Below are 144,179 nucleotides of genomic sequence, written 5' to 3' on the forward strand. Positions count from 1 at the left end.
GTGAAATATTGCTATGTTGACTTCAAAAGCTCTTTCTCCGATTACTTTTGAAAGGCAAAATGTTAATTTGGTTTTGCAAATTTTCAACAAATATACTACTCTAGGTTTGCTAACCTTACGAAAACATGAATGCTTGTCAAATTATGCAGAAATCGCAGAATACATTCAAATATTTTATATGTGGTGGACAATACTGAATGTGAAAACACCATGTAAAGGTTGTCGACTTCGTAATAAATATGCTAATCCACTTACATTAAATACTGATAATTATAGTTTCCTAAATGTGTTCTGTGACTGGTTAGAAACTTCTTTCTGGAAGAACTGGTAAGTTAACAAAGGAAACATATACTGCTTTGCACCATACTAACGCAATTTTATAATTGACTAAATATTGTATAAATGTACTGAACATGGTATATATATTACCAGGAAAGTTTCAGACAGATAACCTTGAGGTAAGGTTTGGCCAGTATCGACAACTTAATGGAGATCAGTATAATATATCCATACGTCAGGTGTATGAATGTGAAAAAAAAGCTCAGAATGTTGTCAGTTTTAAAATTGAGCTTACCAATTAATAATCGAACTATTGAATTGAAAAATTTAAAAGAAACTAACTGGGATGAAATGACAAGGGAGCAAGAGTTACATGTTCATAAATTTAACATAGATGTAACAGAAGATGATGTTAATCACTGCAAGGAAGTACTTCCTGTTATATTATACTTAGCAGGTTATTGCTGTCATGCAGTTTTCAAAAAACTGAAATGCAATAGCTGCAAAAATTTAATATCCGGGAGAGAGGCTGTTGAAGAAATAGCTGAATTAAACAGCTACTTTCAGGCTATTAACAGAAGTTCTCTGCTATAACCAAATGATATAACTAATAATTTTGTCTTATATAATTATATAGTTATAAACAAACTTAGAAAATGCGATTCTTTTTTACATTCGATTCATCAGAGAAAATAAGCCATGTACATAACTTTAAATATTTTGGCTGATCTAAATCGATCATTTCATGTTGACTCTTGTGTTGAGGGTCACACTATTCAGCAAATTGAAAAAAAAAACTGATATGGAGTTCATCGAATTCCCTTATAAACAATTTTTGTCCCAACGAGAATGACAATATTAGTAAAAAAATATCAGAAAAAGAAAAATTCAAATGTTTAATTAAATTCTACAACAGATTTTTGAGAAGTCTTAATATTCAATGTTTGAAATATTTTGTCTTAGTAACTTTGTTTATACTAACATTTGTTTGAATTTAATTTTTAATTTATTGTTTGTTATTCAGTTTAACTAATTGTTCGCTATTCAGTTAAGCTAATTTATTGTTCGTTATTCAGTTAAACCAATTTATTGGTCGTTTTTCAGTTAAACTAATTTATTGTTTGTTTTTCAGTTAAACTAACTTATTGTTTGTATTTCAGTTAAACTAATTTATCGTTTATTTTCCAGTTTAGATTTTTAAAATATTGTTTTTTTTATTCAAAAAATATTTATTGTTCATTTTTATTTATTAGTTTTGAATGAACTTCAGTTTCATACGAATCAAATCGTATTCTTTTTATTTTAAAACTTTTTAACAACTTTTCTTCCTTTCAATTCGTTTTTATTATTAATATTTTTATTATTAATATTGGATGAGTTCCAGTACAAAGTATCATGTTTATCTTTTTTAATCCAATTTTGAAGTTTTCTAACGCTTTCTGTAAAAAATGTCTGCTCATTATCGACAGTCTGTGTTCCACTTATCTTGCTTGCTAGGACCTATGGCGATGACGTAATTTTTCAGCTGACAGGCCATCTATGACGATAAGCCAAGTCAGTTTAGGCGGAAAGGGAGATAAAGCAGGTTACCATTTTTTTTATAGTTCTAATTTCAAAGAGCTGCAGTTCACACACAAAATATTCAAATTTTATTCACGCATAGGTACATATGTTGCTTTTTGTGTTTAATAAAAAATATATTTTTAATACAAATTTACGAAAACAGAACTGAAATTACTGTTTCTACGGAGTTATTTAATTAAATTACGTTTTCTTATTAAAAAACATGTAATATAAATGTAAATAAATTTTATTTAATTTAAACAACTTTGTGTTTTTACTTTTTTTTGATGAGGGGGGGGGCTAAACTACTTCATCTATCTTTCTGCCTGAACTCACTTGGCTTATCTCCCTTGCCAGCTTTCCCCTTTCATAATGGCCGACGTTATGTTTCCTCGATAGCAATAGATTTTTTTTACAAAAAAACACAATTGCAGTTGTCCTACTTGATGAATTTCGTAATTGTTGAATATATTACCTTTTTCGATATGACGATAAGGTAAATAATATTATTTTTGCTTAAAACGCATATTTAAAAATCCAATCTGTCGACAATAGCTTAATAAGCATCTATTTTTTTTATGAACCTTACATAATTTTTCAGTTTTCAAAGTTTTTATAAGTTTTTTTTCTTCAGAATTTGTATCATAGCCTAGAACGCTTCCATAAAAAGAATTCAATATGGCACAATTTTTTTGATTGGTATACTTGCTGTCGTATGTTTAATAACTGAAAAATCGAAAATTAAACAAAAAATACAACTAATAACTAGGGCTATGACAACAGCGTATTCTTTTCATTGTTTTGACTCTCCAGTGTGTATCCGTCGATATCTTATATGATTTTATATAGAGTGGTGTGATTTTCAGTTGATTAACTGTGTCTAACTGTGTCGGATATATACTCGAGAGTCAAAACAATGAACAAAATATGTTGTTATCATAGCCCTACTAATAACTGTCACTTGTTGGAATTTTTTGTACCAATAATGCATCCTCCCTGTTTATACAGTTATTATTTTTTATTCTGGTTCTTATATTTGATTTTCTGTATTTCGTATCATATGATTCTTAGTTTCGTATATTTTGGGTTTTTACGAAACTCCCTTTAATTTGAAGAAAAGGGAATTGCTATCTCCTTGATGACCTCACGAGCCCAGCGTGAAATTCGTCCTCTTTTGAAATTTTGGCAACGAGGATATTGGACGTGTTTCATTGCCCGGCACAGACAAGGAATTTTGACGAGCCTCCTCCAAAGAAGTATTAATCTGGCAAGAATACTCGGACGTGCTGAAAGCGAACTTCTGAAGACTTTATTTTACGTGGCTACGGTCTGCACGTAATTTGAAGGAGTATAATTTTTTAAAGGACTGTAAAATAAGAAAAAGAGAAAAAAAGCCCAAGCCTGACGGTCATCAATTTATGAAATTTATTGCTTATGAGAGAGAGAGAGAGAGAGAGAGAGAGAGAGAGAGAGAGAGAGAGAGAGAGAGGGGGAGAGAGAGAGCGCGATTAGGAACTACTATTTGAATTATATTGCATTCGTTCATGGATACGACATCTTCATTATAAGAACCAGCGTTATTTTTTTTCATTATATTTTGTTACCTTGACGTTCTTTGTTCTTTGCATGTAATGCCTGCAAAGGGAAAATTTGCAACTAATTTTATTGTAAATAAAATCTCTTCTTCGTTTTGAAACAAGACCTTTATATTTTATTCTTTATCCCCCACCTTTTTATTTCATGCTTTTATTTTTTTTCAGGCTAGTTACTTTCGCGTCGAATTTATCTGAAAGAGGATCAATTTCCGACATTTGCAAATTTTTGTCCCTTTATGTAAAAGTCGTTTGGAGAATTTCTGCTTTTATTTGAGAGCATTTTGCAAATTTTTTTCCTATATTAAATACATTTTGTAAATTTTGTTCCTATATTAAATGCATTTTGCAAATTTTTTCGTTCCCTTATTTGGGACACTTTGAAAATTAAGTGTACCCTTTTCCAATCGAGATACGTTTAAATTCTTTTTCTTTCAAGTTAGGATTAAATTTAACCTCTTGAAATTTTTGTTACCTCCGCTGCCTGACACAATCAACTTGTCACTTAGATTCGTTCGACAACTGTGAATTTCTTCCGTTATTTAAAGGCATTTAGCAAATTCATGTCCCTTATTTCAGAGTATTTTTCAAATGAAGTATATCCTTTCTATTCCGAGAAACGTGTTTAATTCTCTTTCTGTTTCTTCCTCGTTCCTAACGCTTGTATTTAGAAACGGTCTGTATAGATATTTCAACTGCTAAATTCCTTTCCCTTCTTCCTTCCCACATTGTTAACTTATAACTTAGCGTGTCTGTTAACGCACTACTAAAACATTCGACGACTACTATGTCCTGAGTTGAGAAAACGTGTAATGTAATTCTGTGTGTTTCGAATATTCGACATTTGCCTCACTAAAAATTCCCGAGTTTAACATAGTACGTCTGTACAGAGATTGGAATGTTATATTTAGTTTATTCCTAAATTTAGCATTTTTATGTAGTCTAATGTCTTTATTTATATCTGTCTAATATATTTTACGTACGCCTAGTGTAGCGCACAATTTTTCATATATATTTTTCTTAATAAAAAGAGATTAAACAATACGTATATACTTTCCATTTTCTCCCCTTTAGAACTGAAGTTGTAACTTTCGTAGCCCTTTTTCGGGATATAATTTACATTTTACTTGCATTAGTTGAATTTCCACGGGTATTGCGATTTATGTTGGGAGAAACTATAGCATTTTCTGTCCCTAGTCAGCGAATAAGAGATCATGCTAGACTGAGGTAATTTTATTTTTTCGTCCTAATCCAGCGTGTTCGATATTTTTTGGAAGCTGGATTTTCCCCACTTTTAGAAACGACTTTTATCTAACTATACCCTCGTGGGGAGCCTAGTAAATAGAGACGCTGTGTCCGAAACCGGTGTTAATTATATGTTCGCATTTTTCCCTAATATATATATATATATATATATATATATATATATATATATATATATATATATATATATATATATATATATAAAAGTAAGGGAATCAGTGTATACCCTACTATCTTGGTTTATAATGAACACGTGCGTTCTCTCACATGTACTGAATGTCTCTGGGTTGTGAATTAACCAGACGATAGTATCACAGATATTGTATTATGTGTTGAAGTCTACTTTACCTAAAACTTGGTGAATTCGCATGTGTGCCATTACTTTCGTATTCTATCGTAAAAAAGGGTTTCTTATATGTTGACGATATTTATGGTAATTTTCAATAACGAGTTTATACTCATTTGCTTACCGGACTGTGTTATACTAAGAGTTTGTGAAAAGACAAGTTCCCCTTTCTTTACCTTAGTCCGTATTTGCATTTGGTTATTTTGATTCCTTTGAAGATACACATGTGACATTAGTGGCATATACCCTCCCCCGACGTAGTTGTATATTTAAACTCTCTTCCCACTCTTTTTCTAGGTTATATTTCAGTGAGGATATTGCTATAAAGGTGTTAAACGTTATTCATTTTCTAGGCAATTAACTTCCATATAGAGGTTTGAATTTTCAATCCACTTAATTTTAATTTTGAGTCATAGTGACCCTTTTAATTTGTAACTGAGAATTGTATCCCTTGATATTTTCACTGCTCAATATGCTGTATTGGTCTTGTTTTGTTTTGTGCTATGAGGAAGGAATCATATGCATATACCTTTGTAATCTTTGTGTGTGCATTTTTTGTGTATAATATTTGAACGCCTGTTTTTTGCATTTGTTTGGATTTAGTCCATATTTTTGAAGAAACAAACGCTGCACGATGTTGGTCACTCGTTCTTCCGGATTCCTTGTAAGGAAACGAAAGTTTTATTTAGGGAAGATTATCGTCGTCTTGGATTTATTGCGGTTGCAGAGGGAATTACCTAAACCTTATTTTATGACAATGAAGGCCGATGTCGATGAATGGTTATCATCGGTAGATAATATAACAGAATTGTTGGGTGATCGTTCCTTGCGTGAGGATGTGGACTGTTCGCTTGTAGAAGAGGATGCTGTTAATGTTGTAGTGTTCTCGTCCCAGGTTCAATTTATTCTCTCGAGGTTGGCAGATGGTGTGGAGTGTGATTCCTTGTGCAACCTTGTGATATTCGAAACCCCTAAGGAGATGCTTGGTGAGTTACCAACTACTAATCCCAAATGTCCAGACTCGGAAGACGTAAGGCCCTGTCGGTGGGACATTAGAATACGCTGACTGCCCCCCTGCAGAGGGTAAAAGTCCCTCAATGGGGGTCCTGGATATGACCTTAAACTATATCCAGTGGTGAGGCCCCCGCTTGTGGGCTTTGGGGAGTGTGGAGCCACCCTTTAATTACCATTGCTCCCAGGTCCACTCTGACCCGGAGTGGTAGTACCTGTTAGGGTCCCAACTATGGGTTAAATAGAAACCGACGTGAAAACAACAAATATATTCTATTAAAAAAATTTTTCTTCAAAATCTTTGGATTCGGCATTAAATAACCTGAAAAGGGTTGATATGCCGTAAAACAAAACCAACCAACCAATCGGAAGACGTATGCTGAGTGCTTGCAAGTTTAGCTTGGAAAATGCTGCATCACAGTCTGAAAGCAGTGTTGCAGGTGCCACTTTAGAGGATCTGCGTAGTCAAGCGCTGAAGTTTGGTTTTTGTGGCGGGCAGTTTGCCAGTAATATTTTAAAGAAAAATGTATTGGGAGTGAGATACCACTCGTGTCCATGACTTGTTAAGTGTGGGCATGAATATTGTGAAATTCATGGAGGGATTTCCGTGGAATGTTGGAATTGTTTTACCCTCTAATCATGTGAGTTCGAAAACTCGCATATGTGGTTTACCTACCGAAACTTTGTCAGAATAATGAGGAACTTAGTCATGACGGTGGGATATTACTCAGGACAGGTAGTTCTAACAATGGTCAGTGGTTGAAGGACAGGTGTCAATCCTGTGTGAAAGTGTAAGTTTTGTGCACTTCTTTAAGTGCTAATGTTAGTACTGGGAGAGAAATTCTCCATCAAGGGTATAGGGCAGAAAGTACTATATATCCACCTGTCAACTTGTAAAAACCAAGAGGAGAATGGTTTTGGAAAAGTTACGTGAATTCGAGTTAGACTGGGGCATCCAGATTCATGTTAAGTGTAACTCGATAAAGAATCCCATGATGAATCCTGTCGAATTAGCTGACTACATGGTGTGTAGTTCAGCTTCTCCGAGTTCCTACGAGAGTGTAGGTCATGTTCTGCAGAGACCACTTGCAGAACTTTTATTGTATGAAGTTGCTCCTTTAAGTAGAACGTTTCCTGTTTGGAGTCACATGCAGGTGTTATTGTGTTTACATGTTTTTTGAAGATCTGCATTGATGTAGTTTCCTGCAGTATTGCAAGAGCTATCGAAATCAAGATCGATTTGTCCTGGGGTGTTTCTGAGGCGCTCAGAACCATCTTATACTTACTTAGAAGTGAGTTTTCCAATACTGAGATATTTGTTTCAATGCTGAATACAAGAAGATTGGATCTCTCCTTGATAGGGGTCTTCCATAAGTATTACATCTCCAGATACATGGGTGTTTCTGACACCTATACTCAACTTTGTTTGTTTGGCTATATGTGTATAGCTATACAAACGTTTAAAACTGTAATTGCCTTGAATAATTTGTGCAGGATTTGGGTTTCAGTTTTATCTCATTCCATCAAGTTGAAGAACTTATCAAAGCATAGAGTTGATTGGATTCGTCCCTCTTGTAGCACCGGTGTTGATCTCACTGGGCTCTTGTGGTTACGAGGGAGCTGAGATATTTTGATGTTCGTCAGAGATAACATAAGGATGAGGAGGTTGGATGGTAGGTGAACTTCTCAAGTCATTATACTCTTTTATATGCAAATAGTTAATTACATGGCGGAATGTTCTCCGTTCAAACTTCTGTTGCAACCTTGCATCTGATCATTAGTTTTAAATTTGTGAATCTGGTTAGGTACTCCTCTGTTCAAACCTAAAACATGAAGGTTTTCATGTGAAATTTTATAGAATAATCTTATTTGAATTTTTCTGCTTTTTTGTTCTCATATGTGTTTCCTGGAGATCTTTTGACCTATATTGTGTGGTATATGTATATATACAAAGAAAAAAATGTATTATAATATTTACAGGTGTCATCCAACTGTAGGTTGACTGCCATTTCCTGTTGGAGGAGAATGTTGGAAATTTTTTTGTACCAATAATAGTGCATCCTCCCTGTTTATACATTTATTTTTTATTCTGGTTCTTATATTTGATTTTCTGTATTTCGTATCTTATGACTCTTAGTTTCGTATATTTTGGGTTTGAAGAAAAGGGAATTGCTATCTCCTTGATGATGTCACGAGCCCGGCGCGAAATTCGTCCTCTTTTGAAATTATGGCAAAGAGGATACTGGACGTGTTTCATTACCCGGCACAGACAAGGAATTTTGACGAGCCTCCTCCAAAGAAGTATTAACCCGGCAAGAATACCCGGACACGCTGAAAGCGAACTTCTGAAGACTTTATTTTATGTGACTACGGTCTGCACGTAATTGGAGAGAGTATAATTTTTTAAAGGACTGTAAAATAAAAAAAGAGAAAAAGGCACACGTCTGACGGTCATCAATTTGTGAGTACGTTCCTGAAATTTATTGCTTATGAGAGAGAGATTAGGAACTATTTGAATTATATTGCATTCGTTCACGATAAAATTCCGACACACTAAACGAAGTAAAATTTAATTTTTGACCAAATTGTATATTTTCTACTTATTGAAATTGAGCGAAAAATATAATATAAGATATTGTGATGATCTCAACTATTATTGACCTCGCAGCTTTCCGGAGACCCTCTTCTATACAAATAACTAAATGAAACATCATTTCTCACTAATTGATTTGACATGATCCGGAAATGACAATCAATAGGGATTGTACCAATTATTACCTGTTCATACGATTTTCAACTAATTAAAAAAATGTAAATAAAAATGTTTGATATGACGTTTCTGAATTTTTGAGATGAGGACTGGTGATTTGTATTATTATTCATCAGACTACTGTTCTCATCTTGAGTTTGATTTTCACAACGTTTCGGTCGATATAACCTCCGACCTTCCTCAGGTGTATCTTGTCGAACTCGGTAATGTTTCTGTCGAACTCGGGAATTTGGACGGAATTTCGAGCGGAACCCTTTATTTACTTCAAGCAAGGACCCGTGGCATAGTGGTTATAGTATTGGAAAAAATCAATTGTAAAAAGTGATATTCTTCTGAAGGTTGAAGGTTCAGTCCTCAGTGTGGGTGACCGAAATATACATTTGCGAATTACTTAGGACCTCTATCCAGTCATGGCTGACGGAACAAGAGCACGCTACCCCCGTGAAGTAAATAAAGGGTCCCGCTCGAAATTCCGTCCAAATTCCTGAGTTCGACAGAAACATTCTTGAGTTCAGCAAGATACACCTGAAGAAGGTCGGAGGTTATATCGACCGAAACGTTGTGAAAATCACACTCAATATGAGAACAGTAGTTCAATGTGTAATAATACAAACATGTATGATGACTAATATTTCTAAGAAGTGTTCAACTTGAAGGGTTCAAGGCAATTTGAGCTTCCGCTTCATGTACGCCATTTTCCCTGGAAAAGAAAAGGAACAGACATTAAAGGCTTTGTTGTAAATCGAATACCAAGTTTTACAAAGTAATAACAAATATGCTAAGCTGTATTATCAATTTCTATTTGCTTTTGTCATGGAAGCAGCTTTAGTGGGTAAGCAAAAACGCACAAACAGAAATGCAATTAATTAAAAACTAACGAGACCTGTGGAAATTCTACAGCGGACTCATTCATGTGTAATATATCAATGTTGGCATTCTGTAGATGTTCTTCGTAAATGGAGATGCTTTGATATTATTGTAGCTCTTTTGTTAAAACTGCAAAAGTATTTATCTAAGCTACCAGAGACGCCCAGCGTAGCCCGGTCGTAAAGTACGCTTAAATATGATATTTTAATTCTTACAGACACTGTATATATCATTATGGAGTTAATGTTTTATCGATTTTTATATATTAAAAAGTTGCGATTTCTAAAAAAAAAAAAAAAAAAAAAAAAAAAAAAGAAGCTGATACATCCATTTGAATTGGGTGCATTAACTTGAATTGGAACTGAGATAAAAACTTATGAAAAAAGTATATGTATATGTATATATAACTTGAGTTCCTTCAGCTTTAATCGAAACGGAAATCAAAACTTATGAAGAATTCTTAGTAAACTTATTTATTACAAGAAATGGACGTCCGTAACAATTAAACGATTCGGATGTAAACATGACACAGAAAACAAATAACACACACGCTATCGTATTAATATCATATTAATATCGTATTAATATATAGATGTTTCTGAATTTAAGTTTATAGGAGGCAATATGATTTATATTAAGATTGATATCCAATCAAGAATCGATATTAAAAAAAAATATTATTTCAGCCACATTGAAACAATGTTCAACAGTTTAAATTCAAAAAGGTTATGTCATAGTATAACAAATAAAAAATTAATATTGCATTCCAATAGAATTTTTTAATATGGCGGTGGCATTCTGTACTCCTGATTGGCTGAGATATTATGATCCATATTTCCATATTAAGATTATTATCCAATCAAGAGTTGATAATTTTTCAACAATATGTTTATTCTTATACTTCTTATTGCATTGTTAAGCAGCTTAGATCCAAAATGTAAAGCCAGAATACAATCTCTACAGGGTGGAATGATAAAATAGTCGCCATAGAAAAGACGACATGATTCCATTTCCGTTTTTTTTGTTGTTGCAGATCATCTACTAGTTTACCAGTTATGTATAAATCCCAAGAGCGATAGGAGCCTTCTATCATATCTGAAAGTGACACAATGTTTAATGAGCGAGATTGGAGATGTGCCACTGAATATGCTCTCTACCGATCCAAGTTATGACAACAGGACCATTGCCAGCACCCTCAAAATGCAAATCCGGATGGTTCAATACTTGAAAACACAGCTAATCGAAGTTTCCGGCAACAGTTATGATCTTTGGTGTGGTTTCAAGTGTGGGCTATATCACCTCACATCTTTGAGGTCGGCTTGAAAGTCAACACCAAAGTATTTCTAGATGTGCTGAAGAGTTTGGTGATCCCCTGGTGCAATAAGATGACCACTGACAGACCCTGGATGGGACAGCAGAATTCGGTGCTGGCCCACAAGTCCAAAGAGACCCAGGTTTGGCTTCAAAAGGAATGCTATGACTTTGCACCCTTCTCTCACTGGCTCCCATTCTCCCCTGACCTGAACCTACTGAACTACTTCGTTTAATCATATGTTAAGAGCATCACCAACATGACCTCCCTCAACGCCAAAGCCAGCCTGATTGCTGCCATTTGCCGAATATTTGCCGGCACTTGTGGAAAAGCCATGCTCCCAGTTCCAGACCCGTATCGAGGCGGTGATTGAGGCTGAAGCCAGCTACATTTAATAGGTGTCAGCTCTACTACATAATGAAGTTACCAGAATTGATTTTTTTTGATAAAAGTTTTAAAATAAAGCTGTAGTGTTGTTTTCTTTAGGGCAACAAATTTATCGTTCTACCATGCATATATTGCATTACCATATAATTTTCTGAAATATTTCAGAGGCGTATACTTTCTACTCTTCTTAAATATGATTAATATTAAGATATTTATCCAATTAAAAATTCATATTTTTCAACAACATTTTCTTAAATATGGTTAATATTAAGATATTTATCCAATTAAAAATTCATATTTTTCAACAAAATTTTCTTAAATATGGTTAATAGTAAGATATTTATCCAATTAAAAAATTTCTTAAATATGGTTAATATTAAGATATTTATCCAATTAAAAATTCATATTTTTAAACAAAATTTTCTTGTTTTTGCTGCTTATCGAACTACGAACGCTGTAAACCTTTATTTTTTTTTTAATTACAGGATCTAAAGCCTGAAAAATAATATAATTATCGATAACTTTACATCAAAAAAATTCAAGCAACAAAATATGTTACCTTGTTGACTTGGCCTTTAAAACATCGTCGAACGTGTCATGCATTGGTTTGTTGTTTGTTTCAGGGAGGAGTAAATATGAAAGACCTGCTAAAATGCAAACGAGTCCCATCGAAAGCAGAGGTAAGCTATTACCGAGTTTCCCAGGAGCAAGTTGTCGCTGGTAAAAAAAAAAAAAACGCAAATGAAGAGAATTATCACCAAGTTTCCTCTTAACAGCAGTAGATCTTGGCATATCAAAGACATTCGATTGAATTTTACATAAAGGTCTACTTCACAAAATTTCCAGCCATGAAATATCTGGTAATGTCTTCTCAACCAACCTCAAGGATCCATCCTGGGCCCAACTCTCTTCTTTACGAAATCACATTAAATTCATTCATTCACATATGCATAAATGACACTACCATCTATGGCAACACTTCAAAGATCAACAACGGCCAAGATATCTCTCTCTCTCTCTCTCTCCTCACCTTGAGCACATAGTGCAATAGAGCTATAAAGTGGATGTTTATTTAATGTTAAGTTAATATAGAAAAGTGATCCCCCACTTTTTATAACTATAATTTTTGTTCATATCATTTTAATTACTCGTTTCCTAGGATTTTAACTGTTGTTTTCGTATTTAGCACTCTTTAAAACTTATAATAATGGTACTTTTTAAAATTTGTGGCCGGAAAGATACTCTAGCTTTACCAATATTTCAATAATTTACATTTGTTTTCCTAGTTTTGCATATGAATTACAAAATATCTGATATTTCTCCAAAGCCTTCGGCCTTGATGGAGGGGAGACTAAAACTTGCTGCTATGATTCCATATATCTGAAATAACAGCAAGGGGAGACTTGATTCCAAATATTTCTAATATGTTATATCTCCTCTCTTTGGTTTTCACACATAAAGTAAATTTCACAGTATATAAGGATTATTTGATACTGGAGATATTCATAATCGTACCATATTTCCCCAAAAAGGGGGATATAAATTATGAGAAATATTTCGAATCAAGTCTCCCCTTGTTGTTATTTCAGATCATTTGAAACCATAGCAACACGTTTTAGTCTCCCCTCCACCCATATGTTCATTCTTATATTTCATTGTTAAGCAGCTTAGATCCAAAATGTAAAGCCAGAATACAATCTCTACAGGGTGGAACGATAAAATAGTCGCCATAGAAAAGACGACATGATTCCATTTCCGTTTGATGCAAACAGGTTTCTTTTTTTTTTGTTGCAGACCATCTACTAGTTTACCAGTTATGTATAAATCCCAAGAGCGATAGGAGCCTTCTATCATATCTGAAAGTGACACAATGTTTAATGAGCGAGATCGGAGATGTACTGTTGTACAACTCATGCTCTCTACCGATCGAAGTTATGACAACAGGACCATTGCCAGCACCCTCAAAATGCACATCCGGATGGTTCAATGCTTGAAAACACAGTTTTGTGGAAATATATACATATATCCCTACTTGGCCTTGTAAAAGAGTGTAAAAACAAAGATATCCAGAGATATAAAAAGCAGACTTATCATGACGATGGGCAGAGCATCAAAATATACATGATCACTGTGGAAGAGATCACGTTGGATACATAAATGTGGCAAAATAGAAAGTGTGTAAAAAAAGACGAACGTCACATGCTTGGGGGAGTGTCAAAGAGGTATGTCTCCTGACCATGCATGCGGATTTTGGTGCGGAATAATCAGGAATGGATGTGTGGGTTGGATTTCTGTGCAGACGTTCAAAGAAGTTTTTTTTTTTTTGTCGTGAGACAAAGAGAACACCACAGGCTCCAATTGATATGAATGGCTGACTTTCAACCCTTACTTGAAATAGAAGACTTACAGCAAATCTGTTGGCAAAGTTGCTAGAAAAATGGTTGCATCATTCTACTGCTCCAGAAGATATCTCACTCTCAATGCAATCTGCTACCTGTATCTCCTGTATCTTATCCTATCTGGTTGGGATCCTTGCCCGGACCAATGTGTGTGTGTGTGTGTGTGTGTGTGTCTCTCTCTCTCTCTCCCCCTCTCCCTCTCTCTCTCTCTCTCTCTCTCTCTCTCTCTCTCTCCCTCTCCCTGTCTTCCATCAGCTGCCCCAGATCTTCAGATTCACAGTTGGCGTCATGTGCAATTTGCTGGATGCATGTGAATCTAGGTCGTCCTATGCTTGTGTGCCTATGCTGTGGAGTCCACTTTTCAACAGTTCTTGCTTGCTCCTCTGGCAGTGACCAGCAAATAATAGATGGTAGTAGATATGGCAGGAAGGTTGCCATAAAGTTACTGCTTTGTGAGATTATTTTGTCAAGATATATTTAACACTGTTCGTATGTATCATCTGGCTTTCTTTCCAACCTGTATAACAGTCAAATACATTAAAAAATGGAGTACTGTTGGCACATCTGGGCAGGATCTATCTGTATATCCTATCTTGCCTTGACAGAGTTCAAAACGGGTTTTGAATACTAGGTAATGCACTTTTCTTCTCCTTGTAACCTCTTTCCACAACGTTGCAAGCCTGGCTCTGTTCTATTGTTATTTTCATGGCAAGTGCTTGTCTGAGCTCCAATATATGGTCCCCCCCCCCTGCCAACCTTCTTCAAAAAGCACACGTCTAACTACAACCACTATCAACAATTTCCTCCACTCTCTATCTGTGCCTAAATCTAAATATAAATGCAATACATAAAACTTTTTACCTAGAATTGTACGCCTGTGGAACTCTGTTTCACTGACCTGCTTTCTAAAGGACTATAACATGATCGTTTTCATGTTCAATATAAACAAGTCCTTGTTTAGTTGTCCCTTTATTCTACCCAATCTTCACCATGACGCTGTTGTCTCAGTGACCACTATATTCTCATTAACTCTTGTCCTCAAGTAGTCTTCAGGCCTTGATAAGTGGTAATTCTTTAGTAAAACAAAACAATAAAACAAGTTACATTGAAATAAAAAAAATCTTTATATCCTTAAATAAATAACATTGGTTGATTTTTTTCAAAAAAATGACAGATTTTTTTTTCGCGGAAATGACCACTAGATAGAAAAGAAAATTTGCTTTAGTTAAACTCCCCCTATGGGATGAAGTCAAAATAATAAACAGAGAGACCCACTGGAAAGTGAGAAAACTTAAAGAAACAGCTCACATGCTCGGACATAACAACCTACTGAGCAAACCAAGCATAGAGCTGAATGCAATTTGGACACCTCTAATAGAGAGAGAAAACCTTGAATAACAACATAGGTTTAACATTAACAAAAACCAATTAAGAATTGTCCTAGTGACATATGGCCGAGTGGTCCTAGACGTTGTATCAAAGTTTACAGTTACCCAAAGGTGCTGAGTTCAATCCTGAACGAAGGCAGTGAAACATTCAAAACAGAGAATCAGCAATTATGTCCCAGAGCCTGAACATGGTACCCCCGTAATAATAATAAAGGGTTGGGTTCGAGACTCCTAACAAACGGTTCCCCAGCTCGATACAAAACGCCTGATGAAGGAAGTTGGCCTGACAATCTCAATAAGAGTAAAAGTTTACTTACTAAGTGTATAATGAATGGAGATATGACGCCACCTAACCTAGCAAAGGTAGAGTGGGCTCCGAGGGCTCCGTTTCTCACGACTGTCGGGTACAGTTCACAGGTATGCAGATAGACGATTCCAAACGTACCCGTGATTGTAAGTTTGTTGAGGATGGCCAACATCGTTGTAATCCATTGCAAATCTGTATGAAATTGAATAAAAAGAAAAAATATCTTTCACCATAGTTGATCAAAGGAAGAGTCTATGTGTATACGGTATGATGATGGACAGAAACGAAACTTGACCAGAGAGGTTTGAGGACATGCGTTGCATGCGTTGTATAATATATATATATATATACATGTAAGTTTGGTGGTTAAATTTTAAATTCTGAAAGAAAAAACAACATATAGACACATGGTTTATTCGAATTTAGAATTTATGGTTTGACAAAAGGAATGTCACCTTGAAAGTATTACTTCAAGTAATATCTATCAGGATTTTCATCTGAATTCTATCAGTGTCTTATCTCGCTTATATATATATATACATATATATATATACATATATATATATATATATGTATATATATATATATATATATATATATATGTAATATATATATATATATATATATATATATATATATATATATATGGTATACAACACATGCAATGCATGTACTCAACTCTATCTGGTTTCACATCATACCCATTCTACTCCGAGGGATTATCTTCACCATAACACCAAAATGAAGAAAAGGAAAAAGAAAACAAAAACTCTTGGACAAGACTACCTACACTGATGAGGCTATTTTTAGCGAAATATCATCAAAAAATATAAATAAATAAATAAAAATGATTTCATCATTACATTCGACACTTAAAGGTTTTTCAAAATTTTTCATTTAAATTTTATTTAAAAAAAAAAAAGTGTGTGACCATCTTCTCATTTATATTAGAGACGAGACGCTTCCAATATTTTTCCTGATTCCGATAGAATTACCGATTCCTTACTAAATTCCCAATTCTGATACAATTCCTAATTCTGATTCCGACTCTTTATCAATCTCTAAATACATAACTATAAAATGGTTATTTTTTACCCGATTACCGTAAAAAGCCCATGTTAAATGTGCATATATTTTTTAAAACGTAAAAAATGTGAGGGGCGGGCTGATCTAAAAATTTTAGTTTTTCTGGAAATTTAAATCAATATATTATTTATTCATCATTTTATTATTACTACTAGCCGTTATTTATTTATGTTTTGCTATAGCCAGTCAAGGAAAGAGGCATCTATCAGTCATGGGTACGCATGAATTTGAAACTATAAACGTCTCCATTTTTGTTTGTGATTTTTATATATAATCATGGTTCCACCAATACATATTAGGCAATTATGTGTGAATATCCTCAAAAAACTAAGTGGTAAAATGAAAAAACAAATGACAACAAAAATAGTTTGGAATTCAGAGTAGATAGAGACGGATCAGTTTCCCACAAAAATTTTAAGCATAATGACTAGGGATATATTTAAGCATAATTAATTTTAAGAATAATTACAAGGAATATATTTAAGCATAATTAATTTTAAGCATAATGACTAGGGATATATTTAAGCATCATTATTTTAAAGCATAATGACTAGGGATATATTTAAGAATAATTAATTTATAGCATAATGACTAGGGATATATTTAAGCACAATTAATTTTAAGCATAATGACTAGGGATATATTTAAGCATAATTAATTTTAAGCATAATGACTAGGAATATATTTAAGCATAATTAATTTTAAGCATAATGACTAGGAATATATTTAAGCATAATTAATTTTAAGCATAATGACTAGGGATATATTTAAGCACAATTAATTTTAAGCATAATGACTAGGAATATATTTAAGCATAATTAATTTTAAGCATAATGACTAGGGATATATTTAAGCGTAATTAATTTTAAGCATAATGACTAGGGATATATTTAAGCATAATTTTTTTTAGCATAATGACTAGGGATATATTTAAGCATAATTAATTTTAAGCATAATGACTAGGGATATATTTAAGCATAATTAATTTTAAGCATAATGACTAGGGATATATTTAAGCATAATTAATTTTAAGAATAATGACTAGGAATATATTTAAGCATAATTAATTGTAAGCATTATTACTAGGGATATATCAAAGCATAATTAATTTTAAGCATAATGACTAGGGATATATTAAAGCATAATTAATTTTAAGCATAATGACTAGGGATATATTTAAGCATAATTAATTTTAAGAATACTGACTAGGGATTTATTTAAGCATAATTAATCTTGAGCATAATGACTAGGTATATAATTAAGCATAATGAATTTTAAACATAATGACTAGGGATATATTTAAGCATAATTAATTTTAAGCATAATGACTAGGGATATATTTAAGCATAATTAATTTTAAGAATACTGACTAGGGATATATTTAAGCATAATTAATCTTGAGCATAATGACTAGGTATATAATTAAGCATAATGAATTTTAAACATAATGACTAGGAATATATTTAAGCATAATTAATTGTAAGCATAATGACTAGGGCTATATTTAAGCATAATTAATTTTAAGCATAATGACTAGGAATATATTTAAGCATAATTAATTGTAAGCATTATTACTAGGGATATATCAAAGCATAATTAATTTTTAGCATACTGACTAGGGATATATTTAAGCATAATTAATTTTAAGCATAATGAGTAGGGATATATTTAAGCATAATTAATTTTAAGCACAATGACTAGGGATATATTTAAGCACAATTAATTCTAAGCATAATTACTAGGGATAGGACAACAGCATATTCTTATCATTGTTCTTACTCTCGAGTATATATCCGACACTATTAGACGCAATTAATCAACTTAAACCACATCATTCTACCTAAAAGCATATAAGATATCAATGGATATATACCTGAGAGTACAAAAGAAGGAAAAGAATATGCTGTTGTCACAATCCTAAAAATGGCCTCCCATTTTCCGGCCATTAATGCCTTTTATAACAGTAATCCAAATTTTTTTAATCTGCAAAATTAGTATGCACACACACACACACACACACACACACACACACACACACACACACACACACACACACACACATATATATATATATATATATATATATATATATATATATACATACATACATACATACAGTAGCGTCCAAAGCTAAGGGACAAAATTTTAAAACCTAATATTTTTTTAGAAATAACAACTGTGAAAAGCTGAAATTTTGACAACTGGTAGTCGTTATCATCCATAATAACATACTATAATTTGAATCAGTTGCAAAGGATAGAAAAAGAATTATAACAATGATTTTCAAAATAGGAACGTCAAAAAGTAAAGAACAAAATCGAGAAAAACAATGTAAACAGCCAAAAACAATAAAAATACATGTACAATCAATATTTAGTAAATGAGCCTTTGCTTCTCAATGACAGCTGCACATCTTCGACTATAAGAACGAATCAGTTCTTGACAATCCTCGATACTAATTTTAGACCATTCTTCTTGAAGCTTCACCCACAAATCCTCCGTGTTGGTGGGATTTCTTTTCATAACTTTCACTCCTAACGTATTCCAAATATTTCCTATTGGATTTAAGTCAGGACTTTGCGGTGGCCAATCCATAACTTCGAAATCATACTCGCTAAGGTAACTCATTACCACCTTTGCCTTGTGACATGAGGCATTATCTTGCATAAAGGTAACCCTATCGAAACCGGAATTCTGTATGATTGGCACAACATGATCTTGAACAATGTTTTTATAGATCTGCACGTTTACACGAGCTTGTAACCGGACAAGAGGCGTTGTACCTTGGCTAGAAAACATTCCAAATACCATGACGCTTCCGCCCCCGAAACTTGACAGTTTTCTTAGTACACTTTGCTCTTAATCTTTCACCAATACGTCTCTTTACATTGTTTTTTTCCATTATTTCCAAATAAATTAAACTTGCTTTCATCACAGAAAAATACTTTTACCCAATTTTCATATGTCCAAATTACATACCTGTTTGCAAACTCTAATCTTTTCTTCTTATTCTTCAAACTAACAAGTGGTTTCTTCTCTGGGGTTCGATTAAACAACCCTATTTCTTGCAGTCGTCTAGAAACAGTCTGTCTTGAGACATTAATACATGTTTTGTTAATTTTATTCATCCAGAGGAAGTCTCGAAATAAAGAGGAAACGTTGATGAACACATAACTTGGTTTGTTCTCTCTCTCTCTTTCTCTCTCTCTCTCTCTCTCTCTCTCTCTCTCTCTCTCTCTGTATATATATATATATATATATATATATATAGAGAGAGAGAGAGAGAGAGAGAGAGAGAGAGAGAGAGAGAAAGAGAGGGAGAGAGAGAGAGAGATTAGGGGATGAATTTTGAAGGGTGTGGAATTTCTAGGAAAAAAATCCAACTTTCTTAGAAATTACCCACCCTTCAAAACTCATCCTCTAATCTATTTTAACATTGCCCTGCCATCTAACATCCCTATTTCCAATCATTTTCATAGCTCCTAGGCAAACTCATCACCGATAGCGCCTGCTTTATTAATATTTTTCGAAACAATCCATTTTATTCTTATTTTGTTTATTATTTTAATTATTCCCCCCCCTTCCCTAAACTCGACTTCAATTCTTCAATCTACCCAACATAATCTATAACCGGTTTCCTACTCAAACAGATTTTATATAAGCTGTATTGGACGCATCTGTTTACCCATTTAAACGACGCACCTTAGCTCTTTCTGTCAATCCCCCCCCACCACCACCACCGCCGCCGTCATAGGCAATTACTAACTTGTTAACTCCGTTTCTGTTCCGCGACAAGTGCATGTCATTATTCAGAATCCAGCAAGCTTTTTTTTTTGACACGCTCAATTATCCATTTCCGTTTTTTTCTTTTCCTTTACTCCCCTCCCCTTTTTCCTCGTCATATCTTTATAGTTTTACAAATTTTTAATTTAATTTATTTTTTATTACCTTCCCCTCCTCTTTTCTTTCCCCCTTTCTCTTCCTTCCCTTTCTCTCTCTTCCTTCCATCCTCTTGGTTTTAGTATCCATATATATATAATCACAAAAAACATATCTTTCCTTTTGATTTTTATTTGAACTTGGATCATCTGCCTATATGGACTGATAATTTTTATCCTGTCTATTGAAAAAATTTGTAATGCATTAAGTTAATACATTCGAGGTTGTAATAGTAAAAACTTTATATATATATATATATATATATTTAAACAGATCCTTTGTTCGATAAAATGTATGCCCATTGGCTGATACGAAGGGACGCGGTGGATACTAGAAAGCTGATTGGCTAACTTAATCCTCAATAGAAGAGGACCATATAAAAACGATAAACAACCACAGAATTCGCGCATAAGCCTGAGGAATCCTAGAGTGGATGAAACGCCGAATAATCAGTGGAGCTTAATCGCCATATATATTTTATAGATTACTAACTTGCTCTACCTACGTATTGAGCACTTTTGAAGTAAATACTTAAAGTTTACGCATAAATCTATACTTTCGTATATTAATTTTATGTGAGTAAATGAAGTATATATATATATATATATATATATATATATATATATATATATATATATATATATATATATATATGCGTCTGGGCATGGCTTAGAGGCTAAGAAATGAGAGTGAAGGGTTGTATATTTTAGTTTCGATTCTAGCTGAATATATATTTTTAGTTTTAATCTTACTACTATATATTAGGTTCAATATAATAATCGATAGAGAATTGTCTTTATAATAATAAATACGTAATTGCATGAATTAAAGTATCATATTTAAGCGTATCTTACGTCCGGGCAACGCCGAGCGAACTGGAGCGTCTGACCGCTCTAGCTCGTATCTTATTAATCAAAAACATTGTTGTCATGGAAAGCAACTTGTATTCAATAAAATTCATACTCCTTTCCAAAGTCCAAGCATTTTGAGTATAAATAAATTCTAGTCTTTGCTTAACTGTGTTACATATAGGGGGGCTTCTTAAAAGAGAGTCTTAGGAAGAGATTGCTTAGAAGGGAATCTTATTATACGCACAGTCTTAGAAGAGTCTTATTACAGTGAGGGATGTTGTAAGACTCAGAGAGAGAGAGAGAGAGAGAGAGAGAGAGAGAGAGAGAGAGAAGTTCATTTTATTGTAAGAGAGACTTAGAGAGATATGTTGGAAGAGACTTAGATAGATAGTTCATATTATAATTCTTATATATTAAAATGTTCTTTCTTAGATCTTGCTGATGGAAGAAGGAGAAAGCTCTTAAAGTGAAGGGATATAGTGTTCAGACAGTTCGGACATTGTGTAGACATGATGATGTTGAGACGTGAATGTAAATACATATAACACAAATATATAATACAATTGGACTTTACCTTTGTATAAGAAACATAAGACACAAGACGAGCTTTACAAAAAACACTTGATGGTTTATTCTTCACGACCGGACGTTCCATCACCAAGAATTCAAAGTCTCACATTTTTCCTTGAAGTGGTGTCTCGCTCCCAGACTACTGACTGTCTCTGAGTTTTCTCACTGACTGACTAACTCTAACTAAAGTTTTTCTCTATTCTAGAACTTTCTATTTTCCGTAACGTCATACACATGTTAAAACATGTGCATTCTTTCACGTTTCCTGGACATACGTGTCCAAACTTTTCCTATTTCTACAAAAGGAATTTTAACCTATATTCAATATGTTAAAACATTATCTTATAAGCTGCATTCTTTCAATTTAAAATTTCATAAGAAACTTGACAGCTCACATTCTTTTCTTGAAATATTTATCTATTTCTAAACAAGTGTTTTGTTTTACATTTTTAAATTCTCACACGTAATCTATTTCTAAACTAGATTACGAGGTTCGAATTTCGCCTATGCTCTTTCATTTTCATTTTAAACTAAATTCTCCATTTTTATACTTACATGAAAAGGGGACAGCCCTTATCATGTAACAACTGGTAGACATAGTTTCAATCAAGAAATTATGTTTTGTTAGGTTTTGGTTTCGATTCTAGCTGATGGCACTCAAATCATATATATATATATATATATATATATATATATATATATATATATATATATATATATATTTACTTCTGAAATCATGACTATACAATATGCAATATAATATGAAATAATGGACTCTATGATGATAAATACGAAATCTGCGCAAATTAAAATATATTTAAGCATATTTTACAATCGGGCAACGCCGGGTGCCCCTGCTAGTTTTATGATATAACAGCAATAAAAAAAAAAGCAGGTCTTCATCCTTACCGTCGGAAGCGTACATGACTGGGAATATCGTCAGGATTCCGCAGATCCCTCCCGAGGCCATAAAGAAAATGTATAACTTTTTTCTACCGGTTCTATTCAGCAGAAAGATGCATGCTAGGTAGGCGGGGATTTCGACAAGGGCTCCGAAGAAGAAATTCAGGAAGATGTCTCCGCTTAGATGTTCGGTGTTCAGTACCAATCCAAAATAGACAAAGCTTACGACACACCTATATGGTTTTAGCGCATGAAAACAAAAAGAAAAGAAAGAAAAGAAAAAAACAAACAAACAAACAAAAAAAAAAAAAAAAAAAACACACACACACACACACACACACAGATCATGGAAATTTATTGAACTAAACATAGTAAATATTTTCTTCTGTAATTTCGACCATAAATATTAATATTTATTTTAACAGAATTAATATTAATATCTATTTTAACAGATTTCATAGAAAACTTCGCGCCTGACTATGTATTTCTCGCCGCAACGTAATCTATTATATTAATGCCGCATTACCTTTAACGTACGTACATGCGTGTGTCACTGTTTTCAAATTATCAATTATTTGATCGGGATATCCTATTTAATAAAAATGAGGATAGAAGGTGATAACATATTACAAACATTAAATTATTAGTATGTGGATACACTAATTTAATGTTCGTAGTATATTATTACTTTCTATCCTTCTTTTTAATAAATAGGATCTCCCGATCATGGAAGCCGCAATGTAAAAAATAAATAAATAAAATAAATAAAATGATGTTGCTTTTGGGCCGTACATGAAGCTAAAATACAGCTCTTTGATCTTCTGGCTAGGATCCAAGTGTAGTATCTGTTCTGTATAAATATGATGTAATGATATCGTGGGGGTTTAGTTCGCACTGGACGTCCATACAATTGAAATATATCACAGACTCCTATAATGTAAACAAATTAAATAAAATTACAATAAATGATGTCGCTTTTGGGTAATACATGAAACTAAAATATACCTTCTTGTTTTTTTGACTAGGATCCAAAAGTAGTATCTGTTCTGTCTAGAGATGGTATAATGATATCGTTGGGCTTCCATTAGTGCCGGGCATCCATACAATGGAAATATGTCACAGATTCCTATAAGAATATTGGAGATAAATCTTAATCACCAGATATATTCTGACACTACATTAATCAGATTACTTAGATAAATACATTTACAGTTTTAACAAAAGGCCTACAATAATATCGCGGTGTCTCCATTCACGTCCACAGAATGCCCAGCAACAATATATCACATATGAAAGATATCACTGTGGAATTTCCACAGGTCTCGCTAGTTAAAATTTTTTTATAATTACGCATTGAATTTTATTAGTGCATAACGTCTGAGTTATTTTTATTCGAATGTTTTTTTTTTCAATTGATGCACACTATCTGACTGTTATCCTCATCTTTGCAATTCAGGATAACAGTTCGCAAATCTATCTATTATATCTATAAAAGTGAACGTGTCTGTCTGTCTGTTTGTCTGTGTACATTTCCCTACGCAATAACTCTGTCAATTTTTAGTCTATAGACTCGAAATTTGAAATACCGGGTACTGAGATTTGGGAAAATCGATGTGACGGGTGTCAGCCAGAAATTTGGCTGTTAAGGGGTCAAATTTAAACGATTTGACCTTTAAGAACTCTACCAAACTCCTCCGACAATTTTGGGTCTAGACACTTGAAATTTTAGATATAGGTTCCTTGAACCTGGATCTAACTTAATAAAGTAGTTTGAGCCCGAAACTATAAATTTTAAGGAGTCATAATAGGGGTCAAAGTTTTAAAAAATTAACCATTTTTTTGTTTTTTTGCTTTTTTTGCACAGCATACACCTCCAAACACCCGAGCAACGCCGGGCACCCCTGCTAGTATAATATAACAATAAATAAATCTGCATGAATCAAAATATCATATTTAAGCATATTTTACGACCGGGCAACGCCGGGCTGAAATGCTAGTAAATAAATAAATCTATATATCTATAAAAGTTACGTGTCTGTGTGTGTGTGTCTGTGTACATTTCCATAGGCAATAACTCTGTCAATTTTCAGTCTACAGACTCGAAATTTTATATAAAGGGTACTGAGATTTGGAAAAATCTTTGTGGTCGGGTTTCGGCCAGAAATTTGGTTGTTAAGGAATCAAAGTTCAACTATTTGACTTTTGAGAACTCTACCAAACTCCTCCGACAATTTTAGGTCTAAACATTTGAAATTTTGGATATAGGTTCCTTGGACATGGATCTAACTTAATAAGTTAGTTTGAGCCCCAAACAATAAATGTTAAGGGGTCATAATAGGGGTCAAAGTTAAAAAAGTTAACCGCTTTTTTTTTTTTTTTTGTTCAACATACACCTCTAAACACCCGGGCAACGCCGGGCTAAAATGCTAGTAAATAAATAAATATACAAACGATTCATCTCAAAGGATTCCAATAATAATAATAAAAAATAATACTTAATTTTTTTTCACACAGCGAAAGCGAAATCTTTATAGATTGATGAAATTTAATCTTTGTTTTTGGGAAACTAGTTTTTTTTTTCGCACGTTAATAGGAAAACACAATAGCTGCTCATTTCATTAAATATTCGCATAAAAGAACGGCTTACCTTATATTTCTGCCTCTATATAAACTCACACAAATCGCTGACCACCGTTCCGCGACGCGTTCCACAATGGCAGTTATTCTGCAGTTAGTACAGCCTTACTATAACGCAAACCTAACCCTATCCTTAACGCTAATCCTACCCTAATCATAACTCTAACCATAATGCTAACCTAACCCTTACCTAACCTAATCTCTACTTTAATATATTCATAACCCTAACTTTAGCCCCAACGCTAACCTAACCTTACTCCTAACTCTAACGCTAACCTTAATCATAATATTAGACTAGCTTTAACCTAACTCTAACGTTAACGCGAACCTAACCCTAACGCTAACATTAATCTTACCGTTAACCTTTTTTTTACATAGGCATCACCACTTATCAAGCCCCAGAGACCACTCGAAGATAAGGGTTAAGAGTGTACAGTAGACAATTGGACAATATAGTAATCGTTAGTAATGGAAATTCGTCAAATTTGTTAATTTAACTGGAACGGCTCATCAAGGACTTGTTTACGTTGGGCTTGAAGACAATCAGATTGTAGTCAGCTGGAAAGCAGGAAAACAGAAGACAGTTCCACCCTAACTATAACATAACCCTAAACTAACCTTGATTCTAACGTTAATGCTGACCTAATCCTAACGTAAGGCAAACCCTAATTCTATCGTTAATCTCACTCGAATCTTAACTTTAACGTCATCAAAATCATAACCTTAACTCTGATGCTAACCCTAACCGAACCTATAGACATGACTAAAACAAGCAAGTCAAGGGTATGTACGCTTCCTGCACACGATTTACAAGGTTATTGTTTTTTTTTCTTATTTTTCTTTCTTTTTTGTTGTTTTTGGAAAAATCCATTTTTCCATTTGTGATTTGGGTTCTTCTATGAAAGATCCCAAATATCTCCTTACAGATCAGAGGTCAAAATCTCACACGTGGTTCCGTATTAGCTCGAGGACAGATCAACTTGGATGGAGTTTCGGTACAAAATACGAACTAGTTTATTTTGATAATACTGACTCCAAATGATCTTTTTTATTCTATCCCGGGTACAAGATAATATTCATCTTACCATTTGAAAGGTCTGAGGTTCAAACCGCTTTCACGTGTTTACGTATTAGCTTGCGCACAAACAAAAGATGAGAGTTTTGATACAGGAAAGACACAGAGTTCGAGTGATATACCCTACTCTACTCGGCAGGAGACTGATGGGTCGATAATTGAGCGGATCAATTTGGTAGAAAAGTAAATATTATTGCTTTTGGTACTGTTAATTGTTGTATATGTGTTCGTCTTTTTAACCAAAAGAAAAAAGAAATCAGTGTTCGGAGATGTCCAGCGAGCGTCTGTCTGCCATTAAAAAAAAATAGTCAAGCTTAATAAAAGAAATGGATCGATAGGTAGAAATAGAAATTTTATTGCCTTTGGTAAAAGTAATTTATTGACTATTTGGAGTTTTTGTCTTTTTTTTCCTGTAAATTTTCTGCACACTTGCTCGAATGTTAATTGAATCAAAACTGCGGAACTCACTCTTCCATGAGTCGGCAGGGTTCTATAAAAGACGCAAGAGACCATTTGAAAGACCGGAAGCTGACGTCCGCTTTTACATGGTTCCATATTAGCTTACGCACAAACAAAGGTAGAGGTTTAGTACGTAATACATGAAAGACACAGAGTTCGAGTGATACATTTACCTAACCCGACAGGAGACTAATGGGACAATAATTGAGCAGATCAGTTCTTTCAACGTAAATTTTGCTATCACGGAAGCAAGACTTAGCCAGGCATTTGTTAAGTACGTGTCTCCGTATTTGTTTGCGCAAAAAAAAAAAAACCAAAAAAAAAAACCAACGACGATAGAGTTTTGGTTCTTAATATGAGAAATAAACTGAGTTCAAGTGATTTACTTCACCCTTGGCAGAAAAGGCGGAGGTAATTCATAAAACACATATAAAAAAATCTAACCAGTTAAACATCATGATGAGTGTAATCTTCAGAAGTTTTGGAACGAGGAATATCTTCCATAATCTCACGGTTCGATCGCTGGTTCCTGAGATTTCGATTTCTTCGTTGGTTAAATTGAAATCACGTTTGTTGACCTCGGCTATTCGATTCAAAACAATTTCTGCTTTCTTTCTCTTATTCGTGGCGAGGAGCCATCGGGGTGACTCTGGTATGGCCCTGAAATAAGAGCAAAAATCAATATCAATGATCGATTTCAATAATTAATATGAATGATCAAATATCGTTCAAATCAAATTTAGATTTTTTGAAAAAAATAAAACAAACGAATTTAACAAAAAATATTTCTGTATATAGAAGTGATCATGTCTATCTGTCTGGTTGAGAAACAGACTCTACCAAACTACTCTGCCAATTTGTGTATCCACACTTGAAACTTGTTATATAGGGAATTTGGGTCTGTGGAACAAATTCGATTTGGAATTTGACAGATGTGAGTCAACTTAAAGTACTTCTACGTATATGCAAATATACATTTATAGGTTAAAAAACATTATGTTTTAACTTTTTATATACGTATAGACGTGGCTTAGAAGGTAAGGAATAAGGCTGGAGTGATATATATTTGCGGTTTCGATTCCAGCTGATGGCATCCAAGTCATGTTTATTATTTTTACTTTTGAAATCATTGTTATATATTGGGTACAATATAACGATCAAGAGAGAATTGTAGATACGAAATCTGCACAAATCAATATTTAAGCGTGTTTTACGACTGGGCAATGCCGTGCGGCCTGCTAGTTCAAATCTAAAACTAAGTTTTACATTTATTTCCTACTGTAACTGTTCCTTTCTGATTAATAAACCTTCTTATAAATTATGTATATGTAACACGATGTGAACAGCGCGGTCGCGCGTGTGGCAGCTGTATGCAAATGACCGAGCCGTATGCGAGATAATGTCACAAAAAAGAAAAAGGAAAAAGATTATAAATAGAACGTGTACGCAGATCGCTGAACACGTTAGAGACGTCCCGCGTAGCCGGAGAAGGAGAAAAAAAAAAGGTATTTTGTTAAAATTTGAAACAGCGAGTCGAATTTCTCTCCTCTGCCTTTCTTATGTTTCTTGCGATGGAGTCTCAAATGATTTGATGTTTTATGGACCGTTCCTTTTTATTGGTCTTTAGCCAGTTAAAATGGGTCAAAAATGCAAAAATTGTTACACATTTCGTACATTCATCTATTTTTAATTTTTACCAGTTCATATGCGTGTCACCTTGGTACAGTGGTAACGTCACCAGCTATGAATGTTTCAGTTTTGTTTTCGCTTTCAATTCTAGCAGATGGCACCCAAATATATATATTTTTTTAACTTTTGAAGTCACTAATTTATAATAATATATACGAAATCTGGACAAATGAAAATATCATATTTAAGCGTATTTTACAACAGGGCAAAGCCCTCCCCCGCCCCCATCTACCCCTAGTAGTGCATAGGCGCCAGTAAAACAACTAAACAAATCTCTAACAATGAATGACAATTAAGGAAAGATAAAGACAAGACCAAAAGATTAGGCCAAACATATAGGATTTTAAAAGAGAATCTCTTACCAAAGATACAGGAGGCCAGCGGGGATGGACGGTAGAGACACAATTAAAGCGACCAGTCGCCAGCGTCGAACAAAAAATACCAATAAAGTGAGAAAAAAGGTGCCAAGAGTGTAATACATCTGAACACCAATGGAAGCATTTGTCCGATGTTTCGTTGAAGAAATCTCAGATCCTGTTAAATAAAAATATATTCAAAGCAGAAATATGTTTTTCGGAAAAATTTGTTAATTCAATTTACTTGTAGTAAAAATAAAAGAACTTAGAAAACAATACGGGCAAGTGTATGAGGCAACTTTAACATGGCCGATAAATTAAACGATCACAAGCAGATTAGCAACTGAAAGTCTTCGTTAATATATATGACAATGTAAAAAATAGCCTATATATATATATATATATATATATATATATATATATATATATATATATATATATATATACTAGCGGGGGGGGGGTACCCGGCGTTGACGGGGTGTTTCGAGGTGTGTGTGCTCGGGTGGGGGTGGGGGTGTTAATCAAAACATAAGAATAAGCGAAGTAAATATATCGAAAAAAAATTGGCAACATATAGATGTATAACTCGTTATAATCCGTTTTTTTTTACATGGTGGTCACCACATATTAAGGCCCGGAAACCACTCGGTGATAAAGGTTATTGCATGTACAATAATTAATGGAGATTTGATAAATTGTCTTACTTAAGGATGTGGTTTATCAGGAATCTGTTTATGTTGGAGTTGAAGAAATCCAAGTTGCAGTCAGGTGGGAAACAGGCAAACGAAACAGTGTTCCACAGGCGTGCACTTCTTAGAAATAAGCTTTGTTCATGGAATACAAAAAGACTTCGTGGCTTAGTGGGAAATGCCCTCTTATTTTCCCTGCAACCTCTCTCCCACAAAAGATTCACTAACGTAAGGCAAACGAACGATGTTAAATGTAAAAATGGGGGGGGGGGGTGAGAAAACGCGAAACAGAAAAACGAACGTTAAAACTCCGTTAAAAATCTGAAAAAAAAAACACGTGAAAAATGGCTTAAATAACCATGTTTCAATATTAAAATTTAAAAAATCGAAAAAAAAAAAGACATTTCACACGACGATTCGAACCCGAAACCATCAGACAATGAGGCCGCGGTCTAAGCAACTGAGCTAAGACGATGTCGACGAAATCGTGTCTGTTTTTTTAATATTTAAAGTAAATCATGTTCCGACGTCGTATGGCGCATGCGCAGAAGCGAACGTGTCATGAGAGGACGGTTTTTGCTGACCCCTCCCTGTAGAAAACTGATGATTTTAGGGTGAACAAATTAATGTTTTCGGCCAATTTTTCGATATTTGTTGGGCGAGGGTAAAAATGATACCGATGTCGTGAAAATCTGTGACCCGTGTCGAAAGTTTTTGCGAGACATATAAACACACACACATACATGCATACATACATACATACATACATACATATTTACATACAAACAAACATACATACACACATTTTCGCTTGTATATATATATATATACATATATGGTTAGGATATCTTGTCAGACGAATGCCACTCCCTCTATCACTGATGTGAGTGTTTATATTAGATTCCGAACGACTGGAAAAGTGTTCAACATCAGAAGTGTATATATATATATATATATATATATATATATATATATATATATATATGTATATATATCATATATATAATATATTATATATATTATATATATATACTATATATATTTTATATATATATTATATATATTATATATTTATTATATATATTATATATAAATATATATTATATATATACATATATGCATACATTATATATACATTATATATATTATATATATTATACATACATATATGTATACATTATATATACATTATATATATTATATATATTATATATTATATATATTATATATACATATATGTATATATCATATATTATGTATATACATTATATATACATATATATAATATATGTATTATATATACATATATATATACACATATATATACACACATATATACACACATATCGATATATACACACGCATATATATATATATGCGTGTGTATATATCGATATGTGTGTATATATATGTGTGTATATATATATGTGTATATATATGTATATATAATACATATATTATATATATGTATATATAATGTATATACATAATATATGATATATACATATATGTATATATAATATATATTTATATATGATATATAATATATATAATATATACTAACTAAACCTAAATAAGTACCTGTATGAAGGTAGATTTGAACCAAACGAGTAATATATTGTTTTGGGTGAACCTCGTAATAATGTATGCATATGGGTATTTTTAGGTGTATGCATGTATGGATATATGATCTTTATATACCTTGGTAGGAAAATTAATTTAAAAAAAAAAGGATAAATGAATAAATAGATGAAAGAAAGTAAGGAATGAAGGGTGAATGAAAGAAAAGAGGATAAAGAAATTAGGGTGAATAGATAAAGATGAAGGTAAGTACTACAATATATAAGCTTGTATACTCAGTTTGTATAACCTAAATAATCTGATTTCTGTCATGTGTTATTATATATTATTATTGTATCGTTATACAGCTTATGTATATCTGCCTACCCATCGAAAGAGTGCTTGCTTAATATGAAGATAGGTCTATGAACTTCATGCTGAATTCAATATAAATTTTTACGTAGTATAAATTTTTACGTAGCAAAAAAACCTACAACGTAGGAAAATGCAACAAGCGGGTGGGGCCATGAAATATAACTATGCATGTGGAGTTTGATAGAAAAAGGGAATTTATGTAGTAAATATATTCATGTCTGTTTCTACTTTAGATGTATCATTTGGTGGCAGGGTACATATATATTTATATGTCTATATTTGTGTGAGTATGTATGTATAAGTGTATTTGATGTATGCATGTATGTTTATATATATACATATATATATATATATATGTGTATCTATATATCTGTGTGTATGTTTGTATATGGATGTATTTGTATATGTGTATGTATGTATATGTATGTATATGCATATATATTTCTATTTAAAATAGGCTGTCCCGTATATGATTGTTGTAACAATATAGATTACAAGAATGTATGGATGTCCGAATGTTGCTTATATGTATGCTATATATGTGTATGTGTATATATGTATATATATATATGTGTATATATATGTATGTATATGTGTATGTGTGTATATATATATATACACCCGTCTGGAGTGTAGTAGCATACTATTTCATATATGAAGGGGTTACCACGCTACTGAAGTAAAGTAAAATGCCATTATTTGTCTCTGTATGTCTGTATGTGTGTGTATATATGCGCGGGTGTAGCAAAATGTAGGCGTTTATAGGTATATTGTATATTAATATATATATGTACATGTGGGGTTTAGATAACTTTCGTGTTTTATGTTTATTCATATTTTGTTAGTTTATTTGTTTTTATTTTTATTTTATTTTTATTTATTTTTATTTATTTTTTGTTTTGTTTTATTTACCTTATTTTAATTTCAAATTTATTCCTGCGTAGTTTAGAGTTATTGCCTAGTTTCAGTACGTGTGCTGTGAGTAAAATAAAAGCGAACAGCATAGATACGCTGTTGAATATATGTATTAACGTGAGTGTATGTGTGTGGCGGTGTCTGTGTATGTGTGTGTTGTGTGTGTGTTGCATGTATGTGTGGATGGATGTAGATTGAAAGGCACCGGTCAGTACTTAGTGACCATAGCTAATGTTCTTAATTTACAGACACCAAGACAAAAAAACTAAATTCTCAATGACCTTATGCCATAAAAACCAAAAGATAGGTTGGATAGGGGGAAAGGGTAATGAAAAAGATGTTTATTATCTTCAAAGACCTCACTTGTCCTCTCACCGTTTTTATGACTCCCACCCAGGTTAAATTCTTACTTGACAAACGAAATAGGAAAATGTATTTGGTTGAAATATCACTTTCGACGGTAATTCTTGGCCTGAAGACGTAATCCCCCAACGCGGGTGATTACAGAAACATGTATGCACATATGTAGCCATTAATGTTTGTATAAATAAAATTAATATACCTGCTCTGTTCACTCATTGAGCACTATTTTGGTAGCCACATGTTGTTTCATTGGATGTACTTCTAGGAAACTAAACTCTACTGGCTATATATATATATATATATATATATATATATATATATATATATATATATATATATATATATATATAGACAGAGACACACAGACACACACACATATATCTGCTTCGCCGAAAACATTATCACTCGCTATGGTAATGTCAAATGGCTACCACGTTCCCCAGACTTGTCAAGCCTAAACTTTTTCTCGTGGGGATATCTTTGAACAAATAGTCTATGCTAACAAAACCCAAACTATTTTAAGAATTGAAGGAGGACATAAGGAACAAAATAAAGGAGTTAAATCGCAATCCAGAGATTCTGCAATCCTACGCAGTCATGAATAATGTTTTGGAAGGAGCACAAATATGCGAAGACAGTATTTTTCTTAAATAAATATTGCTTTAATTTTGTTTGCTTTTATTTTGCTTAATTTCTTAATGTCTTAGTTGAATGGTGTTCAAATTACAGAACGATATCCTCAAAAATAACGAATGTATTTCAATGCAAAACCCTTCAGTGACTTTTTGGGCACTATATATACATGATGATTGCAACGTCTTGTCAGACGAGTGCCACTCCCTCAAACATTAAAAATCCATGAGGCCAAATGTCTGAGGGAGTATCTATACAAATATGATGTTACAGAGTCTTAGCTTTGTACGACAGCTAAGTCTCTCTCTCGGTTCAAAATGTTGAGATCCAGCAACATGCAAGAGCAAGATAGCCAGCAACAAATTAAACTGCAGACCAGCTTAATGCGGGTACTGGTCTTCCGCTTTATGGTTTTTTAAATGAGAGATTTGCTTCTCCTAGAAAGGTTGCCTTCACCACGGCTTATCGGAGCCCTCTCTACCCCAATATACATACATACATACATATATATATACATACATATAAATATGTATACATATATATAAATACATATATTTATATATACATACTACACTAGCGTTGGGTACCCGGCTTTGCCCGGGTTTTTAGATGAGTGTGTGGTTGGGGTGAGGGGTAAAATGAAAACAAAGTTAAGTAATAAACCTGTTTACATATTATAACCACAAACAATGTTAAAACTATCCAGAAAAAATCCTGAAAAAAAAACCAATTAAAAAAATGAACGGGATGCAATACGAACGGTCCGACAGTGCCCGAGTGTTTGAAAAATCCCAAAAAAGTTTGATTGGGGGGCGGGAGGTTCGAACGCGAATCATTGAGGTGAAAGCGCAAAAAAACAAAAAACAAAACAAAACTAAAAAAAAACAAAACGTGATGAATTAACTAAGGTCAAATATTAATTCCGCCGTGAACCAATTCTAAATGAATTTTTTTTGTTTTCTCGAATTCTAAATGAATTTATTTTAATTTTAATTTAAGTGTAATGCAAGTGAATTCACGATATCGTTGCGTTGTAATAATAAACAGCAAATAGTCAATTCTTTGTGTAAAAATAAATGTTTAGTTACAAGCAATAATAAATAAAGGTAATAAAACCGGAAGTAAGAACTGGTTAGTCCCTCAGGTTGCGTCTTAAACTAACTAAAAAAAGCAAAAAGAAAACAATAATAATAATAATCGCGTTTTCTTTTTATATATATTTTTTTATTATTATTTTATTTAGGGTAAAAACAGAAAGCATGAATCAGGGAAAGACGATAAAAAAAAAAAAAAAAAAAAACGGTATAAATAACCTTGTACGATTCCAAACCGGTGTTTCCTCGTACTGTTCCTTGCGTTTGAAACGCTGTTCTGTTCATTTGGATTTTTCGTCTGATTGTATGTATATTTAGTTGTAAATAATGCGTGAAGTTCGTCATCATTGTCTGCCTTCGGGACGTGAGTTTTTGTGTACAAACATTTTATTTAAAAAAACAAGAGGGAGGGGGGAGGAAAAGGGGAAAAAGCGAAAAAAATACACATACATACATATATATACATATATATATATGCATATATATATATATGTATGTATATATACGTATGGACGTGGCTCAGAGTCTAAGGAATGAGGGTGAAGAGTTGTATATTTTGGTTTCGATTCTAGCTGATGTATTTATAATTTTTGTTTTGACTTCACTACTATATATTAGGTTCAATATAATAATCGATAGAGAATTGTTTCTATAATAATAAATACGCAATCTGCATGAATTAAATTAACATATTTAAGCGTATCATACATCGGGCAACGCCTATGACCTGCTCATATCTAGATGAATACCAAGTGCGAATATTGGGGAAGTATAATTTTTGTGGTCATTTTTTTTTTGACAGATGATGTACACTAGTTTATGTATTTTTCCTAATTATAAAGTTCATCACAAAGAACGGATGAAATAAAGTTCCATTGATTAAAGCACAAGGTTGATATGTAACAATTTGCCTGACTTGGACTCATCGGTATTTCTCGGTAATCGCTCCATAAAATCGATGATAAACAATGAAACAAGAAAGAGGGTAATCCTTCGCCGTCATCGAAAGTGGTATTTAATGTGTAGGGGTACACTCGTAGATGCCGAGCAAAACAAGCAAATAAAATTATAATTAAAAGGCATAACAGAAAGCTACGCCCAATTTCACTTACGTAAAATCTATAATATAAATCTCACCTGTCTGTTTAAATGTATGTAATCATGTATGTATGTACGTATGTTTCTCCTCTGAGTTAAAAAACCATAAAGTGGGAGACCAGTACCCGCATTAAGCTGGTCTGCAGTTTGATTTGTTGCTGGCTATCTTGCTCTTGCTTGTTGCTGGATCTCAACATTTTGAACCGAGAGAGAGACTTAGCTGTCGTACAAAGCTAAGACTCTGTAACATCATCTGTGTATAGATACTCCCTCAGACATTTGGCCTCATGGATTTTTAATGTCTGAGGGAGTGGCACTCGTCTGACAAGACGTTGCAATCATTATTATGTATGTATGTATGTTATGGTCAGGTCATGTCATATGCTACTGGGACCATTACTACCTGCCTCATGTTCGGATCACCGGCGACTAAACTAGTTCACCCATCAGACTTGTTTGGTGAGGAGGGCGGTTAGTCTCCCTCAAGGATTATAAACAAGACCTTCCAAAGGGAGAATGAACCCTTTTATCAGGGTCAACGGCCAACTAGCACCGTGTATATTTGTGTGCATTTATATATGTGTTGGAGTAGAGAGGGATCCCGTAAGTTGTGGTGAAGGCAACTTTTCTAGGAGAAGCAAACTTCTGATTTAAAAAACCATAAAGCGGGAGACCAGTACCCGCATTAAGCTAGTCTACAGTTTAATTTGTTGCTGGCTATCTTACTCTTGCTTGTTGCTGGATCTCAGCATTTTGAACCGAGAGAGAGAGAGACGTCGTACAAAGCTAAGACTCTGTAAAATCATCTTTGTATAGATACTCCTTCAGGCATTTGGGCTCATGGACTTTAAGTGTCTGAGGGAGTGGAACTCGTCTGACAAGACGTTGCAATCATCATATATGTATGTATGTATGTCTGCCTAAAACTTTGGACGGAGACGACGGATTTTCACGAGATCGGTATCGTTTTAAAGCTCGGTCCTTCGGACGACAAATATCGAAAAATTGACTAAAAAGATTACTTCCTTCACCCTTAACTGGGCGCTTTTCTACAGGGAGAGGTCGCTTTTTTCGCCGATATTTTCGAAAGTCATTTCCTCTTTCCGATTAACTAGCCTTTAATTTAAATATTCGTCACTTCCAGTTTGGCGATAGGCGCAACAGTAAAGACGCCACGTTTTTTTTTTCACGTTCTTTTCTTTTGGTACGGGATCGAACCTACCTGCCTACTACTACTTTTTTTTTTTTTTTTTTGCTCAACATACACCTCCAAACACCCGGGCAACGCCGGTCACTCAGACTAGTGTAATAATAAGAAAAATCCTGTTTTCCGAATTCACCCAATAGTTCATACTCAACGTAACCACGTACTGTCCTTTTTTTCTTTTTCTTCTGACGCAAACCCCCAAACAAGTGCTCGAACGGCTGCTGCTAATAGCTTCTCTAGCCATCTATCCTTCGACTGCTACTGATATTTCCACACGCGCTCATACGCTCTCTGTTACAAACATATTCATCCATATCTCCATCGTGGTATCATATTCGCGTCTTCGTACGTCCAATACAACTCACAGAATCACGATACTAAGTCTAGCCACGCCCTACACCAATACCCTACATCACGTGATCAATCAATCGAACTTACCTAGTTTAGGCCTCATACGCTCTGACTGGTTATGAATGGAATGTTGAAAAGTTGATAAAAATGCAGTCTATGCCATGACATGTTTCGACTTGAACCTGAATGGCATTAACGGTTAAACTACTATTTAGGTCGGCGCTTCTACAGAATTGAAACAAGAATTTGTAGTAGATGAATGGTGTTTTCAGATAAAAAAACAATGGTTTCAACTAATTTTTTTTTTTTGTCAACTCTAATAAGTTAATAGCTTCTAAATGGTGCAGTGGAAATTACCTGAATATTACTAAATTATTAAACAAAACAACTTTAATCGTGTTAGCAGGTGAAAAATTGCCGCCATCTTGTTTAAATCGAAACGGAAGATTGCCTCCCTTTTGAACTCTCCTATGTCTTACGATCGTTTTCATTAAATTCTATTTTTTTTATTTCCTATAATAAAATAATTTTCTACCTTATCGATTTTCGTAATTTTTGGATATAATCATTCATCTTAAAAATACGAGGAATACGTAGATACCATTGTTTTCATGTAAAATTCAGCATTTCGATTTTCGTCCCAATAGTGTAGAAGCGCTTTTAGATCTCATAAATATGTGTGAAATATGTGTAAAGAAAGTTTAACGCGTAATAATGCTAGGTTAATTTTTTAAAATGTATATCTTTATCTTTACTATTATATAAAAAGAAAATTGTCTGTGTATGCGTCAGTGTATGTATTTGTTCCCTATAGACTCGAAAACGGCTGTGTCAATTTTTATGAGATATCACACAAAAGTACATTATCGGTCTGGCAGTGTTCATAGATATGTTTTTTTACCGGAATGTCCCTTCTTAATTATTGATGTAATGGAATAGCATAACATCCCTTCATAGATGAAATGAACTATGGATATATTGACCCTCTCACGTGATTGAGACAGAAGGAAAAAAGACAAGAAGAGATTAAGAAAACTCTTATGTCACATGTATTCCCTTGTAAATAAACTCCTTTGTCTTTCACCCATAACCCCGTATTTCTTGCTGTATTCTTATTTAAAATAAGGATATAACATTAATGTTTACCAGTTTTAAAATAAGCAAATGAACTTGGCTGTTATTTTTAGAAAAACAGTATATTTTTTATCTGGTAAACATTAATCAGAAAGTACTTTTTTATACTTATGCGAAATGAAATGCGAAATGAAATGCGAAATGAAACGGAAATGCATTCATTTCTTTTTTCTTCATAGGAGAATTTGTAACGCTATAAAATTCTTGTAACGCTATAAAATTCTTGTAACGCTATAAAATTGCTAACTTAACTTACCATTGGCGACATGTTCAAGAAATTGTCCAGTTACTGAATCCATTTGAAAAAAATCATCCAAGAAGCAAGTTACAGAACTTCAACCATATCAATGATAATACCTACAATTTTAGCTTTGAGGTTATTTCTTTCAAAAGCTGTCCAATCTAATTCTGATATTTCTGACTTTAGCAGAATCCATACCATTGTTGAACAATTCAGTGAACCAGTGGAAACAATCTTTTCATTATATCTAAATGATAAAAAACTTGTGTGTCTACGTTCCTAAATCCACGATTCACATTTTGATTTCAAAAGAATGACATGGAAAACAATAAGAATTGGATTTTACATCTACTTGAATCAGCAAGATACACTTCTTCAAGCTTTGTTGAAGGTCAAGAAGATCAAAGTGAAAGTAAAACTGTATCTCCTTCAAACTTGTTTGATGAATTAGCTTCAAATAAACCTACAGTAACAAATCAAAACTTAGAGCTGGTAGAAGCTGAGTTAAACCTGGAAACTGCAACTACAACAGAAATACAAGAATCACAATCTAAACTCAAATCGGTTAAGTGCGCAAAAGAACTTGACCATTACGTAGTTTTACAACTACTCGCAAAAGGTGATGATCCATTTCAGTCGTAGAAGTAGAAACAGAAGACCTTACTACTGCTGAGTAAACGGGCTTCAAAATATTTAAGCACACCGTCTTCATCTTGGAGAGTGAGAGGCTCTTTAGCATAGGTGGGAATGTGTATGAACCTATGAGTAACAGGCTGCGTCATGAGAATAGAAAAAGTCTAATGTTTCTACATAACAACTTAAAAGTATTTAACTTTTAAAACTGTGATAATGTGCATGGACCTAGAAGAAACAGCTGTGTACTGAGAATGGAGAAACTCTAATGTTTCTATATTACAACGTAAAAGTATTCAATTTAAAATACTGAGGAGACTATGAGAGCGGAGGAGGCAGGCAGCAAAAATATAAGAGGAAGCAGAGCACCAGCAGGTGCAGAACTTCAGTTTATAGCTATTCACTTAAATAATTACAATTTGTACTTTGTTGTTGGTTTGTAATTTCTTTTTCTTATCTATTGTTTAATTATATTCATTTAAAATTTATATATTGTATTTTGTAATTTTATTTAATAAAGACAAGAAGCAATATGTGGCCATATAATTAACAAATGTTAAGTTAAATTAGTAGTTACTATGATACTGGGTCCAAGCTATCTGATGGATCACTTGGTAGTGATGAAATGATTTAAATTTAATAGGAAAGAGAAGAATAAATAATCGGCCGATTAATTGACAAATTTGCCGATTAGGCTGATTACCGAATATCTGCCTATTAATTAGTATGACCCTTATATATATATATATATATATATATATATATATATATATATATATATATATATATATATATAACTATTTCATTTATTCACATAAATTTACTATACGCAAGTATAGATTTATGCGTAAACTTTAAGTATTTACTTCAAAAGTGCTCAATACGTAGGTAGAGCTAGTTAGTAATTTATAAAATATATATGGCGATTAAGCTACACTGAATATTCTGCGTTTCATCCAACTATAGGATTCGTCAGGCTTATGCGCGAATTCTGTCGTTGCTTCTTGTTTTTATATATGTTGAGGATTTCTAGTCGGCCAATCAGCTTTCTAGTATCCACCGCGCCCCTTCCTACCAGCCAATGGGTATGCATTTTATCAAACAAAGGATCTGTTTTAGAGCTAGGTTAGTGGTTTTAGGTGGTCGTTCTGCTTCTTTTTTTTTTTTTATATATACATATAAATATACCTATGTGTACACAATAATGCACATATATATATATACATATATATATATATATATATATATATATATATATATATATATACACATATGCGTGTGATCGTTTATGTATATTCATGTTTATTTAATTTATTTATTTGTTTGTTTTCTATTGTTATTGTTAGTTTTAAAGCTATTTTTTTATCGCTATCCTAGAGTAAGTTTTATTTTGTGAACACAATTGTTGGCTATTTCCCGCCTACAGTTTAATAGATTTTGAGGTTCTTTAAAGTACAGGATAGAAAATTTTCCATGGAGGCATAATTTACATGGGTCGTCTAAATGTCTGCATGTGGTAGCTTGTCTTATTATTTTCCATTCGACTACCGGCGCATGTCCGCTTTCTTTGAGTTCCCAGTATTTATTCGCTAATGTTTTTTTTTATACGGTGTTTTTTATTTTTGAATGTACTTTTGTGGTCATAGTATCGGGTTTTGAAATCTAAGGAAGTCATGCCTATGTAATATTTCTTGTTATTCGAGTTTTCTTTTGCAAATATTGTTGCTTGATAGACTACGCTATTTGTTAGACATTTGTTTTGGACTGGGCAAAGTGTGCGGTGTCTACAATTGCATTTATCTTGTTCGTTATTAGTATTTTTATTTATGGTATGGTTGTACTTTTCCGGGGTTGGTTTGTTATTATTATTATTATTATTATTATTATTATTATTATTATTTCTGCTAGTGTTGTTTTTATTTCTGTCCTGGTGTCTACTTTTTTATTGTTTATTTTGTTGTTGTTTACATTGTTTTCATTTAGTATTTTGTTATTATGTGCCTTAATTATCATCTCTAAAGTAGACTCAGTAATAACTCAAGCGATGAAAATGCATTTAACAGGTCATCCAATACTTACGAAACAGCCCTAAAAAACAGTGGATACAAAAATATAGATATCAAATATAAACAACAAAACACCACAACTATAATAAAATTAAAAACAGAAGAAAAAGAACTATAATTTGGTATACGGCCCCATACAATCAAATGTTAAAAACAAAACTTGGCAAGAAATTTCTAGATCTTATTGAAAAACACTTTCCTGCAACCAACCCCTTACACAAAATCTTCAATAAAAATACCTTGAAGTTATCTTACAGTTGTTGCGAAAATTTAGAGATGATAATTAAGGCACATAATAACAAAATATTAAATGAAAACAATGTAAACAACAACAAAATAAACAATAAAAAAGTAGACACCAGGACAGAAATAAAAACAACACTAGCAGAAATAATAATAATAATAATAATAACAATAACAATAATAATAATAATAATAATAATAATAATAATAATAATAATAATAATAATAACAAACCAACCCCGGACAAGTACAACCATACCATAAATAAAAATACTAATAACGAACAAGATAAATGCAATTGTAGACACCGCACACTTTGCCCAGTCCAAAACAAATGTCTAACAAAAAGCGTAGTCTATCAAGCAACAATATTTGCAAAAGAAAACCCGAATAACAAAAAATATTACATAGGCATGACTTCCTTAGATTTCAAAACCCGATACTATGACCACAAAAGTACATTCAAAAATAAAAAACACCGTATAAAAACAACACTAGCGAATAAATACTGGGAACTCAAAGAAAGCGGACATTCGCCGGTAGTCGAATGGAAAATAATAAGACAAGCTACCACATGCAGACATTTAGACGACCCATGTAAATTATGCCTCCATGACAAATTTTCTATCCTGTACTTTAAAGAACCTCAAAATCTATTAAACTGTAGGCGAGAAATAGCCAACAATTGTGTTCACAAAATAAAACTTACTCTAGGATAGCGATAAAAAATAGCTTTAAAACTAACAATAACAATAGAAAACAAACAAATAAATAAATTAAATAAACATGAATATACATAAACAATCACACGCATATGTGTATATATATATATATATATGTGTGTGTGTATATATGTGCATTATTGTGTACACATAGGTATATTTATATGTATATAAAAAAAAGAAAAAAAAAAGAAGCAGAACGGCCACCTAAAACCACTAACCTAGCTCTAAAACAGATCCGTTGTTTGATAAAATGCATGCCCATTGGCTGGTAGGAAGGGGCGCGGTGGATACTAGAAAGCTGATTGGCAAACTAGTAATCCTCAACATATATAAAAACAAGAAGCAACGACAGAATTCGCGCATAAGCCTGACGAATCCTATAGTTGGATGAAACGCAGAATATTCAGTGTAGCTTAATCGCCATATATATTTTATAAATTACTATATATATATATATATATATATATATATATATATATGTGTGTGTGTGTGTGTGTATATATATATACATACATATATATGTACATATACATATATATACACACATATATATACATATACATATACATATATATACACAGATATAAACATGTACATATAAGTACATATATACACATATTTGTACTTATAAATATATATATGTACATATATATATATCTCTTATACATATATCTTATACATATATAAGATATATATATATATATATATACGTACATATATATAAGATATATGTATATATAAGATATATGTATACATATGTACATATATATATATATATATATATATATGCATATATATGTACATATATATAAGCTTTTAAAATACACTTCCCACACTACAAAAAAAGTTTAGTTGTATATCAATTTAAATGTCAGTGTGATGATGACCATGTGGGTCGTACGCTTGAACGGCTGGGAGTCAGATTGGCACAGCGTGTCCCTGCATGTTTCGAAAGTCCAGAGGGTCTAGAATAAACACATTATTGAACACATCCGGGCGTTCACAGAACATTTCCGGGCATTTACGCAGCACATCCGGTCGCTCACCTATTCATGAGTCATCAATTGATGCGCACTTGTATGACAATAAAACATGTGGTAAAGCGTATTCGGATGGCTGTTTTCGCATTGTACACAAGTCCCGTTCCAAACAACATCTCAATATTTTGAAGGCCGTAACTGTGCTAATGCGCAAACCATCACTCTGTAGGCAAAAGGAGCTGTCGCATAAATTAGACCTGTTTAAAGAGCTCTGATTTACCGGGAGGAAAAAAATGCCTTCATTGCGTCTTTAATTCTTGTTTTTGCACTTATTTGCAGGCAAGTTAACATTTATTTTTAAATTTTGTCCCAGGTTCTGAAATATGGACGATATATCACGGGTTATTCATTCATTTAATTCACCCCGTGTAGTTTTATAATTTTTTCTCACCCCTCTCTTCGCCTCCATTTTTCAATTGTGTAATTGTTTTATTTTAATCGCTTCCGACGTGATCTCTCCACAAGGTTCGAGGTTCTTTTTTATTTTAGTCGAATATTATTTTGACTATTTTTAGTGTCTATTTTTTTCTCCCTGCATCGATCTTCCCCTAAATTCTAATGACTCCACTTATTCTTTTAAAAACTAATAAAATTTTGTATCACAAAAAACTTTATATATATATATATATATATATATATATATATATATATATATATATATATATATATATATATATATATGTACATATGCATATATATACATATACATATATGTACATATGCAACGAATCTTTGATCTATATACTTGAAATTTGGTACATAGGGTATTCAGACATATGGAAAACTTTTTAATCGGTTTTCACCCGGAAAAAAATTGCTGCTAAGAGTCAAAATAGAAAAATTGGTACGTGTGGTGGGATCACTGGATTCTTATCTGTTTGTCAGCTGTTTCACGAGTTGTTCAACATATTACTTAGATTAAGAATAAGTAGGTTTGAAAACGCTTTTTAAAGATCATGACCAACTGGCCTAACGGTTATTGTACTTGACTTGGCTGTCTTTAGGTGTTGGTTTCGATCTCAGCTCGTTTTTTTTACTTACAAGAAGTGAACTATTTAGAAAAAAAAAACATAATACTCACATGCACGTGTCTCTGCTTCCGTTTTTTTTTTTTTTTACTATATTGGATAACAATCAGTAGGGGATTGGCTCTAATAATAATAAATGCAAAATTTGCATAAATTAATTATCATATTTATGCATATTTTATGAATGGGCTACGCCGGTCGGTCTGCTAGTAGGGAAATAAAATAAAGCATGTTAAGTGGACGTGCATGCGTATTAAAATGGAAATTAAAAAAAATTGAGTGTCACCAGCTAGCAAGTGCTAACTTAACATGAATAGTGTTTTGTATATAGAAATTTAAAGGAAAACCTGATTAAATAACAAATCATTTATATTAACTACTAGCTAGAATCCTCGTGTTGCCTGGTCATATAATACGCTTAAACATTACAGTTTAATGTATGCAGATTGTGTATGCATTATAAATCCTCTATTGAATATTATATATTACGAGGAATAATTTGCCCAGTGGATTAATTCGCAAAAAAATAAGAAGAAAATAATGATAATGTCGTTCATCAAATCCCGCCTGCTTGTTTGCAATATCATGTTGGCTTGACGATTTAAAAAATAGTCTTACTTCTTTTATAGATAAAAGAAAATAATTTTTCATAGGGGTATATTTTACGTTACACCGGCCAACGTTACATTCTCCTGTAAAAATTCTTTTTGAATATATAAAGAGAAGAAAGACTATTTTTAGGATCGGATTTTTCGATTTTCGATACTTATCGGATGAATTTCTGCACAAAACACTAAGAACACTGCCAGACATATAAATTACCTTAGTGTGAGTTTTGAAAAAAGATAGGCTCAGCCGTTTTGGAACCTATTAGGAAGGAGCTCTCTCTTTCTCTCTCTCTCTTTCTCTCTTTATCTGTCCCAAATTCGAATCAAGTTCATTCTATAAAATCATTTTCACTTAGGATGTTGGCCATCTCCACGTGCCCCCTCCTGCAATCCCCGATGTATTTCCAGAAAGAATTCTGACTATAATTATATCGTGGAGACCAATGCCTACAGTAGAATTTTCGGATTCGTATGATGTGATCAAGATTTTCAGCATTTTGAATTTATCATCTGACAGGCAGCTTACCTTAAACTGCTGGAAACTGTTGATGCCTCCTTGGGCCAGGTTTTGGATCAGCACTAATAAAATATAATAATAGATACCAGCTTACCAAATATGGCAGATAGAATAAATTAATCAGATCTACTGTTTTCTGTCTCTCTTTGCATCCTCTCTTTCTCCTCCGATCAATAAATTCCTCCCTCTGGCCATACATACATACATACATACATACATACATACATACATACATACATACATACATACATAATACAAACATACGTACGTACATATATACATACAACTCTTTTTTATATAAATTCCTCGCATAAGTTACTTCCCCTTAGCTCATAAAATGATTGAAAGAACGGCCTTCCTGGTTGAATCTGTTAATTTATGGCCAAAGACTTTTTCTATGACTTATTCACCTTATAAAAAAAAAACACGGTCCCACTTGAATGTAAGGGCTGTTATTTAGGACAAAATTTACAGAGATACTATGTAAGCAGATGAGCAGCAAGATGGCTGTTCACATTACAATTGAACTTCTGCATGTCAGTACGGTAGGGACCCGGGAGGGAATTCTAAAGTCTAGCAGTTTGAGGACAGACCCTATTTGAGTAGAAAGCTTTCCGCATTTAATGGTTCTCTACAGTGTAGAGGTGGGATTTTGCTGCTTGTCGGGTTAGTCGGAGGTATCTACGCCGAGAGGGTACAAGTTCTAAGAGTTCGTTGGAGCACATGCCATTAAAGTATTTTTCAAATAGACACATACATGCAACATTTCGTCGATGGGAGAGAATTTTGATTTAGTGCAGGATCCATTGGGTTGGAGACTACATTTTAGATATTATTCATCCAGGGCAACACCGTTCAAGAAAATATCAACTTTGTGAGTGCCTGTTTTATAGTTTTGTACTTTAGATAGATCTCTACCTATCGCATACACACAAACACGCACACATAACATCACTCTATATACTCTATAGATAACTTGGCATTTTTTTCAACTTAGTAACACCGAAAAATTGACTGAACAAATCTGACAAAGTTGATCACCAGAGAATAAATATTTTCTACTAAATTGTAGATATTATTAATTCAGGGTAATGCCGATCAAAAATATACTGACTTCGTTGGTGTTTGTTTTGTAATTTTGTAGAACTTTTACCTGGACATAAAAAAATTGATATACTAGAATATTTATTAGTGGAAATAAAATATAATAAATCTCAGCTTACCAAACACAACAGATGGAACAAATGAACCAGCTCCTCCGATGGCGGTTAAGAATCGAAGAATGAGGATGGCAGTGTAGTTCGAGATTTGTGATGAGATTATTCCGGCTGAGCCTTGCAACATTAAAGCAGAGATGATAATAGTCTTGCGTCCAAATCTGGAAAAGATCGTGAAAATATATCAACTGTTTGAAATCAAACAAAGATAACTTCATGTAAAATAAAAAGGTTAAATTATATATATAAAAAAAAAGGTTCACAAATTTCACAACTAAATATCGGTTTAGTATATATTTCGTATACCTTGTGAAAAAGTGCAAGCAAAACAATCAGATACTAAAATAAACTAATCTGCTCCGTCTTTCTCTATTTCTCTTTTTCTCCCTTTCCCTCCTTTATCTCACTCTTTCTCTATCTCCCACTCTCTCGCTATTTCTCTTTCGCTTATTCTATCTATCTCTATATCTATCTCTTTATTTATCTATCTCTACCTCTCTCTATATAGCTCTCTCTCTCTCTATATATATATATATATATATATATATATATAATTAATATTAGTAATAGTAGTATTTTACTATTATTATTTCATTATTATTATTATTATTATTATTAGTAGTAGTAGTAGTAGTAGTATTAGTGGTAGCATTTTTACTTGCGAGTATAGTATTATATTAGCGTGTCGGGTCAACGCCAAATAATCCTGAACGTTTACTATTATTAATATTGTTAAATATCATGTAGAGGAAAATATTCAGAGAAATTGTTTTGATAGAAAGGAATGTTACAAAAAATATGTCAGTTAGAAATTTTAGCTGACACTTAATTTTTAGATTAATCAATACAGACAATTTGGTTTTTAGTCAGTGGTGACGTAAGGAGAGAGAGAAAGAGAGAGAAACGGTTTAGATGTGCAAGTATGTTTTAGTTGAGAGACGGGCAGTCGAGAGTGGGTTTTGCTAGCGGCAGGATCGAAAGAGATTGTATCCATGTCCTGGAGCCAGGGGACGTGGGATTAGCAAGATGTAGCCGTTACAAACCCCAGAGCGTGAAATAAACGTTTATTCATAAAAGAGATAGTCTGTGTTTTAATGTTATGCAAAACGAAAGAAAGAAACCCGAAGTGTGGCAACATGTCAGAACCATGAAAGAGAAAATGTAGGGAGCGTCTCAACAAACGAAGAAAGTATGTGTTGCGTTTGTTGATGTAAACCGTAGAAATTGTGTTACGTAAATTGTCCCATTGTTGAACTGTTGTTGGATGTTTAAACACTGACACACAACCATACACATCAAGAAACATTCGCGCCCATATATATATATATATATATATATATATATATATATATATATATATATATATATATATATATATATATATACTTGTTTATTGTTATATAAACATGCTCACATCCCGCTGCTACAAATAGCCACTTGTTTCAATCAAACAACAGATATCATCATGCAGCGACTTGACTATTCAAAAGTTCAATGAATAATGGATTTTTATTTTAGGTAGGAACTCTTTAAAAGTTGGAGTTAAAAAACTTTAAACACAGAACTTTAATTATAAGATGTAAATAGGAAGGGGCAATTTAAATAAAGTTAAAAGATTATAAAGGAGAGAGAGTGATTGAGAAGAGAAAAAAAAAGGAATAGAGAAAGAAATAGAGAAAGAAAATAGAGAGAAATATATATATATATATATATATATATATAATAGGGAGAAGAAAAGAAAAAAAGATATAAATGGTTATTATAAAGAGAATAAGGACTAGAAGGGAAAGGAAAGAATAATGAGAGAAAGAAAGAGAGAAAGAGAGAAACTAAGAATTTGACAGTATATAGAAAAAGAAAAAGAAAAAGATCTGCGTGTCAACCAATTTATGAACAATTATACAATTCAGTAACGAAACATGTTATTACAAATACAAACAGAAGATACAATCCAAGCATCAGAAATGAACATGTCAAAAAAGACAGCGAATGTATCCAGCCAACATATTTATCATCTAACATACGTCCACGAGTAATATCAACGCAGTTCAAACATACGTCTACAATTAATTAAGCCCTTTATGCTAAATGATATAAGTTTAAAGTTTTCGCGTTTTTATTAGATAAATATATAAATAAAAGAAAAAAATAATGATAAAACAATATTAAAATTATTATTAATAATAATAATAGTAATAATAAACATAATAGTAATGATAATAATAATAATGATAATAATAATAATTATAATAAAAACAGAATAAAATTAATATTTATTATCTTTTTAATATAACATATTTAGCCATAAGAGGGGATTAAATAAATTAAATAGGACCAATAATTATAAATAAGAATCTACTAATATTTATGTATATAAAAAGAATACAATACATATATATATATATATATATATATATATATACACACACACATATATATATACATATATATACACACACATATATATATATGTACATGCACATAAGTAAAGGTGTAACTATACTATTAAGTTGAAAGTTTAAGCTATTGAAGTATAGATATAAAGTCAAATTAAATCACAAATTAATACATTCAAGACAAGATTACTAATAACACAGATACAAGTGCACTTACATATAAATATATAAATATATTCAGGCAAAAGAAGTAATTAAATCAACGAAATACTAAAAAGTAGCGACACATAGGTAGATAGTACCCAAATTAAAAATAATAAAATACATATGTATATACCCACAGAGAACCAACAGACATACAAATGAGCATATATATATATAATTTTATGTTTACACATACATACAAAAAATACACAAATATATGCACACAGTCATATAGTAATATACAACAACGCACACACACATATATATACGCACACATAAATATGTATAATTTACATAAACTATATATATAGAAATACATAAGAGTACAAATAATTTGGCAAGAGTACAGATAGATGCATACACACATAAAAACATACAAATGGATTGAATAAACATGGGAGAGTATACAAAATAATATAGAAATATATAAATCTAAGTACACACGGTCATAAAGTAAATACATAGACACATACATATACACATAGACACATAGGTATATAAGATAGGGGAAGTAAAGAATGAAATCAGGCGAGGAGAAAGTATATTAATAGTATTTTAATAAATTATAGAAATCAGTGACAAGTTTAAATTTATTTAAATTTTATATCTAAACTAAATTACTTAAAAGATGGTTTTTATAAGGTTTGCAATTAATTGAATTTTCGTGCTTCTTATTTAATAATTTATCTCTTTCTCTAAAAGTAAGTATAAATAATTTCTCATAAAGACATAGGTAGCAAGGCGAGTTTAAAGATGAACAGGTTTTAGCTTTCTTTGATATTTTCCAATTTACTATTGGGGAGTAACCTTGCTCTACTAGTTCATTGTAATATTTAGACAAGGAAGTTCTATTATTGTACTCATTATTTTCAAAAGAGCACTTGTGACTGGTAAATCTTTCTTATTCGGTAAATAAATAACAATTTTAAAGAAAGATTTATCGGTCACAAGTGCTCTTTTGAAAATAATGAGTACAAAAATAGAACTTCCTTGTCTAAATCAGTCTCCTAACAGTAAGTGTTTGGCTAGTAGTAGAGCGATTCTTTCTAAATCCATTTTGGTTCTTCCTGAGCACTTCTTCGATCCTTGGTTGGATACGGTTGAGAAGCATGGCATTGTAGATTTTTGCTGCAATTGGAGTGAGTGTTATTCCTCTGTAGTTGCTTGGTATGCTTAGGTCACCCTTCTTGGGGAAAGGAAGTATGCATCCTTCCCTCCATATATTAATAATTTTTTGATTATATACAGAATTGCATGAATTAAGAAGTATGTCATTGAAACCACCTGCCTTCCATACTTCAGGAGGTATGTTATCTAAACCTACAGCTTTACGATTCTTGGTCTTCTTTAGTACATTTAGAAGTTCCTCCATTGTAAAATCACCCTTCTCAATATCGAGTTCCTGTACAACAATCGGCTGAATTGGTTAACTGTGAAGCTTATAGCAGTTTCTATGGTGTGTCTACTGATCATAGGATTATAACCTCTAAGTTGATTTAAGCCCACGAGCGAACAAAACTAAAAAATCATCTAGACAGCCCTACAACTGGTCAACGTTGTCACATGACAATCAGATCAAACAGAGATTCATCTTCGAACTGCGAAACAGATTTGATGCTTTACAAACACAAGAGCAGGAACCAACTGCTAATACCACCAATGAAAACTTCATTAGATCGCACCAAGAAGCAGTAAAAAAGTGTATACCTCTGAAGCCCAAGGTAAAGCTAAAAGTACCGTGGGAAAATGATAAAATAATATTAAAACGAGAAAAGTAAAAAAAAAAACAAAAACATAATACAAAAGCAACATGAATACCCCACTCGACAGAATACAAAATTAAGGAAGCAGGCGCTTCAAGAGCTTAGTATAATGTACCTATCAGAACAATAGAAGTATGTTCAAGAACAAATAGATCGAATCCAGAATGCAGCAGATAACAAACAATCCTATCTGGCTTGGCAAGTAGTAAATGAGATATCTGGGCGCAAACGACCTGCCAAAGCTAAGTTAAAGGCAAACACTCCGAAAAATGCATGTTCGAAATGGAAAGCACATTTTGAAAAGCTACTCGAAAAAAACCCGGAAGTAACAGACCAATTATCATTATTATTATTATTATTATTATCATTATTATCATTATTATTATCATTATTATTATTATTATCATTATTATTATTATTACTATTATTATTAAAAACCAGAACGAATGAAGAAAAGGAGGAATCGATTTGTTTTGTTACCTTTTCAATAGATGGAGAATTAGAGAAAAAGATAGAGAGAGACAAGAAGGAAAAAGAGTGGTAGTTAATGAGAGAAAGTGAGAGAGAGAGAGAGAGAGAGAGAGAGAGATAGGAGGGAAAAGTTTTTTATCTTTGAGTTTGGTTTCAATTATGTCAAATATTGAATGGAATTAAATTGCGATATGATAGCGAGCGTGCGAAGTCAACTAGTATATATATATATATATATATATATATATATATATATATATATATATATATATATATGGATAAATCTGTTTATAAATGACTGTCAGACTATGTTTACCACAGTCGCTTGGAAAAACAACAATATATATATATATATATATATATATATATATATATATATATATATATATATATACATATATATATATATATATATATATATATACTAGCTGTGCCCTGCCACGCGTTGCTGTGGCTCAATTTGGTGTAATGGAAAATTCTAATAAAAAGAGAAAATGCATGTTTCTATATTCTTAGTACAGCAATCCACTCCAAAAAGTAAAAAAAAGAAAAAAAAAAAAAAGGCGAAAATGAAAAAAAAAAAAAAAAAAATGGTACTCTTGCAGAATTGGATCCTGATCCTCGGGATTACCGTCCATCATAGCTTGGGCTCGACCAACAATCAATAGATAAAGCTGAACGTAGCAAAAATGTTGAAACACTTAATGTTTTTTTTCTTTTTCTGTATACAAAAATGTGAGTTAGTAATTAATATTTGAGTGATGGGGGGGGGGGTTACTATACACAGATTCGAAAAAAGTTGTCCAAAAACAAATAAATGAAAGCAAACGTAAGGTAAGTTACGTTTCTACCTAACTGGATAATTGTTTTGTGTTTTTATGTAATGTAAAATGTTTAATCCGCTCGAAAAACAGAAATGGTTGCAGACTGAATACGTTAAGTTTGAAAAAGTAAGTTGAAAACTAAAAACTATACAATACAATGTCAAAAACTCACCGAATATATGTTACCATGATATAAGCTGACATAATCGGTGGGTTTGTATAGTTTTATTAGTTTTAACTCACTTTGTCCAACTTAACGTAATCAATAGTGTCCGCCACCATTTGTACCTTTCAAATACACCGATAAACACTGTTTTTCGAGCCGACTAAACGTTACATTAAATGAAAAGGGTTTGTATTACTAAACACAGATACAAAGAAGTTGTCGAAAAATAAATATATAACAAATAAATGTTATCAAAGGCAAGAAAATTAAATGTTCTACCAAACTGGATAAGATTGTAGTGTTTTTATGTAATGTATAATGTTTAATCGGTTAAAAAACATGCAGTGTTTATCGGTATATTTCAAAACTACAAATGGTGGCAGACTATCGAACACGTTACGTTTGGGGAAATTTTGGGAAAATGAGTTTGAACTAAAAAACTATACAAAATACTGTTAGGAACTCACTCAATATATGTTACTGTGACGTAGGCTGACATATAATCAGTGATTTTAAACTTTTGCTCGATACAAGTGACGACTTTTAAGAGTCCCTTTCAGTGATTTCCTGGTTTGAGGATATTTGCACAACTAAACGGCAAATCTGCCCCCAAAATCCGGTATTATTTTACTTTAAGGCCCGTCTCATGTTCGTATATAAGGAAATATTTTATTGTAGATTTCGGTGTACTAAAAACGAATCTGCAAACCGTTTCCGTCGCAAAAAGAAAGTTTTCATGATATGAAGAAATTACTTTTTCGAAAAGAGGGTGATCACTTTTCAATGTAAATTTAACTTAGAATGAGCACCCACTTTCTGGCCACCTTGGAGAGGGGCATTTTTCTGTGTTTCTTGGCTAAAAGGTTTTTTGTTTGATTTATTTTGCATGGTAATAACCCCTGAACTCTGGGACTATTTTCCATTTCACAAACGTTGCCTTTGTTTACGCTACACACGAGCATAAACGAAGGCTGTTAAATATGCAGTCGCGTACTAAACTGCCTTGTCAAAAAACCTTTAAGCCAATAAACACGAAAATAAATGCCCCCCCCTTCCTCAGGTGGCCAGAAAGTGGGTGCCCATTTTAAGCTAAATTTACATGGAAAAGTGATCACCCACTTTTCGGAAAAGAAATTTCTTCATATCATGAAAACTATTTTTGGTACTCCTTGGGCGTTGAGTTCCATGGCGACTTATTTATTTCCTTAGCTCCCCCCCCATCAGTCAAGGCTAACGTATGCGCACGTAATATTTTCGTTATTTATTTACTTACGCTGCCTTTGGCACTTTTACAAACATTACTTACGTTGACTTAACTCTTTTCATAAATAATAAAAAAAGTAACTAAACCATTTATTGATAATTTGTCACGTGTACAAACATTTATTCATTTATTTATTTATTTATTTATTTACGTTGGCTTAACTCTTTTCATGATTAAAAAAAAGTTTTAATCCTTAAGAATAATAAAAGGAAAAAGTTACTAAACATTTATTAATAATTTCTCATGTAGAAAGAAAGTCCCCCCCCCGAAAAAAATCGTGGCCACAAAGTGTGTGATCATTTTATGTTAAATTATTATGGAAAAGTGATCCTCCACTTTTTAAACTAACATTTTTTCATATATTGGAAACTACTCGTTTGCCTTAATTATAAACGTTGTTTTCGTTTTTAGCGACCCCGAAAACCTACAAGAGTGGTAATTTTAAAGGAATTTTCGAGGGTGGAGTAATTCTTCATATTTACCTTCTTCTTTTTTTTTTTTTCAATAACATAATGGAAAATTTTATCAAAATTCCGGGATGCTTTTTTTTTTTTCAATAACATAAGAAATTAAGAATTAGACAAATTTATTTTAGGTAGGCTTCGCCCGGAAAGCTTTTAAAAATAAAAAAATTAAGATAAACAAATGGTGCTAGTGAACTTACCGATCCGCGCTATTTTTTAAATCGTATTCCCAAGTTTAATTAAAGTTTTATGATATGTTTTTTATTCAATTGTAAGGTTAAAGTAATATATATATATATATATATATATATATATATATATATATATATATATATATATATATATACATAATTTCAAAAATAGGGAATTTTTTTTTACCCATCTATTAATTAGATAGTTAAATGCTGTAATTCGAAAGTCGTCAACGTATGGTGCACGTGAAAGGCTCATTTCTACCGGAAATGAAATGGCGGACAGTCCCGCAGTTACGAAAAATATTTTTTCTTTTATTTAATGTATTTTTACAAATTGCGATCTTAACGATCTTAATTTATTTTAATACCATGCAAACATTCCTTGACTTTACAGATAAATTTTCTGAAAATTTCAATTAAATTGGTAACGTAGAAATATGGTTTTATTCACTTTGAACGAACCAAGAATTACATTTATATATATATATATATATATATATATATATATATATATACATATATATATACACACATATATATATATATATATATATATATATATATATATATATATATAGATATAGATATATAGATATATAGATATATAGATATATATAAACGGTTTGGGACAGTAGTATGAATTAACCAGGCTCTGTCTTTATATTTTGTTCTTTCATTCGGGTTTTCTTTTTTCAAAACAACATAACATAAACCATCGGTGGGATTTTTATTTTATTTTTATACACACACACACACACACACACACACACACACACACACACACACACACACACACACACACACACGTATATATGTTTGATATATTAGTATACAATCGTCTAATTTGTGAATCAACTCAGTCATGAAGAAAATATGTATTCTATGTTTGTATGAATAATTAATTATGAAACTCCAGATGGCGTTATTAAACATTACAATTTCTCACACATAACGATGAGATCAATATATTTCTTGAGTCGCAAATGCTATTCAGGATCATTGATTTGTTCAGATGTCATCACGTAATTTTGTTTTATTTTATATTCTACTAAAACCCGTGAGGACGAAAGAGATCTAAATTTTCCTTTCTGTTTAGTCAAACTTTAAGATATATATATATATATATATATATATATATATATATATATATATATATATATATATATATATATATATATATATATATATATATATATATAACAGTATGGATTCAGGTAATCTTGTTCTACTGCAGATATTTTAACAGTCATCTCTGAACGCATTTACCATATACTGGATAAGGCGGGCGAAGCCAGGGCTGTACCCTTGATATATTCAAAGCCTTTGACAAAGTCTGGCATAAAGGCTGCTAATGAAAATTAAATCGTACGGTATAACTGGACGTATACTAAATATAATAAGATCCTTCTTAGACAATAGAGGCATACAGGTTGTCACATCCAAGCAGCATAACATTAATGCGGGAGTGCCCCAGGGGTCGATCCTTGGACCATTATTATTCCTGATATTTATAAACGACCTGCCTGATAATATTGTGTCCGAGATGGGTATATTTGCTGATGATACAATGCTCTATAATAGGCAGGAGGGAAGAACAGATGCACATAAATCTAAGACAATGTCAGAATTGTTAGAAAATGACCTCCAGACCACAGTGCAATGGCGACGCAAATGGATGGTAACATTTAATGCGAGTAAAACAAAGCTGCTCTCCTTTAACAATTACAAGATGCCTCTCCAACCGCCTATATCCATGACAAATAGCACCCTACCTGAGAATTCTACCTTCAAACTCCTCGGCTTAACATTTGCGGGCAATATGAACTGGAACAAAACATAGAGGACATTGCAAAGGCTGCTGCAAAGAGGTGGGTTCCCTCTATCGAACTAGAAGACTATTCATGCCTGAGAGAATCCTGTACCGTTACAAGGCCACCATTCGCCCATGCATGGAGTATTGTTGCCACATCTGGACTGGTGCATCTACCACTAGTCTCTCCCTCTTAGATAAAGTAAAAAAAAGAGTTGCCAATCTAATCGGTCCCACTTATTTATTTATTTATTTACGTTGGCTTAACTCTTTTCATGATATTCAATTAAGCTTTTCATGATATTCATTAAGCCTATCACAATGCGAGGAATGAAATATAATCGGTGTAGAGGAAGATGAAAACAAGTGATAATTTGCATTTCTTCTTGTTTTCTGTTTAATTTATAGGCTTAATGGTTTACTTTACTTATTCAGTGTAGGTCCAGCCCCTGTCTCATCGCCGCAATGTTGCATCACTATGTCTATTTTACAAATATTCTAATGGAATGTGTTCTGATGAACTCGTTTCACTCGTACCGATAAACCCGCTTAGCAATAAGATCTCACCCCTTCACTGTTGTTGTCCCTAAAAGACAGAAAGTTTTCTATTCTAATAGTTTCTACGCTCGAACAGCTAGACATTGGAATTCCCTTCCTGTTGCCTTCTTCCCTGGCTGTACTGATATGCAGAAGTTTAAATGTAACATAAACAAATATCGTGTTAATCTTTACTAGACATGACCCCAAATAGTAGCCCCTTACGTCGCTATGCTTTGTAAGGGGTGAACATGAGTAAAAAAAAGTGAAATTGTTTCTGTGTGTGTGTGTGTGTGTGTGTGTGTGTGTGTGTGTGTGTGTGTACATTTCCCTATAAAATTACTCTGTCAATTTTCAGTCTACAGACTCGAGATTTGACATAAGGGGTATTGAGATATATGAAAACCCTACCAAACTCCTCCGCCAATTTCAGGTCTAAACACTTGAGGTTTTAGATGTAGGTGACTTGGGGATGAATCAAACATTTTAATTGGATTTGAGCCCAAAACAATAAATGTTAAACGGTCAAAATTGGGGTCAAAGTTTTTAAAAAATTGGCCTCTAAGCCAATTTTTGGTCTAAACATTTGAAATTTTACAGGAAGTGTATTCAGACATAGGACAAGCTTTTTAATCGGATTTTGGCCGAAAATTTAGCTGCCAAGGGGTCAAAATTCAAAAGATTTGACGTTTGCGGTTTCTAGCAAACTATTCAGCTAATTTTGGGTCTAAACATTTGAAATTTTACATAAAGGATATTTAGACATGCAACAAGCTGGCTGCCAAGAGATCAATGTTGAAAGAGTTGACCTTTGTAGACTCTACCAAACTCCTCCGCCAATTTTGGGTCTAAACACTTGAAAATGTAGATTACTTGGACATGAGTCAAACTTATATATATATATATATATGTATATATACATATACACATAAAGTTATCAACAGTATATATGTCCCGAGCATTATATATATATATATATATATATATATATATATATATATATATGTTTTCAGAATGTAAAATCTATATAAATATGTATACATATATAGAAGACATTTAGAAGCCTATCACAATGCGAGGAATGAAATATAATCGGTGTAGAGGAAGATGAAAACAAGTGATAATTTGCAGATATATATATATATATATATATATATATATATATATATATATATATATATATATATATATATTCAATTGTGTTAAGCAACAATATGTCTTACTTAAGAAGTCTACTATGTGTGGCAATGTTCCATGATATATTTCGGGGAAACTCCTTTGTCAAATGGTGGATGTTACAGATCCATTCAAATCATGCTTAGTGGAAGATGGAACAAAAATAAAATAAAAATGGCTGTACGGGATACCACGGCATATATATGAAGGTGGTATGTGTGTATGTATATATATATATATATATACATATATATATATATATATATATATATATATATATACCGTGTTTTGAGAAATTAATATTATTTTATTATTATTGTTAGATTTTTTTATAATTTGATTTTTAACAAACACTTCTATTTTATTTTATTTATTCTTTTTTACTTTATTTTATTTTTTTCTTCTTGTTTTCTGTTTAATTTATAGGCTTAATGGTTTACTTTACTTATTCAGTGTAGGTCAAGCGTGTTGCTCGCTTGAATGGGTTAAGTATGGAGAGAGAGAAAGAGAAAGAGAGAGAGAGAGAGAGAGAGAGAGAGAGAGAGAGAGAGAGAGAAAGTTTGGATCTGAATGCAGTTAGGAGGGGGAAAAGATAGAAGGAGAGGGGAAGACACGAAAGGGGGGGGATAAATGGCAATCGTTAGATGCTAAAATTTATTAATTCTTTACTTCTTTATTCTGCCGTTTTTATTTAAACCAAGCAATTGAAAATAAAACATTTTTCCCTTCTATTTTTTCTTATACAAAAATTAAAAAAAAAACAATTCTGGCAATAATAACAGCAATAATTTTAATTACTCAAAACATGCTATACATATAAACATACCCCTACTCTATATATTTGCTGCGGCATCCTGCGCAGCAATTTTTATTTAATTTTGTTTTTACTCTTCTACATAGCATGCTTTGAATAGATCTGTAACATCCACCATTTGACAAAGGAGTTTCCCCGAAATATACCATGGAAGGTTGTCACACACAGTAGACCTCTTCAAGTAAGACATATTATTGATACTTAACGCAATTGAATATATATATATATATATATATATATATATATATATATATATATATATATATATAATTTGTCTCTCCTTTTTTTAAATTAAATATTTTTTAACTCTTTTTAAAGTTTTTTTTATCATATCTTAATAAATCCTTGTTCTTATATATATATATATATATATATATATATATATATATATATATATATATATATATATATATATTGATTTGAAATTTATCACTTGTTTTCGTCTTCCTTCCTCAACACCAACTACATTCCATTCATCGCATTGTGATAGCCTTCTAAATTTCTTCTATATACCTCTCATATACAATGCTTCAAGCAAACTACATCTTATTTTATATGCATATATATATGTGTATATATATATATATATTAGAATTTTCAGAATGTAGAATATACTAAATTAACCGTGACCCGTTGAGTCAGTATAAGTTATAGCTATTTATGGAATAATGAGCATACAGACTTAATGTATAAAAGTTCAAGTGAGTATACATAATTAATATATAAACACGCAAAAATTTAGTGCCTGCGCGCGTGAAAACAAATGTGAAAACAGTGCGCAATTTTTCACGCAAAAATTGGATGCATGTATGCACAAATCAAACTTGGCGACCAGCAAAACAATACGGAATACATTCGATAATATAAATCTCAAGATCATTGCCTTTAGATTAAATGAAAAATCTCTCATATAAAAAGGGTGTTATCTGTTGAAAAAATTGAAATAAAAAAACGAAAAGAAAAAATACAAGGATAGAGTGTGCATTGTACAGGTACACATTAGGCTTAGTGTGTGTGGGGGGTATTAGCAGCCATGAAAATATTAGGAAATAACAATTAATTGATTAAGTAATATTTAACGGCAAATCTTAAAAAAAATAATTAATACGTTTTGAAACGTTTCTACATATTTTAAAAATGTTTGGAACTTATGACCCGATCCTCACCTGATTTCCCCTTTTTTATATAAATTGATCAAGTAGTTTTTATTAGATTTATTTTTTGTTTGCAATGAAAAATGAAATAAAATAAACGTAAATAAACAATTATAGACACGAAAAACAAAGTTAAAAAAAAATCAAGTCCCAGTTTTAATCACGCACAACTTGGGTAAAGAAATATTTTTAAAAATATTTAGGTGCACCTGAACAATCGGCACCCCTTTACAATTTTTTTCCTTTTTGTCTTTTTTCAACTTTTTCTGCGGATTATAAGCAAACAGATTATATAACAAATTGAAAAAGTCAATAAATAAGAATTTGGAACGGGGTTCAGTTTCACATACAACGTTCTAGTAAATCGACCCCCCATTTTAAGATCCGATTTACAGCCCGATTTGACGTTAGCTTTTTCCCCATCTCCAGCCATTATTATTATTTTGTCTTCTTTTTTTTGCGACTTTTCACTTTGAGAAAAGTTCGTTCTGCTCCCAATACCGTAATTATTTTTTATTTAGTCTACCCGTTTGCTCTTAAACGGAAAGATAAAAATTGTTCAAAAGTGATTTTGAGATTATATTGTCTTCTATTGTCTTGAGAAAAGATTGTTAAAGTAATGAGTGAAAAAAATAAAATCCATATTTTGAGTTCTTTTGAGGGGAAAATAAAGTAACTATGTTATATATGCTGCAGACAGACTACTTTTCATTGTGTCAAAAAATAATTTTTTCAGTGTTATCCCACAAAGAGATATATTTAAATATTTGGAGAAATGTGAGGGCTGTATTCACTTTTGTGATGCACTGTAAATATAATTTATTATATAGACGTACATAGATATAATTTAGTGTATATATATATATATATATATATATGGTTTTCCTGTAGTATGAAACCCACATAGATATAATTTAGTGTATATATATATATATATATATATATATATATATATATATATATATATATATATATATATATATATGGTTTTCCTGTGGTATGAAACCCACAACTTTATTATATAGACATATATAGATAGACATTGAATACGATAGAGCGAGAGAGGAAGAGGGAGAGGGAGAGGGAGAGGGAGAGGGAGAGAGAGAAATAGATAAAAAACGATACTATTATTGTTATTTCATTTCAATGTATTTTATTTTCCAATAAATTTCTAATCATTACAATGTTATGAAAATAATTTCAAACTTACCGATCGGAAAGCCAACCACATCCCAACATGGCGACGAGGTAACCAGCAAAAAACACGGTGAATACTTGATCGGAAAGCCATTCTCGATGGCAAACAAGATTAAACTAAAAAGAAAGATGAAAGGTTTTATGATTACGTGTTAATAATAGCTTATAAATGATAATTACGTATTCGTCGCTCAAATAAATATAGAAACGAGCTTGAATTTCTGAGAAAAAAATACACAAATATATACGATTCTGTGTTAATAACTGATAAAATTCTAAAATCAAATAATATGGAAAAGAGCTTGAATGTCTGCGAGATAAAACACACACACAAATACATATAAATTAAGGTCATTAACCATCCATTTTGAGAAAGCCCGTGTAAGACAGGAGAAACCTCGAGCCTCTAGGCCTCTTCACCTCCATTTTAATTTCATATCGTCGGATTTTATCCATTTTCAATAATCATATATATATATATATATATATATATATATATATATATATATTAAATATATATTAAATATATTATATATATATTAAATATATTATATATATATATTAAATATATATATATTAAATGCATATATTAAATATATATATACACATATATTAAATATATATATATATATATTAAATATATATATATACACACAATATATTAAAAATATAAATATATATATATATTAAATATATTATATATATTAAATATATTATATATATTAAATATATTATATATATATTAAATATATATATTAAATATATATATTAAATAAAGTATATATATACACACATATATTCAATATATATATATGTATAAATGTATATAAAATAAAAATAAAATAAAATAAAATTTTGTTGCAAAATCCGATCCTGCATTTTGCTAATTCCTACCCTCTCATGAGAAGGAAAGTATTTATTCGAAACTCCGCGGATTAAGGACTATCCACTTATCTAGTGTTTCCTTTTCAGATTAAATATGTTTTTTTCAAAGTGTTTTTTAACATGTTTTATTAACTGTTTGCTCGTATATATATATATATATATATATATATATATATATATATATATATATATATATAGTGAGTAATTTATAAAATATATATGGCGATTAAGCTACACTGAATATTCTGCGTTTCATCCACTATAGGATTCGTCAGGCTTATGCGCGAATTCTGTGGTTGCTTCTTGTTTTTATATATGTTGAGGATTTTTAGTTAGCCAATCAGCTTTCTAGTATCCACCGCGCCCCTTCCTATCAGCCAATGGGCATACATTTTATCGAACAAAGGATCTGTTTTTGAACTAGGTTAGTGGTTTAAGGTAGACGTTTTCCTTTTTATATATATATATATAAATATACCTATGTGTACAAACATACATGCACATATATATACATATATATATACACATATGTGTGATCGTTTATGTATATTCATGTTTATTTAATTAATTTATTTGTTTGTTTTCTATTGTTATTGTTAGTTTTAAAGCTATTTTGTATCGCTATCCTAGAGTAAGTTTTATTTTGTGAACACAGTTGTTTGCTATTTCTCGTCTACAGTTTAATAGATTTTGGGGTTCTTTAAAGTATAGGATAGCAAATTTTTCATGGAGGCATAATTTACATGGGTCGTCTAACTGTCTGCACGTGGTAGCTTGTCTCATTATTTTCCATTCGACTACCGGCCACTGTCCGCTTTCTTTGAGTTCCATTAAATATATTATATATACACGCATATATTAAATATATATTTAATATATTAAATAAGAGATGGGGAATAAAAGTTACATATAACTTTATTATTAGATCAATGAAGAAAAGAAGAGGATAAAATTATCGACGTTATATGTCATTTTTATTTCTCATCTCTTACTTTATATATATATATAGATATATTGTTCCTCTTAACTGTGTAGAGCCGTGATTTATTTTACGGGCATAGATAGATATAATTTATTATATAGACATACATAAATATAATTTATTATATAGACGTACATAAATATAATTTATTATATAGACGTACATAAATATAATTTATTATATAGACATACATAGGTATAATTTAAGATTGAACATCATTAAACAAAAAAAACATTGAAATTTAGATTAGTATTTATTAATAACTAGCCTGGGTGCCCGGCGTTGCTCGGGTGTTTGGAGGTGTGTGTCTGTTGAGCAAAAACAATTAAAAAGTAGTAGTAGGTACGCTCGAACCCCTACCGTGATAGAGAGAAAAAACGTAAAAAAGAAACGTGACGTCTTTGCTGTTACGCCTATCGCCAAACCGAAAGTGACGTAAGTTTAAATTAAGGCTAGTCAATCGAAAAAAGGATACGACTTTCGAAAACATCGGTGAAAAAAGTGACCCGTCCCTGTAGAAAAGTGGCCAGTTGAGGGTGAAAGAATAAATTTTCTTTTGTCAATTTTTCGATATTTGTCGTCCGAAGGATCGGGGTTCAAAATGTTATCGATCTCGTGAAAACCCATCGCCTCTGTCGAAATTGTTAGGCAGACATACATACATACATTTAAACAGACAGGTGAGATTTATATTATAGATAGCTGATAATATTGTTAAATCCAACAATCTGAAACCGAGCTTGAATTTGTGGTTCGAATATATATATATATATATATATATATATATATATATATATATATATATATATATATATATATATATATATATATATATATACACTTGTGCCCGATATTATTCATACCCCTCGGATCTTTGAGATTTCTATAAGAATATTGCTCAAACCAGAAGGTAGACAATATTAAAGGGATTTCAAACAATAAATCAAGCATAAGCATTTAATTTAAACTCAACAAATAAATAAATTATGCAAGTTTGAAACATTATACAAAGAAAAACAATAATGACACTAGTTCAAAATTATTCATACCTCTCTTACTAATAGTCAATAGCATGCCCTTTATTCTTAATAACTGCCTGTAACCGTTTGGGATATTTATCAACAAGGTTTTTACAAGCATCAACACTGATTTTTGACCATTCTTCAATGCAGTAGTACTCCAAATCCCTCAAATTTCTAGGTTTCCGCTTTTTAACCTCAGTTTTCAATATGTGCCAGAGGTTTTCGATAGGGTTCAGGTCGGGACTATGGCTACGCCATTCCAAAACATTAATTTGATTATCCTCAAACCATTTCTTGACTATTTTGGCAGTATGTTTTGGATTATTATCCTGTTGAAGGACCCAGTTTGGTCCTAAATGGAGCTTCTCCGCATCCTGTCTAATGTTTTTCTGGAGTATCTCCAAATATTGCTCCTTCTTCATGGTTCCATCTATCTTGACCAAACTACCTGGACCACTAGCCGAAAAGGAGCCCCAAAACATTAGGCTACCACCACCATGTTTCACCGTGGGTATGGTGTTCTTTGGGTTGTAAGCTTCTCCTTTCTTCCTTCAAACGTAAGAAGCATCCATATGGCCAAACAATTCAATTTTTGTTTCGTCAGTCCACAAAATACTTGAGAAAACGGACTCTGGAGAATTCACATGGGTCCTAGCAAACTTTAGACGTGCTGCAATGTGTTTTCCGGTGTGCAATGGAGTCCTTCTTGGTCTTCTTCCTTTCAGACCATTTTCATGCAGAGTCCTTTGCAATGTTTGCCTTGATATTTTTATGCCAGAAGACTCCAGATTTTCTAAAATGTCCTTATTAGTGGTGGTTGGATTTGCATTAACACTTCTTACAATATTCCTGGTGGCTCTAGCAGACAGTTTCCTTTTCCTTCCTCTACCAATCAAGTTGTTTGTTGTGTGGTGGCTCTGGAATTTTTTGATGATGCTCTGTACTGTTGCTGTAGGGACCTCAAATTTCTTGGAAATTGACTTGTAACCTAAACCATCCTTATGTGAATTCACAATTTTAGTCCTAAGATCATTACTAATCTCTTTTTTCTTCCCCATTCTAATAATTTTTATTCTTTTTATTGGTTTTCAGTTGATATCATTTTAATTTCTGAAAAATGCAAAAAACGAAATGAAATTAATCAAAGGTTGTATAAAAGAATTCAAAATAAGAATCAAACAGAAAACAAACAGTCAGAAACTCGATTAATACTGAAAAAATAAGGGGGTATGATTATTTTTGAACATTGCAGATTTTATAAATAGCTGTATATTTCTTTTATTACAAGTATCCCGAGATTTTAAAATGACGAAAATGATCAGAAGAGGTTTATTAAGAATATGTATCAATATGGACGTAAACAATAAATTCTTACAAAAGTTACACCTAATAAACTCAATTTTCAAGGGGGGTATGAATAATATCGGGCACAAGTGTATATATATTATAACTTACTATATATATATTTTATAACTTACCATATATATATATATATATATATATATATATATTATAACTTACTATATATATATATTTTATAACTTACTATATATATATATTATAACTTACTATATATATATATTTTATAACTTACTATATATACTTACTATATATATATATATATATATATATATATATATATATATATATGTAGAGCGAGAGAGAGAGAGAGAGAGAGAGTAAGTTATGAAATATATGTGGCAATTAAGTTACACAGAATATTCCGCGTTTCATCCACGCTAGGCTTCATCAGGCTTATGCCTAGCGTGGATGAAACGCGGAATATTCTGTGTAGCTTAATTGCCATATATATTTTATAACTTACTACCTAACTCTACCTACGTATTGTGCACTGTTAAAGTAAATACCTAAAGTTTACGCATAAATTGATACTTTCGTATTTTAATTTATGTGATTAAATGAAGTAGCCGTATATATATATATATATATATATATATATATATATATATATATATATATGTGTGTGTCTGTGTGTGTGTGTGGCACACGCGCGCGCGTGTGTGGAGGTGTATTATAATAAAGCCGTATTCATATCTCTTTGTTTTCTCATAATATGCGTCACACATACAAGCATAGGCATGGTTTTCATCTATATAATTATAAAACTCAGATTAGCTTGCTTGCTTGGGCGTTTAAACCGTATATCCGGTTTGTGACTTTCGGTTTCCAAAAATTCGTCTGCTTACCTATTCATGGCTACCGGTGCTTTTCAAACATACACATAGTCAACAATCTTGTTTGTTTTAATTTTTTAAACATATTTTCCTTACAAATAAATGTAATTTAACCCCGTTGAGTTAAAAAATGATTCAAATTTGAATATACAACATATAAATATAATCATATTTATAATCATATTTATTGCTAGTAGCGCTCATGTGGATTTAGTTTGGTCTTAAAAAATATTTTCTCTTCAATGAGAACACACTCACACCTCACCACACCCGTGCAACGCCGGGTTCCCCCGCTAGTAATATAGAAAAGAGCTTGAGTTTATGGGAGAGATACACACACAAAAAACGTGACTTCTTTGCTGTTTCGCCCATCGCCATACCGGAAGTGACGTAGGTTTAAATGAAGGCTAGTCAATCGAAAGGAGGGGATGACTTTCGAAAATATCGGCGAAAAAAGCGATCCCTCCCCGTAGAAAAGTGGTCACTTTAGGGTGAAGGAATTAATGTTTTTAGCCAATTTTTGGATATTTGTCGTCCGGAGGGTCAAGCTTTAAAACACATTATAAATAAAATAAAAAAAATCATAAAATAAAATAAATAACGACAAATTTAAAACAATTTTTTTAGCAAATTCTTTTTTAACGCAATTTTTCCCGTCTGGGCGAAACTGTCGTAGGTTGCCAACACTAGATGACACATAGAAATTTATTATGTTTACGTCAGTTGCCATTACGTTATCTAACTATAGAATGCAATTACATGCACATTACTTCGTAATATTAAAACATTACTTTTATTCCGAGGATCGGCATGACCATCATCGTCCTAACCTTGAAAGGAAGTAGCTAAAAGTTCACCCTCTCTATACCGAGAACTCTTACGACTTTGTTTTGCTTTTTGGTACAAGATAAATCATAATTGAAACCAGACGTAACTCAACGTCATTTTTTTTTTTTTAAGATAATAAGTTTTGGTACTGTACTTTGTTTTGCTTTGTGGTACAAAGAAAATTTCAATGTTTTTTTTGTGTGTAAGATAATATTTTTTTACTGTACTTTGTTTTGCTTTTTGGTACAACGAAAATTTCAATGTTTTTTGTGTGTGTAAGATAATTTATTTTTTACTGTACTTTGTTTTGCTTTGTGGTACAAAGAAAATTTCAATGTTTTTTTTGTGTGTAAGATAATATTTTTTTACTGTACTTTGTTTTGCTTTTTGGTACAACGAAAATTTCACAAACAAAACATATAAGCAATTTTATTTCTTTGCGTAACAACGAAACTTTTCTATTTTACAAGAAAATTATTAATAAATTATGCTTTTTTTAGAGGGAGAGAGAGAGAGCGATAGAAAGAAATAGAGAGGTAAACACTTATATCAGTTTTTTCTATTCGAACATTTGGCAAATGCGTATTTTAGTGGCGTAAATTATTTGACAGTAAAAAAGTTATAAAAATTATTTATTTTTATATAAAACAAATTATTAGACCCAAACGCTGAAATAAAACAAACAAAAAATCATTTTTATGACTTTTTTGTTTTATTAGACTAAATGTACGACATTCAGGGCCGCCATATTGCTTTTAAAATTTTGCCTTTCTAAGGTTTGACAGATTGGCGTTTTAAAGCCAAATTTTATCTTTTTACGTTCTTGGCCGCTATTTTTGTAATGAAAGAGCGTAAAAAAGGCCAAAACGTGTCATTTTTAGCCATTTTGAGGCATTTATTTTCCTCTTTTGAGCCCCTGGGAACGCAACGGGAATTTTCGCAAAAAATATTTTTTTACTGTTTAATGAAATACAATTTGTGGCAAAATTTCAGGAAAAACTAATATACGGTTATCTGGCAATCGTCTGGAATAACGAACGCCACTAAAAACATAGATCCCTTTCCGATAAATCTGGGACCAATATCCTATTCAGATAAATCAATAACAAGCGGCACTTGATTAAATGGTTTCTTTTATTGTCGCTACCCTGTGATCACGTGATTAAAATTTTACCAGACGAAAAATTGTGAGGAAAAAAAGTCATGAGACCCAAGACCGCTTTTACATTGTCCACAAATAAGTAGTTTTTCGAATAAAAACGTCATTACCAATTACCTACGTTATTTATGAACTATTTGCGTTTACATAAACAAATCACATTATCATTGTATGCGAATAGGTAGTTTTAAAATATTAATAAATATAACTGATATGTCGTGTATAACGCTAAGCAAGCGCTCAACAACCACCTATTCTAGTTAGTGTCAGTTTATAAATATGAACTATCTGCTCATATGTAAATTATACTTAATTTGCATATCACTACATCTCCCTATAACAGAGGAGCTTTATGCCACGAGTACTTCTCGTACTTCTCGTGGCCTCCTGAACATATTATCTCTCCTTTTCCTTGGAGATCTGGATCCATCACGTCTTTCCCTAAAATCGCAGTGTTCCTCCTGCATATTCTGATCTTCCTCTTCTGCCTTGTCCCATTCTACTTCTTCCTCTTTTACCTCATATCTATCTACTTCTTCCTCTTCAGTCTCATTCTGCAGTAACTCTTCGGTTACGTCAATGGGAAGCTTTGAAGGCATTTCCTCATCCGATTGTTCTCCTTGGCATCTTATTTGGTCAGCATGATCTAGAACACTGTTCCCATTTTCTTTATTTAATATTGCAGTATTATGTCCTTTCTGCATAATAAATTCTGCTGTCTCAGTTTCCGTATTCCGATTTCTTTTATACTACATCTTTTGATTTGTCGCATATGGCATAGTCAAAAGGGACCTTAATTGTCTGCCGATTAAGGCAGATGGACTTTCTGGCCTGCCTGCATTCGGAATTGTTCTATAATTTAGTAATAATTTTGGTAGGAAAGCATCGATTTTCTCCTTTTGTTGCACACATGCTTTTATGCCATTCTTTACCGTCTGGACCATCCTTTCCGCTATCCCGTTACTTGGAGGGTAACAGGGAGGGATCTTGTAAGGTATGCATCCTATTTTTCTTAACCATTCATGAAAATCAGCATCCGCAAATTCTGGTGCGTTATCCGTCACCAATGTTCTCGATATCCCATTTCTCGAAAATATTACTTTTAATATTTATTTTACGGTGGCACTTGTTTTTATCAGGTACTGTCACCACTTCAGGTCAATCTGAATATGCGTCTACTAATATTAATAATAGTCCTATCTCATTGACATATGCATGGCCCATGTGTACTCTGCTTCACGATTCTGTTTCTCGGGGCCACACATGTATTTTCTTTTGCTTGAAATTCCTGAGTTCTGTGCTTTTTGTGCATCTTTTTAGGTAGTCCTCTACGTTTCTTGAGTACCCCGGCCACCATGTTTCCAGTTTTAATTTTCTTTGCGTAAATGCCACTCTACAATGTACGTCATCATGTACACTTTTTATAACCTGTTTCCTCTGTGTTTCTGGGGGAGCTACCACGTCTTCATTACATATTACCCCGTTTTCTATAGTCAGTTTATGTCTTATTTCTTTGAATGGTCTTTTAGCCATTGAACAATTTCCCCAGCGACTCTCTTTTATCCTCAACACTATTCTATTTAACACTGGGTCATTTGTAGTTTCAGTAGCCATTTTTATCTACAGATATTACATCGGTTTCTACAAGGTGCAGGAATTTGTCTTCAAATTCCTCGTCGTTTTTGTCCTTATCCTCTCTATAAAATCCCAATCTAGATTAGGCATCAACGTGCGGTATCGTATTCCCTTTGACATACTCAATGTCAAAGTCGAATGCCATCAATCTGATCGCCCAACGTAATATTTTGGACGTTGTAACTTTCGATAGTTCTTTTCTTGGGTTAAAAATAAATTCCGGTGGTCTTTGATCACTTTTCGAAAAGAATTTTCCCATAAAGAATTGTCTTGCTCTGTCCGTTGTCCACACTATGGCTAGTGCCTCTCTTTCTATATTAGAATAATTATGTTCAGTCGTTGTCAATCTCCTCAATAAGTACATTACGAGATGACCTTCTTGTGACAAAATATCGGATACGGAATGCTCACTAGTATCAGTAAAGGGTAAAAGAATTTGCACTATTGACTTTTTCCCCAGAATCTGTTTTAAGTTTTCAAAGCAAAGTTTTCTAACCAAATGAAATGGTTCTGTCAACTCATTATATTTTGGTACATATTTTCTATAAAAATTTACCAAACCCAAGAAAGACTCCAACTCTTTTTTTTATTTCTTGATGTCTTTCAACTTTTTGCTTCGCACATTAGCAGCGAAGCAACGAATCCAATTATCTACGTATTGCGGGTCTTCAAAGACCAGAGAATATCCTATCGTCGACGCCGTTGATATGTCGTGTATAACGCTAAGCAACTGTTCAACAACCACCTGTTCTAGTTGGTGTAGGTTTATAAATATGAGCTATCTGCTCATATGTAAATTATACTTAATTTGCATATCAGTACAATAACTTTATTTTTTTTACTATTAGGATAAAAAATCCCGTTGGTTTAAATCAAGGTGATTAAGTAAAAAGTTATTTTATAGAAACAATAGTTGCGAAATTAATAAACTAAAAAAAAATTGCTTGCATACGTATTTGTTACCTATCTGCATGATAGAAACACTAACTTTAATAGAAGTTTTCAGGCAATGTAGTCACCAACGTTCCCTTTTCTTTCTTTTTTTAAAGTTTTTTTTTCTTGATCGACGCACATCCTATAACTAAAAGGGGATCTTAACGGTCAACACGGATATCTTACAAACACGGATTACTTACAAAACACTCTCCGCTAACATGTTCAGAATGGCTTTAAAAATAATAACATTATTTCAGCACGGTAACAAAAATTACATAACTATCTTACATTTACATTTTTCCAGCACTGCACATCTAAAACATTTACATTTTTTCCGACCGACACTGCACACCCAAAATTACAAGGTCGGTTCATAGTATTTGTGCGTGGTGCTCATGACAATGATTATCTAGATTAAATTTGGGGCAGCTAATTTGACACCCCGCCCCCCACAAAATGGGGTGTCTTTTCCGACATCTGTTCTTAACAGGGGTAGGTTGGGAGCATCCATTCCAAAAGCCATTTTTAGCATGAGGATGTTGGGAGTGTCTATTCCAAAAGCCGTTCTAAACATGAGGAGGTTGAGGTTTGGGGGTTGGGAGTTGGTTGTTGGCCAATACCAACAACAGCCGTACTTAAACTTTTTACGAGAATGAGGCATGCTTCCACCGGGCAACGCCGGTTAACAGGTCCTGCTAGTAAATTATAACGAAAGAGATGTCAATTCACATGCACATTTTTTGATTTTCATTTTAAAAGAAACTATAATAAAAAAAACTTACAGTCTCCTCTTAACATGACTTTTTTAAATTATAAAATAAAATAGCCAATTTGAAACCGTAAAGAGATAGCCATGTTTTCTTTTTGATTTTGGAAGAGGAAATGGTTTTAATGATTTTTAACTGATAAAGAGTGACAATATAGGGAGGTAATTTTTTATCATTAATTAGTATTTGTGGTAATGTTTTTTGTAGCACTGGACGTATGGACAAATAAATTATTATTATTATTATTATTATTATTATTATTATTATTATTATTATTATTATTATTATTATTATTTTATTTTTATTTTTTAGAGTTGTCATGAACCAGTGAATTTTAAACAGTCCTTAGATAAAAAAAATATTAACGGTGCATGTCTGGTAATATATATGCATTAGCATCTGCCGGATGATTATTTACGGCTGTCACGTCTGTGAACTAATGTGTATATTTGGTTCGAATAATGTATAATTTTATACCATAAAAATATCAATGTTCCAAGAGTTGGCTACTGCAATTTACGGCATCGATTAGTAGAATTGCTACTATCGATTAGTAGTTGTACTAGTTGAATATCATATGACATTTTCGTCTTAGTTTACTGTAACCTACAAGCTGTTGATTCTTTTTTTTTCTCATTCAAAAATGCAAAATAAAAATCTGATTTTATAAAGAAAAATCAATCTTTTTACCATCGTAGTATTTGTTTTATCTGCCATGCAAACAAGAATATCTTATATACATATGCACATACACACACACACACACACACACACACACACACACACACACACACATAATATTTTTTTTATTTACTCACTAGGAGTAGTCACACAAGCCATAATCAAAAGATTTCTCCTTGTGAACAACTTGCGGTGTTCTCTGGAGTCCAAGTGAAAACACGTCTCCTCAGATTTCCAGTACTCTCCACCTCTTTCGATAAAATTCGCAAATGAATTTGCATTATCGCAACAGCCGCTTACCATTGATTTCTCGCTAGCAGCAACCATTGGTCTCCACTCGAATTTGAGTGGGAATAAGCCTCCCCAAGGTCCCAGTTCTCTTGGCACTTGTCCACCGGAAGTCTAGTAAGCACTCTCTCCTCGATCTTTCCATCCTCCATGACTCTTCTCGGCTATTTGACATCATTCTTTTGTGGGGGAGGCGGTGATTAGTTATTGGGAGGAGATGGTGAGCTAATAGATATGCAGCTTCGTTGTTCTTGGTTCCATTTTACGTTTCTTCATGTTTTGTCCCTGCAGTAGCTCGTCTGACCCATGCATGTGGCACATTTCTCTACATTCGAGGGTTTTCCTTAATATTTCAGCTGTTTTCATTATTAATACTCGTTGTATCTTTCCAGCCATTTCTCTGACTCCAATTTCTCCCATTCTTTTTTCAAATTCTTTCGGAATTGTTCCTACTGCTACTACTTGATTTTTTTTTTCATCATCCATATCCTTTTCAGCTCTCTGGCTAGCTCTGTGTATTTGCTTCGTTTCTCCTTTTCTTTGATATTTATCCTGTGGTCAGCTGGATTTGGCGGGACTTTTCTTTCTTGTTAATTATTACGACGTCCGGTCTTCTTGCTTGGATGGGTTATCCGTTTTATGTCCATGTTCCATAGGATTTTGTGATTCTCGTTTTCAATTATTGTTGCTGGCTTTTGCTTGTATTATTTGTCTCTGCGTTCAAATAAAAAAAAACAAAAACATATTTCCACAGGAAGTCTCGAAATAAAAACGAAACGTTGATGAACACATAATACGGTTTGCACCTTTTTATTTCTCTCTTTTTGTATATGTATACATAGATATAAACATACACTCATTCCTAGGTGCATATACGCAATATTTTCATTAGTGGAGGTTTTTAATGGTTTGATGTGGGTGCACACGTGAGCACCGACGCACATCCCCACACGCATGCATGCACACACATATACGTGCATACACGTATACATATATGCACCCGTTCATGCACCCATACATACATCTGCAAAGATACACACTCACTCGCACATACGCACCGATATCTACACACGCATATACATACAGATATACCACGTGACACGCCGTAAAATATGGACACAGGTTCCACACACATGTACCCACATACGCAATAATAAACGCACTATATATATATATATATATATATATATATATATATATATATATATATATATATATATATATATATATATATATATATATATATATATATATATATCGCTGTTTGACAATCTTTGGATCTGTAGTTATCAATGATTACGATCCCATCAGGCGAAATATTCATACTAAAAATTTTCAATATAGGCATCTAAAGAAAAAAAAAAGAGAAACATTTCGCCTGATGAGATCTTAGTTATTAATCACTAAAAAATACGAACATTGTCCTGTCAATGTAGCTAAACCTGTACCTGTGTGTAAAACCCCATAGATATTCTTTGAACTTTTATCTCATGAATACATTCTTAACCTGAACTTATATATATATATATTTTTATTATTTATACTTAACTATCTATCTATCTATCTATCTATCATAGCTCAGACGGTAACAATCCTAGAGAGATACATAATAATTAAGGGTAAAGTACTAAACTATCTTGTGAAACTATTGAACCGACTGGGATTATCAGTTGTACGAAAAAGTGTTGATGGTTCTACACAGAGCCTTCACCACTATAAAAAATCATCTGTGTGAATTTTCAAACAACGTAGTTGTTGTGGTTGACCTCATACCTATAATAATTAAGTGATTGATTTTGCACTACGAAACAGATACTGTCAAGAATTGTAAATCGCAACTGAATTAAGGGAATAAATTCTAAGATGGTCAACATCATGGATTTTGGAATATAGTTTTTTGTTATTTATTCACTATATTGTTCTGTAATTACATTGAGCTTCTTAAATAAGGATTGGTATATATTATAAAAAAATATATCTCTACAGAAATATATATATATATATATATATATATATATATATATATATATATATATATATATATATATATATAATATTATAAACCTTAATTTTTTTGATTCATCCAGCCTTGACAGACGTGTTTTTAAATATTCTCTCCAGTACTTTTCTTTTAATGATTTGGAATTCATTCTATTTGCGCTTTTTTCCAAGGAACTCTGCCTTTTGGATTATTTTGGACCATTTGGAATTTACCCATTGGATTGAAATTTTAAATTCGACCGTTTTGGATTTTACATTTTTGATTCATGTGAAATCTTTTTATCATTTTTCTTTTGCCTCCTGTTCCCCTTACCTCACCCTTTTTTTTTTAACCAAGTAAGATCTGTGACTTACTTGTAGTTTCATTAAATACTTTTATATGCAAAATCCGATCCTGCATTTTGCTAATTCCTGCCCTCTGATGAGAAGGAGAGTATTTCTTCGAAACTCCGCGGATTAAGGACTTGTGTTTCCTTTTTTAAAATTAAATATGTTTTTAACTCTTTTTCAAGATGTCTTTTAACATGTTTTATTAATCATTTGTTCATATATATATATATATATATATATATATATATATATATATATATATATATAATATAAAGCTGAACTTCTGTGTGTGTGTCTGGTCACGAATAGGCTCCTATATGGTTGACTATTATAGAAAACTGATTACATATAATGATAGAAGATGTATCGAGACACAGGAATGGGTATGTTTGATCTGGCATAATAATGATTCATTAAAATTGTGGGGTCTGCGTACGCGCCTGGTCCACAAAGTATGGAAATAAAAAATAAAAAAAAAAAACGTTTACAAGTGTTTTGGATATAGATGTATAATAATACTTTGATAAGTATGTTTTAACTTAAATAGGGATGGTATAATAAAATTGTGGGGTCTGTGTTCGCGCCTGGCCTCCATAGAATGGAAATAGGCACAAACTTTAATAAAGATAAGTATACTTTGATAATTATGTTTCAGTTTGAAGAAATATGGTATAATAAAATTATGGGGTGTTCGTTCGCACCTGACCTCCATAGAATGGAAATATGTCACAAAGTTTAACAAGGTTTTTTAATATAGAATATTGTGATAAGTGTTTCAGTGTGAACAGGTATGGTATAATAAATTATGGGGTTTATCTATTTTATTTTTACTTTCATCATATTTTGCTTTGGTTTTGATACCCCCAAATTCGAAGCTATCTCTTTACAACCCTTTCTTTTCATAAACTATCATACTGTCATAAATCAAAGTCCATTTTCTGTAAGCTGTTTTTGAACCTAGTCAACGACGGGTACTTTTGCTAGTATATATATATATATATATATATGCTTCAGAATGTTAAATCTACTTAAAATAAAAAAATATATATATTAGATGTACTTACCTCGGTTGTGAGTGTTGTTTCAAATATTGATTTGTCATAGACCCATTTGTTGCATGTATCGAGGGTCTGATTTCCCTGGAGAGTCGTATTACCAAACAGGTGGCATTTTCTGTAGACGTCTTTCCCGTCCACCGTTTCTTCGGGAATGTATTCTTTGATGAGTTTGGCGTGAGCTTCACTTTGTACTTCGTAAGTATCGTTTGGTAAACCGGGAATGGCACATCTGGAAACAAACAAACAAACAAGCAAACAAAAAAGAACCTTTCAGTATCGCACTTGTATGCAATAGAAACACGAATCTCTAAATATTATTCACGAAGTTTTCCGGAAATTAACGGACAGGGACATTTCTAAAACAAATGACATCGGGTGTTCAAAATGTCTGGTAAACGAAGACTAGCACACCTGGCAAAAAACAAAAAACAAAAAAAACAAAAAAAAACAAAAAAACAAAAACAAAAACAAACAAACTATAAATACTTTTATAGAATAGGAACATTCATTCCAGAGATCATTGTTAAGGTGGCTTGTCCTGTTGGCTTATATGGTTTGTGTAGTTCTACAAGATTCATCCTCCCAGGCTTTATCTTCTTACATTTTGGGAAGAGGTTACTATATTGCTACTTGTCCTAGGCACCCCTGCCGGGGAATATAAACGAGGTTAATTTATTTGGCCAAGTTAGAGGCTTACCTGGCCAAATAGTGGTGAGACGACAACAACTATGGATGGCAGTAATTGCTGCGAATCCAGTTAGGACATTTAGAGTTCCTATCTCGTCGCAGTTACTACCTGATGTAGGCCAGAGGAATAGTTGGCCGAAACATCGTGAAACAACATCTAAGAAAGATGAGTATAATAGTCTGCAATAAATAAATTAATAAATAATACTCATCTAAATAATGATTTCCAAGTAAACTATATAAAAACGAGGTTGTTCAGACATTTGTGTAGATATATATATAGTGCAAAATTTTGTTGAAAATTCAAAGAAGATTCACGTTTTTTTTTTTTTATAACCTTCGTTTATTTCCTGGATTTTTTTTCCATTACAGCTGTTTGATTAGTGGGAAGGCAATTTTACGATTTATGTGTCCAAACAATTTTCCTGTCCCCACCAACTTCTTCAGATGTAATATATATATGCATATATATATATAATATATATATATATATATATAAATATATATATATATATATATTATACATGCACATATATATATTATATATGCATATATATATATGCATATATAATATATAATATATATATATATATATATATATATATATATTATATATGCATATATATATTACATCTGAAGAAGTTGGTGGGGACAGGAAAATTGTTTGGACACATAAATCGTAAAATTGCCTTCCCACTAATCAAACAGCTGTAATGGAAAAAATCCAGGAAATAAACGAAGGTTATATAAAAAAAAAACCCTGAATCTTTTTTGAATTTTCAACAAAATTTTGCACATATTAGTGTTGGGATATCATATATATATATATATATATATATATATATATATATATATATATATATATATATATATATATGTAGATATATATATATGTATATATATATATTTTATATATGCATATATATATATATATATATATATATATGTTAGTGTTGGGACGATTAATCGGAATCGGAATTGTGAATAAAATATCAGAATATTTGAGATTATCGGTATCGGAATCGGAAAAATATCAAAACGGTTCCTTTGTCTTTTTTATTTGATTTTGTTTAAAGATAATTGTTGGTAATAATGATAAAATAATTAATATTTATTGATTTGAAACCACCAGTTAAGCTAAAATCGATTAATCGTCCCCACAAGTATATTTTTATGTTTACATATTAAACATGTGTGTTTTTATGGTGATCAGAGAAAAATACAACTATATAGTTAAATATTTAGAGATTTATAAAGAATTGGAATCGGTAATAGTAACGGAATCAGGAATTTAGTACAGAATCGGTAATTGCATCCGAATCAGGAAAAATATTGGAATTGTCCCATCACTAATATATATATATATATATATATATATATATATATATATATATATATATATATATATATACTAAAAATTACAATTAAATTTACCAAAATGATCCAAGATGGTAAAACTAAAGTATATTATAAATATTAAAGAATTAATATTTATAAAGTTATCTCAGCCAGATGTAAAAGCTCGATAAAACCAAATAGGAGATACAGCTTATAATACGAGCAAACAGTTAATAAAACATGTTAAAAAACAACTTTGTTGTTTCATCAAATACTTTTGTATGCAAAATCCGATCCCACATATTGCTAATTCCTACCCTCTGATGAGAAGGAAAGTATTACTTCGAAACTCCGCGGATTAAGGACTACCCACTTATCAAGTGTTTCCTTTTCAGATTAAATATGTTTTTAATTCTTTTTCAAAATGTTTTTTAACATGCTTTATTAACTGTTTGCTCGTATATATATATATATATATATATATATATATATATATATATATATATATAAAGTGTCGTATCTAAGGGGGCGGTACGAGTGAAAGCAAAGGAGGGGTGACACATGGTCAGTGGGGTAACATTTAAGCAAACCGCCGTGGTGACGTTTATTCTAGCTATGCCACTACTCATGACAATCGATTAGACTGAGTTTGTTTTTGCTAACAATACTAAAACAAACTTAGACTGAGTTTGTTTTTGGTAACAATTCTAAAACAAACTTAGACTGAGTTTGTTTTTGCTAACAATTCTAAAACAAACTTAGACTGAGTTTGTTTTTGCTAACAATTCTAAAACAAACTTAGACTGAGTTTGTTTTTGCTAACAATTCTAAAACAAACTTAGACTGAGTTTGTTTTTGCTAACAATTCTAAAACAAACTTAGACTGAATTTGTTTTTGCTAACAATTCTAAAACAAACTTAGACTGAGTTTGTTTTTGCTAACAATTCTAAAACAAACTTAGACTGAGTTTGTTTTTGCTAACAATTCTAAAACAAACTTAGACTGAGTTTGTTTTTGGTAACAATTCTAAAACAAACTTAGACTGAGTTTGTTTTTGCTAACAATTCTAAAACAAACTTAGACTGAGTTTGTTTTTGGTAACAATTCTAAAACAAACTTAGACTGAGTTTGTTTTTGCTAACAATTCTAAAACAAACTTAGACTGAGTTTGTTTTTGCTAACAATTCTAAAACAAACTTAGACTGAGTTTGTTTTTGGTAACAATTCTAAAACAAACTTAGACTGAGTTTGTTTTTGCTAACAATTCTAAAACAAACTTAGACTGAGTTTGTTTTTGCTAACAATACTAAAACAAACTTAGACTGAATTTGTTTTTGCTAACAATTCTAAAACAAACTTAGACTGAATTTGTTTTTGCTAACAATTCTAAAACAAACTTAGACTGAGTTTGTTTTTGCTAACAATTCTAAAACAAACTTAGACTGAGTTTGTTTTTGCTAACAATTCTAAAACAAACTTAGACTGAGTTTGTTTTTGGTAACAATTCTAAAACAAACTTAGACTGAGTTTGTTTTTGGTAACAATTCTAAAACAAACTTAGACTGAGTTTGTTTTTGCTAACAATTCTAAAACAAACTTAGACTGAGTTTGTTTTTGGTAACAATTCTAAAACAAACTTAGACTGAGTTTTTTTTTGCTAACAATACTAAAACAAACTTAGACTGAGTTTGTTTTTGCTAACAATACTAAAACAAACTTAGACTGAATTTGTTTTTGCTAACGATTCTAAAACAAACTTAGACTGAATTTGTTTTTGCTAACAATTCTAAAACAAACTTAGACTGAGTTTGTTTTTGCTAACAATTCTAAAACAAACTTAGACTGAGTTTGTTTTTGCTAACAATTCTAAAAAAAACTAAGACTGAGTTTGTTTTTGCTAACAATTCTAAAAAAAACTAAGACTGAGTTTGTTTTTGCTAACAATTCTAAAACAAACTTAGACTGAGTTTGTTTTTGCTAACAATTCTAAAACAAACTTAGACTGAATTTGTTTTTGCTAACAATTCTAAAACAAACTTAGACTGAGTTTGTTTTTGCTAACAATTCTAAAACAAACTTAGACTGAGTTTGTTTTTGCTAACAATTCTAAAAAAAACTAAGACTGAGTTTGTTTTTGCTAACAATTCTAAAAAAAACTAAGACTGAGTTTGTTTTTGCTAACAATTCTAAAACAAACTTAGACTGAGTTTGTTTTTGCTAACAATTCTAAAACAAACTTAGACTGAGTTTGTTTTTGCTAACAATTCTAAAACAAACTTAGACTGAGTTTGTTTTTGCTAACAATACTAAAACAAACTTAGACTGAGTTTTTTTTTGCTAACAATTCTAAAACAAACTTAGACTGAGTTTGTTTTTGCTAACAATTCTAAAACAAACTTAGACTGAGTTTGTTTTTGCTAACAATTCTAAAACAAACTTAGACTGAGTTTGTTTTTGCTAACAATTCTAAAACAAACTTAGACTGAGTTTGTTTTTGCTAACAATACTAAAACAAACTTAGACTGAGTTTGTTTTTGGTAACAATTCTAAAACAAACTTAGACTGAGTTTGTTTTTGCTAACAATTCTAAAACAAACTTAGACTGAGTTTGTTTTTGCTAACAATATTAAAACAAACTTAGACTGAGTTTGTTTTTGCTAACAATTCTAAAACAAACTTAGACTGAGTTTGTTTTTGCTAACAATTCTAAAACAAACTTAGACTGAGTTTGTTTTTGCTAACAATTCTAAAACAAACTTAGACTGAGTTTGTTTTTGCTAACAATTCTAAAACAAACTTAGACTGAGTTTTTTTTTGCTAACAATACTAAAACAAACTTAGACTGAGTTTGTTTTTGGTAACAATTCTAAAACAAACTTAGACTGAGTTTGTTTTTGCTAACAATTCTAAAACAAACTTAGACTGAGTTTGCTTTTGGTAACAATTCTAAAACAAACTTAGACTGAGTTTGTTTTTGCTAACAATTCTAAAACAAACTTAGACTGAGTTTGTATTTGCTAACAATTCTAAAACAAACTTAGACTGAGTTTGTTTTTGCTAACAATTCTAAAACAAACTTAGACTGAGTTTGTTTTTGCTAACAATACTAAAACAAACTTAGACTGAGTTTGTTTTTGCTAACAATTCTAAAACAAACTTAGACTGAGTTTGTTTTTGCTAACAATTCTAAAACAAACTTAGACTGAGTTTGTTTTTGCTAACAATATTAAAACAAACTTAGACTGAGTTTGTTTTTTTCTAACAATTCTAAAACAAACTTAGACTGAGTTTGTTTTTGCTAACAATTCTAAAACAAACTTAGACTGAGTTTGTTTTTGCTAACAATTCTAAAACAAACTTAGTCTTATTTGCATTAAATGTTATTCATTTTCGTCCCCAAACTGAATTCCTACTAGACCCCTTCCTTTCTTCGGTCTCTTTGTACATATTTTTTTCTTATAAGGGGGTCACCACTTATCAAAGCCTGAAGGCCACTCGAGGATAAAGGTCAACAGGTGTACGGTAATCATCAATACAACAATGTAGTAATCGTTAGTGATGGGAATTTGGTATAATTTGATTATTTAAGGGGACGACTCAACAAGAACTTGTTTGCATTGGACTTGAATACGACCATATTGTAGTCAACTGGAAAGCAGGCGGAGAAAAGAATATAATCCACGTTGGTCAGAGCCCTGACATGAGGATGCTTCAAATCAGAAGTGAACCCTGACCAAATATTTAAATAAAACATGGTGTGCTGTCTTCTCAAGGCACCCGACACGTTCCTCAGATTGCGATCCAGGATATCCTCTCTATTAATAGAAGGCAGCTTTTAATAACAAATAAAGAAGCCATGGACGATGAGGAAGTACTAATAAAACAAAACGAATAAAAATAAATATATATATTGACAGGCTGGCACCCAGGATAAAAAGGACCCCTCAATCCGTTTATACACCAGGCGAGATGGGGTAAATAATGGTGTAAACATTTTCTGTTCTATAAGTAGCACTATAGCCAAGACAGATGCCAACAAGTGTCAGCCATCAGGTTTTGATGCCAGATGTCTGGGCCTCCTAGCTCAAGCAGTTTCAGCAACTAAAAATAAAAAGAAAAAAATAGCAGGCTTAAAGCCTAGCCATTGTCTGTTTCTGAAAAAAAAAAAAAAAGGTGTTGCTGTTTGTTTGTTATTTTTATTTTATTTATTTATTTATTTTTTTATCAAAGTCCAAAATTTGAAAAGTGGAGCAAAACAGCTAATAAAATACACTATCGAGAAAATAAAAGAAACTGACCTCCCTGAAGAGAGGAGGAACTGCAGGCTGGGGATCATTTTCTATGGATATATCTACATTCGTTTTTTTTTTTTCTCATGTTACGAAACGTAAAGTTATTTAATCAGAAAATAAAATATGAAATCACCCAAATTAGGCGGAAACAATAAAAACAGAGATATGAAATAATAGTCATATATATTTTTTAATCACTCTTTCGAAAAATATAAAATACATATATATGATTTCATTTGAATAATAATCAACGCTTCTATTATGGAACTCACGCCCCTGACGTTAATCTCGCGTAGCCAACGCATCGTTTCGATATTTCAAAATACAACCGCTGAGAGACAACGCGCGGATCTTTACTAACTAACATTTCTTTCTCCAACTTTACAACATGACAAGAAAAAAAAAGAAAGAAAGAAAGAAAAAGTCGTACAAAATACTAAGGATGGAGTTTGACTCCAAAATATATTTAAATTATAAATTTCAAACACGTAAAATATTTGTTTATTTTCGTAATATTGCGTTGTAATTTGGCTTTTAAGTGCACCTGAGGCGTATTTTATATATATATATATATATATATATATATATATATATATATATATATATATACAAAGAAAGGTAGACGTTTCTCGCATGCCTTTCTAGCTAGGGATTTCCCCTTCCTTCCTTCTCTTCAAAAAGTGCTCCATTGCCAAAAGTGTGCTTATTCATAAAGTCTGAAGAAATGCTGGTTTTGAAAATTTTCAAACGACATAATGCTTGAAATTGTCGAACTGGACATGGAAACAATTGTAACGTAAATTGAAATACACTTTTTGTTGCCACCAACACCTTGTTTTGAAGTCTTGTTTTTGCTTACACAGTATATATATATATATATATATATATATATATATATATATATATATATATATATATATATATATATATATCCATTTGAATAAAATAATCAACGCTTCTATAACGGAATTCACACCTGTTACATTAATCTCACGTCATCAACGCACCATACCGACATTTCAAAATACAACCGCTGAGATAACATGCGCGGATCTATACTAACTGACTTTTTTCTCTCAAACACTCTTTATATAAAGTTGTAGTTCTTGTATGTTTGTGTGTTTATGTACGAACTTTTAGATTTCTGAAAGTATACAAAGTAATTTGTTATAATAAATCTTACCTGATTAACCCAAACAAGATTTGGACCACTGTTCACATATAGAGTGTTATCCTTACTATGTTTCGGTCGATGTAACTTCCAATCTTTTTAGGTGTATTTTATCGGACTCGTGAACAATACTAAGAACACAATTATGAATACATAAGACTTCTATCCCGTTATGGCTGACGGAACGAGAACTACCCACGCAAGTTAAATAAAGGATTCCATTCTAAATTCTGTAGTCGACAGAAAGATTTGTGATTTCGACAAATACACCTGCAAATGGTCGGAGGTTAAATCGGCCGAAACGTTGTGTGAATAACACTCAAGATGAGAACAGCAGTTCGAACAAGCCAAATAATTCTCATCTAAATATTTCAAAACATAAAACCAAGTTTTAACTTACATAATTAACATTTATTAGAAAAAATTACTTAGTTTTTTTCCTTCCTTTTCAAAGTCGTCATATTTCTATTTCTATTTTATGCATTGTGCTGACCTTTTAATACCTATCTACATATATTGTAACACTACACTGCTTATTGTACATACCTGGGCAGTTGGGCATTACTGTCATGGAACAACTATTTTGTTTTCATTTTGAAGATTGACGAACAGGGGAGACAATTCTTTTGTCCGAATATTTTATTTTTACATAGTAGTCACTACTTATCAAGGCCCGGAAGCCAATCGGGAATAAGGGTTATTGCGTGTACAGTAATCAATGGGATAATATCGTAGTAATTGTTACTTATGGAGATGTGATAAAGTGTCTTACTTAAGGGAGCAGTTTATCAGGAATTTGTTTATGTTGGACTTGAAGACATCCAAGTTGTAGTCAGGTGGGAAACAGGCAAACAGAAGAAAGTTCCACAGGCATCTACGTTTTGATTTAGGCACAGATAAAGAGTGGGGAAAATTATTAACAGTGGTTTCAGCTAGACGGGTGTTTTTCGTGAAAAATTGGCAAGGGGGGACCAGGGATTGTAGCTCAGACGAGCACTTGCCATGGAAATAACGATAAAACAAAGACAGGTTCGCAACGTCTCTTCTGTGGGAAAGAGGTTGCAGGGAAGTGAAAAGGGCATCCCCCACTAAACCACGAAGTCTATCTTGTACTCTGTCAAGGCAGGGTAGGCTATTTTTAGCAGCTCCTGCCCAGATGTGGCAGCAGTACTCCATCCTTGGACGTACTTGGCTTTTATATAGATAGAGAATTGCGTCAGCAGTGAGATATCTTCTGGAGCGGTAGAAGGATCCTACTATTTTTCCAGCGACCTTGACAACAGATTTGATGTACGTGTTCCACTTTAGGTCAGGAGGTCAAGCCCAGGAGCTGATCAAAACATGCAGCCTCCCCTAGACGTGAGCCATCCATTTCAATTGATGCGTTATGGGGATCAGAGGGTTGATGATGTAAAGATAGGAGCTTTGTTTTAGATGCATTAAAATTAATCAGCCACCTCTTCCCCCATGGTACCATGCACTCAAGATCAGAGGAGAAAGAATCAGAGAGAGCTTTGTCATTTACGACCTTTGGTGTGTTGCCATAGATGGTCGAGTCATCAGCATAAATTTCAACGAATGATTTAAGTACGTGTTTTGGGAGATCATTGATGTAGATCAGGAAGAGAGTTGGGCCCAGGATGGACCCCTGAGGGACTCCAACATTAATACTCTGGGCCTCTGATTTTTGTCCATCAACCACTACTCTTATGAGCCTATCAGGGAGAAATGATTTAATAATTGAAAAAACAGTTCCAGTGATACCGTAGCTGGAAATCTTATGAAGTAGGCCTTTATGCCATGCCTTATCGAAGGCCTTTTATATGTCAAGAGCAATTGCCCTAGAAAAGAAGCCTTTGTCGAGAGAATCACTAATCCTATGAGATATAACCGTTAGCACATCTGCTTTAGATCTGACAGAACGGAAACCTTATTGCATGTCACTAAGAAGGTTATTTCTGCTGAGGTGGTTGACTACTTCTCTATTTAATATGGATTCCAGCAACTTACTCATGACTTATTGGTGTGTACTGAGAGGGAGATGGTTTATCACCTGAATTCTTAAATACAGGGCATACTGATGAGGTTTTCCAAGGTGTTGGGAAGCACTTCTTCTTAAGGCAACGCTTAAACAGTTTTGTAAGTATGGGGGCAAGTTCTGGTTGAAGCTTTTTCAACACTATAATTGGGATACCGTCAGGACCAGTTGCTTTACTGGAATTAAGGTTCTTGATTAGCTTAGTGACCTCATGCACAGATATTTGTATGTTGCATAGCGTGTTGTCTGTTATAGGAGGAAATACGGGGAGTTGATGGCCTTCGTTGGCAAATAGTTTGGCCTTGTCTGATGCTGATGAGATGACCTCAGGTCCATTGATGATGGTTGGGATAGAACGCACGCTTCTGTTCACGATCTTGTTTGCTATTTGACAAAACTGGTGGGAACGAAGCCGCTGCTCAGCTACTTTGGACTTAACAGACTGGGCATATAGCTCTCTTGCATTTTTTATTACTCTTTTGCAGTGGTTGCCGGCAGTCTTGAAAGCAGCTTTAGTCTCAGTACATCTATTACGTTGGTAGCTATGGAAAAAGTGATTTCTGTGTGCGATGGCAGCAGCACATTCTACGGCTGGCTGTCAGTTTTTTTTGTTGGAAATTTTTGGATGGTATGAATAAGTGTTCTACTCCGAGTAAATAACTGTTCAATGTTCTACTCCAAGTAAATAACTGCGCCCAATTTTACATTTACCACTTTTGGATTGCTATCTCTAATATTTGGAGAATTAAATTTCATTATTTCAGTTCATTATGTCTTCAGCATCCCCTCTTTTCGATTGATTAGCCTTAATTTAAACCTTTGTCACTTCCGGTTTGGCGATGTTGGCATGGTTTCGACATGACACTATTTCTATCTAAAATGACTCCACAAATGCAAGAGACTATGCCACACCTTGTCCACTAAGTTTTCTAAACCACTTTCAGGATAAGAAATAATGAATTTTAATTCTCCAAATGTTAGAGATAGCCATCCAAAAGTGGTGAATATAAAATTGGGCGCAGTTATTTACTCGGAGTAGAACACTGAAAAATTTGGATTTAATATTTTTCCAATTTTTAATATTTTGGGTTTGTTTTACTATACACATAGATACGAAAAAAAACAAATATATAACAAATAAAGGTTATAATAGGAAAGATAAGTTATTTTTAGCCATTTTAACCCGAAAGACACCCCTGGGAAGGGGGCAACGGGAGTTTTCCCGGAAAATCCGTTCTATTACTTTTTTACTTATATCATGTTTAATGTTTGTGCAAAATTTCGAAAAATTCCAAGGCGTTGTTATTGAGAAAAGTGCAGACAGACAAATGGACGAACGGACAAACGGAAAACGGATATAGGGTGAATTTACAGGTCCTTTTGTCGGGGGACCAAAAGTGATTTTTGTTTAAATTTAATTTTTTTTTTTTGTGCAGTAGTTTATATCCGTTTGAGTACTTTTTTAGTTTAATCAAGACATTACAAAATGAAAATATTGAAAAGATTATATTGTATTATTACAGAAAATGAAAATAGAATTTCATGAAAACGATTGTAAGACACAGGAAAGTTAAAAAAGGAGGTCATTTTTAGTTCAAATTAAACAAAGATGTCGGCAATTTTTCACCTGCTAACAATATTAAAATTGTTTTTTTTTTAAATAATTCAGTAATATTCAGGTAATTTCGACTGTATAATTTGGAAGCTACCATTGTAACTTATTAGAATTGATAAAAAAATCAGTTGGAACCATTGTTTTTTTATCTGAAAACTCCATTTATCGACTACAATATATCGTTCCAATACGGCAGAAGTACCATTCTTTTAATTTTTCGAAAAAATAGATAATTTTATTGAAACATTTTTAGAATTAAAGAAACATTGAGGGGTCAACAACAAATTAATAATTTAAATGAAACATTTTCTCCGAATTAAAGCAATATTAGTTATCATCCTCTGTTCTTTGACCAAAAAGCGCCACCTGGTGAAAGTTTGGTGAAACACAAAAATCATGGCGCTACCCATCATGCAGAAGTGCCCAAAAATTGTTAATGACTGGTTTGGTAGAATAAAAACAAGTTCACTAATGTCGGCTCGCTGTTACGAATTCGGAATAGGGGTACACAAGCCAGAATAGCGAAAGTAGACACCAGGGAGACATCTGCCACAGGAGACCCTATTAATGAATGATTACTTTAAATACAGAAAAAATACCCCTCCCCCAAATATATAGTCCTAAAGTTAAGAAAAAAAAATGCCCCCCTCACCAAACTTTCACAAGAAACACTCGTCTAGTTGAAACCACTATCAATAATTTTCCCCACTCTTTATCTGTGCCTAAACGTCAACATAGATTCCATGAACAAAGCTTCTTTCTTAGAACTGCACACCTGTGGAACTCTCTTCCGTTTACCTGCTTCCAGCTGACTACACTATGGCCGTCTTCAAGTCTAATGTAAACAAGTTCTGGATGAGCCGTTCCACTTAAGTAATGCAATTTACCAAATTTACACTTCTAACGATTACTATGATATTGTCCTTTTAACCACTCTTTAACCCTTGCCCTCGAGTGGCCTTGGGTCATGATTAGTGGTTATTTCTTTGCAAAAAAACTCAAATTCTTAGACAAAAGGAAATTTACTTATCTACAAGTTTCTCGATTAATATTGTTTTTTTTTTCTCACGTATATGAGCGTTACCCCACCCCATATTCTATTTTCGTCATCACGTAAGTATACCAAAGTATACCAAAAGTATACCAAAGCATACCAAAAATGTATACCAAAGAACTTCTAGTTAATTTTCCTGTTGATTTAAAAATTGTAAATGTTAGGTGACGAAACGTGAAAATGGCATATCAAAAAAAAAAAAAAAAAAAGAAAAAGAAAAAAGTTGTACGGGCAAAACCTTTGTAAACGTCGGGTGACAAAACTTAAAGATAACCATAAATATGCATATAAAATAATCGGAAAGAAGTAAATTTCAAGCGAAATAAAAAAAAAAAGAATAGGGCCAAACTACTTATGAAAAAGCTAAAATCGCCAAATTTGGCTTAAAAATGTAGAGATGTTCTAAAATACATGATCGATTTACTAGAACGTTGTATTAGAAATTAAGCAATTCTAACAAATAGTTAAATACTGACTTTTTTCATAATCTAGTAAACTAGCATCCATTCTATAATAATCCCCTGGTTGGAAAGGGGTGTTTTGTAATATGCATGCGCATTCGCACTTGTTAGTTAGGAAAAAAACATGACCGTCAGTGGAAACATAATAGATACATTCGATGATAAAAGTCTTAATATCCAGAAAACTATTAGGCAGCCACAAATTTAAATGTGATATTCGTTTTCAGCATACCCGAAAACCAATATAAGTCGTCATTTAAAAGGTAGGTGTTGAGGTGGAAAGAAAGTAAAAAATATATACCTTGACGTACTGATGTAAACAAAAATATATACCTTGACGTACTGACGTAAACAAAAATATATACCTTGACGTACTGACGTAAACAAATTGTTAGTTTTTTTTTTTTAATTTTCTAAAAAATAACTGAAGTATGTTTACAATTTAATCTCATCAATCAGTTTGACACTTTTTAGGGAAAAGTTTTCGATGAGAATAAATAAAGATAGAGGAAAATTTCTATTCAAAAGAACTCAAATCGACACAATTTAATGAACGCCTCCGGTAATTGCGCAAGTGATTACTTTTTTATGCTGTGGATGTGTTCTTTTGGGTGCGTTCGTTATTAGAATCGGAATCGGTAATTGTACTGGAATAATATTGGAATCATCCCATCACTAATATATATATATATATATGTGTGTGTGTGTGTGTGTGTGTGTGTATACATATATGTATATATATACATGATGGCAGCAAATTCGTTTTCGAACATTCCCATTACTTGATATATCACAAATATATATATATATATATATATATATATATATATATATATATATATGTGTGTGTGTGTGTGTGTGTGTGTGTGTGTGTGTGTATGTGTGTGTGTATACATATATGTATATATATACATGATGGCAGCAAATTCGTTTTCGAACATTCCCATTACTTGATATATCACAAATATATATATATATATATATATATATATATATATATATATATATATATATATATATATATATATACAGAAACACGAAAACATTCAGTGATGGGCCGCACGAAGATGGCTTTTAAGCCCTGCCAAACTCTGGCATTCTTTGGCACACATTATGCAGACATGTGCGCCACTAGCAGCACATTCTTGATGGTCACTTCTACGTATAATCAAATGTCGCTTCAAACCACCTTGTACGTCCGGCCGCAGTTGACACAGATCAACTCTGGCAACACAAGACTGCTTTGTGGCCCACTTTGCTGATGAGTAGTCTGGTTGCTCATCAGCCCAGCTCTGCTCAGACATAATTTTCCACGCGCTTTACACTCCAGACCAATTTGGCGCCCCCGCCCATCCATGGCTCCTTTCGCCCTCCCTACGTATATGTATATATACATATGTATATGTATATATGCATACATATATACACACATGCATACATATATACACACATGCATACATATATGCACACATGCATACACACATTTTATATATATATATATATATATATATATAGTGTATATTTGTGGCACTATTTCCTTGTGCCACTGTTTCTAACACACTCTGCAGCATGGACGGGTGGTAAATTGTCCATGAGCGTAGAGATACAAAGAAACCCCTTCCCATAATCCCCTTGCTATCTTTCTGTCTTTTTCCTGCACGACCACCATGATGTGAGGACGCATAGACTGTCTCTCCGTAAATGAGGGGGGGCACCCCCTCCCTCAACACTAGTTAGGGTAGGTTAGTTAGCTTTGAAAAGCCTATTGTAAAAATTAATTGTAAATTGTTTTTTTTTGTAATATATATTGTATCTCTAATGTAAAATAAAATAGTTAGTTATATCTTATGTATATTACAATTGTGTCGCGTGTGATTTTTCTTGTGTCTGCCATGAATGCCTTCATAAATATCTTAAGTCAAAAGGCGGCCCTGAGGACAAAGAGATGAAGATTCCCACCAGAATGCCACCAGGGTGAAGAGATCATCTTGAGAAAAGAAAGGAGCCACACCCAAAACCAACATCTCAGGTATGATTTTCTTCTTACTACACAGACCCTAATGACTGGCCCATCTTCATGTCTTCATGAGACCGCTTTAAGACATTTACTATAACACGTCTGTCGGTCACACCCCAGTGACCGGCTGATAGTGGTATAAATGGTTGCCTTAAGACGCAGGATTGACCCTGGTTAATTACCAGACGGATCTCGTCGCATCTGTGTCGCAGTATAAATGATGCACTATGACCAGAACATATTGTTTCCCAGCATGGAAATAATTTCGACCCTTAAACCCACGGCACAACCAAAAATAACGACCACTAGACGAATCGAATAAAAAAAAATGGTCCACGGTCTTTAAAAACGGAAAAAACTATTATTTCTGGCAAAATTTTTAAAAAATGGCAGACCAGTACACACGCGCACAAAAAAAAAAAAAAAAAACGCACTCAAAAAAAAAAAGGAAAATTCAGAACCTGAACAAAAAATTGTCTTGCACCTACAAAAAAAAAACAGTTTACAGAGGATCGATTTAAAAAAAAAAGAGTATTGAAAGTAACCCTTCGAAAAAAAAGTAAGAAATGTGTCCCACACACAAAAAAAAAAAAAAAAAAAAAAAAAACAGAGACGAGAAAAAAGTGTCTCTAGAATATGCAATGTCTCTTTCTCTCTCACGCTTTCTCTCTTTCTGTCTCTCTCCGGATATATATCGATATGTGTGTATATCTATGCATCTTGTTATTACATAAAAAAAAAAAAGAAAAAAAATCCTTCAAATACGAAGCTCGAAAAATAAATTTAAAAAAGAAAAAAAAAAGGAAAGAAAATAAAGGATACCTAACATTTTTTATCTGATCTTTATTTCAGGTTTATAAAAATATAGGACTTTTTAAAAAAATTCTTTTGACTTTGCAAGTGTTAGATTCAGATTTGAAAAAATAGAACTTTTACATTACATTTTATTCCATGAACAGTTGATGTTAGGTACCAATTTACGCTGAAACATAAGGGGACTTTTTGATTTGATAATGTTTTTTATTTATTTTTTTTGTCTGTTAAAAAAAGAAAAGAAGGGAAAGAAAAAATATTATCGCTAAAAATTTAGATTACATAATACGAAGTTTTCTTTGTGTGAGCGCCTTACAAAATTGATAAAAACAAGATTTTTTCTATTTTATTTTTTTTTGAACTCGTAGAAGTGTTTAATGTCTACCTGTCACTCATTTTTTAAAACAATGGCCGCACATGGGAAAGATAAGCTAAGATGACCTCGTCATGGTGTTTGTGAGGTTGTTAAGGGATGGGTGGTGGAACAATGCGACCTGCCTCTGTTTCTCTTCCTCTCTTTCACCACCTCTCGTGTTGTCTACCATTCTTTCACCCTCTGCAAGCTTTTTTGGGGACGAGAGAGTGACTTTTAAAATCGAAGAGTTTTTTTGTTATTACGTAATGATATCATGAGGGTGGTGGGGTGTGTAATGGCATCGCTCTGTCTCTATCCCCTTCTTTTTCCCCTCATTCTCTTTCTCTACTCTTGCGTTTTAATGATTGTATAGCTAAACCCCCATGGCTGATTGCAGGAGGGCATATAATAACGAATTAACTTGGAGTTTTTAAAATTTTTCTACCAGGTTTAAATAACAAAATTATTTATGCTTCGTTAAATTACATTAAATGATGTCTTCAATTGGTTTTTATTAAAAATAAAAACTGAGACGATTATTCAAACAGCACTTAAAGTACTTTTTTGAAGTCTTCGAGTGTTTGGAAGAGCCAACTGTTACATGATTACGTTAATTTTTTAAGAGTTCTCCGAAATGTTCATAGTTTTTCTTAAAGAAAAATTACGCTATTACATTTCGAATATTCTCTGAATTTTTAATAATTTCTAGGGAAATATTGTTTGACTAACGAAAGAGATTTTCCTAAACTCTAGATGATTTTAAGGAAGAATTATTCGAGCGAACTCTTTATTTGAAGGTTTATTTGAAATTGGACCGTATGATAGGGGTCCCTGAAATATTGACTGAGGAGTATATACATAAAATTGAATTAATTCTTAAGAAAAAAAAAAGATTTCCTCAGTCTAGAAAGATCTCTCTTTAATTGAAATTTTAATTTTTTCGAGCTTTTAACTATACAGAACTGGTCGTTAACTAATGTAACTCCCAGGTGTGGCGGGAGTTTATTAATTCGAAATAATCCTTGTGAGTGAGTTTAGGAAAAGAATTGCTTTTAAATGATAAAATAATTACTTTGGAAAATAAAGTTAATTAACGTGAAATGTTTCTGAATTCGAAATGACCTTGATAATGACCTATAAGAAGAAATGATTTTTAAGAATCAATTAAATAACTTTAAATGTACACTGAATTTTAAAAATAATAATTACGAAATGAAAAAATTTGGGATGTTTCTGAATCTCATTGTGAAGGGTGAATTGATTCAAAATGAATTGTCTATGATCTTTTCGGAAGATTAATTTTAATAATGAACCAAATGTTTGGAATAATTTTTGAATTGTATTACGAAAAATGGGTCTATTCGAAGTTTATGACCTTTTGAGAAGATTGGTTTTTATAATAATAAATGAATTACTTTGGAAAGAAGTTAATTAACATAAATTGATTTTAACGATGAACCAAAATACTTGAAATAATTTTTAAATTTTGGAATTAAATTTTAATGATCTTTTGTAAATCAAGTTTTGAAAAAATACATATACTTTTTAAATGTACCCTGAAATTTGGGAAAAAGTTAATTATGAATGTAATAACTGAAATGCGTTTGCATTGTGTAAACAAATTCTAATTGTGACCGAGGTGCTCTGAAATGATTTTTTAAAAATGTTTTCTTTTTAAGAAAAAAAATTGTTAACACCCTATTTCATTGATTTAATGTATACCAGGTTTCTGAATTGTTTATTTTTGGAAATTTTTTCCCCCTAATTGAGTATTCTAACTCATGAAGGCTGAGTGCCCTTCTTAAGTTAATTCTTTATATAATTAATAAATATTCCGTGGTGGATAGTTTTTATTGGTCGCTCGGCGGCAGACTCCTTGCTCTAACAGAATTAATTGGATTAGAACCTCTGAAGACCAAGGTTTTACTAAATCCATATAGGTCGGCGTGATGAGGTCACGTAACCCCGACTTATCTAAAATACATTATACTGGTTGCTGAAGAGAGCGTAAGTCCAGTAACTGAAGTAATAACTTGGAATACATATAGGTCGGCGTGATGAGGTCACGTAACTCCGACTTGGTTAAAATACATTATACTGGTTGCTGAAGGGAGCGTAAATCCAGTTACGAAAATAATGTTATGCAGACTAAATTAAAAAACGTATAGGTCGGCGTGATAAACTCACGTAGAATCCGGCTTAGTGAAATACGTATAGGTCGGCGTGATAAACTCACGTAGAATCCGGCTTAGTGAAATACGTATAGGTCGGCGTGATAAACTCACGTAGAATCCGGCTTAGTGAAATACGTATAAGTCGGCGTGATAAACTCACGTAGAATCCGGCTTAGTGAAATACGTATAGGTCGGCGTGATAAACTCACGTAGAATCCGGCTTAGTGAAATACGTATAGGTCGGCGTGATAAACTCACGTAGAATCCGGCTTAGTGAAATACGTATAGGTCGGCGTGATAAACTCACGTACAATCCGGCTTAGTGAAATACGTATAGGTCGGCGTGATAAACTCACGTACAATCCGGCTTAGTGAAATACGTATAGGTCGGCGTGATAAACTCACGTACAATCCGGCTTAGTGAAATACGTATAGGTCGGCGTGATAAACTCACGTAGAATACGGCTTAGTGAAATACGTATAGGTCGGCGTGATAAACTCACGTACAATCCGGCTTAGTGAAATACGTATAGGTCGGCGTGATAAACTCACGTAGAATCCGGCTTAGTGAAATACGTATAGGTCGGCGTGATAAACTCACGTACAATCCGGCTTAGTGAAATACGTATAGGTCGGCGTGATGAACTCACGTAAAATCCGGCTTTGTTAAAAAATATTATACTGGTTGCTTAAGAAAGTGTAAATCCAGTAACTGAAATCATGAGGTCATTGCCTCGATGGAGGGCGAGGATGATTACCCTCTCTGGTATTTGAAGCAGTATACCAGTCTACCAGGAGCCTGGTGGAAAAAATAACTTGCTTCACTGAGTTCCTGATGGAACGTAGAGCATGGGGACATTGATTGCTGACGGCCGGTTGACGCACCATTCACGGAAAATTAGGGACTTCTGAAATTTATGAATACTCATAAATTTCGGATAGCATAGGGAGGGATGTGGCACTATTTCCTTGTGCCACTGTTTCTAACACACTCTGCAGCATGGACGGGTGGTAAATTGTCCATGAGCGTAGAGATACAAAGAAACCCCTTCCCATAATCCCCTTGCTATCTTTCTGTCTTTTTCCTGCACGACCACCATGATGTGAGGACGCATAGACTGTCTCTCCGTAAATGAGGGGGGGCACCCCCTCCCTCAACACTAGTTAGGGTAGGTTAGTTAGCTTTGAAAAGCCTATTGTAAAAATTAATTGTAAATTGTTTTTTTTTGTAATATATATTGTATCTCTAATGTAAAATAAAATAGTTAGTTATATCTTATGTATATTACAATTGTGTCGCGTGTGATTTTTCTTGTGTCTGCCATGAATGCCTTCATAAATATCTTAAGTCAAAAGGCGGCCCTGAGGACAAAGAGATGAAGATTCCCACCAGAATGCCACCAGGGTGAAGAGATCATCTTGAGAAAAGAAAGGAGCCACACCCAAAACCAACATCTCAGGTATGATTTTCTTCTTACTACACAGACCCTAATGACTGGCCCATCTTCATGTCTTCATGAGACCGCTTTAAGACATTTACTATAACACGTCTGTCGGTCACACCCCAGTGACCGGCTGATAGTGGTATATATTTAGGCAGCATTTTCTCATTTAGACAAATATTATTTAATAGCTCGGAATTCTGTTTTACAATTTTCCTTTTTATCTTCGCCAATCTCCGAATAGTCCTTTTTGTGTTTTTCTCGAAATTGTATATGTTGGATCGATAATCGCGAGAGCTTTCGACAGAAGTACTTCTATCTTGTTTTTTTTTTTTTTTTTGCTCAACATACATCTCCAAATACCCGGGCAACGCCGGGCACCCATGCTAGTATATATATATATATATATATATATATATATATATATATATATATATATATATATATATATATATATATATAGTCATAATTCTCACTGAACAACTAGAATATGGCACAGTGGTTAGTGAAAAATCGATTGTAATAAGTGACCTTCTCCCGAAGGTTGTAGGTTCAATTCTCAATGTGAATAACGGAACACACAATTGGGAATTATTTATGATCTCTATTCAGTCATGGCTGATGGAAGGAGAGCATGCTAGCCCCATGAAGTAAATAAAGAATTTCGTTCGATATTCCGTCCAAATTTCCGAGTTCGACAAGATACACATGAAGAAGGTCGGAGGTTACATCGACCTAAACGGTGCGAAAATGACATTCAAGATGTGAACAGTAGTTCCATGAATCCAAACATTAGGGACACTCATTTCAACCAAGGTTGCCACTTTCTCTGACTTATTCCATATAACTATGTCAGGTTCCACAGCAACATTTTCAAGGTAGGTGGCTGTAGGGATTACATGGTCGTAATGTATGGTGTCTGTAAACACTATCAATAATTCCCCCCACTCTTTATCTGTGCCTAAACATAAACGTAGATTCCATGAACAAAGCTTTTTTATTAGAACTGCACGCCTGTGGAATTGTCTTCCGTTTTCCTGCTTTCCGGCTGACTACAATATGGTTGTCTTCAAGTCTAACGTAAATAAGTTCTTGATGAGCCGTTCCATATAAGTTATCAAATTTAACAAATTTTCATTACTAATGATTATTATATTGTCCAATTTCTACTGTACACTCTTTAACCCTTATCCTTGAGTGGCCTATTGGCCTTGATAATGTGGTGATACCTATGAAAAAAAAAAAAAAGTCCAATGTGAACAAGTTCTAATTGAATCGTCCCCCTAAGTAATCCAAGTTACAAAATTCCCACTGTTTACTATGCTAAAATCACAATGACTAATGTATACCTATTAACCCTTATCCTTGAGTGGCTTCTGGGCCTTGATAAGTGGTGACACCCATGTAAAAAAAAAAAAAAAAAAGTGCACGTGTTAATAGTATACTTCAGACTTATGCTATGTGACTTCTGAGAGAGTTGGGTCGGCGGCGTAGCAATATTTTGCAAGCTTTACACCAGCCCCAACCCTGAGCTACCTTCTCACTGTGGTATCGAAGAATTTTAGACAGAACCCCAGTATTTTTGTTGACAATCCAAACTTAACAATGGATTTGAAGACGACTATGTTGTAGCCCGTAGTGAAGCAACACCAAATATTAATGGATGAAATTTAGAGGAAAGAAATTTAACAAAAATATTTTATACACTAGTCACAATGAATTAATCAAACTACAACATCATTTCTAAAATGGAGAAAGAAAAAAAAAATAATTACCTGTGTTTTATATCCGGAATTATAAAAACCATACTTCCGATTTGTAATCCGTCAAAGATGGTGCAAACATACAATAAATTAAGGATGAAGATTTGATAGCGCCCGCATCCACCGATGGCTTTTATGACGTCATCGTACTTCATAATTCTCTTGTTATTTGAAAATCGAAATGAAATTTATATTAAAAAAAATAAAGAAACAGTCTGTGTGATTTACAACCGGCAGATATTGTTGCATGTATGCCGCTAACCGTCAATTGCTATTAAAAAAAATGACAAAGCTTACAAATATATATGTATGTATGTATGTCATCGGATATGCTACAGTGCTTTCGAGAATTCATGCGTGTCTAGCTATCGATGGTGTGCCACGCCTTATCGAAATAAAATAACGACCACTAACTCAAGTTCAAATAATATATGTATAAATTTGTTAGTGCATAAGTAAGCTGTTTCACTGGGATTTTAAAGTGATGTGAACCATGATCAAAAACGTAAACGAAAGGCCTTATTTAGATTATAAATCTTCATATATCTATTTATTTTTAAAAACCATTCACTTATATACATCAGTAAATATGAGCTTATTGCTTAATATAACCGGTATGGTAAATGTCTTTGATAATTTCGAGAATAAACACCTCTTTTTCAATAAGAAAACAAACAAAGTGTAAAAACGCCGTAATTCCATATTTACTGATTTATATATTTGTTTGGAGCTTGGTTGATAGTGCGGTACCTATTAGATTGGAGATTTTTTTTTTTTTTTTTTTTTTTACTTTTCTAAGAGGGAGAGACTAACAGTAGATGCACGATCCCAGATGTAGCAACAATACTCCATGCATCGACGAATATTGGTTTTGTAGAGCTATAGGATACTCTCAGGTGTGAGTAATTTTCTATCACAGTAGAGGGAGCCCACCTTATTTGCAGCAGCCTTGGCAGTACCCGCAATGTATTTGTTCCAACTCATGTTACCTGTGAGCAGTTTGAACGATGACCTCTCGGGCAGGGTGCTATTCGTCAGGGCAATCAGTGATTGAGAATGTTTTTTAATAATTGAAAGAAGCTTAGTCATATAGCGTTGAATATTACCATCCATTTACAACCCCATTCAACTACAAAGTCGTTTTCTATTTTTTTTTACTTGGAAGTCATCACTTATCAAGGCCCGAAGGCCACTCGAGGATAAGAGTTAATGAATGTAAGGTGGTAGTGCAGTAATTATTAATGGTGTACATTGGGTAGAATCGAGGCCACCGAGAGGAAGAAGGCCTGTTAACTGAAAAATGCCTGCAGGCAATGTAGGTAAGATTTGTCGAACTCTTACTGTCGATACTATATGACGTTATTTCTTAAAAAGAGCATTAAAACATGTTAAAAAGAAAAGAAAGGAACCTAATTCGATTAATAATGAAACTGAACTATATTTAACATTAAATATAGATATTATAGATGTAAAATTACGTAATTTTTAAGCAATATACAATCTAATACTGATAAAACTGAATTATGAATTTATGGAGCAAACAATTAAAGAAACATATTAAACACAAAGAATTCTTGGCCTTCAGGACAAGATCACAGTGTAATATCTGTTCTGATGCTACACCTTTTCTGTTTTCGGTCGGTGAAGGAGAAATCCTTTATGACTGAGACAATTTTTTATTTTTGTTCCTATCCAGAGTGCCTCTTATTGGGAAGATGGATTTTTCTCCACAAGATTATATGTTAAAATAGTAGAGAAATTATATTTAAAGTTCTGATTTTCTGTTCTTCTATGTTCATTTTTACTCCATGTTTTTCATCAAAATGTGTAGCGTATTTTCATCAGTTACATGGTTAGAAATCCTATACTCCACTGTAGTCTTCATTTTCATATCAGTGGAGAATACATGAATACGAAAATGAAGTTCACATAACTAAAGAAATGATATTACCATGATGTGAACATTAGTTATGAACTAAGAAAATTTAGTAAAAATCTTCGATATAAAATCAGGGTGGTGGTGAATTTAGGAGGGGACATTATTATTATTATTATTATTATTATTATTATTATTATTATTATTATTATTATTAATATTCACTAGCATTTCAGCCCGGCGTTGCCCGGGTGTTTGGAGATGTATATTGAGCAAAAAACAAAAACAAAACAAGAGCGGTCAATTTTTTAAAACTTTGACTCCTATTATGACCCCTTAACATTTATTGTTTTGGGCTCAAATCAACTTATTAAGTTAGATCCATGTCCAAGGAACCTATATCTAAAATTTCAAGTGCGTAGACCCAAAATTGTCGAAGGAGTTTGGTAGAGTTCTCAAAAGTCAAATAGTTTGACTCCTCCTCCTCCTTTGAAAAGTCAACTTTGACTCCTTAACAACCAAATTTCTGGCCGAAAACCGATCACAAAGATTTTCCCAAATCTCAATACCCTGTATAACAAATTTAGAGTCTGTAGACTTTAAATTGACAAAGTTATTGCGTAGGGAAATGTACTCACACGCAGAGACACACACAGAGACACACACAGGCACGTTCACTTTTATAGATATATAGATTATTATTATTATTATTATTATTATTATTATTATTATTATTATTTCACCCACTACGAGTTGTATCACAGGCCATTCACTGGCAGTAACCTGTGGTGTTCCCTGGAGACCGAGTGACAACAAGTTTCTCAGATTTCCAGTGTTCTCCACCTCTTGACCACTCGTGCAGATGATTGCACGTTATCGCAGCAGCCGTTTGCTATTGATTTCTCGTTGGCATCAGCCGTTGATATTTCCTGGGGTTTGGGTGACAAAATCCCTCCCCTCAAAGATTTTAACCGCACATTCCAGCGGAGATCTGGTTAGTACTCTCCCACCTCGATTTTTCCATCCTCCCTGAGCCTCCACAACTAGTTGATGTGGCGCCAGTCGATGTCATCTACACCAGTCTTTTTTTTATTTTCATTGTTATAATAATGATAATAATAATAATAATAATAATAATAATAATGATGATGATGATGATGATGATGATGATGATGATGATGATGATGCTTGTGCAGTGTACGCACTGTGCTATATTTCAGATAGTATTTCCAAGTAAAATTAAATTTTATGGTATCTTTTCTTTCATGAAATTGTTAGGTGAAAGTGCGAAATAGTTAGAAAGCCCCTCCCCCTGTTAAGAATGGCTTTCTAAATAATAACGTTAATATTTTAGCAGGGCGCGTACAACATTCACTCGTACTTCACGGGGAACGTGGACCCTGTGTAAACGATGTTTTTATTTAATGATTGCTTCCTGTAAGCGCATGCGTAAAAGGTTTTCTTTGGTTTATTTAATCACAAAACCGTTTTGCAGGTACTATTTGAGGACAAAAAAGGTGTGTGTGGGGGGGGGGGAAACATTATTTGAATATGCATGAAAAAATAATTTAACAAAAAAACAAAAATCTTTAGTGGAGAAAATATTAAAAAAAATTAAAATGAAATAAAATAAAAACAAGCACAAAATAAAAGTATGAATCAAATTTACCCCCCCCCCAAAAAAAACGAAAAAAATTTACCCCCCAAAACAAAAAAAATTACCCCCCCATAAAAAACAAAAAAAATTACCCCCCCCCCAAAAAAAAAATTACCCCCCCCCAAAAAAAGCAAAAAAATTACCCCCCCCCCAAAAAAAAAAACAAAAAAAATTTACCCCCCCCCCCAACAAAAAAAACAAACAAAATTTACTCCCCCCCAAAAAAAAACGAAAAAAAATTATTGGTGCTAATGCACTTACAGATGCGCGCTATTTTTTAAATCGTATTTCCAAGTTTAATTAAAGTTTTACATGTTTTTTTTTATTCAATTGTAAGGTTAGAGTACAGAATAGGTAAAAAACACCCTCCCCTCCCCATGTTAAGAATGGCTTTTTAAATTATAACGTTATTATTTCAGCACGGATCAATAAGTGCACTAGTACCAAATTTTTTTTTAAGTAAATAAATATACGCATGATTAAAAATAAAGTCTGAGATATATACGAAGAAAATGAAAGAAAACGCTTTCAAGGAGCAATCGTTAAATAAAAAACACTGTTTACGCAGAGTCCACGTTCCTCGTGAAGTACCAATTTATTTATAAGATAAAGCACAAGAAAATATGTTAACTAAAAGTTAATGTACTTTTTATTTTTAGTTCATATCAAAAGTTTAATTAAAACTGATTAGTTAATGACTTTTTAAGATTAATTTTTGTTCCTTATGTCTCGATAGAGCACATAGAATTTCCCATTTCATTCATGTAAATTATTTACAGTTGAAATGTTATAAAACTAACAAACTTTACTTTTTAAATATATTACAAAGAAATAAATTACACCCGGTGCTAAAATATTGAAGTCATCGAACGTTTTAGTTAAAAAAAAAATGCCTCTATCTTAAAAATATTTGAAAATACTCAGTGAAAAGTTTTATTTATTATTAAAAGAACGAACTGAAAAATATTCTCATATAAAAATTGTTTGTTTTGCAGTAAAAAAAAAAATTAAATGAAATATTCGATTTTCTTCAATAGACTTGTAAGAAAATTTCAAAAACAGGTTCCGTTACTGTTATAATTTGTTAGATTAAAATTATCCCAATGTGCAATTATATAATTATCCAAATGGAGAATTGTTCTTTCTTTTTAGAAAAAAAAATACATGCACGTTTGAATTATCTTCATAAAATTACCACAAGGGGCAAAGAAAAATATTTTTTATGACTATTAGCATGGCCACGTGGTGGAACAAGTAACTTTAGGCATCATATACCTACATGTTGATCTAGTAATGACGTCACGCTGTCATGTTCATGCAACGTGTTTTTACAGTAATCTGGAAAAATAGTAATTTTTATAGTTAAACTAGCAGGGAAACCCGACATTGCCCGGGATTGAATGATGATCAACGACTATTTCACACTCCTATATTTTTATTTTCATCGAAATCCATGAAATCGCCGGAGAGGAAACTTCACATGCCTCCATGCAGTAACATAGTCCAAAATATATGTTATTCTACATTGCACTTTTTCAAGTCTTATAAAATTCTTTGCAGTTAATGGAAAAAAAAATTAAGAAATTTACATGCGACGTTTGAACCTACAGACCACGTCATACAAAAAAAAATTCTATCAACTTACCCACAGTAGAATTTTCCCGGCCCATTGTTCTGTCATTGTTGCTGAGCGACGACAAGGAGAAAATGGCTTTACTGATGATAGATAAATTAAAATAACGGGTTTGATTATCGAATGTCGGTAATTATCGGGGGTAGTCTGAGACAAAACTTAACTAAGATCACTCCCAGACTTACACTCTAAACTTTTGTAAATTTTAAAGAAAATCTGTTCAGCCATTTCGGAATCTATAAGAAACGAAGTCACACAGACAGATAGACAAAGTTGCATTTATATAATTGTAGAGAAGAGATATTTAAATATTTATAAAGAATCTGAATCGGTAATTGTATCGGAATTGATAATTTATTACGGAATCAGTAATTGTATTGGAATCTGGAAAAATATTGGAATCGTCCCATCATTAATTATTAAAGAAAAACACGATTACGTTGTCATTAACCCAGCAAATGGAACAGTTCAATTTAATTTTATGAAACATTTCTTTTCCATGAAAGACACTATTTATCAAGGCCTGAAGGCCGCCCGAAGATAAGGGTTAATACGTGTAAGGCGAGGCAAAAACGTAATGATCGGTAATAGTTAAAATCAGGTAAAGTTTTATTACTTTAGAGGAAAGCTCAACAAGAATTTGTTTGCATAGGCTTGAAAACGACAATGTTGTAGCCAGCTGGAAAGCAGCGCTGCGGCATAGAGTTCCAGATACTGGCCGGTCTGGGAAAGAAACTTTGTCATGGAACTTGCGTTTAGTTTTAGGAACAGATAGAAAGTGGGGAAAATTGTTGACAATGGGTGTAGATAGATGAGTGTTTGTTGTGAACGTTTTGTAGGGGGGGGAGGCATTGATTAAAGCTCAGTTTGATACTTGCCATGAAAATAATGAGAGCAGAGGGAGCATCGTAGCTTGTGTGGGAAAGAGGGTGCAAAGAGGAGTAAAGGACATCCCCTTTCAGGTTTTGAAACCGGTTTTGAGTCGCGAAAAGTCATGAAAGAATGCTCTGAACAGCTCGCACAGAGTTTGACATTAGATGTGAGCAGTGTGGGCAGTAAGGTTAGGGTTAGGATTAGGATTATGTGTCTGACACATCTTCACAAATTGCTTCTTTTTTTTTTTTTTTTAGAAATGCAATGTACATATAGAAACGAAAGAAAACGCGTGAGGGGGGGGCAGATTTTATCTGTCTTTCCTTTATATTTTCTCTTTGCAGCAGTATCATACAGTAGAACAACCGGCCAACCGTAACTATAAAAGCACAATGTTCATAAATAAATCTGGTAACGTTTACTCATGCAAATAAAACTTTTATCTGCACGGAAGGCTAATTAATATTACATAAAGTTGTGAGACTAACCGTAGCCCTCGGCGCAAGAGGGTCCGTGTGTGCCTGGCGTGTGGGGTGGTGGCTGATCCTGTGGTCGGGGCAGCGGAAGAAAGAGTTTCAAGATGGCGCCTGCCTGCTTTTATTAGAGACGGAATCTCGCAGGATCGTGCGAGATCTCGCGGGGATGCAAATTAGCTAGGCCATCTTGAGTAATAAAAATCGGTCCATTGGAGGTGCGAGGCAGTCGGGTTCTGACGTTTGTGGCGATCAGTACAGTGACCGTTGGGTTCCGTTTCTATTCGTGCAGTCAGCTGAGCTTTCTTAGTTGCCTTCGCGCCGTGGCTGTCATTGTTTGTTGGTTTGCTGTGTGTTGCCGTGGTTCTTCAGTGAAACGCTTCGTCGCCCACGACGAGTCTCACCGTCTCCTACACAAGATACTCTTACAAAAGTAAACACCACATAGAAAGTATTCCATTTGCTTTTCAGTTTACTAGTTTCTTTTTCTTATTATCTATGTTTGCTTTCCTCCCATCGCGGCAAGAGGTGACACAGGGTCGGGAAAATGGAATTTTAAAACTCCCCAGGCGATTAACAATAAACTACCCCCTCTCCATTACCACACACGCCAATTTGGTTCCTATTGGTTTCTATCAGTCATGCTACATGCAGCAGCAGCAACCTAATTTTTAAGCTTGACGTTAATTTGTGCAAACACTTAACTTCACTTCTGACTTGCCCAAGCAGTGACCATTTCTCAAGCAAGCTTAGTACACAACAGAAGTTGATAAAAGGGTATGCCAACTAGATTTTCTCTCTCCCTTGTTCTTTCTTTCTCTCTCTCCACCCCCATCTCTCACTCTCTTTTCACACAGGAGATCCGACAACGATCTGACCCATTCCGTAGCGCTCCTTACAACTCCCCAAATTTCTCTCTTGAGATGCTCCCCTAAGTCTGGCTTTCCACAAGAAACTCACAAGGTTTCCAAAATGACTACGATTGACAGACGTAGACTTAATCTAACACACGCACACATGCTCCTACTTACGTGACTACTTACACACCATCTGAATGGTATGTTATAAACATTTTCATATATGAACTATTCTCTCGTGCTCACATGCGGGGCATTTAATTAACAACAATGTTTAGAGTTTGTAAACTTATATCTTCGCCCATACTCATCCACATATTCCTTTACTGATATCTCTCTTTCATCCCTTTTTTATTTACAGGTTAACGACAACGACCCAATAAAGTGGCTTTAAATATTAGAAACTAGCAGGACCTGTTTACCGCCATTGCCCAGTGGAAGCATATCGCAAAGCTAGAACAGATTCAGTAAAGGACCCCCTAAAAAAAGCAAACAAATTAAACTACCGTTGTTAATGGGGGCTACATTCGTGCTGTTGTGAGACGATAACTTGCGTGTACTGGTGGGCACTGTCTGCTTTTGCAACTCGAACTCACTGGAGGCCATGATAAGCATCAGCCTCTGTTGGAAGGGATAGATGATCATTGACAATTAGTAAATAAAAGCGTGTACTGGTGGACTTTGACTATCAATACAATTGTAACTGTCGGTGCTCGGCATACAGTCTCGGTCACTAGTTGCCAAAAGCGTTTTCTTGCTTCCATCGAACTGCTCTTTAATAAATTTGTAGCGTTTGCACTGCCTTTATCTCTAAATATCGATCATGACCGGTGTTGGGGTTCATTTAACTGCTATAAAATGAAATCGACTGTGATCACTTCATGGAACTGAGGAGTACTGTTGGGCAAATTGCTTGTCTTCAAATGTTGGTCACTGTCATACAGTGGCAGGCACTTTCGCCTGAGATGATCATTGCTCTTTCAAGGAAGTTACTGCCACTTCATGGCGTTGACGATGAATTCCAATCCAGTGTAACTGAATATGTTATAATTTGCATATTAATAAGAGTGTGTGTTATTTATTTTGTGTGTCACACTTATATCCGAGTAACTGTATAAGCTTTGGTTTCTGTTTTGATTATAGCTAATGGCACTCAAGTAATTTTTTTAATAAAAATTCGTCATAAATTTTGATTTTGGTCTCGATTATAGCTGATGGCATTTCAGCAATCTATTTTTTTACAAATAATTTTATAAAGAAGTCTTCATAAGTTTTTATTACGGTTTCGATTATAGCTGAAAATACTCAAGTTATACATATACAACCACACACACATACACACAGACACATACACGCATATATATATATATATATATATATATATATATATATATACATATATATATATATATATGTACTAGCAGTCCAGCCTGGCTTTGCTCGGGCCCTATGTACTGCTCATAATTTTATGTGCATATATATATATATATATATATATATATATATATATATATATATATAAAATAGTTTGACACATTTTCAAGTAACCCACATCAAAACTTTCAAGTGTTTGGACACAAAATTGGTAGAGGAGTTTGGTAGTGTCTGAAAGCTCAACTCTTTTAACTTTGACCTCTTGGTAGCTTTCCCTATGTCTGAATACATTTATGTAAAATTTCAAATGTTTAGACCAAAAATTAGCTGAGTAATTTGGTAGAGACCGCGGAGGTCAATATTTTTCCTTTTGATCCTAATTTTGACCCCTTGACATTTATTGTGTTGGGCTCAAATCAAATTAATATATATAGATATATTTCATAAAGTTTGGTTTCAGCTTCGATTTCAGCTGATGCACCCAAGTCATATGAATATATTTTTTTTTATTTTTGAAATTGCAACTTTATAATATATAAAGATCGGCAGAACATTAACTCTATATAATAATATATACGGAATCTGCAAGAATGAAACCATCATATTTACGCGTACTTTACGACGGGGCTACACAGGGCGTCCTTACTGGCTTAGATAAATACTTTTGTAGTTTTAACAAAAGAGCTACAATAATATATGAGGGTCTTCATTTATGCTGAACATCTATAGAATGCGAAAATCAATATATTACATACTAGCGGGGGTACCCGGCGTTGCCCGGTTGTTTGGAGGTATGTGTGTAAGGGGGAGTAAAGTAAAGAATAAGCGAAGTAATAAGCCTATTTAAATATTAAAAAAAGGATATTAAACAAAACAAAACAGCGAACAAAAGAAAACTTCTTTAAAAAAGAAATCGAAAAAACAAAAAGCATAAATCAGGGAAAAATTATTACTACGATACTATCCCATTGATTACTGTACACACAATAACCCTTATCCCCGAGTGGCTTCTGGGCCTTGATAAGTGATGACCTCCATGTAAAAACAAAAACACCGCGAAAAGCGAAAAAAAATGGCACTTCGATTCGTTAAAATTCCATTCCAGGTTTTTAAGCTACTACGAAGTAAAGAAAACCCAAACCGGTGTTCCTTCGTAACTGTCGTTTGTGAACACGCAAATGGATTCCATGTGTGCAATGTCGGAATTTCTACCATTATCTATTGAATGCAGAATTGTACTAAAAAATATGAGAGGATATCGGTCAAGAGATTTAAGACAATAGACAATGGGAAATATTAAACATTCTAAAGGAAAAGAATGTTTGTGGGAATCGAAATTTCTCAGCCAACAGACACACAGACACAAGACTGTACTCTTAAGCTAAACACGTTTATCGCCCTTTAACTCTGGTAAAACATGCCTTACCACCAGAGGATGATGCACTTCCTTGTTATAGATTTCTTTCTCTTTTTCGCTGGACTCTCAACAAGTAAAGATGTGATGGTTACACACTCCGGTTGGCATGGCCAGCCAACGAGCTTTCCTGACTGCCGTCAGCCTCTCAGCAAATGCAATAACGCAAGTAACGTAACAGCTCTTCTTACCGAACTCTTATTGTCTCTTATTCTTCTATTTTTATTCTCTCTCTTGTATTTTTATGTAAATGAATCTAAATTTATTTGTTATCATATATTGGTATGCTTTGTCTCTTCATTACGCGACCTTTGCATCTTTCACCTACCCTTACAACAAAAGAGGATAGGAGCGCTGATTACATAAGCAGGCCAACCTATCCTCTACGTGTTTATATGAATCGACACAAACAGAAAGCGGCCAGTCGGTCAAGGAGAGAAACCAAGCTGACACTTTTTCTTCACCGCCAACATCCACACCCCCCCACGCGCCTTCAGATGTTTCAAAGCATCAGTTTGAACCTAAACTCTTTGTCGGTGTGAAATAAAAACAAAATATTATTTTATAGATCAGCTGTGCTGTGTTTTATTCGCTGTCAGTGTGTGTATATCATAGACCAGTGATAAAAATAGATTTGCCAATAATATGGACTGAAAAGCACATTTAAACAACGGGCTGCAATGAATTAATTGCACGCCAGTTTTGGTACCGTTACTTATTTTATTTTAACAACAAGAAGAGGACCATTACCACAAAGACAACGAAGAAAACGGGTGCTTGAAAAACAGAAAAATAGCAAGAAAAATAATAAAGGAAGTAAGTGGCGTTCGATATTTTTCCCTGGTATTTCTTATCTTGAAAAGAAAAGAAATCGCCGCCAGATTGTATACATCGTGGTCCAGTGACAAAATTAGATTCAACAATGATATAGACTGAAAAGCATATTTGACCAGAAACATGTGAGAAGATATCGATCAAAAGGTCGAAACAATAGACAATGGGAATTATTAAACATTTCAGGATGAAAGAACGTTTATATAAATCGACACAACAGAAAAACAAAAGAGTTGGTCACAGAGCGAGGACAAGCTGACACATTTTCTTCACTGCAAAAACCCGCCTTCACTAACGTTATAAAAAAATTAAAAACTTGTCCATGTAGAATAAAAAAATCTATATATCTATAAAAGTCAAATTGTCTGTGTGTGTACATTTCCCTACCAAATTGCCCTATCAATTTTCAGTCTACAGACTCAAGATTTGACATAAGGTGTATTGAGATTAAACCTTTGAAAACTCTACCAAACTCCTCCGCCATATTTTGGGTCAAAACACTTGAAATTTTAGGTTCCTATTGTAAGTTCCTTAGATATGGATCAAACTTTTTAACTTGATTTGAGTCCAAAACAATAAATGTTAAGGGGTCAAAATAATGGTCAAACTTAAAAAATTTGACCTCTCAACCAATTTTTGTTCTAAACATTTGAAATTTTACATAAAGTGTATTCATACATAGGGCCAGCTTTTTAATCAGTTTTTGGCCGAAAATTTAGCTGCCAAGGGGTCAAAGTTTAAAAGATTTGACCTTTGCGGTCTCTAGCAAACTATTCAGCCAATTTTGGGTCTAAACATTTGAAATTTAACATAAATAGTATTCAGGCGGGCGTCAAGCCTTTTAATCCGTTTTGGAGTGAAATTTTGGCTTCCAAGAGTTAAAAGAGTTAAACTTAGTAGACTCTACCAAACTCCTCCGCCAATTTTGGGTCTGAACAGTAAATTTTAGATGTAGGTAACCTGAACATAAATCAAACTTTTTAATATATATATATATATATATATATATATATATATATATATATACATACATAAAGTTATGAACAGTACATTTGGCCCGAGCAAAGCGGGGCTGAACTGCTAGTATTTTTATAAATTAGCCGTGTTATTTTTTATTCGCTGTCATGTGTATATATCGTAGACCAGTGTAAAAATAGATGTAGTAATTATATAGACTGAAAAGCACATATGAATGACCGTCCGAATAGATAATAAATGTTCTTTATTAGACTGATTTTGTTAGAGAGATTAAGGAGTAAGATATAATATAGATAAACTGGCTGTTTGTAACGATAAAAGGTTTGATTCTCCGGAATAATGTTTTTTTTTTGTATAGTTGAGTATCATTAGAGAAAGATCAAGGAGCTATAGAAACGTGGCCGATTGCAACTATAAAACGTTTAATTCTCAGAAATAGTTTTTATATGGTTTAGTATTTGCTTGAGTTAGTTTGGAGGAGACGTGAAAACAGCCTATTTGTTTGACGTTTCTAAATTTTTGAGATAAGGTAAGATTATTCGTATTATTTGGATTCATCGGACTACTATTCTCATCTTGAGTGTGATTTTCACAACGTTTTGGTCGATGTGTCTTGTCGAACTTGGAAATGTTTCTGCCGAACTCTAGAATTTGTACGGAATTTCGAGCGGAATCCTTTATCCGGAGGTAGCGTTCTTTTGTTCCGTCAGCCATGACTTGATAGAAGTCTTAAGTAATTCGCAATTGTATTTATCGGTCGCCCACACTGAGGATTGAACCTTCAACCTTCAGGAGAATATCACTTTTTTACAATCGATTTTTCTAAGTACTCTTACCACTGCGCCACGGGTTCTTACCTATTTGTTATTTGGTCATCGTCCACATTTACACGACTTTGATGAATGTTTGCAGTGGTCAATATGATACAGGGTTATTTATTTATTCATTTATTTTAAAAGAGGTCACCACTTATCAAGGCCCGGAGGTCACTCGAGGATAAGGGTTAATAAGTGTACAGTGGTCAAGGGGAACATGTCAGTTATCGTTAGTAGTGGAAATGTGGTAAACTGGATTACTTAAGAGGATGTCTTATCAAGAATTTGTTCACATTGGACTTGAAGACGACTATATTGTAGTCAGCTTTGAAGCAGGAAAACTGAACAGAGTTCCACAGGCGTGCAGTTCTAAGAAAGAAGCTTTGTTCATGGAATCTACGTTTAGGTTTAGGCACAGATAAAGAGTGGGGGGATTATTGATAGTGGTTTTAGCTAGACGAGTGTTTTTTTGTGAAGTTCAGGCCAGCGAGGACCATAGATTGGAGCTCAGACGAGCACTTGCCGTGGAAATAACGATAAAACAAAGACTGGCTCGCAACGTCTTTTTTGTGGGAAAGAGGTTCAAGGGAAGAGAAAAGAGCATCCCCCACAAGGCTACGAAGTCTATTTTGAACTCTGTCAAGGCAGGATAAGCTGCTTCTAGCAGCTCCTGCCCAGATCTGGCAACAGTACTCCGTCCTTGGGCGCACTTGGCTCTTATACAGGTAGAGAATTGCAGTGAGATATCTACTGGAACACTAGAACGATCCCACTATTTCCCATGCAACGGATTTGATGTACGTGTTCGTTTCAGATTATAAATGAATTTCAGGTTTTTTATTTTACTAAACACGTTTTGCAGAGAGACAGGAAAAGGTCAACTTGACATAAAAAGGTTTAATGCTCAAATACTAGTTTACTACATTACAGCTTTGAATGATTAATGAAATTATTTAAACCTGTCACCCGTAACTAGAAAATAACTGCTAACCTAGATTATTTTACTTAACACGTTTTTTTTTTCAGAAATATAGATATCGGTTAACCGCTCCCTTCCTGTCTCCTGTAATGAAAAAATTATTTACTGTTTCTTGAGATATTATTATTTTACTAACTAAGTTTGCAGAAGGAGAGAGAGAGAGAGAGAGAGAGAGAGAGAGAGAGAGAGAGCAACAGGCGACCCGTAATTAGTGTACTAGCAGTTCAGCCCGGCTTTGCTCCGGCCCTATGGACTGTTCATAACTTTATATGTATACGTATATATATATATATATATATATATATATATATATATATATATATATATATATATATATATATATTAAAAAGTTTGACTAATGATCAGGTAACCTACATCTAAAATTTCAAGTGTTTAGACTCAAAATTGGTGTAGGAGTTTGGTAGATTCTACAAAGATCAACTCTTCCAACTTGACCTCTTGGCAGACAAAAGCTTGCTGCATGTCTAAATACCCTTTATGTAAAATTTCAAAAGTTTCGACCCAAAATTGACTGAATAGTTTGCTAGAGACCGCAAAGGTAAAATCTTATGAACTTTGACCCATTGGTAGCCAAATTTTGGACCAAAATTGATTAAAAAGCTCGCCCTATGTCTGAACACACTTTATGCAAATGTTTAGACCAGAAATTGGATGAGTAATTTGGTAGAGACCGCAGAGGTCAATTTTTACAAACGTTGATCACAATTTTGACCCCTTAAAATTTACTGTATTGGGCTCAAATCGAATTAAAAAGCTTGATTCATGTCTAAGGAACCTGCATCTAAAATTTAACGTGTTTAGACCCAACATTGACATAGGAGTTTCGTAGAGTTTTCAAAGGTCAAATCGTAGAAATTTGATTTCTAACCGCAAACGAAATAAATAGATTTTCCCAAATCTCAATACCCTTATGTCAAATCTCGAGTCTCTAGACCAAAAATTGACAGAGTAGTTTGGTAGAGAAATGTACAGGCACACACAAAATTATTTTCTTTATTTTCGTAAATAATGTAAATTAAACTTTTGTTTGTTTTGTTCTTTTCATCACACATTTTATTTATTTTTTTAACTAATATAAAGTAAACTTTTGTTTTTGTTATTTTTGTACTTTTTATGAATTTTTTTTTATTTTTGTAACTAATTTAAAGTAAACTTTTGTTGTTATTTTTGTTCTTTTCATGAACATTTTTTCTGTATTTTTGTTCTTTCATGAACAGTTTTTTTATTTTTGTAACTAATGTAAAGTAAACTTTTGTTGTTGTTATTTTTATTCTTTTCATAAACTTTTTTCTTTAATTTTTGTAACTAATGTAAAGTAAACTTTTGTTGTTGTTATTTTTTTCTTTTCATTTTTCTTTAACTTTTTAATTAATGTAAAGAAAACGTTTGTTGTTGTTATTTTTTTCTTTTCAATAACATTTTTTTTATTTTTGTAACTAATGTAAAGTAAACTTTTGTTGTTGTTATTTTTATTCTTTTCATAAACTTTTTTCTTTAATTTTTTAACTAATGTAAAGTAAACTTTTGTTGTTGTTATTTTTGTTCTTTTCATGAACATTTTTTCTTTATTTTTGTTCTTTTCATGAATTTTTTTATTTTTGTAACTAATGTAACGGAAACTTTTGTTGTTTTTATTTTTGTAACTAATGTAACGGAAACTTTTGTTGTTTTTATTTTTGTACTTTTCATGAACATTTTTTCTAACTAATGTAACGTAAACTGTTGTTGTTGTTATTTTTGTTCTTTTCATAAACATTTTTCTTTATTTTTGTAACTAATTTCAAATAAACTTTTGTTGTTGTTATTTTTGTCCTATTCATCAATATTTTTTTTATTTTTTGTAACTAATTTCAGGTAATCTTTTTTTGTTGTTATTTTTGTTCTTCTCATGAACATTTTTTTATTTTTGTAACTAACGTAAAGTAAACTTTTGTTGTTGTTATTTTTGTTCTTTTCATAAACATTTTATTTATTTTTGTAACTAATGTAAAGTAAACTTTTGTTGTTGTTATATTTGTTCTTTTCATAAACATTTTTTTACTTTTGTAACTAATGTAAAGTAAACGTTTGTTGTTGTTGTTTTTGTTTTTATGAACATTGTTTTATTTTTGTAACTAATGTAAAGTAAACTTTATTTTTTGTTATTTTTTTCTTTTATGAACATTTTTTTTATTTTTGTAACTAATATAAAGTAAACTTTTTTGTTGATATTTTTTATTCTTTTATGAACATTGTTTTATTTTTGTAACTAATGTGAAGTAAACTTTTGTTGTTGTTATTTTTGTTGTTTCATGAACATTTTTTATTTCTGTAACTAATGTAAAGTAAACTTTTTTTGTTGATATTTTTGTTCTTTTCATAAACATTTTTTTTTTATTTTTGTAACTAATGTAAAGTAAACTTTTGTTGTTGTTATTTTTTTTCTTTTCATAAACATTTTTTTATTTTTGTAACTAATGTAAAGTAAACTTTTGTTGTTGTTATTTTTTTTCTTTTCATAAACATTTTTTTTTATTTTTGTAACTAATGTAAAGTAAACTTTTGTTGTTGTTATTTTTGTTCTTTTCATACACATTTTTCTTTATTTTTGTAACTAATGTGAAGTAAACTTTTGTTGTTGTTATTTTTTTTCTTTTCATACATATTTTTTATTTTTGTAACTAATGTAACGTAACTTTTGTTGTTGTTATTTTTGTTCTTTTCATACACATTTTTCTTTATTTTTGTAACTAATGTGAAGTAAACTTTTGTTGTTGTAATTTTTATTCTTTTCATGAAAATTTTTCTTTATTTAATTTAATTTTTAGAAAACTTTTGTTGTTGTTATTTTTGTCCTTTTAATAAACAATTTTTTTTAATGTTTTAACTAATGTAAAGTAAATTGCTGTTGCTCTTATATTTATTCTTTTCATAAATATTTTTCTTTATTTTTGTAACTAATGTAAAATAAACTTTTGTTGTTTTTATTTTTATTCTTTTCATGATCATTTTTCTTTATTTTATATAATTTTTAGAAAACTTTTTTTGTTGTTATTTTTGTTCTTTTAATAAAATTACTTTTATTTTTGTAACTAAGGTAAAGTAAACTTTTGTTGTTGTTATTTTTGTACTTTTCATGAACATTTTTCTTTATTTTTTTAACTAATGTAAAGTAAACTTTAGTTGTTGCTATTTTTTTTACTTTTCATGAACATTTTTTCTGTATTATTGTTCTTTTCATGAACATTTTTTTTATTTTTCTAACTAATGTAAAGTAAACTTTTGTTGCTGTTATTTTTGTTCTTTTCATGAACATTTTTTTATTTTTGTAACTAATGTAAAGTAAACTTTTGTTGTTGTTATTTTTTATCTTTTCATGAACATTTTTAAATTTTTGTAACTAATGTAAACTTTTGCTGTTGTTATTTTTGTTCTTTTCATAATTTTTTTTCACTTTTTAACTAATGAGAAGTAAACTTTTGTTGTTATTTTTCTTCTTTTAATAATTTTTTTTATTTTGCTAACTAATGTGAATTAAACTTTTATTGTTATGTTTATTCTTTTCATGAACATTTTTATATTTTTCTGACTAATGTAAAGTAAACTTTTTTGTTGTTATTTTTATTCGTTTCATGATCATTTTTTTTTGTAACTAATTTAAGTAAACATTTGTTATGTTATTTTTGTACTTGTCTATGAACATTTGTTCTTTATTTTTGTTCTTTTCATGAATATTTTTTTATTTTTGTAACTAATGTAAAGTAAACGTTTGTTGTTGTAATTTTTTTACATTTCTATGAAAATCTTTTCTTTATCTTTGTTCTGTTCATGAACATATTTTCATTTTTGTAACTAATGTAAAGTAATCTGTTGTTGTTGTTATTTTTTTTTTTTTCACAAACATTTTATTTATTTTTGTTTCTAATGTAAAGTAAACTTTTGCTGTTGTTATTTTTGTCCTATTCATGAACATTTTTAAAATTTTTTTAACTAATGTAAAGTAAACTTTTGTTGTTGTTTTTTTTATTCTTTTCATGAATATTTTTCTTTATTTTTGTTACTTATGTAAAGTAAACTTTTGTTGTTGTTATTTTATTCTTTTCATCAACATTTTTCTTTATTTTTGTTACTTATGTAAAGTAAACTTTTATTGTTGTTATTTTTGTTCTTCTAATGAACAGATTTTTATTTTTGGTAAATAATTTTAAGTAAATTTTGTTGTTGTGATTTTATTCTTTTCATGAATATAGTTCTTTATTTTTGTAACTAATGTAAAGTAAACTTTTGTTATTGATTTTTTTGTTCTTTTAATAAACATTTTGTTTATTTTTGTAACTAATGTAAAGTAAACTTTTGTTATTGATTTTTTTGTTCTTTTAATAAACATTTTGTTTATTTTTGTAACTAATGTAAAGTAAACTTTTGTTATTGATTTTTTTGTTCTTTTAATAAACATTTTGTTTATTTTTGTAACTAATGTAAAGTAAACTTTTGTTATTGATTTTTTTGTTCTTTTAATAAACATTTTGTTTTTTTTGTAACTAATGTAAAGTAAACTTTTGTTATTGATTTTTTTGTTCTTTTAATAAACATTTTGTTTATTTTTGTAACTAATGTAAAGTAAACTTTTGTTTTTGTGATTTTATTCTTTTCATGAACATTTTTTTTATTTTTGTTACTAATTTAAAGAAAACTTTTGTTGTTGTTATTTTTTTACATGAACACGTTTTCTTTATTTTTGTAACTAATTTAAAGTAAACTGTTGTTGTGGCTATATTATTCTTCTCATGAACATTTTTTTTCATTTTTCTAACTAATGTAAAGTAACGTTTTTTTGTTGTTCTTTTATTCTTTTCATGAATATTTTTTCTTTATAAGGAATGTAAAGGTCACCTTTGGTGTACTTATTTTTATTCTTTTCATTAACTTTTTTTTTATTTTTGTAACTAATTTAAAGTAAACTTTTGTTGCTGTTATTTTTATTCTTTTCATGAACATTTTTCTTTATTTTTGTAACTAATGTGAAGTAAACTTTTGTGTTTGCTATTTTTATTCTTTTCATAAACATTTTTCTTAATTTTTGTAACTAATGTGAAGTAAACTTTTGTTGTTTTTATTTTATTCTTTTCATGAATATTTTTTTTGAATTTTTAACTAATGTGAAGTAAACATTTGTTGTTGTTATTTTTATTCTTTTCATGATTTTTTTTTATTTTTGTAACTAATGTGAAGTAAAGTGCTGTTGTTTTTATTTCATTCTTTTCATGAATATTTTTTTTATTTTTATTCTTTTTTATGAACATTTTTTTTATTTTTGTAACTAATGTGAAGTAAACTTTTGTTGTTGTTATTTTTATTTTTTTCATGAACATTTTTTTATTTTTGTAACTAATGTGAAGTAAAGTGCTGTTGTTTTTATTTCATTCTTTTCATGAATATTTTTTTAATTTTTATTTTTTTCATGAACATTTTTTTATTTTTGTAACTAATGTGAAATAAACTTTTGTTGTTGTTATTTTATTCTCTTTATGAATATTTTTTTATTTTTGTAACTAATGTGAAATAAACTTTTGTTGTTGTTATTTTATTCTTTTTATGAACATTTTTTTATTTTTGTAACTAATGTGAAATAAACTTTTGTTGTTGTTATTTTATTCTTTTCATGAACATTTTTTTATTTTTGTAACTAATGTGAAGTAAACTTTTGTTGTTGTTATTTTATTCTTTTTATGAATATTTTTTTATTTTTGTAACTAATGTGAAGTAAACTTTTGTTGTTGTTATTTTTATTCTTTTCATGAACATTTTTCTTAATTTTTGTAACTAATGTGAAGTACACTTTTGTTGTTGTTATTTTTATTCTTTTTATGAACATTTTTTTATTTTTGTAACTGATGTGAAGTAAACTTTTGTTGTTGTTATTTTATTCTTTTTATGAATATTTTTTTATTTTTGTAACTAATGTGAAGTAAACTTTTGTTGTTGTTATTTTATTCTTTTTATGAATATTTTTTTATTTTTGTAACTAATGTGAAGTAAACTTTTGTTGTTGTTATTTTATTCTTTTTATGAATATTTTTTTATTTTTGTAACTAATGTGAAGTAAACTTTTGTTGTTGTTATTTTATTCTTTTTATGAATATTTTTTTATTTTTGTAACTAATGTGAAGTAAACTTTTGTTGTTGTTATTTTATTCTTTTTATGAATATTTTTTTATTTTTGTAACTAATGTGAAGTAAACTTTTGTTGTTGTTATTTTTGTACTTTTCATAAACATTTATCTTTTTTTTGTAACTAATGTAAATTAAACGTTTATTTGCTGTTATTTTTGTCATTTTCATGAAGATTTTTTCTTTATTTTTGTAACTAATGTAAAGTAAACTTTTGTTGTTGTTATTTTTGTTCTTTTCATAAACATTTTTCTTTATTTTTATAACTAATGTATGGTAAACTTTTGTTGTTGTTATTTTTATTCTTTTCATGAATATTTTTTCTTTATTTTTGTAACTAATGTGAAGTAAACTTCTTATTTTTATTCTGTTCATGAACATTTTTCTTTATTTTTGTAACTAATGTAAAGTACACTTTTGTTGTTGTTATTTTTATTCTTTTCATGAACAATTCTTCCTGTTTTTAAGAAATACACTTGAACTATTCCTCTGGCCTTCGTCGGGTGGTACTAGCAACGGGATAGGAACCGAATCTCCTAACCGCCTCCTCTGTAAATACTGCCGTCCATAGTTGTTGCCATCTCTCCACGTGTTTTCGGCCAAGTAAGTGGTTTCCACCTGATGAAGGCCGTGACATTGCCTTTTATCATAAAAGGGTAAATATCAAGAAAAAAAAAGAAAGAAAAATAAGCATTACCACGGAACAATGCAGTCGAAAAAACAGGTGTGTAAGAAAAAGAAGAAAAAAAAGAGTGGAAATTGCAACCGAAGTAAAACTAAAAGAAACCTACATGAACCAAGAAAACCAAAACCGCAAAATTGTTAAAAATTAATTACGTCTTTCCAAAAACAGTAGATATCTCACTCCTGATGCAAGTACGGCCAATGATGGAGTACTGTTGCCACATCTGGGCAGGATAAGCTGCTAGAAGCAGCTTATCCTACCTTGACAGATTTCAAAATAGACTTTGTAGCTTAGTAGGGGGGGTGCCCTTTTCTCTTCCTTGCAACCTCTTTCCCCCCCCCCAAATATTTCCCCCCCCCAAATATTTTTAAATAAATATTATTTTTCAGGACAGATAATTAAATTGTTTACCAACAAAAGAAACCATTCCAATCATAAAAAAATAATAAATAAATTATGTAAAATTTCTTCAAAGAAAACATAAAATATTATAAAAAATGGTGCTTGTTCAGATTGGCACCTATAGCGATAAAGAGAACTGACCAAAAACTCTTTATAGTGTACCTACTTGTCACGAAATGAAGATTGCATATTACAAAAATCACAAAAATTGATCGAGTAGTTTTTTTTTTATATTTACGAAAAATAAATTTGCCATTTTCTTCTTTTTGTTTACCGATAAGTGAGAGATGAGACCATGTTTTTTCAGAGAACATAATAAGGGGAGGTAATCAGTGATTATTTTGACAGTTTTAACGTGCATTAGTGTTGTCTGCCCTTGTCCACTGATTCGTTGATTGTAATATGGACGTTTTTTTTTTTTCACCCTCATCGAATTAGAGTAAAATTTGATTTTTTTTAATAAAAAAAATACTTGATCATATTACGTGACTTTTGGAATTTTTCATCTTCGTCCTGTGACATGATGCAAATATTCCTGTGTTTTCTTGAATTTTAAATGCTGCTATAAGTGCTAATCTGCATAAGCTCCGGTAAGTCTTATTTTCTTATTTGCAAAAAAAAAAAAAAAAAAAAAAGGAAAAAAGACAATAAATAATCATTTACAGTTAAAATATGAGCACGTAACTCCTCTTTAAAACTATTGGAATAGAAACCTAATAGCAGGAATTCTTTTAAGATATAAACTTTATATGTGTTTCAGCTGCGATCTCTGTTGAAAATCAACTTAATTAGGCCACAGGTAAGATGAATCCTATAATAATACAGCTCTTTTGTTATTGAGCACTATTTTATAAACACTGGAGTTTCATTTGATTAACATCTAGAAAACCACAGCAACACAATAATTATACAGTAAATGTACATCTCTCTCAATTTATATGTATTTATGTATGTATGTATTTATACGTTATGTATGCGTGTATGTATGTATATATTATGTATGTATACATTATGTATGCATGTATGTATACATTACGTATGTATATATGCGTATGTATGTATGTATGTATGTATATTTGTGTGTGTGTATATGTGTATTGGGGTGGAGAGGGCTCCCGTAAGCCGTGGTGAAAGAAACCTTTCTAGGAGAAGCAAATCTTTGATTTAAAAAAACATAAAGCGGAAGACCATTACCCGCATTAAGCTGGTCTGCAGTTTAATTTGTTGCTGGCTATCTTGCTCTTGCTTGTTGCTGGATCTCAACATTTTGAACCGAGAGAGAGACTTAGCTGTCGTACAAAGCTAAGACTCCGTAACATCATATTTGTATAGATACTCCCTCAGGCATTTGGGCTCATGGACTTTAAATGTCTGAGGGAGTGGCACTCGTCTGACAAGACGTTGCAATCATCATGTATATATGTATGTATGCATTATGTATGTATGCATTACATATGTATGTATGCATTACATATATATATATATATATATGTATATATATATATATATATGCATTACGTATGTATGTATGTGTGTATGTATGTGTGTATGTGTGTGTGTGTGTGCGCGTTTGGATTCCTAATCCGGCAGGGGGATGTGATGCGATTAGTGTGTTAGGTATAAGTTAGTGTTAAGTTCATGTTTGCATGCCTTCTCGCTTCCAGCAAACACTGCTGGCTAACCTCGTGGTGAAAAGGGAGCAGCTCTGCATAAGTCTTCCTTGCCAGTACATAGCCTCTCCATCAAGACTCCTACAGTTCCTCCACATTGGCCATACACGGTAACTGGGTGCCCTGCGGCCCCAGGCTAAACTTGTAGATCTTGGAGTAGTAGGGGACCCCAGAGGTAGTGCGTTATGGCCCACCTATGTGTGGACATAACCTGGCACACTACCAACCCTTACCCCACTGTCTTGATAGGGTGACTGTTTACCTTACTGAGATTACTTACAGCCAGAAGCTGCGGCCTCCTCTGCTGCCAGTCGTCGCAGGTTCGCTCCACTGGACATGAGCATTGGAGGTTCAGAGGGTGTCTATCTGATGTGCAACAGATACTGCACCTAAACTGCGCAAGCAAGTTTGGAGCCAAGATGAAAAGTCCTGTAGCGATGGAGTGAGACTACGCCAACACCGAAGGATAAAGCACTTAGGCCCCAACTAGTCATCATCAAGACTGACAAACTGCATGATGATGATGATGATGATGATGATGATGATGATGATCTTTGAATCTGTAAGGTGTGTGATCGGATTCTGTTGTCTAAGGCAGGTTTTGTTAATCACGTGAAAGCGCACGATGATACAGGTTCCGTTGCTGTTAATTTCATCCAAACCAATGAACGTTTTCAGTGTCATGTCTGCTTGAGGGTCTGCAAGTCGCTGGCAGGGCTAAAAAGTCATCTTCGGGCACATGGACTTTTAATGATTGAGGGAGTGGCTCTCGTCTGACAAGACGTTGCAATCATCATGTATGTATGTATATATTATGTATGCATTATGTATGTATGTATACATTATGTATGTATGTATGTATGTATGTATACATTATGTATATATGTATGTATGCATTATGTATGTATGTATACATTATGTATGTATGTATGTATGCATGTATGTATGTATGTATGCATACATTATGTATGTATGTATGCATTATGTATGTATGTATGTATGTATGTATGCATTATGTATGTATGTATGTATACATTATGTATGCATTATGTATGTATGTATGTATACATTATGTATGTATGTATGTATGTATACATTATGTATGTATGTATGTATGTATGCATTATGTATGTATGCATGTATGTATGTATGTATACATTATGTATGCATTATGTATGTATGTATACATTATGTATGTATGTATGTATGTATACATTATGTATGTATGTATGTATGTATGTATGTATGTATGTATGCATTATGTATGTATGTATGTATGTATGTATACATTATGTATGCATTATGTATGTATGTATACATTATGTATGTATGTATGTATGTATGTATACATTATGTATGTATGTATGTATGTATGTATGTATGTATGCATTATGTATGTATGTATGTATGTATGTATGTATGCATTATGTATGTATGTATTGTGCATGCATAGTATGGTAGATCGTGTTGTCTTAAAACGTGTTTTAACAAAGCAAGACGAAAATATAATATCAGAGAAATTACAACAGGAACTGAAGTGCACTGTATGTGGCAGATACCTTCTTGTCAAAAGCTGGTTTTGTTAATCATCTGAAATCACACAATCAAAGACAGGAACGACAGTCTTTTGAGGAGGCTTTTACAGCACATCTGGCTGCGCTAAGTTGTCATATTTGTGGTTTAATCTGCAAAATCTAAAAGTGGCCTGACATGACATTCGAGGATTCACAATATTATCATGTGATCACCTTTACAAGTCGGTAGTTTTTATGTCACATACATGTACTTTCATGCAGGACTAAAGCTGGATTAAAAAGTCACCTACGTGCACAGAGACGCATAACATTTAAATGTAGAGATGGCAACCTTCTGTCAAGAAGTAGCAATCATATATATATATATATATATATATATATATATATATATATATATATATAGAAAGAGAGAGAGAGAGAGAGAGAGTCATCCACATACAGAACTGTTTCGCTGTTTCACAGCTCATCAGTGCAGCTAGACAGGCAACTACCTCAAGCCAGGATTGAAACCCGACTGTCTGTACAACAGTCAAGGCTCTTAACCATTACGATAATCGACGGCTGCTGTGTATAAATGGAAAGAAAGGTGTACTTATACTTGCTATTAAAAACTATTATGTAAACACGCTAACGATTCATAAGGTAAACAAGACCTCATAAGAATTATATATATATATATATATATATATATATATATATACTAGCAAAAGTAGCCGTCGTTGACTGGTTTCAAAAACAACCTACAGAAAATGGACTCTGATTTATGAAAGTATGATAGGTTATGTAAAAAGATAGATTCGAATTGGGGGTATCAAAACCAAAGCAAAATATGATGAAAGTAAAAATAAAATAGATAAACCCCATAATTTATTATACCATACCTGTTCACACTGAAACACTTATCACAATATTTTGTGGATCTATATTAAAAAACCTTGTTAAACTTTGTGACATATTTCCATTCTATGGAATTCAGGTGCGAACGAACACCCCATAATTTTATTATACCATATTTCTTCAAACAGAAACATAATTATCAAAGTATACTTACGCAGATAGATATGGAAAGTCTGTAGCAACCCCCCCCTAATGAACTATACTCTCTGACGGATCAATGCTTCCCTGTAAGTTCTTCGGCCATAGACTGGCCAATCGACAGGCAGGGCGCATTGATCCTACTGTCCCCAAAAAGAGTGCAGGGAACATCCGACAGTCAGCACAGAGCCGCGAGCGAAGACACACCTTCCTCTCCTCCTCGCCCAGCACCGACAGTCCGACGTGGACCTGACTCAAGAACTTCGAGCTCCACCACTATTATCCCGTGGAATAAAGACTTGCAAAGGTTCAATGTTAAAAGGAGTTTGTCGTTTTTTTGTCGAGGGTTCTAAAAGATAAATAATTAGCTGGGGTACAACTACCCCACTAAAAGTCTTTATTAAAATTTGTGCCTATTTCCATTCTATGGAGGCCAGGCATGAATGCAGGACCCACAATTTTAGTATACAATTCCTATTTAAGTAAAAACATACTTATCAAAGTATTATGTACATCTATATCCAAAATACTTGTAAACGTTTTTTTTAATTTAAAATTTTTTTATTTCCATACTTTGTGGACCAGGCGCGTACGCAGACCCCACAATTTAAATGAATCATCATTATGCCAGATCAAACATACCCATTCCTGTGTCTCGATACATCTTCTATCATTATATGTAATCAGTTTTTAGAAATAGTCGATATATATATATATATATATATATATATATATATATATATATATATATAAACACCGAGATATACAAAGACACTGAAATGTGTGGGTTGCGTTGCGTTGGTTGATAGCAGTAAAAACAACAGCGGCCGATGCTTTATTAAAAGACAAAGAAAACTAATATATTTCAATTTTCCTATGAAATATCATATTGTCACAGAAGTTCTATCCGTTTTTTAATGCTCAAAACATAAGTTAAAAAAAAACAACAGACACACACACACACACACTAAAACTTTTCTTCTTTTTTTTCATTAATATTTTTATTTTTAAATTGGAATTAACGACCAAATTGATTCCGTGTTTTTGTAAAGGAAGGGAAATAATTGTCATTTTTCATTCTGAATTATCCCCCTTCCTTTTTATTACCTAAGCGAAAATGAACAGATGTATTTTTCGGTTATCGATCTTTTCCTGCCACTTTTTTTTCTATCTCTCCCCCTCCCTTTTAATTCATAGATTTGGTGACACTGACTGACTAATCAGCTCGCAGGGCACATTACTTTATTCGTCCCCTAGAGGACTACTTAGAACTCCTTTCAGAATCGGTCAGTTATCAGAGAGTTTCCACAAAGCAACCAAGAAAGACAACCCCCTTCTCTTTGAAGCGTATTGCGTAATCGATATTTCGTCAGCAAAGAAGCGAAGCTCGTCAACTCGTTTGTATAAAAATATAAGCTATATTTCTGGTCGTCGTCATAAAAATTAGCCACACTTGTCGTTGCTCACTTCTCGCTTGACTGATGCAATGATGCAATCTGTCTCGTTACCTGGCAGTATATTTGATTACTGTGACCTATTCTAGTTGCAGGGTGCACCTCCTGACCGATAGACATGTAACGTAATTCACCTTTCCTGCTTTTTTTTTTTTTTTTTTTTTTTACATAGGCATCACCACATTATCAAGGCCAAGAGGCCACTCAAGGATAAGGGTTAAAGAGTGTACAGTAGAAATTGGACAATATAGTAATCGTTAGTAATGGAAATTCGGTAAATTTGCTAACAAGTGGAACGGCTCATCAAGAAGTTGTTTACGTTAGAATTCAACACAACCATATTGTAGTCAGCCGGAAAGCAGGAAAACGGAAGACAATTCCACAGGCGTGCAGTTCTAAGAAAGAAGCTTTGTTCATGGAATCTACGTTTAGGTTTAAGTACAGATAAAGAGTGGGGGGAATTATTGATAGTGTTTACAGCTAGACGAGTATTTCTTGTGAAAGTTTGGCGAGGGGACCATAGACTGAAGCTCAGTCGAACACTTTCTATGAAAATAACGATACATCAGAGACAAACTCGCAACATCTCTTCTGTGAGATAGAGGTTGCAAGGAAGAGAAAATGACATCTCCTACGAGGTTACGAAGTCTATTTTGAACTTTATCAAGGCAGGACAAGTCCTTTCTAGCAACTCCTGCCCAGATGTGGCAACAGTATTCCATCCTTGGACGTACCTGGCTCTTATATAGATAGAGAATAGCATCAGCAGTGAGATATATACCGGATCCATAGAAAGATCCCACCATTTTTCCAGCGGCCTTGGCAACAGATTTGATGTACGTGTTCCATTTAAGATCAGGAGTAATGGTCAAGCCCAGGAGCTTGTCAAAACTTGAGGCCTCCTGAAGACGAGAGCCATTCATTTCAATTGATGCCAGATGTGGATCAGAATGTTGGTGATGTAAAGAGAGAAGCTTGGTTTTAGATGCATTAAAAGTAACCAGCCACTCCTTTCCCCATTGTACTACGTGCTCAAGATCAGGGGAGAGAGAATTGGAGAGAACTTGGTCGTTTACTGTCTTAGATGTGCTACCATAAATGGTAGTGTCGTCAGCATAAATGTCTACAAATGATGTAAGGATGTGATTTGGAAGATCATTAATGTAGATCAGGAAAAGAGTTGGGCCCAGGATGGACCCCTGAGGGACACCGGCATTAATACTGTGAGCTTCTGATTTTTGCCCCTCAACTACTACTCTTATGAACCTATCAGAAAGAAATGATTTAATAATTGAGAAGACTTTTCCAGCTATACCATAGCTAGCGATCTTATGAAGTAAACCTTTATGCCATACCCTATCAAAGGCCTTAGATATGTCAAGAGCAATTGCCCTAGAAAGATTGCCACCATCGAGAGATTTGCTAATCCTATGCGATATAACTGTAAGCACATCTGCTGTAGATCTAGCAGAACGGAAACCACATTGAGTGTCACTAAGAAGGTTATTTTTGTTGAGATGGTTGATTACTTCTGTATTTAACACATATTCTAGCAACTTACTCATGACGCACAGGAGACTTATTGGCCTGTACTGAGAGGGGGATGAGCGATCACCTGAATTCTTAAATACAGGGCATACTGATGAAATTTTCCAGGGAGATGGGAAACTATTCTCCTTAAGACAACGTTTAAACAGTTTTGTAAGTATGGGCGCTAGTTCAGGGTGAATTTTTTTGAGTACTATAATTGGAATACCGTCAGGGCCAGTTGCTTTACTGGAATCAAGGTTTTTGATTAGCTTGGCAACATCACGTACAGATATACATATATCACATAGCGTGTTTTCTGATACAGGAGGAAATATTGGGGGTTGGCGGCCTTGGTCGCAAAGGGTAGAATTAGCTGCAAAGTTCTTGACAAAGAGTTTGGCTTTGTCTGATGCTGACGAGATTACCTCAGGTCCATTGATAATAGTTGGGATAGAGCACACGCTTCTGTTCAGGATTCTGTTTGCTATTTGCCAAAACTGGTGGGAACCAAGCCGCTGCTCAGCTACTTTGGAATTGACGGACTGAGCATATAACTCTCTTGCGTTCTTTATTACTTTCTTACAATGGTTGCTGGCAGTCCTGAAAGCGGCTTTAGTTTTCATACATCTATTACGTTTGAAGCAGTGGAAAAAGTGATTTCTGTGTGCAATGGCAGCAGCACATTCTGTGAGACTAACCATAGCCCTTGGTGCAAAGGGGTCCGTGTGTTCCTGGCGTGCGGGGTGGTGGCTGATCCTGTGGTCGGGGCAGCGGAAGAAAGAGTTCCAAGATGGCGCCTGCCTGCTTTTATTAGAGATGGAATCTCGCAGGATCGCGCGAGATCTCGCGCGGATGCAAATTAGCTAGGCCATCTTGAGGAATAAAAATCGGTCCATTGGAGGTGCGAGGCAGTCGGATTCTGACGTTCGTGGCGATCAGTACAGTGACCGTTGAGTTCCGTTAGTGACCGATGGGTTCCGTTTTTATTCGTGCAGTCAGCTGAGCTTTGTTAATTACCTTCGCGCCGTGGCTGTCATTGTTTGTTGGTTCGCTGTGTGTTACCATGGTTCTTCAGTGAAACGCTTCGTCGCCCACGACGAGACTCCCCATCTCCTACACGTCGGAAACTACACAAGATACTCTTTCAAGCTATTTTGGCCCCCCCACTCCGAACTTGGTTTATTTTCTTCAATGGCGGATAGGTTCGATCTAAAGTTGATACCGGAATTCGACGGATCCGACCCGGTACTCAGCTGGGTTGAGAAGGTCGAGTTACATTGTCAGTTGTCCGGCGTGAAAAATATCGAGCGCGTGATTCCTCTGCGGCTGACCGGCGAGGCCTTTGCTGTATATCAGCAACTCAGCGCTGAGGAGAAGTGTGACTACTCGAGTATCAAGGCGGCGTTGTACAGGGCGTTCGCCACTGACCCCGCCACTGCATGGGAGCAGTTTGAGACGAGGTCTATACGCTTGGGCGAAACTGTGGACGTGTATCTCACCGAGCTTAAGTAGCTGACGGTGTTGTTCGGCGGTCTTCCCGAGAGGGCCCTAGCCTACAAATTCCTGTCAGGACTCCCCGCTGGAGCAAAGCAGCTCCTGCGAGCAACCTCTACCATGTCCTCACTACCGCTGAGTGACCTAGTGGACAGAGTCAGGACAATAATGAAGGATGACTCGACGGTGCAGGAACCGGTAGTCGCCGTCGCACAGGCCCCACCAAGTGGCGAAGGACCGTCTCAGGGACCCAGCCCGCAAGGTGATGTCATCTGCTACAGATGCAACGGGCAGGGCCACATGGCAAGAAATTGTAGAAGGCGGTTGACGGCTGTTCGCTGCTACCACTGTAACAAGACTGGGCACATGGCCCGAGACTGTGACGGGGACAAGGTGCCAGTGTCGACCTCTTCCCCGAACAGAAAATAAACAAGGCGCTCCCTATCATTCAGGTCCGAGTTAATGACACGTTATGTTCAGCCCTCCTTGATTCCGGTTGCTCCCGCACCATAGTGTGTGCGGACTTCTGTCGGGCGTGGAAAAAGAAGAACGTCAGGATAACTACCATTACTGGAAAAATACGAATGTGTTGCGGCGTGGGTGTGGTACACATTCGCACAAGAATTGGAAACTCGGCCTACGTCGAAGCGCTGGTGACACGCGAAAAGCCACTGAGTTTCGACCTGTTGCTAGGCTACGATGCCATCAAAGCCCTGAGCAGCGTGCGCATAACGCGCGCTGGCGTTGTAGAGTTTCAGGATAGGCCCCCGGTGTGCGCAGCACTAAGAGTCGACCAGCCGGACTTCAGTGCGGAGTTCGACGACCAACAGAAGACGTTGACCGCCACTTGGAGGTGGTCAGAAGACAAGGAACCGGCCAAACTACAAAACAAAGTGGCAGAGTACCGTATGCCCGACCAGATAGGGCCTGCATACGAAAGCGAGCTCCGTGAATGGATTAAGAACGGTTGGCTGATTCCATACCCCTACGACAAACTTGGACCCCCCCAAGGGCCTGATACCGCTGATGGCAGTTGCCCAACCTAACAAGTCAAAGGTGAGGCCGGTAATGGACTACCGTGAGTTGAATGCGCACGTTGATGCGTTCACAGCGGACGCCGACGTCTGTGCCAGCAAGCTGCGAGAGTGGTGCCGGCAGGGGTCCAATGTGTCCCTACTGGACTTGAGAAAAGCATACTTGCAGGTCCGGATCGGCGAGGCGATGTGGCCTTTCCAGACAGTGATGTTTTCCAGGAAGAGATGCTGTCTTACGCGACTCGGATTTGGGCTAAACGTAGCACCCCAGATAATGAAGGCTATCGTCAATGCCGTGTTGTCAGAAGAAGAATGGATCAGAAAGGGAACATCGGCGTACATTGACGATATATACGTGAACGAATATATCGTGTCACCTTCGCGCGTAAGATCCAAACTTGCCGAGTTTGGTCTAAACTGCAAGGACTCTGAGCGGCTTGAGGATGGTGCCCGCGTATTGGGCTTGAGTGTTCAAAAGGAGCGAGGTATCCTGAAGTGGAGGCGTGGAACCGCAGTTCCCGACGTACCCGATGTTTACACAAGACGTGCCATGTTCTCCCTGTGCAGGAAACTTGTGGGGCACCTTCCAGTATGCGGATGAGTTCGTGCAGCGACAGGCGTCATAAAAAGGAGGGCAAATGCGGTCACCAAAGGCTGGGACGATGAGATAACCGACGAACTATTGGTTCGAATGTTAAAGGAGACCGTCGCTAGTGTGAAAAAGAATGACCCTGCCACAGGGGACTGGTGCGTGCAGGGAGATGAACTGAGCGTGTGGGTGGACGCAAGTTCTCTAGCGATCGGTGTAGTTTTGGAGAAAGATGGGGCCGTAGTTGAGGATGCCTGCTGGCTGCGACCGGCGAATGATGCTGCCCATATCAACCTGGCAGAACTCGACGCTGTAATAAAGGGCATTAACCTGGCACTTCAATGGGAAGTGAAGAAACTGCGTGTGCACACTGACTCACTTTGCGTGCACCACTGGGTGTCGGACACACTCATGAGCAAGGCCAGGGCACGCACCAAGGCAGCCAGCAAAATGCTGATAAGACGGAGGCTGGAGACTGTGAAAAAACTGGTGACGGAGTACAACCTGTCCGTAGACGTAGTGCTCGTCACCTCGGACTACAACCTCGCCGACAAGCTCACTCGGGTACCACGGAGATGGTATGAGGCTATGAAGAAAGAAGCTAAGCCATTGCCTCTGTGTGCTGCCTCCGTCAAGGAGGACGAAATCAGGAAGATACATCACGACAGTGGGCACCCCGGAGTACAACGGACCTACTACTTTGTGAAGTTGGCTAGACCATCAATACCAAAAAGCGCAGTAAGAGCAGTGGTCAGGGAGTGCCAAACGTGCCAGTCCATCGACCCCGCCCCAGCCAGATGGCGGAAAGGACAGCTGGGAGTGGACGCGACCTGGAGTCGGTTGGGTATGGATATAACCCACTACGGCAGCCAACACTTCCTCACGCTGATAGACTGTGGGCCAACGAGGTTCGCGATTTGGCGCCAATTAGCGAGGCAGGATTCCACCAGTGTCATCCATAAATTGGAATCCATATTCTACGAAAGGGGGCCGCCTGAGGAGATCCTCACGGATAACGACACGGCGTTCTGCAGCAGGGAATTCAGGCATTTTATGGACAACTGGGGGATCCGCCTTTGACACTGATGCGCGTATGTGCCGAGCAGCAACGGCATAGCGGAGTGGTGCCACCGAACCGTGAAGAGGATCGCGGCCAGGAAGAAGTGTATGATCACGGAGGCGGTTTACAGATACAACACAACGCCTAAGGACGCCGTGACTGGCGGCAGTGCGACTGCTGATGCGATTCATCACTACCACATGCGCGTCAAGGACGTTCAAGTGTGTCTACCCGACCAACGAGAACCCCAGGGGACGTACCAAGTGGGAGACACCGTCTGGGTGAAGCCACCCGGCGGCCGGTACACCAGCAGCTTTTGGAGGGGGCGGATCACCGGCGTCATCAGTGAACAGGCCATACTAGTCGATGATACTCCGCGCCACGTAAGGGATGTCCGGCCAGCTCTAAGCGCTAACCAATCGGCGAGCAGTGGAAGTAGCGAGTCATCCGATGATGAGCGATGGATCCAACCCGTGCCCCACGAACCTGGTGACTCAACTGCGAGCAGTGGAAGGAGCGAGTCATCCGACGATGAGCGATGGATCCAACCTGTACCCCACGAACCTGATGACTCAACTGCGAGCAGTGGAAGGAGCGAGTCATCCGACGATGAGCGATGGATCCAACCTGTGCCCCACGAACCTGATGACTCAACTGCGAGCTCTAATGCTGATGCTGATGCTTCCGATGCCACTTCTGAGAGCTCCGATGAGGAAGTCCCGGCAATACCCCTCCGCAGGAGTGCTCAAATCAAACGGCCACGGCCGCCGTGTCACGTATGTGATCTGGAGACCAGGGGGGAGTGTGAGACTAACCGTAGCCATCGGCGCAAGAGGGTCCGTGTGTGCCTGGCGTGCGGGGTGGTGGCTGATCCTGTGGTCGGGGCAGCGGAAGAAAGAGTTCCAAGATGGCGCCTGCCTGCTTTTATTAGAGACGGAATCTCGCAGGATCCCGCGAGATCTCGCGGGGATGCAAATTAGCTAGGCCATCTTGAGGAATAAAAGTCGGTCCATTGGAGGTGCGAGGCAGTCGGATTCTGACGTTCGTGGCGATCAGTACAGTGACCGTTGGGTTCCGTTTCTATTCGTGCAGTCAGCTGAGCTTTGTTAATTACCTTCGCGCCGTGGCTGTCATTGTTTGTTGGTTCGCTGTGTGTTGCCGTGGTTCTTCAGTGAAACGCTTCGTCGCCCATGATGAGACTCCTCGTCTCCTACACGTCGGAAACTACACAAGATACTCTTTCACATTCTGGAGAGAACCATGGCTGGCTGTTAGGTTTTTGCTGAAACTTTTTAGAGGGTATGAAACGGTCAATACCTACAATTAACCATTCCGTCAGGTCTAATACTATAGAGGACACATCCTTTTTAAACATGGAATGCAGAGGTAGATCAGATATAAATGTACGGAAGCTATCCCAGTCAGCCTTAGTGTATCGATATACTGTATGATGGAGAGGTACGTCTGGGGACTTATTACATTTCATTTTTATCTTAATTGATACAACAGAGTGGTCGGAAGATCCAAGAGGCGACAGAACAGAAACTGAACATAGTTCAGGGCAAGTTGTGAGAAAAAGGTCTAGTAGGCTCGCATACTGGCCATCATTGTCGGGCACACGGGTGGGTTCCTGAACAATCTGAGTGACGTTATAGGCAATGGAGAAATCATGACAGAACCTCCCCTCATCATCGGTCTTGTTTGAGTGGGTCAACCATTCGACGTAGTGAACATTGAAGTCTCTACATACGTGAATGTTAGCTGAAGGATAAGCAGATAGGACGTGGTCAATTTTCTCAGATATGCTTTGAAAGATAGTAACTCCGCTGTTGTGGGGGCGATAGAGAGTAAATATAAATGCAGTAGTGTGAGCTAAAGCAACCCGGAAGCACATATAGGGTAAGTTAGGATCTTCCCTGGAGATGTCCCTACAACATAGAAAGCTATCTTTAATATAGGCACATATTCCATGCCCATGGCGATCTTGGGGGTCAGATTTAGAAGTTAAGTTAGAGTATCCTGTAATTGCAAACTCTTCTAGGGAAATAGCCTGTCCAATGCCAGTTTCACTTAAAAATAAAAGGTCTGGTTTAGTCTCCTGTAATTGGGTTTCAACCTCTGGAAGGTTAGAACGTAGACCCCTGATGTTGGAGAAGGAGACATGGTAGTAGGGGTCTACATTGGAAGTTGGAGAACCGGGTTTAATCGCGTATTTTTTCTTGAAACTTGTCATGATGAAAGTTTGGAATTTGTCGACTAGGTCGTCAGATTTACTTAGAGCAGAACAGAGAGGGGAAACTAAGAGAGAAAAAGAAACGAAGAATTTTTTTTTTGTAGCTAATGATAAGGTAAAGCCGTAACAATTACCCACTAGTATGGCATCGAGAGGCCCCACCAGAAGCTACTGCATGGTCCAGAATCCATTCACCAAATGGCAATGCTGATAGGACAGCCTCCTTAGTGGTTAATCCAAGGTTCGGGTCCCTGACTATCAGGCGGATAACGTCAGCCCAGACAAAACGTTTACCTCCAGCACCCTTACTAGTGACATGGCTACAAGGATAGACATAGAAACAGAAATTTTCCACCATCTCTGCCAACTGTTCGCGCAAAATACTGCCAACCTAGAAAACAGCTTTTTCTTCTCCCTTTGTCAGAAAAATCACTCATTAAAAAATGAGGGTGAGGGACAAATAAGAAGAAGCGAGAGTAACAGGAGCTGCCGATAACGCATTCACAATACGTTTTCTACTCTCAATTAAAAAAAAAAAAAAATGTTAAGTATTCTACTTAATAAAAGTCCGACAGACGTGTTTAAGGGAAAGTATGGTGATAGATTCCCCTCTCACAAACTAAAATGAGTACAATTACGTAATCTATTTTTGCAATCAACTCGGTAGATAAATAAACATTTATGGACGAGAAAAAAAAGCTAGCATTTAATACAACAGAAATACATAAATTAAATATTGAAATAAAATGTAGTTATTAATATTTGAATCTAAAAATAAAAAGTGCGAATTAATATTGAAATCACTTATCTCAAAAACACGTCCGTCTCCAAAATGCAAACTAGTGAAGAATTTAACTTTTAATAGTGTTCAGAAGATTTTTTTTTAAATTAACCGTTAAAAGAAAAGCGTGAGTTTATTCTGAACTTTAACTAGTCACGTTTTAAGAAACTTACGATATAAAAGAAAAGCGGATGGGGGGGTTCTTCCAAAGTTGGTTGGTGACGTTATAAGTAATTGCGTGATAAGATGGAAGCCAGAATTTAGGGGTGGGGGACTGAAAAGGATAATATAATGGATTGATTATACAATATTTAAGATCAACTCGGTAGATAAATAAACATTTATGGACGAGAAAAAAAGCTAGCATTTAATACAACAGAAATACATAAATTAAATATTGAAATAAAATGTAGTTATTAATATTTGAATCTAAAAATAAAAAGTGCGAATTAATATTGAAATCACTTATCTCAAAAACACGTCCGTCTCCAAAATGCAAACTAGTGAAGAATTTAACTTTTAATAGCGTTCAGAAGATTTTTTTTTTTAAATTAACCGTTAAAAGAAAAGCGTGATTTTATTCTGAACTTTAGCTAGTCACGTTTTAAGAAACTTACGATATAAAAGAAAAGCGGATGGGGGGGAGGGTTCTTCCGAAGTTAGTTGGTGACATTATAAGTAATTTCGAGATAAGATGGAAGCCAGAATTTAGGGGTGGGGGACTGAGCTGTTGTCTGATCTGACATTTTAATAATATCATTCGGTGCATTGCCACTGGAAACGTATGAGCACTTCAGTGTTTGATGTGTTTGTCAGCGGCTGTGTGTGTGCACCTCAGCATTTGATGTTTTTGTCACTGTGTGCACTTCAATGTGTGATGTATTTGTCACCGGCTGTATGTGTGCAACTCAACATTTGTTGAGTTTGTCATCGGCTGCATATGTGCAACTCAGCGTTTGATGTGTTTGTCAGCAAATGCGTGTGTGCATCTAAACTTTTGATGCATTTGTCACCGGATGCATGTGTGCACCTCAGCATTTGATGAATTTTTCAGCAGCTGCATGTGCGCACCTCAACGCTTCTCCTTCCTTTATTCATTGGATCTCCAAGCACGAGCTACTTTTGTGTGAAGATAAACTGCTCGTAGACATTCAGCAGTCAACTGTCCTAACTCAGCTAACCTATATCCAATGGTAATTTGAATAAACATCCGCTCATGATTTTTTTTTTTTTGTCAAAAGTCACATTTTGTTAAATATTTTGTTAAATATTGAATGGCTTTGTAAACAAAAAAGTCTGACCCTTAACAAAAAAATTTAAAATATCATGATCGGAAATTTATTCGAATTACCTATACTGTTGAATATAGGTAAGTTTAGTTGGAAGGGGCACTCTGGATAGGAACAAAAATAAAAATTGTCTCAGTCATGAAGGATTTCTTCTCCACTGACCGAGGACAGAAAAGTGAAGTGTAGCATCAGAACAGATACTACACTGTGAGGTTTTTGAACATTAATTTTCTGTAAATGTAAAAATTACAAATATTATTAAAATTACTGCAATGCTCGATGTCTTTCGGTAAAAATGCTGAAAGCGAGGCATTTCCTAAATGAAGAGTGAGCGCTTTTAAGGAGCAAAAGAAATATAAGGGAGTGGGGACAAAAGGGACGATCGGTGAACTCTAAGATAGCTTGACATTGAGACGTGGATCAGGGTACCAAAATAAAATTATACTGGGAAAGGGTATCGTTGGAGGTATGCTACCACCTAAAATAAAGCATGGGGACATGGAACCCGTTCTCTCCTACTAGCTAAGGGACTGATCCTCTCTGGGATGGACTATTTAAATTTTGTCTGTGACCTAGGTCGATATGTGTCATACCTACACAGAGTATACGTGTTCAAGCCTGTTCTGCATGAATGCGTATAAACTAGCGGTATGTATCCACCTATGACTAAAAATTGGACCAAATAAGATCCTCCTATAATATCTAACACAAAATGAGATAGCAATCAGAAGGCAACTCTTCCCCATGCCTCATCTCAAAACGAATAGAATACACTACTAGTCTAGTCATGACTAAAATCACTAGGAACACCATTCATCCGCCTCCCCTGAACAACAAAGGATATGTTAGGCAGCTAAATTAAGGTACGTCACCTATTCAGGGATGATGTGAGCTATCACCTCACTGACATACAGCCAGAATGCACAAAGCATAGAGCAATTGAAGAAAACAGTTTCAATCTTGTCCTCGCACTGCAGTCAAAAAGTGTTGATGTCTCTTCCAATCCTTAATTGCATGCCATTAAGGCATATCGCATTCTAAACCAATCGCCAGGTCAAAGAAAACTCGGTATTGTTGAGGTAACTTTCACCTGGTGCAAAATACCATTGAGAGTGCATCTTCTACTCCGACAATCCTTGCCGCTCCTTAAGAGGATCTGAAGCGGTCCTCTCCATTAATTCTCGACATTGTGCCCTCCTAGACTAGGCGAGGTCTCTAGACTCCAGCAACTCTCGAAGAGCATCTCCACACTCATCAATTGCCTTCTCAGTCTCAGTCGAGAAAGGCACACTTGACCACAGGGCCCCACACAGATTCTTCCGTCAAAGTTCTGCTCAGGAACACCAATCTCTCAGCATGTCTATGACTTGTCACGTTCGGCATCCCCAAGCCCCCATCAACCAGACATTGAGTACAGACCTGTCTATAGACTAGTGGTCTCGGCTTTTCCAAAGAAGTGAGAACAGCAATTGCGTCAGCACTGCCAGACAGCTTGCAGGTAAAGGAAGTACAGACAGCCAGTAAAATATCAACAGAAAGACATAAGTGGTATACACCTCTGCCCTACCTTTAAGAGAAAGTGTTAACGAGCATCTCTCCCCCCCCTCTCTGGCTTTCTTACTCTTTCTATTTTCTCTCTCTGTGTCTCTATAAGAGAATAGAGAAGGAGAAAGGGAGATAGAGATAGAGAGAGAGAGAGAGAGAGAGAGAGAGAGAGAGAGAGAGAGAGAGAGAGGTGAGTAAACGTGGAGGTAGACACGTTTACCAGAACCAAAGGTCAGCTGACCAAATTACGTATGTGTGACGTAGTTGGCTAGATCTGTGAGATTTGATTTGAGCTTTGAAGAAGACGGACGTTCTTCCGTGGTCTCCTCCTCTTAACTGGGGATGGGGGAGACGAACGCTGACGTGTGTGAAGAAGAACTAACACAAGCCGATTTCACTTCCACTTCTGCAGAACCTCTGGGGAAAGTGAAATAAAAAACTATAAAACCATTTCATCGTCTTGGAGTGATAAATCTTCGTCAAACAGGTATCAAGTCTCCCTCCAGGATGAGAAATTGCCAGATGGTTCAACAGCGAGAACAGAGGTAGGTTCAGAAATTACATGTCACACACACGATTCCCTTTATGATAATCAAACACACAACCATTTATATTAGAGACAATCACACGGAATCTTTCTTATGTTATATAGAAAACGTAAAATGTGCCCCTAAATGAAGAACTCTATATAACATATTCAAATGTAACGAAAGCTAAATTTGGTACCCCTCAAGGATAACTTCGATGAACGAATATATAACATATTCAATTTGGTGTTCGTCGACCAGTCGCATCACCGATGCGATAATCGAACCTGTGTTTAAGAAAATACAACGTGGAAGCATGGAGATTTAGTGTCAAGAAAAAAGAAATAGACTAAAAAAAGAAAAAAAAAAAAGAAAAAAAAAGGACAAGAAAAACAATAAAATGTATGAAAAAAAAAAGAAACAGAAAGAACAGTAAAAAAAAAAAATACAAATCAACACACACACAACGTAGGGTCCATCAAAACACTAGGCGAATTAGAAAAATAATTAAGAAAAAAAAAGAAAAAAAAAAGCACTACACACGTACAACCTTTTCACGAAGAAAGAAAAGGAAGACATACAGACACACAGATGTAAAACTTTATATATAGAAAATAGTTAAAAAAAAAAATGTTTATCGTATTGGGAATTAGCTCGTTATGAACGAAGAAAAATATCACTTAATGTCAAAATTAGAAGGGAAAACAAAGAATGGCTTTATTTTGTAAAGTCCCCTTCAAAACCAAATCCTCATAGACACTCTAACCTTTGTCTGTACCTCCGACCAATTCTTTTCAAGCTGGAGACTGGGTCCGAACCACACACCTAGTATGCGAATTGGACCATTGGTCCAACCAAAGCTACCTGGAAAGGCAACGGCTCCTTACCAGGCAGCCAACCTCAGGCCAACAGATTTGCTGAGATTGACCTCTTTGTACTGTTTGTACCTTAATCACCACCATCATGTCTCGAAAGCTCAACACGCAGACACTGACATATGTGTTAACTCTGGCTCATGTACCACCAGAAAGAGCGATACCACATAGGGCCAGTCTAATTGCCTCCATCCTGAAATTTGCATAGGAAAGGCTCTAACGTGAGGATGTAGAGCAAGAGCAACACTGAATACCCCTAACGAACCAACTGAGAGACAGCAAATGGTGCCAACCTCATCCCATTTGTCTGCAGTACTGCTATTGGCCGAAGATACAGAATGGAGATCCATCTGATGAAATCTGGACCAAAACTGGTGGCCTCCAAAACAGACCCCAAGAATCAATGGTTGACCCTATCAAGCGATCTGGACTGATCTAAATTGATCAGCATGGCCTCAGTGTCGTCTTCTAACTCTTCTGTGGTCATGCGAATCAAATATAGATTATAATGGTCATTGAATACTGAGAAGACACCGAAATGTTCAGACAGCAGCCAACGGTCATCAACTGAATCGTAATGAGTCTCTTGTACCGTGACCACATCTAGGTTCAGGGCCATGAGGTCCCTCAGTGTGCGAGTAGCTTTGCTTTGGCACTTTATGCCCCTGGTATTCAAGCTTCTAAAGCTCGAGGACATGGTCATTGCAACTAGACAACCTCTGGCCTAAAGTCTATGGGAGATAGGATGCCGCAGGACTCGCTGAGATTGTCTGTAAGCAACTCGGACATAACCCATAACCTGTAAGTCTCATGCTATTCCTCCTACGTTCAGGGTCTCCTTGCCATTCTTTGCTTGCTGTATAGCATTCCAAATCGAATATGCATGTTCACCACATTCTGGCATACCTAGCACTCCTGCTTTCTGAATAGACTCATTAATATACCTGTTCCTCTGCACAAAGTCCATTATTTGACCTGGAAGTACCCCAAATAATATTTTGCCATCAACGTTCAGAAATGATATTGGTCTGAACTCTCCAATGCCTTTGGGCTCAGCCACCTTTCACAGATTCTTTCTTCTTCTTCTACATTTGTTTCAAAAACATGAAAAGCTGCTTTCGAAGCCTAGGGTTAGGGTTAGGGCATCGCTTGTAGAGCTTACAGCTGATGCCATCATTTCCAGGAGAACTCTTACTTACTTACCTTGACCCGTCCACCTCTTTCTTTTTCCTATCACTCTGATCAAATAGGACACCTGGTCGAGTTGATTTTCTTAGCTCTCTCTTTGGATCATTGTAAGTCTTAGCCAGATGGTCTTCCAGTTCTTCGTTGGAGCATTCAAGAGTACCGGACTTTCATTTCACAAACTTAAATGAGTTTTCTAAGAATTTATCTTGTTTTCCTCATTTCCTTTCTCCGCTCAACATCTCTTTTTCCCTAAAACTTTGCGGCATTTCCTTTTCAATTCTTTATAGATGATTTTCACCCCCCCCCTTTCTCGTTCATCTGCTTCTACCCATCAACTCCTCAGTTCTTTCTTCTTTTCTCTCAATTTTTGAATGGCACAATCTCTTCTGGAGGGTCCACCTTTTACTTCATTGTTTTCCCTTTGTTTTCTCCCATCAACTGCCCCATTTTTTGCTTCCTTATAAAAGATCTCTGACATCCTTTTCAATCTCCATTCTGGATCTCCTCTAAATTTTGCAACAATTTCTAACAATTTCATTGGTAAACTCTTCGCATTTAGATTTCTCATTCGTTTTTGGTCAGTTTATTTTATTTTATTGCGTTGTCTTTATCAACAGTGGTATGACTCATACTGTGGTTGATAAAGACAAATTCTAGGGTGCTATACACTAGTTATTATTTGTTTCCCACGAAACAAAATGTGACACAAGGTCGGTTTAATGTGGAAGATAACCAGCTCCCCTCAAAGGGGATTCTGTAAAAATAAAATTGCTTTAGTATAGAAGGGTTTCCCCCTCTATTGACTGAGGACAATTAAATTGAATGCAGCATCTGTGCAGACACCACACTTTAGTGACCAGCCCAGTACAAGTACTAGGCACTATAAACTAATGTCTTAATAAGCCCTATTTTTCTAGAGGTAGACACAAATGAGCGCCAATAAAGAGCGGTGAAGGTCGGTTTGCAATAAACTGTAAAAAAAAAAAATTCTTACTACGTTCAATCAAGACATCTAGGAAAGGCAAGCAATCTCCGTTCTCTTTGTCCATAGTAAATTATAATGCCGTATAGAGAGAATTGGGATTATCGAAGAAGATTTTTGCTTCACTCTCAGAAGCAAAGACAGAAGCGTCGACATATCTAAAATATCTTGAGAACTTCAAACAGCTTCTAAACAGTGTCAACTCATAGAATCCTACAAAAATATCCGCTAATGAAGGACCCAGGGGGCTTCCCAATTGAACTCCATCGATCTGACTGTACATAAACTTATTAAAACTGAATTCCACTGACTCAGTACAGATTAACATGAGTTCAATAAATATATTTGGGGGAAAAGTGGGGGGAGTTAGATTGCCATTATAAAGTGAGTCAGCACAAATACCAATGGTCTCCAGTAACGGAACATTGGTAAATCGGCTGGAAACGTCAAATGAACACATTAAATTGTTCACAGAACTAGGTTGCAACTTATATAAATATTAAACCAACCTGAATGAATCGGTAATGCAATATTTAGTGTCTAGAGCATGCAGTTAGTTCTATAATAATTGTCCCCCATTTCGCCGATATAGCTTGCAGTTAAATGGGCTGGTAAACAGCAAAACAAAATAACCCAAATAAAATAAGCAAAAGTTCAGCTATAATTCGTCACTGTCAACTTCCTCTCCCACCTTCCAACACGTGTTCTTCCTACTGCTTCTGCCAAAAGGAATTTTATTAGAAAACTGACTCCATTCCATTTGCATACGTATACAGTGGAAGATGAGATCTCGTGAGATTCCACGAGATTACACTTTATAAATCCATGGCTGCCATCTTTAATTTCTCTTTCTCTCAGATCCCATCCGAAGGTAAGTTCTACTTTTGTTGCCTTGTCTTTATCGACAGTGATATGGCTCATACTGTGGTTTGTCACCTGATGAGTATGCCCACACGTCTTTCGATCAAGTGATCTGCGTTTTGGAGAAACCCTCTGCCACTTCTTTGCTTGATGGATTTTCATATTTCTTTCACTAGCAAAGGTTTTGTTGCAACAACTAAATTGTTCAGTGTTTTCTTAGTATAGATGAGGTTCCCCTCCATTGACTAGGGACAAATTAACTTAAGTGTAATATCAGAACAGATAATACACTGTGATCTTAGTTCTAATACTTGATGCTTTTTCTATTTCAAAGATTGTTGTTTAGTTCTCTCCCACTGCAAGAACTTAGACACCAGGGTCAGAAAGTGAGATTGAGAAGTCAGCCCCCTCCCCGAGGTAGGGCACTCTGACTTACAAAAAATGCAACAGCCTCATCGGCATTCTCCGGTAGGGGCGTCTCAGGCGATTGGCAATAAACTAACCCTTTCTCGAAGAGAGAAAGCAAGGCGGGGAGGGTGGACCTCCTAGAATTGCACAGAACTAAACTGCCACTGCAAACTCAACAGAGGTCAGATCATGACAGAAATGGTATAATCTCTGTTGATTTTGAGGAGTGGAGGAGTAACATCCCTAGCTGAGTTCTACTTAAAAAATATTTAAACAAACTTTTTAATATACTCAGTCATGAATATGCAAGCAACTATGGAAACGTTAACAAATCTGCATATACTTTTGATGAACGATTGTTAATCAATAACATTCATTTTTATGGGTTTTTTATTAGATGATTGGTTTCATTTAGCTATTATACTGAATTCTATTTATGCACAGTTTCTACATTCTGCATAATTGCAAAGAATTTAAGATGAAAAAATATTAGCACATGGAAATATTTTTATATGTTGGATTGTGTAGTGGACTTTCGGTCAGCGTTCAAGTTTTGGATAACTTGACAAAGGCTAAAGTTACTTCTCATGAAAGAGGAGAACTATTTATGGCACAATGGGAGATTCCATTGTGCACACATGGGCCAGTCTATTCTTTGGATTATGATTGGCTGAATCACCTGATTGGATATGCTTGTACATAAATACAAGCCCTCAGTCCAGCTCAATCTGGTGTCTGTCTTGTGCATAAGCTGGACCCTTGGTAAGTGTTGCTGCTATTATTATTATTGTTGTTGTGTGTTATTGACTAACACAGTTCTTTTGATTATTCTACATTATATAACTTTTTAACAGTACAAAAACTATAAAACGCTTCAAAAATAATTTACAGAAAAACCATAGGGGCCTCTATTTGCCAACAAACTCATCAGGAGTTAATCGTTGGTCTATCAAGAGGTGCAAAAGAATTAATTAAATTGTCACGCAAGAGCAAACACACACGGATATATGAGTAAAACAAAGAAAGAAGCTAATGGGAATTATGTAAAATATACAATTGAGATGGTGGGGGTATGGGAACAATTAAAATATACCTCCGAGCATTCTAATGATTTAACAAATTTTTTCTGTTGACAAAGAGAAGGCTTGCATGAAAAAATTGAGACTGACTCAAAATCAGCCCTGTGCAATATTCTGAAACAGTTCATTTTATATGCATTGGCACAAGCTAGATTTTCAATTAGATGCCGGCCAATGGCAGATTATAAGGCAGAAGAGGGGTGAAAACGACGTGACTTGTTCAGTCTAATTTCTGCTGGTATATGTTGATTGATGCGTGTCTGCAAATTTAAGGAGGTTTGGCTCACATAACCAGAAGCACACCGGCAATTGAATTCATAAATAACATTACTTTGTGTGATGTAGGGAAAACTGTCCTTCATGACCAGGGAGAATACAAATTTTACACTAAAAACCAAACGTAGCACAACAGTCGGGAAACAATATTATACAGACTTAATAATTCGTCTGACCAAACACTGATCAGCAACTCCAATCCAAGTCAGTTTTAAATAAACAGGACACTTGGACGGACACAGAGCTATAGAAGAATTGTATTTTTCTATTTGATTGTTAATAATATAATTCATCAAATTCTCCGGATAACCATCACGAATGAAAATGTCTTTGACAGTGTTCAATTCGTGCTCAAGTTTGTTTGAAGAACAAATTTTAGGGTGCTATACACTAGTTATTATTTGTTTCCCACGAAACAAAATGTGACACAAGGTCGGTTTAATGTGGAAGATAACCAGCTCCCCTCAAAAGGGGATTCTGTAAAAATAAAATTGCTTTAGTATAGAAGGGTTTCCCCCTCTATTGACTGAGGACAATTAAATTGAATGCAGCATCTGTGCAGACACCACACTTTAGTGACCAGCCCAGTACAAGTACTAGGCACTATAAACTAATGTCTTAATAAGCCCTATTTTTCTAGAGGTAGACACAAATGAGCGCTAATAAAGAGCGGTGAAGGTCGGTTTGCAATAAACTGCAATAAAAAGAAAGAATTCTTACTCTGTTCAATCAAGACATCTAGGAAAGGCAAGCAATCTTCGTTCTCTTTCTCCATAGTAAATTATAATGCTGTATGGAGAGAATTGGGATTATCGAAGAAGATTTTTGCTTCACTCTCAGAAGCAAAGACAGAAGCGTCGACATATCTAAAATATCTTGAGAACTTCAAACAGCTTCTAAACAGTGTCAACTCATAGAATCCTACAAAAATATCCGCTAATGAAGGACCCAGGGGGCTTCCCAATTGAACTCCATCGATCTGACTGTACATAAACTTATTAAAACTGAATTCCACTGACTCAGTACAGATTAACATGAGTTTAATAAATATATTTGGGGGAAAAGTGGGGGGAGTTAGATTGTCATTATAAAGTGAGTCAGCACAAATACCAATGGTCTCCTGTAACGGAACATTGGTAAATATGCTGGAAACGTCAAATGAACACATTAAATTGTTCACAGAACTAGGTTGCAACTTATATAAATATTAAACCAACCTGCATGAATATTTAGTGTATAGAGCATGCAATTAAATGGGCTGGTAAACAGCAAAACAAAATAACCCAAATAAAATAAGCAAAAGTTCAGCTATAACTCGTCACTGTCAACTTCCTCTCCCACCTTCCAGCATGTGTTCTTCCTATTGCCTCTGCCAACAGGAATTTTATTTTTATTTCCATTTGCATACGTGTACAGTGGAAGATGAGATCTCGTGAGATTCCACGAGACTACACTTTATAAATCCATGGCTGCCATCTTTGATTTCTCTTTCTCTCAGATCCCATCCGAAGGTAAGTTGTATGACCGCACGATACACACACACACACTTTGCCTGGGATTAAATGATTATCTATGAAGGTTTTACCCTCCAATATTTTATTGTCATTGACATCGGTGAAATCACCCATTTTCAATCAAATCAATTGATTGCCTGCTCTTGTTGGGGGCCTACTGCGGTACATCAGGAAGAAGCTTCACATACCTCCCCCATAGTGACTTAGTCCACAATATATTGTAGTCTACATTACACTGTAGAGAACCTACTGGTATGTTTGTAAAATTATTTTCATATATAATGGCTTGAATTAAAGTTTAAAATGAAAAAGTCAAGTATCATGGTTCAATTGTAATCTAAACAGAAACATTCATTTCGAACGTGCTCATGTCATGTAAATAACCTACTGTTGATTTTATATACCGGGCACTTTCTGCTTGTGTGGTAATAAAACTTTTGAAATGCACTTGTGATGTTAAGCTGTATGAGGCGTTAACTTTAGTTAAAATCGAACTGTTCCTTCTTTGATCGGATTATTTGAATTACCGATTATCGATACTTATAAAAGATATTCTGATACATTTCTATCTAAGAACTAAACATTTTTGTGAAATTTTGAAAAAGAAAAAATCGGCTAACTGTTTAGGAGTTCATAGGGAACTCTCTCTCTCTCTCTCTGTCTCTCTGCCTCTCTCGCACACACACGCACATACACGATCAAAGTTTCTTTTATATAATAGTAGATAGATCGATAGATAGATAAGTATATAGTCTTGGAAATTTTTTAGCCTTTAAAACTATATAAACACTCTTATTTATTTTGTTTTATATTTTATATCATTCGTTAGAAAACTATTTAGTCAGTACGTCATTTAATCACCTGCAATCGCTGCATCAATTTGTTTTCTCGAACTCACAATAGCTCTAAAGTTATTTCAGGGATCATCAGTTGTCTTTTTTTTCTTTTTTTTTTTACACAGTGATCACCACTTATCAAAGCCCGGAAGCCA

At 33.8% G+C, this 144,179-nt stretch overlaps 1 protein-coding gene across 1 annotated transcript; it reads right to left on the minus strand.

Moving 5' to 3' along the window:
• Positions 1 to 8,499: 8,499 nt before the first annotated feature.
• LOC145247515 (organic cation transporter protein-like) lies at positions 8,500 to 97,465 on the minus strand. Its single transcript, XM_080109330.1, has 10 exons — positions 97,221 to 97,465; positions 75,994 to 76,216; positions 61,234 to 61,337; positions 46,793 to 46,947; positions 29,056 to 29,227; positions 27,449 to 27,664; positions 22,840 to 23,066; positions 15,495 to 15,676; positions 11,950 to 12,107; positions 8,500 to 9,524 (listed from the first exon to the last, which is right to left on the minus strand). Exons 1-10 carry the CDS (start codon positions 97,361 to 97,363, stop codon positions 9,470 to 9,472), a joined length of 1,635 nt encoding a protein of 544 aa, XP_079965456.1. The 5' UTR covers positions 97,364 to 97,465; the 3' UTR covers positions 8,500 to 9,469.
• Positions 97,466 to 144,179: the final 46,714 nt, after the last annotated feature.

Source organism: Euprymna scolopes, chromosome 25 (genome assembly GCF_053919585.1).
Source record: "Euprymna scolopes isolate OS-2025 chromosome 25, ASM5391958v1, whole genome shotgun sequence".
In the NCBI taxonomy this organism is placed as follows: Eukaryota; Metazoa; Mollusca; class Cephalopoda; order Sepiida; family Sepiolidae; genus Euprymna; species Euprymna scolopes.

Bases quoted from the DNA above. Each gene is read 5' to 3' on its own strand.
- LOC145247515 (XM_080109330.1), bottom strand. From the start codon at position 97,363: ATGAAGTACGATGACGTCATAAAAGCCATCGGTGGATGCGGGCGCTAT. The intron at 27,665-29,055 runs GTAAGAGATTCT...CTCTTATTTCAG, and splicing joins GCTGGCCTCCTGTATCTTTG to GGCCATACCAGAGTCACCCC. The intron at 12,108-15,494 runs GTAAGTAAACTT...TTTTTTTACCAG, and splicing joins CTCCATTCATTATACACTTA to CGACAACTTGCTCCTGGGAA.